This window comes from Desmodus rotundus, chromosome 10 (assembly GCF_022682495.2).
Source record: "Desmodus rotundus isolate HL8 chromosome 10, HLdesRot8A.1, whole genome shotgun sequence".
NCBI classification, from domain to species: Eukaryota; Metazoa; Chordata; class Mammalia; order Chiroptera; family Phyllostomidae; genus Desmodus; species Desmodus rotundus.
This window is the reverse complement of record NC_071396.1, coordinates 26,512,420-26,655,848: the sequence shown is the minus strand read 5'-3', so window position 1 is coordinate 26,655,848 and position 143,429 is coordinate 26,512,420. Positions and strand designations below refer to the sequence as shown.

Sequence of the window (143,429 nt, the reverse complement as noted above, 5' to 3'; positions counted from 1 at the left end):
TTCAAAACCAAAAAACCAATGATGAAACATAGCCCCCAGGCCATATTCCTTTGGAAATGAAAACAATGCATTGCTGAATAATTCAGGGGTAGGGAGGCCATAAAATGTGTATGAGTGACGGATAAGGGATGGTGGCAGGTCAGTACCGAGGGACGCTGCTAACGTGGTAATTAGAGGAAAATTCAACTTCAAGTGCGTCCATTAGAAAAGAAGAACCATGGACCGTGACTGAACTAAGTTTTCAAAACAATGATGCTGAGGAGAAGAGAGTGATCCCACGGAAAGCGGAGGAAAACACATACCACTGAACAAGGAAGCGAAGACGCTGTGAGGACGGCCGACCAAACCAAGAGCTAGCTCCCCAAAAAGGACTCCCAAAAGACCAGACACTGGAAAGATTCATCAGGTGAAAGAGAAAAGGAACCAATAAATAATATTAAAATTAATTAACCACATCTTAAGAGAAAATCAGGCATACCATTTTACCATCACACTTGAAAAATTAAGTAAAATGGGTAACTTCCCAGAAAACATGTAAATTATCACACTTGCCACTAAAAATAAAAAAATAGGAAAGTTGAAGAACTTAATTAGCATTAAAAAAATTGAATCCAGGCCCTTCCTATATTCTCTCCCAAATGGCCCAGGGCTTAAGGTGTTTCAAGTGGGCTTTGCAGAACTTTCAAATAACAAATGAATGTCATTTTAATTAAATTACTCCACAGAATACATAGAGTAGCAAAGGTGACCAAATCAAATCATGAGATTGATATTACCTTGAATGGAAAACCTGACAAAGATAGAATACTAATTTCATTTAGATCCAGTAATGTGAGAAAAAACTCACATTATGACAATATAGGGTTCATCCCAGAAATGACTGAACCTGAAAAAATTGATTAGTGTAACTTAATGCACTAAAAGATGACAAGAACAAAAGATTTCTTTATTTTAATAGTTTTTGAAATATGTGAAATGGAATTTCTGATAAAAGTTTACTAGAATAGTAGGCATTTGATCCCGATTTATGTAATAAATTTAATATTATGTCATAATACTTTATAATAAAAATCACAGCAAACACTATACCTAATGGCTAAATTTCAGTAGTATTCCTTTAAATTCAGGACAAAACAAGAATTTAACAATGCCCTAGAGATCTTAGCAAATGCAATAAGAAAAGAAAAAGAATAGTCATATGGATTGGAAATAAAACAGATGCTATTCATAGACAAGTTTATTTGCTACATACAATCCAATAGAGTATAAAACATTTATAATTATTAAGACAGTTCAGGTTAGCAGTTGATGGATTCAATAGAGAGACACAAAAGTTAATAATGTTTCAACTATCATGAGCAATGAGTTATTTTCCCTCATTCATTTCTCTAATGTGCTTCCTTTTTTAACGTGGTTCAGAATATCTTACCTAAAGCATTTTCTTTTCTCTGAGGACTTTCTTTCAACACTCTTTCAAGGCAGGTCTATAAATTCCTTCCACTTTTGCTTCCCTGAGAAAGTCTTTACTTCTCCCCGCCCCCCTTTTTTGAAGGATAATTTCACGGGGTACAGAATTCTCGGTTAATTATCTTTCAACATTTTAAGAGTTTGCTGCGCTCTCTCTTTGCTCTCACGGTTTCTGAAAAAAAAAATCTAATATTAATTCTTACCCTTGCTCTTCCATAGGTAAGTTTTTTTTCTGACACCTTTTCAAGATTATCTCTATCTTCAATTTTCTGCAGTTTGAATACAAAATGCCTAGGTAGAGATTTTTTGCTATTTATTTATTTTTGTTCTCCAAGCTTCCTAGAGCTGTGGTTTGTCTTTGGTGTTTAATTTTGGAAAAGACAGTCATCACTTCAAAATTCTGTGTTTTTATCTCTTTATTCTCCTTCTGGCATTTCCATTATGCATCTATTATATTCCCTTTTGTAATTGTCCAAAAATTCTTGGATATTCTGTTTCATCTTTTTAATCTCCCTTTTCTGTTTGAATTTCAGTCTAAGACGTTTCTATTATTTCCAAAAATTCACTGATTTTCTTCTTAGCCACATCCTGTCTACCAACGAGCCCAACAAAAGCATTCTTTATTTCTGTTTGGGCGTCTCCATCCCTAGCATTGCTGTTTTATTCTTTCTTGGAATTTCCACCTGTCCGGTTATATCACTCGCCTGCTCTTTCCTGTTGCTGCCTTTCCCGTGAGATCCTTTAGCATATTCATTATAGCTGTTTTAAATTCTTGTTCTGACAATGGCAAAACTTTACCACATCGAATCAGGGTCTGATGCTTGCTCTGACTCTTTATACTGCGTTTTTGGGTTTTTTTTTTTTTCTTTAGTAGGCTGTTAGAAATGCGTGAGATATAGAGGTAGCAGGAACCAGGTGATCTGATCCAAGTGCCTTTATTCGATGCTGTGCTGAGTGGTGGGCTGAGTTGGGGTCTTCTTCAGCACCGGGGGAAGGCAGGAGTGAGGTTTGTGATGGGACAGGGGAGGGGTTCGTCTCTGGTTCTTCCAGGCGGGTGCCTCAGGGCTCAAGGGTGTGAGTCAGGACAATGGGTTGGATAAAGGGCTGGGCTGTCCCCAGGTACAGGAAGGTCATCTGGCCACGGGCCACTGTGGCTGGCACCAGGTATCTATAATGCCAGGTGGTATTTGTCCCTCACCGCCTGGCTTATGTCACTTAGCATAATGCTCTCCAGTTCTATCCATGCTGTTGCAAAGGGTATAAGCTCCTTCTTTCTCTCTGCTGCGTAGAATTCCATTGTGTAAATGTACCATAGTTTTTTGATCCACTCATTTGCTGATGGGCACTTAGGTTGCTTCCAGTACTTGGCTATTGTAAACTGTGCTATAATGCCAGGTGGGAGAAAGTTTTGATTAGGCCTGTGGCTACCAAGCCAGTGGGGAAGAGTGGGGAAGAAGCTGACTCACCCGCAGCCCAGAGGGTTGGAAACTGGCCTGACGGGGTCATTAGCAGGCTGGGGGTTGGGGATCTGGCCTGACCCTTTCATGGGCCATGTAATTTTTTGTTGAAAGTCAGGCATGTGGTACTGGACAAAAAGAATGGAGGTGACCAGACCCTGCTGTGAGGCTTGATGTCCATCTGGCGGGAGCTAGATGACACTCACTGTTTGCCATGGCTGCAGGTGCCAGAGGCCAGAATTTGCTCTCATGTCCGTATTTATAGCTCTCATGTCTTTTTTTGGGGGGGGGGCATTTCCCTGCAGAGTTATTTTAAATAATAATAATGCCTGTGTCCTGAAGCTCTGTCGGGTGTGACCCTCTATCATTACACAGGAGCCCTACGGACTTGGCGACATTCCTTGGCGAGTATGCACCACCACGCCTTCTTCAGCCAGTCCTCTGCTGCAGGGGCCCTTCAGTTGTCTCCTTGCCCCAGCCACCGAGAACAACGCTGCAGTACTGAACCGAGGGGTGCTTGTATCTTCACACATAAACGTTTCCAGAGTTTTGGGGTAGATACGCAGAAGACGGAATGCTGGGTCATAAGGCAGCTCTGCCCATAACTGTTTGAGGAACCTCCACACTGTCATCCACAGTGGCTGCCCCCTCCCCCCCCCTGTGTATGCGGGCACCTTTTTCTCTGCATCCTCTCCCGATGCTTGTTGGTACTGTCCTCATGGACAACAGCCATTCCATGTCACGTAATTACGGATATGATGGAATTTACATCTTCCGTTTTGCTGCTTCATTTTTATGCGGCATATATTTTTAATTTCCTCTTGCTTCTTTATTGTATTTTTGATGTTAAGTAGATACTTTCTGTTGCCCCATTTTAATTCTCTTGTTCAACCATTGTTGGTTTTACTATATTGTTAGGGTTTTCTTTTTACGGGGGTTTCAACATAGTTCTTAATTTTCTCACAATCTACTTGAGATCAATATGAACACACTAACAGTAAAATATAGATTTTTTTCTAATAAAACTCCATTTCCTTCCCTCCGTGTAATTACCATTTATATTACATATACATCCACATAGGTGAAAATTCAACAATCGGTACAGTTAAAATCATTTTTATACAAACGTGTTCTGAATGAAATAAAACAAGAAAGGAAGTAACGCATTTATACTGTCACCTCTATGTAATTACCTCTACCAGCGCTTTTATTTCTTCCTATGGATTCAAGTCATTCTCTGATATTTCTTTTCATCATGAAGGATTTTTTTTGATATTTCTTATAAGCGATCTTCCATGAATGACTTCTGTCACTGTTTTTCTGGAAATGTCTTCATTTCATATTCATTTTGGCATTTGTTTCTTCCGGTGCTTTGCATACGTCACCCTGCTTTCTAGATTTCGTGGTTTCTGCTGAGAATTCTCCTAAGAATGAGCTGTTAATCTAATTGTGGTTTTCCTGTGCTTGATGAATCATTTTTCCCTCCCGGTTGTCAAGACTTTCTCTCTCAGAACTGCGATGGTTTATCTAGGTGTGAACCTTTGGAGTTCTTCTTAGAAGTTTGTTAAACTTTTAAATCAAATTTGGGGTGTGGGAGGTGACTGTTCCTTCAAATATGTTTAGGCCTCCTTTTCTCTTCTTCTTTAAAGCTGTGTTCAATGTATTGACAAATTATCTCTTTTATGATCTCAAGTGTCTTATTATTTCTTTTGCTAGTTCAGAGTTGCTATGCTTTTCAACTCAGAAATCACCATCTGGTTCTTTTTTACATAATTTCTGTATCTTTATTTATATTGTCTATTTGATAAGTCATCATACTTTTCCCTCTACTCTTTTTTTATCCTCACCTGAGGATATGTTTCTTGATTTCAGACAGAGAGAGAAAGACACAGAGAAGAGAGAACATTAATGTGAGAGAAAGAGCAATCGGTTGCCTCTCATAGGCGCCCCTCCCCGGATTGAACCCACAACCCAGGTAAGTGCCCTGATCAGGAATCAAATCCGCAACTTTTTGGTGTATAGGACGATGCTCCAACCAACTGAGCCACCAGCCAGGGACTCCCTCTATTCTTAAACGTAGCTTCCCTTAGGTCTTTGAACGTATTTATAACAGTCACTTTGGGCCTCCTCCGAAAGAGAAGTTTTTGTCTCCTGTATATGGATAACACGTGTTTCTTTGCATGTTCCCTGATTTCTTGTTGAAAACTGAGTATTTTAGATCTTATATTGTGACGGTGGTGGTTTCGGTCTTCTACATCTGTTCACCTGTTTATTGCCTTGTCTGGACCAGTCCTCTAGGTTGGCGCCTGCCCCCCGTGCAGCTGAAGATGTGCCCGGTCACTAAAAAACCTTGTTTCCAGGTTTAAGCCTGGCTTCCCAGGGTGCCTTGGGCCAGCAACCCTTAGTAAGCAGCCACTGACTGCTCAGAATTTGACCTTAAATGTCAAGATCCAGGCAGGCTGGTGGCTGTGTGTCCGAGTCAATGGAACACGGGAATGTCCCGGCCGGGCACATGTCTGTCTGGTCCCTGCTTCTGCCAGGCGTCCTTCTTTCTCCCTTGAGATCACACTCAGCCAGAGATGGGGGGCTGCTCAGGGCCCTCCCTGGCTCTGTGGGATACCTTTCTTGATACCAGTAAGTATTCCTCGGTGCTCCCCTTCCCTGGATGGAGCCCGCCCAAGCTTTTCTCCTCACCCCCACCCCTTCCCCTGTGCACCCCTCCTCCCGTTACCATTACCTTCCCCTCTCCTAAGCTCTTGCGTTCTCCCCCTTTTTTTGCATTTGTAATTTGTTTCCTGGGCCCTTTCCTTCTGCCACTCACTTTTTCTGTCTCTGTCACTTTCATAATAAACAAATCTCTTATAGTTGGAGTCTTGGCTCTGAACCCTTTCTTAGCTAGAACTCAAATACCGAGGTTGCTGAACCCAGGTCTGGTCTGACCCCTTTATTTTATAAAGAAATACATTAATTTGCCCTGGCTGGTATGGCTCAGTGGATTGAGTGCAGGCCTGCGAATCAAAGGATCGCCTGTTCGATTACCAGTCAGGGCACATGCCTGGGTTGCAGACCAGGTCCTCAGTAGGGGGCGCGCGAGAGGCAACCACACACTGATGTTTCTCTCCCTCTCTTTCTTCTTCCCTTTCCCCCCTCTCTAAAAATAAATAAAATCTTTAAAAAACACATTAATTCACTCATTATTTCTTGAAAACATGGTTATGCAATCTTCCGTGACATATTCTTTTTCAAATTTCTCTCTTAATATCAATTTTCAATATTTTAAATAATGTTCACACAGGCAGGCTTTCTTCTTTTTAAAACTTGATTTCTATTTGCCTTTAAAAAAAACAAACAAACTAGTTTCTCATGAACATATTACTGATTTGTTCGGTCTCAGAAACTCAGCAGCAGTGATCCCTCTCCAGAATTTGCCTCCTTGCCCTCTCTTCCCCCCATCAGAGTCCAGGATGCTTCAGGCTTCTGGCAGTCTTTTGGTATTTCTTACCATTCTGCCCAGTATTAATTACACTTGCTTATGCTGGGACCCCCTAGTGCATCCCCCGTGGGACAGGAGACAAGATCATCCTTACACCTCTGCGCCTGCGCCCCTCCCCAGCACAAACTCTCACCCACGGTGGGTGCTCAGTACGTGTTCGGATAGGTGGAACTTCAGACGCCGCCACATGTGCCCCGGCCTCCCATTCCTCACCTGGCCCGCGAGGCCCCGCGTCTCCAGGGCCTCTTCTGTCTCCGACATCCCCCAGCTGATGCTTCTTGGGAACATTTGTGGGCTATTAGTCATCTTATGTAGAACAGGATATATCTGTCACTTCGCCGCTGTGAAACCCTCCCTTCAGCAAGATTTATTTTAAGAACTGTGCGAAAAGAGAACATTTCACTGGCAACCCTGTGAAAATCCGGTCCTTCGTCAACACGTGGGATCAAGGGCCCGGAGTGTTGGGGGGGTGGGTGGCCACTGGCTACCCCCCTCCACCCTGGGGCCCCTCTGAAGAGAGGTTCTCACGGGTGGGCCCCATGGCCGCTGGTCCTAAACCCGCCTTGGAGCTGCATGTTCAGGGGGCACCCGCGTGCCCCTCGCTCCGCAGGGCTCCTGGCTGCAGCGGGCTGCGAGATCTCCCGACGGGGTGGCTGATGCGTTTGCACAGCAGGTCACCGCATGGGCCACTGTGCAGCTGCTGCAGACAGGACGGCGGAGGGCACGCAGCTAGGAGGTGGCGGGGTGGGGCTGTGAGCTCCAGTTGCGTGTCTGCAGGCCGGAGGCTCCTGCTGGCCTGCACAGGGAGCCGTTCTGAGCGGTGGAGCACCGCCAAGCGGAGGTTGCTGACCCGCCCTGGGCTGCACTGAGTCTTCACTGAGTCTGGGGCTGGAGGAGCCGACCGCTCTGAGAGGCAAGGACTGGAGGTCTTTGCAGGGAGGCAGGAGGTAGGGGTTACCAGCCAAAAGCCAGGCTGGGGCGGGCTCCCCCCGCCCACACACCAACCTGCTGGAGAGACTGTGGCCTGGTGGCGCTCCATCCGTCTCTGGCTGTGAGTCATCTCTGACACCCTGGACATCTGGTGGCCCTGCGGGCCTGGGCTCCACGAGCTCTGGGCGGAAGTGACAGCGCTCCGTGAGCCTAGAGACAAACAGAACAGGAGCAGGGTGGCTTTCTCCTCCGCCCTCGGGGACCGCACAGGTCCCGGGAGCGGTGCCCCCGCCCGAAAGGAGTCACCCGCAGCCTCCAGAACACCCACACCGGCAGTTTCTATAGCAACTTTCCAAGAGGAATTTCCAGGGTAACCCAGTGAGGGAGGCACGGGCGGGGCGTGTGGACGTGGCACAGGGCCCGTCCACGCAGATGGACGCAGGACCCAGAGACCTCAGGGAGGCCAGGGATGCGGACTGAGGGGAGGACGGCAGCGCTGAGGGTCCTCGCCAGCAATGTGAAGGCGGGCGGGTCGCCAGGTGCCGGGAGCATCTCCCTGCAGATCACAGAACAGCCTCAAAGGCGGCTGTGGACGGGAACCAAGAAAGGGCAGCAGGCTTCCGCTTGATCTTTCCCAAGAAGCAGGGCAGACTGGCCGGCAGTTTGGTTCCCGTGGAGGGCGGCCCGTGGGTGTCTGCAGGAATTATGCAAGCAGATGGCTTGACGAAAAGACAAAAACACGACTATAAAAGCACTCACTCCATGCAGATGCTATTATACTTTTTTACTTTTAATACTGACACAGTTGTGGGTTTCAAAGGTGTCTTCTAGCTTTTATTAAGCCCTCCCCCCCAGCAAACACTTCCGACAGCGCACGGCTCCATCCGTATCAGGCCCAAGCCTTCTGCAGGGAGCAACCGACAGCAGGCTGGTTGGAGTCCAAGCACTGAGTCTTAGCACCTTACTCCCGCAGTGCCTCCGTGTCTCCGAGTTTCTGCCCGCCCAGCGCCGGGCTGCACATCCCCGGGGCCAGCAAAGCAACACCCTGTGAGCTCTGCCCTTGAACTGGTAGTAACTAGCCGGGGAGGCCGGGCCCACACGTCCAGCACAGGCTGTGGCGGCTGCATTGCGAAGAAGGCAGAAACACCTCTGGCTGGACTCCGAGAAGGTTTCGTGGGGCGGTGGGGGTGGGGAGGGGCTGGCTGCAGCTGCCTCTCTGGAGCAGGCAGAGTTTGGGTGAGGATGGGCTCCAGGAGAAAGGGCGTCTGAGCAGGAGATGACGGGGGAGCAGGGCAGAAAGCCCTGAGGAGGCCGGTGGAAGCCGTGGGCTGAGCCCCATCCACCTACACTCCCTCAAGCCAGGGCAAGGAAGCCGCCAGCATGAGGTAACATCAATGCCTTTCCCAGCTTGTCGGAGACTCACTACATCAGGAACTCAGCCCCATTCCTGGCACACGGTAAGCACTTAACAGATTATTAAAAAAAAGCAATTAAAAGAAAACCATGGAAGTTGGCAGGAAGAACGATCCCTGTGTTGTGATGTTTGCGGGTAGAGCTAAGGAGTAGCTGTGAGTGGAGGTGTTTGGATGACTCATCTGCTTTGGGACCTTTCTCTAAGATTTCTCTAATAAAGCTTAATTCTTCGGCTCACTCAGCCCCACTCTGGACTGTTCCAGCCTGGAAAAGCCAGCGCCAAGCCCTTGGAGATCCCCCCGAGGACCAGCGTCAAAGCAAGTTTCATGTCCACAGGTGACAGCTGCATTCAAAGCAGGGGGTGCAGATATAGCGAGAGGTTACACTCTGCCTTCCAAGGGCACAGTGCTGGACCAGGCAGGCGGGTGGTGAACGGAGGAGCCTGGGAGGCTGCAAGCTCACCTGGCTGTCCCAGGCAGCCTCAATGAGGCTGGCCCGTTGCTGCTCCATCCCTTTGGGACCCTTTTGGTCATTGCCAGACAGCGGGCACCCACCCTGCTCCTACATTCAGAGGCCAACCCCGCAGCCCGGGGCCAACAGGTGCCAAGAGTGAAGGCCCGCACCGCTCCGAGGTCTGCCCTAGATCCCAGAGTCTCACTTGTTGCAGAAAACCCGTCGTGACACGTGATAAAAGGGTAAGGCAGACTTGGGACACCTGTGGTAGGTACCACGATGACCGCAATGGACTCAACTGCAAACTCCAGACAAACCGGTCAGCGTCCACAGCAAGGAGCGGGTGGGGGTTGGTGGGTGGGAAATTACTAACAGGAAGAGCCCAGGGTAAGGTGTGGGGAAACTTCTGGCAGGACTGACTTGCTACGCTTTGTGTCAAAGACAAGCCAGGCGGAGGCCAGTGTCCAAGTTTGCCGATTCTTCCTTCGGTTCGCTTCCGTCTGGTTGCGTCCACCCCTGAGTTTTGTCTTTTTTACTTGGTTATCTTATTTTTGTTTGCTACAATGTTGTTTGGTTCTCCGCCACGGCTTCTATTTGCTGACACATTCTAATTCCTATTTTATTTTATTTTATTGTTTCAAGCATGTTAGAATTGTTCATTGAAGCATTGGTATGACGCCTGCCTTAAGATCCTCGTCCGGGAATCTTAACATCTCCTTTATCTAAGCGTTAGCATGTATTGGTGGTCATTCTCCACTCGAGTTTCTATTTCTCTCATTCTTGGTATAACTCTGGTTTGTTTGTTTTTTTTAATTGAAAACTAAACATGGTGGGTACTAGGAGAGTCTAGGTCTTACTGACATTGGAGTTTTAGAAGGCTTTGATTGATTGACAGCAGGCGGCAGAGGAAGGGCGGGGATTGGCCCTGCTGCAGCCGGTGGGCGGAGTTGTTCTTGCCCAGTACTTGGCCTCTGCGAACACTCCAGGCGGCAGAGAGAGGCTTCTCATCCCTGAGCCGGGATTTCCGGCTCCCCCACTGGCCTCCACTGAAGGGGTGGCAGGGGTGTGTGCCTCCTCCCTGTGCCCCCTCCCAGGAAGCCTCCACGGACATCCCGGGGGGTAGGGGTCCTGGCTGCTACGTGGTGTGGCGGGGAAAGTCCCAAGCTACATGACTCCAGCCTGGTGGTGGGGAGGTGACTTGTGCACCTCATGCAGCCTGGCCAGAGCAGAAGTCTAGGCTCCACACCCCCCACCCCACACCCCCCATCCCCCGCCTTTACTGGCATGGAGGTGGGGAGCCCACAGCTTCCTGTGTAACCTGCGCCTGGAGTTGAGTGATGGTTGTCTCTGACTTTTCTGTCCTGCTAGGCTGGCTCTTTCCCAAACCTTTGGCCATTTGTTGTAGTTTTTCTCTGTTCATCTTTTGGTGTTTTGGGGTGGCCACGTTTTTCTTTTAGCTCCAAGCCTTGGATAGAGGAGGCATAAAAAAGTCTTGGAGAATTCACAACTGTGTTGTTCTCTCGGGCCTGAGGTTCCAAATACATGTTCCTTCTCCCTACTTTTCAAGCTGCCTCATGTTTGTTCAACACGGAATATCTGGGGTTTTCAGTTGTACTTAGTGGGAGGGGCTGGGAAGAATGTGCCCACACTACCCTTCCAGAGAAAGAAGTCTCAAGGAGCATAGACATAAATATATAACATTTTTCTTATAATGCAAAATAAAAAATATATAAAATTTAAATTTTCTTACAGTGTTTCTTCAGCAAAAGTATTGGTCCAAAAATTACCTATTCTATTATTACCAACAGAACTAGCAAACATTCCTGCTTTCACACAATTGTATAAAGCGCTTTTTGTCACTTGTTAACTTTCAGAAATGTGGGCTGGGAGGACTGTCATCCATGCCCAGCCCGTCCTTTATGAAGCGTCTCCGGGCAGTGCCGAGAACTGGAGATACCACAGGGACTGGGAGAAATCATTACCTGCCGGGACTCATGCTCTGGTGGGTGACCGCAGGGTGACAGTGTGGAACGTGAGCTTCTCTCGGGACAGCTCTGCCCTCGGAGAGGACACCTGAGCAATTCTGGGGAGTAAGAGAGACTTTTTCCCAGGTGTATCGGTCAGGTTTCTCCAGAGAAATGGGACCAATAAAACATATGTCTGTAGCTAGAATCTATATATCTGTATATCCATGTCTGTATCTAATCTATAACCTGTATATCTCCATCTATATCTACCTAGATCTAGACCTATATATCCATCTGTTACAAGGAATTGACTCACACAATTATGAAGGCTGGTAAGTTCCGAGATCTGCAGTAGACAAGCTGGAGACCCAGGAGATCCAATGGTAGGGTTCCAAGACGTGATGTGTCAGCTCAAGTCTGAAGACAGGGAACAGACTTCTGTGCCAGCTCAAGGTGGTCCAGCGGGAGGGGCTCCCTCTCACTAGAAAGAGGGTCAGCCCTTTTACTCTATTCAGGCCTTCAACTGATTAGTTGAGGCCCACCTCCCTTAGGGAGGGCAATCCGCTTTACTCGGTCTACCAATGCAAATGTGAACCTCATCCAGAAACGCTTCCATAAAGTACTGTTTGACCATCTATCTGGGCACTTTGTGGCCCAGTGAAGCTGACATACCATGAATGATCAGAACAGGAAAATCCACTCTAAAACAAGTAGAATCTAGAGGCCAAGTAAAAGTGAAAAGAAAAAAAAAAAGCCAAAGGCCAAAAGGAGTAGGGGAGTAAACCACTAATGGAAATAACCTGAAGGCAGAGTGAACATAAATCTCTTAAGTGAAAAGAAAGTGCAGAGGTTTGAACAGTATCTCCCAAAGTCCATATGCATCCAGCAACTCTGAAGTGACCTTCTTTCATACCAGGGGCTTTGCAGGGTATCACTGGTTGTGTTCCCACTGTACTAGGGTGGACCCCACTGTACAATGAGTTCCCACTGTACTAGGGTGGACCCCAAGTCCAATGACTGGCACCTTTATCTGGGGAGGGAGCCAGATAAGACTCACACCAGGGGAGAAGGCACGTGAGGGTGGAGGCAGAGACTGGAGTGGCCCAGCTGCAAGCCAAGGGAAGTGGAGCATGGTCGGCAGCTGCAGGGCACCGCGGCGGGCTCTCCCTTGGAGCCTCCAGCGGCAGCCAGCCCTGCGGACACTTCAGTCACAGAGTCCTGACCTCCTGAACTGAGGTCATACATCTACGTGGTTTCAAGCCTCGCCATTTGGGGTCATTTGTACAAGAGCCCTAGGAAAGGAATAGAGAAGGTACTGCTGAACAGCTGGGGCTGGACGTGCACGAGCTACTGCTGAGATGGACGGTCAGGACCGGAGACCGCAACCGGCCTCGTGGGCCACAGCGGCAGGGTGAGCCTTTCCTCGGAGGCCCAAGGGAAGCAGATGAACGAATTTCAGCAGGAAAGGAAAATCGTGAGATCTCCATTTCATCAAGCTCCTTGAGGCTGGTTCAGGATGTGAGAGCAGAAGAAGCTGGATGCTCAGCGAGCAGGCCACGGCTGGGGACACGGGCTGGAGAAGGGAGGCGTGTAAATAGATGGGAAGATAAAGCAGAACTTGGAATGGCCGGTATTTGGTGATCGGGTGGGCGACGCTACACATAACGCCTGTTTAAAAATGAGTCGGAGGAAGACAAATGCTGTCTGTGGAATCTAAAGCGCATTTATACATGGAATCTAAGAATAATATAAACAAGCAAACAAAACAGAAACAGACGCATAAATGCAGAGACCAAGCTGATGGTTACCAAAGGGGCGGGAGGAGGAGGGAGTGAGGTGGAAAGATAGATGGATAAATAAATAGATAGATAAAAACAATGCCGGTTTTCTGGCTTGGGAAATCCGTCAGACGGCAGCATGTTTACTCCACCCTTCGTTCTTCCTTTCCTCTGTCTCTTCACCCTTTGTTTACTTACTCCAAACGTTTCCATGCAGCATCCAGTGCGTTTTGGACACCGAGGTATCTGGAGACACGAGGAAGCCACACGGACGTTGCGCTCCCAGAGCATGGTCTTGCTGTGTGGCAGAGACGTGTGAAAGACAGCAACATAGAACAAAAAGATCGCTCACAGCAGGGATTATGAGACCACAGCTGGGGACATGTCCACCCTTTGGAGCATGGCTGGACGCCGCATGGGAGAGAGGCACGAGAGACTTCTGGAGGAGGGCCTGGTGTTTTATCCCACCAGGGAAGATTTAGACGGGTGCAGCGTGTCACTGTGTGGGAAGGCCTATTCGATGTGCCTCCCATTCACCTGCAGGGGGCCCTCCTGGGGGGTTGGGGAGCAGGCAGGAAGAGCTGAAGCTCCCCGGCGGGGCCCTGGTTAAGCACATCCCCGAGAGCTGTCACCACGCCGCAGCTGCGTGAGTCGAGTGCCCTGGAAAGAGGCCCCTCTCTCAGCTCCGTCTCAGCTGAGGCGGCAGCTGCCCAGAGTGGAGTAGGCCATTCCCGTCCTGTTCCCTCCACGCAAGCTGCACATTCTCCAGCACAAGGAGTGATGGCTGCCGGGTTCTAACCACTAGGATTTGCGGAGGTTTGTTTGCAAAGAATCAGAATATCGCGATATCTTTTAATTTTAGAGAGAGGGGAAGGGAAGGCGAAAGAGAGGGAGAGAAATATCAATGTGTGGTTGCCTCTGGCATGGCCTCTACTGGGGACCTGGCCCGAAACCCAGGCATGTTCCCCGACTGGGAATCGAACTAGCAACTCTTTGCTTCACAGCCCGTGCTCAACCCGCTGAGCTACACCAACCAGGGCAATATTGTGATATCTTGATTCATTTATTAGGAAGCCCTATCCTCTACGTATAAGCATTTCCCCTTGTGTTCAGGCTTCCCCCCAACTTCTAATAACCCTGCAACGAACAGCACACAGAAAGCAGCACCTACGGCAGGGCCTGCTGACTGCCTGGGACGCTGCTGGGTTTTCTGGAAATGCCTCGTGGTCTGCGTCTCATGGCACGTGATTTATAAAAGACGGAATACCCGGGTGTCTAAACGTTCAGCCTTGCCTTGCTGCTTCATCGATCCCGCCTATTCTATTTTTCTGACACTTCCTTCTAGTGACAGATGCTGACTCCTTCTCCCACACACTTAAAAAAAAAAAACACTTAGTTTGATTTTTAACAAAGTCGACGAGATGAGTCACTGTAAAATGCACACTCTATCGAGAAGTTTTGAATTGCCATCCCGTTCCACCCCGTCTCTTACAAGTTTTAGGAAAACTAGTGCAACCAGCAAAAGCTAGAAAATATTTTCTGAGCTCACAAAATCTGGATCCCTTTGCCATTTGTCCAGGATGTGTGTGAGCAAACAAGCCACGCTGCGTCGGTTCCTTCCTATTCTCCGCTGAGAAAAGTAGAGCTTCGGCTAGTCTTGGCTCCTTCCTTCCGTCACCACGGGGATTTAAAAGCTCATTGTGCAGCTGGTCTGACCTGGACAGAATTTGCCTGCTGCCTGCATAGTGTGGCACACCAGAATTGATCTGGTGCTTGCGGTGGTACCAGGGCACTGTTATGCTAATTTCTTTCCAGCCGCAGGAAAACCAACGCTGATATTTCCCCCTGAAACCACGTGATTCCTGTGGGCCTGGCAGTTTAAACATGGAAACCTAAGACCTCCGCTGGGGCTGGCACCCTCACTAGATGGCACGATGAGGAAGGACTCCGAGGCCAAACTTGAAAGAAAGAGCCCAGGGAGGCGGGCGGTGGCCAAGGAAGGAGAGCTGCTTACCTGTGTATTTCGGGAGCACGTGCAGCTCAGAATGCTGACCGCCACATGAAACCGAAGTCTTCTCTCCAAGCGGGGGATACAGCCTTTCTCAGGGACGACCCTGCAATCAAGATAACAGTGAGAGGAAAGTCAGGGTGCCAAGCAACTCATACCCACTGGCATTTTCTCCTCTTTGTTACAGGAACATCTACACTGGAGTGGAGTATCTAGGCAACCAATGAGGCAACTATACGAAGAGATACACTCGAAAAGTATAGAAAAATCATGCCTTTGTCGGGTGGCTCAGTTGGTTGGAGCAGCGTCCTGTACATCAAAAGGTTACGGGTTCGATTTCTGCTCAGGGCATGTACCTACGTTGCGGGTTCGATCCCCAGTCGGGGCACGTAGGAGAGGCAACCAGTCAATGCTTCTCTCTCACATCAGTGTTTCTTTTTCTTTCTCTCTCTCTCACGTACATCCTTGGGTGAGAATTTCTTTTTAATTTTTAACAAATTATAGAAAAATCAAAATGGAATTCTAAAAAACGTTCAACTCACCCATAGGACGGCAGGATAAAAACAGAGAAACAAATACACAGAGGGAACAAAGAAAGAACAAAAATAAATTGGCAGACTGAAGCCCTAACTCCCAGTAATTACATTAAATATACATGGTTTAAACATATAAATTTAAAAAGAGAGATCAATCCATTTTTTTAAAAAAAGTGACCCAACTATATAACAACTACAATCCCCCCCCCAAATACCCCACCTCAGTTCAAATATAATGCTATAGACTGAAAGAAAGGGATGGGAAAACATATAAGATGCAAACATTAATCCAAAGAAGACTGAAGTGAACCTGTTATCACACAGAGCAGACTTTAGGGTAAAGAAAATTACCAGGGACCGAGAGGGACATTACATAATGATAAAAGATTCAGTCCATCAAGAACGCATAGCAATACCAAATATGTATGCACCAAACAACAGAGTTTCAAAATAGGGGGAGAGAAAACCGATTAAATTGAAAGGAGAAATGAATGCAGACAGGGCTGGACACCTCAACACTCCTCTCTCAATGACTCACAGAATATTGGCATCAACCAGCAGGATCGAATGAACATTTGGAGAACTCTCCACCCCAAGCACGCAGAACACACCTTTTTTAAGGCATCCACAGTACCTTGACCAACACAGTCCATCTCGTGGGCCACCAAACAATCTCAAAGCAGATTAAACAATGGAAATCACACAGAAGTTTTTCTATGGCCATAGCGGGTTCAAACTGGGAATCAATAACGGAAAAAAAAAACCCTGCAGGAAAATCTCCAAACACTTGGAAACTACATAATACACTTCTAATTAGTCCGTGGCTCAAAAAGGAAGTGTTGAAGGATTTTAGAGAATACAATGAACTGAATGAAAATACAACACACAAGTGTCTGCTTCCAGAAAGATGTGCTTTTCCCTATTCCTCCCACTAAGCGCGGCTAAAGATTCTCGACATTGTGTATAAACTAGCGGAAGAGGGCCATGGAGGTGGAGACAGGAAGACAGCTCAGTGAGGCCCTTGGGTCAGGGGACACGAGATGGTGGTGAGTTCCTTGGACTTTTCTTTCTGCCCCGAGTACCCCCCACGGAGCACTGGAGCAGCGGGGAACCGGACAGCGCCATCAGGAGGGTGCAGACAAAACACAAAGGAAGAAGCGAAGGAAACCCCCAAGCCTACTTTCTGGACCCAGAGAACCAGGAGGGCAGCAGCCCAACAAGACAGGAAATGTTTAAACAATGTTTAAACTGCCCTCCTTCCGCCAAACACACTGAGCCCAGACAGCACAGGCCCACTGCTAAGCCTGGACTGCCCCTCTTCCCAGAGGACACCTTGCACCCCCACACTTGGGTGGGCCAAGTGGAAGGCCAGTACTGGTCCCTGACCAGTGCCAAGAGGCCGGGCCCCCTGCAGTGCCAGTAGAGGCCACAAGGGGCAGCCGTAACCAAGTATCCCGCCTCTCTCTGCCAGGTGCTATAAACAGGCAAGGTGGGGAGCTGGAACTCCCACTCTGGCCCAGCAGTAAAGAGGAGCCCTGCTCCCCGTGGTATCAACAGAGGCCAAGTTGGGGCCCCTGGCAATAATGAGGTGGAGCCCCCTTCACCCATGGGATGGGGGTCAGAGGGAGCCTTCTCCAACAAGAGATTTAGATAAGATTCCATTTCTCAAGCTCTCAGCATCCTGCCGGCCCCTCAGCATCCCCGGAGCTGACACTCCTTGGGCTGTCATTGGACAGGTGAGTGTGCCTTGTCCCAGCAATATCGAGCCTCAAGGAGAAGTTACTCCTGGTCCTGGAGGGGCTGGGCAGGGGCGGGCAGCTGGACTCCACAGCAGCCTCGTGGCCAGTAGGGATGATGAATCCTGCGTCCCCCCAAGCCCCGCCCCCGTCTCAGAGAACCCAGCAGACCGTCCTCAAGACAGATGGCTGAATATGTAAAGTTATCCAGAATCACGCCCCCAGGTTGGCGGTGCAAGCTCAGGAGCGGCAGACGCAGGACTGGGGATGGACACTGGGGAAGGGCACCCCACCTGTGTGCCCTCTACACTTCGGCTTCGCTCCCGCTTCCCTCCAATGCAGGAAGTCCTGTTGCCATTCTGACATCGAGGGGGGCGGGGTGGGGGGCAGGAAGGGGAGGCCGCTGGCGAGCGCTGCTGCTCAAGGGGCACAGGTCCCTCGTGTGGTCGTTTTCCCTTGCCAGGGTGCCCGGCGGTGACCTGAAGGACGAACTGTCACCTGCCTTCGAATAGGTATAGTGCTAAAATTTCGATTTATTAGGAAGATGCTACCACCTTTGCCAGTTTCTGGAGCTGTGATTTTCAATATTTAAGTGGACGAAATCTCTGTTCCTTCAGGAAGAGGAGAAATCGCCTCGGGGAGGAAGGTCAAAGTCACTGAGCTTTCAAAAGTTGTCTTGTGGCGCCACCTAATGGCTAAAGGTTCAAACTGCTTGTTTCAAGTCCAGCGGAGTTAACTGGGGAGGAAGGAGGGATTCTGAAGGGAGAGGCAGAGAGGCCCGAGGGGAGTCGGTGTCCCGCTTTCCCGGCTTTAAGACAGGAGGGGAGCTAGTGCGCAGACATCAGTGCAGCTGTAGCCTCTCTGATCCCGCCCCGACCTACCCTGCTTACAGCCATCCTACAGGTCATGTTCCAACATTGCTGGTGGAGGCCCAAAGTGCCCCCACCGCCTGATGGAGAGAATCGGCAACAACCGGTAAAGTCACACATGCCTTGCCCTCTGACCCGGCATTCTAGGAAGCCATGCCCAAAATGCCCAGGCCAAACAATGTCAAATGAGGTACAGGGGTACCTCACTTGAACAACACTGAGTTAGGGGGCTGAGCCCTGCCCAGGTGAAAATCTAGCTTAACGACTAGTAGCTACTGTTCACTGTGAGCCTCACGCAGCCGATGAACACACTGTGTTCTGTGGACCGTACACTGGATCCTTAAAATAAAGAAAGATGAGGGAAAGGGAATGTCATGAAGAAAACCCCATGGAAGAGAAATCATGTGTGGGCACTACGCTGTGCTCATCAACCCCGGAGTTCACGCTGTTGGCTCACGCGGGGTCTCAGATGACACGAAACGCTGAGATGTCGTGCATGTGACTTACGGTGGCCATCACCAGTGAAGAGACACTCACACTCACACTCCCAGGAACAACGGGCCGGGCACGGATCATGGAGCAGCAGCAACCCGGTCGCTTCGCGGCGGCCTAGTGTGGTTGGTATGATCGCTTCCAGGTGGTCAAGACAAACGCTTCCAAGATGCTTACCTGAGAAACGGCCCAGTATGCTGTTCAGGCACCATGTGCAGACACGCCGCGCACGGCAGGACTGTGCTGCAGTGAAGGACTCAGCGCCTCTGCTGTTCATCACGGGGCCTGACGGGGCGACTCTCAGATGCCCGCAGGGGAGCCGCACCAGGTGCTCAGGGTGGGGAGTGGCGGAGAGACACGGGAGCCCTGGGCGATGGTGCTCCCAGTTCCTTCCTTAAAGCCAGCGCTGTGAGCCCAGCTCCTGCCCAGGGCCTGGCCTGTGTGCCCAATACGGCATCCCTGGCTCTGAGCACCGGGCACTGCGTGTCTGACTCTGTGTGCTCACTGTTCCCACCGTCCACCCAGCATGTGTCCCTGCCATGCGTGTGGCATGTCTGCCTGGCATGTGTTCCTGAGGGCAGCTTGTGCCCTGTGGAAGCCACAGATGAAGGGTGCCCACCCTTCCTGAGCTCACAGGGCCTGCGGGAGCCACGGCACGCTGAGCTGCGCAGTGTTCTCGAAACCCAACTCCATGACCAGGGACATGCTGTGACTGCCCATCTCCCAATGGGCACTGTCCCCGCTGCCCAAGGACTGTGGCCTGGCCGAGTGTGACCCACTCCTGATGCAGCCACCAGATGGCGAGCTCTATCTGTCCAGGGAAACGGGGCCTGTCACCCTGTTCTACTGCTGGATGAGGGGCCGTTGCCTGTCAAATGTGGGCTCCCTGGGGTGGAACCCCCTGTGGCAAGGGGGGGCACATGCAGGGGTGCGTCAGGAATCCCCACCTCCGTACAAACAGAAGGGGCGGTTCGTTCAAAGCTCGGAGTCTGAAAGAGCAGACCAGCAGGACTGTGGTGTAGGAGCACTCCCACGCCCTCTGCGGTTTCCCTGTGCACTCAGGGGTCGGACAGCAAGGCCCCTAACTGGGCTGCTGGGTTCTTTCTTCCCTAATGTTTTAAATCAGGACTTTTCTCGTTTCCCGCTGACAACCCACCTTCTGGCCTCTGTCATCACCTCCGGCGGAGGCGTGGGGCGGGAAGGGGCTCCAGGGCCTGCAGTGTCTGAGACTCTATCACCTAAAGGCAGCGACCCAGAGAGAGACCCTCCGGAGTCTCCAGGAGAGCGCAGGAGGGAGGGCCCGGCTGACACAGGTGCTGCTGTCTGGGGCCCGAGGCCCTGTCCTGGCCGGCCCTCAGCCGCCCGTGCTGCCTGCTCCTGGAGCCTGTGACTGCGTCCTGCTCTGTGCCGTTCTGCCTTCCCCAGAAACCTAAAAATTCCCGACACACCGATGCTATTTTGCTTTTCGGTGCTACAACACAGGTATTTTCTTCTCGTTATGAAACGCAGGCCAAGGAGCAGCAGGCAGGGACGCGTGCCAGGACCGTCGTCTGCCACCCTGTTGGCCTTGACCTTGAATGGAGTTGGGGGCTCACACATGGACGAGGAAGTTTCTCCTTCCCAGGCAGCAGGAGAAGCACGTGTGTCTGTGTTCGGCGTCGGGCTCCCAGTGGGATGACTGCGGGCGCGGTGGGAAGGGGTGCATGGGAGCCTGACCCTGGAGGACCTGGCACGCTTGACTGCCTCTCTGTCGTGTGCACACTGACCTGTGTGCAAATAGGCCAGGTTGTGGGGGTGAGCGGCGTGGAAACGGAGCCCCCCCACCCCGGTGGCCCCTCGAGCTGGTCCTGGTGGGAGATGAGGCAGGTGTGCAGCAGGGCTGGAGAGCGGGTGGCTGGCTGTCCTATTTCGTCCTTCCTCTTAGTTCATCTGTCTGGCCACACGCCTTAGCGAAGACATCCTTTGCCCAGGGGTGAGGGGCGGAGGACCTTCTCCCAATTAAATAAAAATAATATTAATAACTTTTGACCTCGAGTCCACCATTAGGATTTAGTGTGTCAGCCTAAGGCTCACAAGGTCATTAACTTGGAAATACTGCCTTTTGGACAGAGGGCAATGCTCAGCCACATTTGACAGTGATGAACGCAGGACTGGGGAAGCGCTTGCTGAGCACTGGGGCCAGGCCGCACCACGTGGGAAGGGGTGGGCGAGAGACGGCCCCATCAAATGTCTGAGCGAGAGGGAGTTGTACTTGAAAACCTAGCTGTGTCCTGGGGTGCCGGGGCCTTCCCAGCCGAGCTGCACGGGCTAGGGCAGAGGGCCGGGGTGGCCCAGCCTGTCCTCGCCGCCCTGCGTGCCGTGGAGCGGGCAGAAAGGCCTGGGCCTCTTCAGGGTTGGAAGTATGAGGCTTTCACAGAGGCCTGGTCCTTGGGGTCCTTATAGAGCCCTACCCTGCCTAGAGAGTGCTTGTCTCAGAGACCACTGGGCACCCCGGGCCACCTTGACACTGGTCACAACTGCGGAAGCCACACTGGCCATGTCCCAGCGACACACCTGCGCAGGGGCTCTCGGCCGGCTGTGCCTTTCAGCTATCAGAGCAACAGCCCCGGCGACATCGTCCTGGAATTCCAGGCTGAACATTAGCTGGTAAGAGGCAGGAAATTGAATGAAGGCCGTCTGCGGGCACAGGTGGCGTTTTTCTGGCTGGCTGCGCGGAAAGCTCTCTGCAGGGTGGCAGGTCAGGGCGTTGGAGGCGACGCTGGCCCTTGGAGCATCATCTGCAAACATCTTGTGACAAGGAGGCAGAATCCCAACATGCGCCTTCCGGGAGACCAATCCTTCCACTGTGTCTTGGCAGCTGGCTTGGAATCCAGGTGTGAGGATTGGGCCAGTGCGCAGGGTCCAGAAAGGATGTGCAAGAGTTCACTTAGGGAGCCACAGACCCCCTCAGTGTGCAAACCAGCCGTAAACACGGCTCCACGCCCCACTCAGTGCCCAGGACGGGCAAATCAGAAGGCTGCCCGACGCTGGGTCCCCAGAGGGAGCTTGGTCACGGCAGCCGGTGGCCTATGGCTCGGGCCAGAGGGAACATGTCCAGGGAACTAGACTCACACCTGCCAAAAGAAACGTCTGAAACTGAGGTCTCAGGTGAGCGGGGCATCACAGAACAATGGGGCGGGCCACTTGGAGCTCATGTCTCCTGGGCCTTCTGTGGGGGCTTCGGAAACACCTCCCGTGTTTAACAGCCCGGCTGCCTGTCCGTCTGTCCACAGCCAGAGCGCGCTGACACCAGCTCGCTCTGAGCTCTTTCCTCCGTGCGCTTGGCTTCCTGCCTTTCACCGAAAGCGCTTCTCTCCTCAGCTGCGTCAAAGCTGCAGCCACAGGCTGTCCCTGTGAGCCCGGGGCTGCCGCCCTCTCCCCACCGGTGTCGCCTCCCGCAGCCTCTACAGCAGCTCGGCAGCTCTGTACTCAGCTATGCCCAGCACTGCCACCCAGGTTTGTTCTCTTGGTCCGGCTCTCTGCCAAGACTAAGGGCCAGGAACGGCCAAAACAGTTCCCAGGAAGTCCTGGGGCCCTGGCCCCCTTAGCCACCCGAGAGGACAGTCCTTCCAGAGAAGGCCTTCGAGGCAACGACGTTTTGTGCTGAGCCTAAGAGTTTGGGAACTCTGCAAGCTGCTTGGAAAAGGCTGTGTGTGCACATGTGTGAGCATGTGAGCCTGTGTGTGTGTACGAACGGGAGTGTCTACAAGCATGTGAGCCTGTGTGTGAGCATGTACAGGTGAGAGTGTGGATGTGTGTGAGCATGTGGCTGTGTGGCATGTGCATGCACACGTGTGCGCACACACGTGCTCAGCCATGCGAGTGTGGCACATGCAATCAATCGTGTGTGCATGTGAGCACTGGTATGCATGTGTGTTGTGTGCGAGCACGCAGCGTGCAGGCACAACCATGAGTGTGCACATGCGAGTGGGTTCATGTGTTGTGTGCAAGCATGTGAATATGGGCACACATGACCATGTGAGTATGCGCACGTGTGAGCACGTGGGTGTGCTTGTGGGTTTGTGTGTTGTGTGCATGGGCTGGAGAAGCAGGATGGAAGCTGAGACTGGTGTGCCTGGTTTTCTGGTTACCGACCGAAGGCAGTAAAGGGCGAAGTCAGTACCAGAGGGTCACAGGCCCAGAGACAAGCAGAAGTGGGGGGTAGGGAGTCCCGCTCACACCCCCGACTTTCCCCAGGGCCGGGGGATGACAAAGCTCACTGGGGTGCAGCTGCCACAAGCTGAAAAGGCACAGGGGACTCACATTCCCGCCTCCCAAACCCATGGCACCAGGGACATGCAGATTCCGACGGGGCCTGCGTCCCTGGGCAGGGTGGCATTTCCTCGCTGCTCCGTCCTGGGTGAGTTCTGCACAGGCCGCCGAGCAGGCAGATTGGGTCGCACCGGCCAGCCTGCCGAGGACAGCCAAACCGATTTCAATTTTGTTAGGGAAGCAGAAGATAAGACGAAATGCCAGTGAACTGAGCCCTTTTCCCAAGTAAAGCACATTTAAGTAGATAGTGGTGTGGGATTCTGGGCCATTTCTGCTGGCTGCTGGGGGGCTGCAGGGAGTGAACGGTAGCGTGGCTTCATGGGGTGGAGCCTGGCGTGCTCCCCACTCACACGAAGGTCCACACCTTTGGAACATGATGCAGCTCTGGCATGTGTTCACCGCAACGACACCCCCTTGCAAACGTGAGACACCCAGAACGGAGCTGTGTCCTTGGGGCAGAAAGTTGCAGATGCATGGGCACCGGACACTAGCAATCTCTCAGAGTCGCTGGATGACGCGGGCTAGGGTGCGCCTGGAACTGTGGAGACGTAGCAGAGCGATGGACACTTCCAGGAGGCGGACAGATTTGAGGAGAGATGTGGGGAAGAGGGAGAGGCAGCCTTTGACAGCGCTTGAGGCAAACCAGTTGGGGCCGAGGACAGTAGGGACAGATGCCCATGAACCCACTCTTGTCTGAGCAGCCAGAGGCCTGGGTCCTGACCTGGGTGGCGGGCAGCCTGGTGGAAGTGCCTGGACTTGAGGGTGGACAACCGGGGGGGCCTGGAGGGGCGCAGTGCTTTGAAGGTTGGTATAGGCTGGACAGAGAAAGGATGGTTGTGGCTGAGAACAAGGGGTCTGGCAGCTGCAGGAGGAGGGACAGGAATGATGGAGTCCCAGGGGTAGGATGATCAGGAGGAGGTGCCGTGAGCAGCGGAGAAGGTGGGGCGCACCTGAGGCCCCGGCTCCGAGGCTGGGAGGAGGGCGGCACCCGCCAATGAATCAGGACACTGGGCAGAGGTGGCAGGTGTGGGAAAAACACGATGTGTTCATTCATTTTTCCACTTACTTCACAGCAATGAGACTTAGAGAAAATTGCAGAAATAGTACGAAGAATTCCCAGAAACCTTTTACCTGGCTTCCCCTGAAGGTTTATAATTGTACCATTATCAAAACCACAAAATGAGCATTAATATAATATGAATTGAACTACAGATTTAATTCAGATTTCACCAGCCGATGGACCTGGGTTTCAGCTCTCAAACGGAAGTGTTAACAGGCAAACTTTGGGTGTCTGCAAATATGATGCTTTATCATCACTGCCATGTACTCTGTCTCTTTGACTGCTACACGATTTCTTTCTTAATCCCTTTGATACCACTTTCATTACATACGTCATGTATATCAGTATCATATATGCATGAGAGTGAATGGTGTCTCAGGATCATTTTTGAATTGCCAGACTGGAGTCCACCCACCTGTACTGTGAAAATTGTTTTGGCAGCGACCACTGTCTCATGTCCCGAGCGCATCCCAACGCCCACACGGCCTTGCCTGCCTGTCCCCTGGGGCCCACCCTGCATGCAGAGGCGCCCTGCAGACCTGGCCGTGCCCACCGGCCGCCGTCAGCATGGACACCACGCCCTGCTCCTAGCGGCTGGCACGCCGGCATCCTGACCCCCTGCCTGCTTTGCCCTGCGGACTGACTGTCTCCCTGGGTTCCTCCGCGTTTCTCCGCAGCGACTGCCCTGGGTTCTCTTCCTCTCCATGCTCCCGGCAGCCGCCTTGCGGTTGGGGGAACTCAGCCATTCGTTCTATCCAGCGAACAGCAGGCCTCCCGCCATGGACCGTCAGCAGCTTTGGGGGTGGCAGGCCACCCCTGCCTCCCTGACGCACTCTTCTGAGACGCTTCCCACGACACGGGCGGTGAGTGGCTATCTTTGCGGATCCCCCTCGCCAGCTCCCCTCCGCATGCTAAACTACTCGTTACTAGTTTTTACCAACGTTCATTTCTTAGTTTTGATAAGTGTTCTCGGGTTAGGTAAGCTTTTAACGTAAAAGGAAGCTGGGGTGAGGGGTTCCCTATAACTGTCTACTATTTTGGCAATTCTTCTTCAAGTTGAATATTGTCTCGAAAATAAGAAATACTATTAGGTCACTTTCTGTGGGTCATAGGGAAACAAATAATTGTATGGAAACCTGGGTAAATAAAAAGAAAGATATTTATTGTCTTTCTTATATCCTCTATGCTCCTGGGTAGCCAAGTAGCAGTTGAAGAAAGTGTTTCCTTATAAATGCATTTTAATAAATGAATACAAGAGAAATCTTTAAAGAGGCCAGACATTTAAAAAAAAACAACCCAAAACACGTTATCTATTGAGGAGCTAGGGTAAGGATTATGTCTGGCTTTTCTCTAGAAATCAGGCAAAGAAGAAGAGAGTGGAGTAAAATGTTTAAGGAGTTGAAAGAAAACCCCCTCAGAGGAAACCGCCAACCTAGGGTTCCATAACCAGAGCAATTGTCTCTCTGAGGTTGCGGAGTAAAGAGGCTTTCTCGGACAACTAAGAATTGGCAGAAATGGTCTTCCAAGACATGCTGAAAGAGGCTTTTTAGAGAGAAGGAAAATGATATGGGCCAGAAACTTGATTATTAGGGAAGAAATAAATAAAAGTAAAGGAAAAGACTTTATTTCTCTTGTTCTCAGCTGATCGAACAGATGACACTTTGTTCAAAGCAATAATCATAGCAATGAATGATATGGTTAGAGAGATAAGTGAACGAATGATAGCAATTTTATAGGGGGTATGAGGGAGGAAGTTTGAATAAGACCCCTCAGGTGGTGTAGTGGATTTGAAAGTGGATTTGGGTTACTCACAAATGCATATTGCAAAGCCTAGGGTAGCTGCTAAACAACATTTAAAAATATATAATCGAGCTAAAGAAAGAGTATTGAGTTGTATAAAATGCTCAATCAAAAGTGGAAGAGGAAGAAAAAGGCAAAAAAAAACAAACAAACCCAGAAATAAAAGCAAGACAACAAACAGAAAACCTGAACAAATATGGCATATATTAATCCAACTATATCAATTACGTTATCTACAAAAAACCAAATTTTAAATATGGAGACAGATTAAACATAAAGGGGCAGGGAGAAGTATACCACGCCAACACTAATCGAAGGAAAGTGGAGCAGCTACATCAATTTCGGACAGAGCAGACTTCTTTATCAATAATAAAGAGGCATCACATCACGGTAAAGGGATTGATTCACCAAAAGCCAGTCCTCAGTGTGCGCATGCCTAACAGCTAAGAGTTAAAATACAGGAGGCGGGGACGGCTAGAACTGCAGGGAGAAACATAACCCACAGCTGCAGCTGGAGACTTCCACATCCCTCACCTGGTCACCGACAGGTCCCCAGGCAGAGAACTGGTGAGGAAGTAGGCAGCACCCGGTTCAGTACCGACGTGGACGGAATACCTGTTCCCATGACAGCAGAATGCACGGCCTCCTCAGGTGTACATGGAGCGCCCCCCAAGAGAGACCGCATTCTGGGCCCTGAAACACCCCTTAACAAATTTAAATGGACCAATAAAAACAAAGGGACCAAATAGCCTACTAGCTTGTTACCATACTCAGTGAAGAGACACGGGGGCTGTGATTCCCTGGCGACAGCAACCGGCCAGCACCTGCTTCCTGGTGAAAGGCCACGAGGCACCTGTAGTCCCCTCAAAGGGACTGAACCCCAGTCTGAAGGGACTCGGGGTCCAGCTGCCAGTTTGCAGAAAGCAGCTCAGGGCAACCTGCTGAGTCACACAGTAAGTCTGAAAGCAACAATCAATCTCAGTTTCAGTTGTCTGGTAGCTGCCAGTTTTCCACAAGCTGTGATTTCAGGACGGAGTCCTCCGCAGAAGGTCCACCGGATACAGCTCTGCTCTCCCGGGGTCAAAGCGTGACCCGCGGTAGGCACGGATTTGGGGATGATTTGGCACAGTTGCCGTGAATTCAGATTTACGTTTTCCGGGTATGCAGCACTGAAATGCAAACCCAGTGTCATAATATCAGAGGATCACTCAGTCATGTTTTTTGGAAGATCAATGAATCATGTCATCGGCAATCTGCCGAGTCATGATATTGGAAAACGCTGTTCGGCCTGCAGGCCTGGCTCGGCGTCTGCACAACATTAGCGTCGCAGCTGCGGAATCCCACAGTCCTCTTCTCTGGAAACTTCAGCGTTGATTTAAGCATCCTGTGGCTGCATATTAACAAATTCTGGGAAATTAAGTCTGGGAGTCGTAACGCTGTAAGCACCCGTCTGGGAGCACTACAGCGGTGCCTGAACATCCCGAGTGAGGGTGTCTGTCGGCCACAGCAGAAACGGCTGTTATTAAAACAAGTCCCCGCAGGGGCTCGGATATTCAAAGCCGCGAGAAGGAGGGAAATGCTAATGCTTGGCTCTGCATTAACTACACCTCCGCGGCTTTCTATAGGTCATCTGCAGTATGCGGTATTGTCCCCCTTCCAGGGGACACTCAAAGCGAAGCATGACACACAGTCATGGCACCCATCAGAAGCCTTGATCGATGGCCATGACAGTGTGGGGACAGTGAGAGGATCGATCGTGGAGGACACAGCCCCTGTCTGGTCAGGGTCTCATCCCAGCTGCCTCCAAAACCTCCTAATCACATGCACCCACTGACCCCCCCACCATCCCTCGGTTCTGGCGGAAGCACAAGAGTGGACATTCGGCTGACTCACCGGGTTTGCAAACGGCCCCCTGTGGATGGATGTAAAGATTAAAACATCCACAAATCTTTACTCTTCCCCTGCGCTAGTCCCAGGGCTATTCTGGGAGAGGATCTAGGGATCGGTCCCAAATTTGTCTGCACTTCAGAATCACCTGCCGGTGTATGGAGACTCCCAAAGCGCGGTACTGGAAAGTACATGGATACCCATGATACCCGGCAGGGAAACTCTCCTTTCCCTTCACTCGCTGTGGTCCACAGACTGTTAGACTAGTTCCCTCCAGGCCATCAGCTACAGACCGAGGGGCGAGGGGGTCCTGGCATGATCACTTAAGTCTGTCTTTTCAGGGGTCTAGAGTCCAGACCTTTACCTGAGGAGCAATAAGGAACCTTACGATTGGCAAACCCGGTAAGAGGATAAAAATCTTAGCATTGGATGAATCCACGTGAAGAATGAAACGCAACTCCAGCCTCTTAGACACGAAGGTAAAGCGCTGCCTATTGAAAACACACAGAGGTGCCTCGGCTTGAACCTCAGCTGGTTTTTGCCCGTCACCCTGGTGCTATTTGTGTCGCCTTTCTTAGTGTCACCTGTGAAATTCAAGAGGAGAAGACATGCTGGGGTTTGCCACGGTGGACACACCTGCCCACGCCTCTGCACACCACCAAGTCTTTCCAGCGGCTGGTTCCCACCGGGGAGATGCGGACCCTTCACTCTCCTGCCTCTGTGTCTTCGGCCATCGCGCTGCGGCGTGACACAGCACAACACGGGCTCTGCCTTGGACGGAGCACCTGCCGGTGGGACTTGGGCCCCAGGCGCCTCCCCCACCACCGATCCCGTTTCTCACGGAACCCACGCCCACAAGCAGAGATCTGATGCCTTAAATCGGAATCATCCGTCTCAGTGCTAGCAGAATTTAGACATTCTTTCCTGGAATGTCACCAAAAGGTCACGGTCCTGTTTCCCCTGATAGAGTTTCCGTCATATCACAGAGTTGTGTTCAGTCGGGTGGCCAGACGTCTGCCTTCCTGAGAATAAGAGCCATTTGGGCAGCTATCTCCCCCAACTCTGCCGCTGCATGGCGGGGTGGGGGTGGGGGCTTCTCCAGACATGGCTTCTCAGTCCCTGGCATCTAATTGTTAACTGGGTTTACTTCCTAGGACCACAGGCTAGTAAAAGTAACCCAATCACGTTGCTCCGTCTACGGCATAGACACTATCAGTTTTCTCTGCAAATTCCCTTTTGGGTTATTTCATTCATTCATTCATTCATTCACTCATTATGTATTTACTGGTTTACTTGAGTTGTTAGTTTCCCCTTCATCCATCATCCCATTCCCATCCTACACCCCACCCCAACCTTCACAATGTATACACATTTGTACCTGAAGAATTTCCACTCACAACACTTTTAATCAATTCACTTAAACGTACGTGTGATACAGAGTTGTTCTGTTTTGATTTTGATGTATTGAGTTTACAGAAAGAGAGAGAAACATTGATTTGTTGTTCCACTCACTGATGCACTCATTGGCTGCCTCTTGTACCCGCCCTGACGGGGGATCAAACCTGCAACCTTGGCGCATCAGGATGATGCTCTCACCAACGGAGCTACCCAGCTGCCAGGGCCTCGAGTTGCTCTGTGTGTGTGTGGTGAGTGTAAATAACGCCTGAGGTCCGCACTGTGCATACACACCTCGTCATCCACTTGTTTCCTTGGGGAAGGCTACTCAGCTTGTCTCCAGCTGCCCGTGTCACACGCACAGTTGGCTGTCCATCCTTGTGTTGGTCTTGGGTGCATATCACTGACACTCTTCAGGGCATGTGCCCTGGGGGAGGAGTGTGGGGTCGGGGGTGTACGCATGCGTCCTTCCACCCGACCGCCCTTCGGAATGGCTCCGCCACTATTCAGGTCCCAAAGTAAACCCAGGTGACCCCAGTTCCCCAAACGCCCAGTAGCATTTAACCCCAGCACGTTTTCCAGTTTTGGCCCATCGATGCCAATATGGTAATACGACGTTTAAATCTGCACATCTGAGATGACTGGGGAGGTTAAGCATCTACTCGTTCAACGAGGTATTCTGTCTTCTGGTTTTCCATCTGAAAGCCTTCCTTATGTTTCCTGCCCTTTGCTTTTACCTGTTGTATTGTTTGGTCTTTCCCTTGATGATCTGCGGTAGCGCTATGCACCTTCTAGATACTGGAAAGAGTGGAGCTCCATCTGTCGTCTGTATTTCAACTGTATCTCTGCCAAACCGCACCCGCAAATTCTGCACGGGCCAAGTCCGTCGGTCCTTCCCTTTCCTGTGCGTGGCTTCTGGATTTTGGAAGACGCCTGCGTTCGAGGTCACGAAGACATGCTGCAAGTTCTATTAGCTTAGCAGATGCACCTTCTTCATAGAACTGTAGCTTATTAAATGCTACTTCTTGTGCACATAGTTTTGTAAGGGAGAAACAGTCAGTCTGTTTCCCCAACACCATGTGCTGAGCAATAAACACATCTTCACTGATGGTTATGTAACTGCCATAATATAGCCCTAAATACGTACAGGGCTCTGTCTGGGGTGCCCAGCTCTTCCACTGCTCCTGTGCTAGCATACGCTGTTCTTAGTAAAGTCGTTTTTCATATGTCATCTTAAGGTCAATAACTATCCCATTTTGTGCCTCCCTTTCAGAATTTGTGCACCAAGCATGCACTTCTAGAAACGGTGTTGCCGTTTTCCCCAAGGAAGCGGATTACCAATGTAAAGCATGGCCGCCACAAAGCTGACGACATAGACTAATTCCTGGTTTCTTCCCCCAAAAGAAAACATGCAAATAAACAGAATAGCTAACGAATGAAGGCAAACTCACATAACTATACTGGAGGTTTGTTTTTTAATTAAAGGAATTTTCTCTGAAACATTCCACCAATCCAGAATGAAGAGGAAAACTGTAACATCAATGCAGAACGACAAAGCAAATAGGATGATGTCGATGAATAGACGTTAGAGACTTTTAAAAGTAGCAAAGTGAAAGGACTAATGCGTCTCAGTTACCGGGGAGCTAAGTGCCTACAAGGAGTGAGGCCAATGAACCTAATAGAGGGTATTTCGTCCGTGGAATACAAACAGGATGCTTTTTAAGGGCATTCGGAGACCAGAAATTCTTGGAAATCTAAATTATGATGGGAAAAGCAATACATTTAATACCAAGGCTGGAAGATAAAGCAGGGTTATTCTTCAAGTGTGTTTATAGCAAAACAACAATCAGATGAACTATAAGAAAAGGAAAAAGACCAAGCTGGGAAGGCCAACATGCAAATGAAGTTCTGAAGAATGAGAACAGAGAAAAAGAAAAGACGGTAAACAGCGATGAAATAATACCAGACATCTCAGAATTGTAGGGCACGGGTGTGTGGAATGAAAGATCCTTCTGAAGACCTGATGCCACGCAGTAAAGGAATGACGAGAAACTCACCGCCCACACATCAAAGCAATGGCGAACGGTGGCAACAAAGTGCACAAAAATGATGAATACAAGTGGCTGGCATGGCTCAGTGGATTGAGCGTGGGCTGTGAACTGAAGGGTCACGGGTTCGATTCCCAGTCAGGGCACATGCCTGGGTTGAGGGCCAGGTCCCCAGCAGGGGGCGTGTGAGAGGCAACCTATTGCTGCATCTGATGTTTCTCTCCCTCTCTTCCTCCCTCCCTTCCCCTCTCTAAAAATAAGTCAGTAAAATCTTTAAAAAACACACACAAATAAAATGTGACAATAATAAAATAAAGAGGAAAGCATGAGGTCTAAAAAATTAACTACTTCAGAAAATGAGCAGATAGTTCTTAGAACAGTAAGAGGAAGCTCTAGGACAACAATTGGACGAGCCCTTGATTAAAGCTGAGCGAAGATTACACAGGAAAGGTTCCTGGGGAAAGTGGGGAATTATTAATGGTTTGGAAGAATTGGGAGATTTGTTCTTCTCTACTAGAAAGAGAAGACTTTATTTGATATAAACTTTAAAAGCAACCTAATTTAAAATTTATTGGCAAGCATATATGAACAACTATTGAGGATGAAATATAAACACCTAGATGAAGTGAGGGATTTCCTGGGGAAAAAAAAAAGAAACTTAATTTGGTGCCAGAAGAGAGAAAAAAAGGTAAAGTAACAAATATTGAAATAGTGATCAAATTCTCCCTCGAGAGACCGAGGCAGTAAAACATAAGTAAATTCTGCCACACTCTCAAGGAACACGTAACTCCTATTTTCCACAATTTGTCGAAGAAACGTGAAGATAAGCCCCAAATGCATTAGAGGAAGTCAGTTAATAACTTAAAATTTTTTATTTGAGTAAATATAGAAGGGAATTTCCTTCTTGTAGGAAGGATGGTGGGGGGAAAAAAGAAACAAAATAAAACAAAACATAAAAAAAACTACAGCTGATAGGTTCCCTACTGGTTGTTGCGGGTTTAATTCTGTCCCCCCAAAAGACACGCTGAAGTCCTAACTCTGGGGACCTGTGATCATGACCTTATTTGGAAATAGGGTCTTGCAGATGTAAGAAAGTGAAGGTGAGAACATTAAGGTGGGCCCTAATCAAAATGCCTGCTATCTTTACAAGAAGAAGAAAATTTAGCCAAGGCCACATAGCTCAGTGGGCTAGAGCATTGTCCTGATATGTCAAGGTTGTGGTTTCGATCCCTGGTCAGGGCACATACAAGCATCGACCAATGAATGCATCAATAAGTGGGACAACAAGTCGATGTCTCTCTCTCTTTCTCTAAATTTCTTTCTAAGAGGGAAATTTGGACACAGACACACGGGGGCGATGCTGGGTGCAGAGACGGAAGTGACGCAGCTACAGGCCAAGGAACACCAGGGAGCGCCAGCAGCACCTGAAACCGAGAAGACACTAGGAACGTTCTGTGCAAAATTTCCAAGGGAACAGGCTGACCCCTTGATTTCAGACTTCTTGCCTCCACAACTGTGAGACAATAAATTTCCGTGTTTCGAGTCAGCCAGTGTTTGGCACTTTGTTATGAAAGTCCCAGAAAACTAATGCAGTGGTGAATTATTGAAGGCCTTCTGCCTGAGATCAGGAAGGAGCTGGAACTTCCATTAAATATTGCATTTGATAGTCCTAGCTAATGAAACAGGTCAAGAGAGAGAGAAAAGTTCAAAACTGTTTGATGTGGCGGCTGTTATGACTGTACATTTGTTTAAATCTATAGAAAAATGACTAGAATGAGTGAGTTTAGAATTTCATTGGCTACAAGAACAACATGCAAATATCAAATGTACTTCTACACATGCAACAATTATAAAATAGAAATATTTTTATGAAAAATGTTTCGATTTTAATTGAAAAAAATTTTAATGAATTCATTGGGGTGATGGTTAATAAAGCCATAACGGTTTCAAGTGTACGAGGCAACAAAACATCATCGGCACACCACGCCGGGCGTTCCCCACCCAAAGTCAGGTCTCTTTCCGTCTCCATTCCTCTCCCCTTTGCCCTCTTTCACCTCCCCACACCCCCTCTCATTTTCATAGCATGAAAAATCAATTGTTTCGGAATACTTCTTATGCCAGTTTCCCAAAATATCTACGCTGAAAATGATAAAACATTATGGAGAAAAATTAGAGAAGATCTAGATAAATGGAGGAAAACACTGCGTTCAGAGATTAGAGATCTCGGTGTTGCGAAGACATCAATTCTCCCCAAATCAGTCTAAAATCTCCACAGAATCTTCCCCCTCCCCGACTGTAAGTGCATTGTAACAATATCAAGATGGAAAGACTCAAGCATACCGAAGACAGTCTTGAAGAAATAGAAAAGCAGACTAAAAACCTTCGCATTATCAAGTACAAAGACCTGTTACAATGTTAGAGGAGTTAAGAGCATGTGGTGTTGGGACAAGGACAAGCAAACAGGTCAGAGCCAGATGCATGGGCATCTGATGCACGAAGGTAACAAGACAACACACTGAGAGAAAAGATCACCCTTTCATTAAATGGTGGCGGGTCAACCTAATACCCATATGAAATAAGGCATCTCTATTGCTACTATACTGCAGAGCATATGAAAAAGTTAATTCCAAATGGGGGGGGGGAATGTCAATGTGCAAGTTAAAAGCCTAAAGCACTTAGAATCAACGTAACCTGATATCTTCACGACCTTGGGGAAGGCGAAGAAATCCAAAGCAGGACACAGACAATACACACTGTGATTGGAAACGTGGATCAATTGGACTACACTAAGATTGAGAACATCTGTTCCTCAAAAGATACATTAAGAACGCAAAAATGAAGCCACAGAGTCGTAAAAAAACAAAAAACAGTTGCACTATATATGTCTGAGGAAAGGCTCTTTTCCTCAGCAAAGAATGAATTCCTACAAATAACTAAGAAAAAGACAGACAATCCAATAGAAAAAAAAAGACAAAAGAATATGGAAAATCACTTCACAAAAAAGGATGTTCCAAACCAATAAACATATGAAAAGCCACCCAACTTCCCTAGTCATCAAGGAAATGCAAATTAAAAGGCACAATGAGATCCAATCAGCTAGAATGTCTGGTGTTGAATCGAGACAGTGGGTGAGTATGCAAAGCGACTAGATCGCTCATACGCTGTGGTGGGAATGTAATTAGAAGAAATATGTTAAGAAATTGTCAGTCTACTAAAGCTGAACATTTGCGAGTTCTAGGAGCCAGAAAGAAATATGAGACATCTATATCTCATATCCTTATCTATATCTATAGATAACCATATAAGTTGCATATGTAAGATATATACGGGCCCTGGCTGGTGTAGCTCTGGACTGAGCTCTGGGTGTGAACCAAAGGGTTGCCAGTTCGATCTCCAGGCAGGACACATGCCTGGGTTCTGGGCCAGGTCCCCAGTGGGGGCCATGTGAGAAGCAACCACACATTGATGTTTCTCTCCCTCCCTTTCTCCCTCCCTTCCCCTCTCTCTAAAAATAAATAATAAAATCTTAAAAAATATATATATATGTGGCTTTCATGTATGAATATTCCTATACAGCAAGGGGCAAAAGTAGGTGTATAGTTGTTCGTATGGAAAATAATACAATAATTTATAAATAATCAATAATAATACAAGAATAAACTGTGTTTCACATACTCACAACTGGAAATCTACTTTTGCCCCCCCCCCCCGCATTGGTTAAATATACACATAACTCTATTTATAATCAGGTGAGCCAGTTCCTGCTGAGCCTCTGCGCTCTCTTCCCTGGCCCGGTAGGAAGACCGTATTTTTCAGCTTCCCTTACTTAAGGTTGGGACCTCAGCTGACATTGTTCATTATAAACAAAAGCTTTACACTTTAAACATACTTTATAGTTTTTTCGGATTATCCTATTATCTCCAGTTGCAGGAGGCTACTAAGTTTCCTGTTTATTCTGCCTGGGGACTTTCTGGCCCCTGCCTTGCAAAGCTCAAGTATGTATTTCTTTCTCTTGTTTTATTTACCATTTCTTTATGTTGGGAATGGAAGCGAGAGAGGGACCTGTCAGCCCTACTCCCAAAAGGTCCTCCACCCCTTTCTTCATTTTACAGATGAAGAAACTGAGTCCCGTAGATGGGGGTGAATATCATCAAACTCACAGACCTACATACTGGCACAGCACAGAGGAGAATTTATTTTTCCACACGTCAGCTCTAAATTATACACTGAGTGAGTGGATGGTGCTTATAGGTCCTCCAGGCACCTAGCAGAACACAGGGCATAAATAAATACTATTGACCTGGTGTCCCGCCAGAAAGTACTTTATTTCCAAGTTTCTAGTTTTATGGGGTACGAGGGACGCAAGGAAGTAGTTACGCTTTCAGGAACACGATCCTAAATGGCCATACGTAAGATATAGGAACTCCTGGGCCCCTCTAGGCTCACATCCCTTTAGAACGGAGGGTGGGGCTTTGAGGCCCTTTCAAGGACACGTGTAGGTCAGTCAGTGCGGCGATCATGTGGCCTGTGGATGTGGTGCACCCGAGAATCTTCCAGCCCAGGCTTCCTTTTCCTCCTCGATTATGCTGTTGGGTTTTACGTGCCTTCTCTGAGTCCCTTTCAGCCAGCAGCCAATACCCAGTACTCACTCCTTCACCGGGTGCCAGTTCTGTGTGCATCCAGACTGCCACAGATGGTGTGAAACTCAGCAGCCTGATGGAGCTAAGGGCACGCCTGTCTGCTCACCAGTTAACATGGCCCTGGTGTCCCCTCTCCTGGCCAGATGCCTCCGGAACAGCTGTCACCTCTTCTACGAACCCTTCTCCCTATCTGGATCTTTGCTTCCTTCCTTCAGGATCCTCTCACAGTTATCGGAGCTTTTAATGGTTATTTGTTTGTACATGCATCTGCTAACAGGTGTGGGTTTGCTCTAAGACACTTCATTGCAAGCCTGTCCCTTTCCTGTGTTTTTGCAGATCAAATAACTGGCTTAGTCGTCCGTCCCTGCTGCTGGGGTAAATGCAAGGGCAGTCACGTTTCGGTGAGCCTTTCCCTGGTGTTTGGTGTCCTCTGAGAACCCCGTGTCTTAGCAGTTCAGAAACGTGGGCATAGCCTCGCTGGCACATGGCGCTGAGCCCTGAGTGCAGTTCAGAGGCTCCCGGGCCTGAAGGAAGGTGAGCAGCAGCGCCCCCTTCTGGGCGCAGGGAGTCCTGCTGCACTCTGCCGAGGCCACCCGCTGACTGCGAGCGAGTGAGAGCCGGACGCCTGCCGCCCCTTCTTCTTCCAGAGCCACGCCCCCTCCTCAATATCCAGGACTTGACTTAGCCCCTCACCCCCCTTGTCTTCTCTGAGCGTCCTCTTGGGGCTTAACTCTCCCCCAGGCCCACAAGTAGCCTAGATCACAGGGAGCGGGGTGGGAGTGAACTTTTCAATCTCCTGAATTGCCCTTAAAAGAGGTTGGCACACGAAGGGGAAATCCACCCGGGATGCCATCACACACTTTTGCAGCTTCCCTCCCCGCTGTCAAATAGCCTCCCTGGCCGACTTCGCCGCTCCTCCGGGCACTTGCAGAACCTGGCTGAGAACCAGGCTGGCGGCGCTGAAAGAACATCTGGGTCTGGTGGGAGATCGGAAGGGGCTTCCTCTTAGGTCTTTCTCTTCTGGTTGGAGAGACGTCCGAACCCGTGGGAGCCCGGTTCCTAGTCGCTGTCACCCAGCCACCAGCGTGGAAGAGGACTGCACCCCAGAATAGTGCCGCCTTTCTCCCAAGGGCTTTGTCCCAGATCAGCCTCTATCCGAGAGCCACAGGGAGCGGAGTGGGAACAAAGGACAGCCGAGCCGGCCCCGGGCATCGCCCGGCGTGGTCTGATGCGCCGTGCGGAGGGAGGGCTCTCTGGAGACTGAGGCAGGCGGGGCACACCTCCTACTTGTACAGCGGGCTGCAGTTCCCCCGGCAGCCGGCTGGGGTGGGGGCCGGGGGCGGGGCTCGTCACGTGGAGACGCTCGGGGGCGGGCGGGGCGTGGGTGGGCTCAGCTCTTTAAAGGCGCGCGAGCCGAGCCCGGAGAGGCGGCTCCGAGCGCAGGAGCAGGCCCGGCTGACTGCCGACTAGGGAGAGCCGAGACGCGGGGCGCGCCGGCCCGCGGCAGCTCCGGGACCCAACATGCGCCGCTCGATCTGGCTGGTGCTGGCCGCGTCGCTCCTGAACGGTAAAGCCGCGGGGCTCCCCACGCTCCACTCCTCCTCCTGGACACAACCGGGGTGGCTTAGTGCGCCCCGCGCGGGGGCCAGGTTTGGGGGTCGCGACAGGGTATCGGGGAGGGCTAGTCCCGCTCGTCTGAGCTACGTTGGTGGGGTGGCTGGGATCGCGGGCAGGGGGGGCGTAAGGCGCAACCCCGCCGGCCTTCCCTGAGCAACCTGGCCGGCTCTTCTCTCCTGAAGTGTCCCTGCAAGGCGAGTTCCAGAGAAAGCTCTACAAGGAGCTGGTCAAGAACTACAACCCCTTGGAGAGGCCCGTGGCCAACGACTCGCAGCCGCTCACCGTCTACTTCTCCCTGAGCCTCCTGCAGATCATGGACGTGGTGAGTCCCTGCGCGGCCTCAGCGCAGCCCCCTCCCCGCCGCGGGCTCCCAGGGGTCGTTCACGCGGCGGGCGGGCAGCCCGAGTCGGCGTGGCTTGGCCGCCACACTCTAGTTGGCCCATGGCCAAGCGGGCCGGAGCTCTGACCCCGACCCAGCCTGCCCTCTGCTGCATGCCTCAGTCTCCCCGCCTGCCAAGGAGGAACCAGCGAAGCTGTTCCACTGCCCCGGGCACCTGTGCATAGTACTTCGGTGCAGCCTGTCCCCCGCTTAGAAACTCGGGGCGAAAGTATCCCAGCCAGGAATCAGCAAGAACAGGGTCCGAGTGGTCATAGCTTAGACCCACATAAGGAATAAGTGTTGGCGTGCAGTCTGACATTTGGTATCATTTGGCCCTCCGCAGACTTTCCGGATGCCCGGGGTTTGTAGTTTGGCCTGGCTGTGCGCTTGGCAGTTGGTTAATCTGTCCAGGCGGGGGGCTAGCTGTGAGCATCTAGGACACCCCCCCTCCCAGTTTCAATAATGCACGTGTGTTGCCTTCCTGTGGGGGCAGTGCTGGTAGTCCTGCCCTGAGGACGAGCGAGGCCGCGCCCCCCAGGCACCCTGCGCTGACTCTCCAGGCCCTGACCCAGGCCCATGGGCTTTAGGCCCTGCAGACTTGTCGGTACTCGCTTCAGTTGCTCGATCTATGCAATGGCCTTGTAACTCTGTTCTTTTCCTGCTTTGAATATTCAATTTTCACTGGCTGCCCACAACACAAATATTTCCCCAAATGTTTCTCTTCACTATAAGTGGAGGGCCTGGCTATACAAGGCGTTGGATTCCGCTCCCGCCTGTGTGCGGCGCAGCGATGATGGTGTTCAGGGGGAGGGAAGAACAGAGCAGGAATGAGGTGGGACAACAGCCCTGACTGCACGGACGAAGTGCTGAGAGCCAGCAGAGGGGTTCAAAATAGTAAGGTAAAGAGACACAGGCTATTTCACAGTGCTACAAATAATGAGGACCCGGAGGAACAGGCGGTCCAGGACAGGCGGACCCTGCACGGGCCCCCGCCCGGGAGTGACCTCAGACACACAGGGATGCAGACAGCGATTACTCATGCCAGACAGCCAGTGCAGAATGACCGGCCTCGGTCAGCAAACGAGAGATAGACCGACGGAGGAGCTGGGGAGCCCCCAGAACTGTCTGGGCTGGGCGTCCTCGCCCACCGGCCCTCCGCCGCCGTGGGGGCTGTGGCCTACCTGCAAGGTCGCCAGCCACATGGCCCTGAGCTCTCAGCCTCGGGACAACTGGAGCAAGTGGGACAGCAGCCTATCAGCTCAACCTCGGCCTCGTGGCCCCTAGTGGCTCCTCCCGGCAGGCAGTGCGCGGGCGGGCTGGCGTGTGACGTGTGCGCATGCGCGGCCCCGGCTTTCCCACGGCTCCGGGGTTTCCCACGGCCTTGGGCGCGTGCAGCCGGTGTGGATGTGGCGCTGAGGTGGTTTCTGCCTCACGGGACCAGCTTCTCTGCAATAGGGACTGCAGGGGCTTCATGGAGGAAACTGGAGAGCCCCGGGAGGTTAGTTACCAGGGACCTTGGGAATCCCCAACGTCAGAGGGGTCCGTGAGCGCCATAGTGGACATCACCTTCCACCTCCATAGGATAAGCTGGGGTTCTATTCAGGTGCTCGGCGCACTGCAAGGGGACCCAGTGTAAGTCCTAGCCTAGGCAATGGAACAAGAAAAGACATAAAAGGCATCCAAATTGGAAAGGAAGAAGGAAAACTCTCATTATTTGTAGATGGCGTGGTACTGTATACCTGAGGTCCCCAACCTCCCCAGCCAGGGACTGGGTCCTATCCGGGCCTGTTAGGAACCGGTCTCATAGCAGGAGGTGTGACTGAATGTGATGTGTTTGGATCATCCCCAAACCATTCTCCTCCACCCCGGTCTATGGAACAATTGTCTCCCGTGAAACAGGTCGCTGGCACCAAAAAGGTTGAGGACCGCTGCTCTATACGGAAAACCCTGAGGACTCCACCAAAAAAAAAAAAAAATCCCAGAACTAATTAGAACTAAAAACTAATAGCCAGTAACAAATGACTTCAGTAAATTTGTAGGATGCAGAATTAAAGTACAGAAATCTGTTGCATGTCTAGACACAATAATGAATAATCAAAAGAAAAAAATTAAGTACACAATTCCATTTATAATTGCATCAAAAACTATAAAATACCTAGGGATAAATTTAACCAAGGAGGTAGAAGACCTGTACTCTGAAAAGCTATAAGACACCGAAGAAAGAAATTAAACAAGATGCAATTCAAGGGAAGGGTATCCTTTGCTCATAGATTGGAAAGATTAATATTGTTCAAATGTCCTTACTACCTAAAACTACTGTATAGACTCAATGCAATCCCAATGGCATTCTTCTTAGAATTAGAGCAACTAATCCTAAAATTTATATGGCGCCACAAAAGATCCCACATAGACAAAGAAAGAACAGAGTGGGAAGAATTACAATCCCTAATATTAAACGATATGACAAAGCTACAATAATAAAAACAATATGGTATTACAGGGCCCAGCAATACATTCTTACTTATATGGTCAGTTAATTTAAGACAAAGAAGGCAAGGATATACAGGGTTGGGCAAAGTAGGTCTATAGTTGTTTGTATGGAAAAAGACATGCAGATATCTTTAAAATTAATTAATAATACAAGAATAAACTTTTGTGTACTCACAACTGTAAATCTACTTTGGCCTACCCCTGAATAATGGAATAATGACATCATGGAGTCTTAAATAATTGGTGTTGAGATATCTGGACAGATGCATGCAAAAAAAAAAAGAAAGAAAGAAATTGGCCCACTTTCTTACACCAGGTACAAAAATAAACTCAACATTGATTAACGTCTTAAATGTTAGACCCGCAAACCATAAAGCTCTTAGAAGGAAACATAGGCAGTAAGCCTCTGACATTGCTCTTAGCGATATCTTTTGTGCTATATCTCTTCAAGCAAGGGAAACAAAAGAAAAAAATAAACAAATAAGACTACATCAAACTGAAAGGTTTTTTTACAGCAAAGAAAACCATCAACAAAACAAAAAGACAACCTACCGAATGGGAGAAAGTATTTGCAAATGATACACTGATAAGAGGTTAATATCCAAAATATATAAATAACTCATACAACGTAACACCAAAAAAATAATCTGATTAAAAAAATAAACATCAGGGAAATGTACATTAAAATCACAATGAGGTGCCACCTCACACCTGTGAGAAAGGCTATTATCACAAAATCAACAAACATCAAGTGCTGGCAAGGATGTGGAGAAAAGGGAACCCTACTGCCCTGTTGGTGGGATTGTGAATTGGGGCAGCCACTATAGAAAACATTTTGGAGATTTCTCAAAAAATTAAAACCAGAGCTATCATACTCTCCAGTAATTCCACTTCTGGGTACTTTTCTGAAGAAAACAAAAACACTAATTTGAGAAGAGCATGCATCCTTATGTTTAGTGTGGTGTTACTGGTAATGGCCAAGATACGGAAGCAGCCTAGGGGTCCATCCATAGATGGGTGTCTAAAGGAGATGCACCACATGTATAAATGTGCTGTAAACAAATGAAACATTGGGTATACACTATATATATAGAGAGAGTATGTATATATATTGTGTATACACTATGTATATAGTATGTATACATATTGTGTGTATATGTGTATAATATTGTGTGTATGTGTGTATGTATATATACACACAGATATATAGTTGCACATATATTGCATGTATATGTATATTATGTGTATGTATACAGACACACACACACACAATAAAAAAGAATGAAACCTTGCCATTTGCAAAAACACTGATGGACCTTGAAGCCTTATGCTAAATGAAATGAGTTAGACAGCGAGAGACAAATACTATATGATCTCACTTATATGTGGAATCTAAAAAAAACAATAAGTGAATAAAGAAAACGAAACAGAAACAGATGCCTAGATACAGAGAATACGCTGCTGGCTGGGGAATAAGAAAGGGGAGGCCTGGGGTGGGAATGAAAGCGTACCCACGCTCCCACCCTGATGTGTATTGCTCATCACTTAACGTAATTAAAATAGCTGTGATGAATGGCTTCCTTTCTCCCACTGCACCTGTGTGAAATGTGTACTTCCTCCTACAGAGAGAACTGTGCTTTGAAACATCGAACGTGTGCGATGATGTAGAGAAATTATCGTAGGAGGGGGCTGTACAGGAAGGCAAGTGTTATCACACAGGTGATGAAAGCAATAATTGCTCTTCACAGAGCTTGGACTGCAGGACAAGAGAAAGGATGGAGATTTTGAGTTAGGGGACAAGAGGCTGGGAAGGGGCTCCAGTGTCGAGCTAAGCTAGACCAGTTAAATGGCAGTGTGGGGGCGCATTTGGGGGACAAGGACGTCATAGCATGACTTCCCTGTTATTTGAGGGAGCGATGTGTACTTGGGAGCCTTGGAAGGTTCTGGCTCTGCTCATTTCTGCGTGATTGGTCTTGCCTAAGTTTCTTAAATGTTCTGAGTCTGTACATTCTTGTTGATGAAATGGACACACTAGCATGTCACTGGTTGTTGTGATGAGCTCAAGGGTGTGGAGGCAACTTTGAAAGACCAGAAAGCTAGATGCATGGGTACGGTCATCTTCATCAAAGCAAAAACCAATCTCCTCCCACCCCCTGGCAGAGGACTAGGCAGCTGAGCTGGCTCACTCTGCACATGGTGCACGACAGGGTGGGAATGAAGGCCCCCCACCCCACTGACCCAGGGCTGAGTCCCGCGAGGCCGCCTCACCGTGTGTGTGCTCCATCGCTGGGTCACTCGGCCTGGTGCTTGTGCTGAGTGGGTGGAGGGATGGGATGTGAGGGTGCAGTGACCACCAGGCTCAGGGGCAGCGGCAGCGATCAAGTGGAGCAGACCCTCTCAGGGCTGGTTTGGAGACAAGACCCCTCAACAGGAGTTTGCAAGCTTCTCCCTGGGCACCCCAGCCTTTGAAAGAGACCCATAAGAGATCAGGTTACAGGAAGGTTTGGGATCTTGTGAGAAGTTTAGGTGTAGGCTAGGATGATGCGAAGTGACAATGAAAAACAAACAAGCATTCGCAAACCAGGGAAGATTTCTTTGTCAAGTTAGGAAATGTAAAAGTAACAAATCGTAAGCACTGTGCGTCATCAGCATCCCAGCATGGGAGAGGTGCACGTGAAAACAGCAGGGTGGGGGCGCAGAAAGCCTTGATCTCACCTTGGCCATGGATGTACCCATGAACTGGTTGAACATCCCAGCCACTCAATTCAGAGAGTCCATGAAGTGGCCTTGAGCACATTGCCTTTCTAAGCCCTGTTTCCTCATGTGTAGAATGAGAATAATAGTAAGGGAAAGCGCCTGCCACACGCTGGCGATTCACTGAAGGTTTGCTCGATCTTAATTGTGTAGCTACTCAACTGAAAGGTGGGGAAGTTAATGCGTGGAAGGGCGTGGCCACTTCCCCAAGGTTGCTAACTGGTTAGGGGGGGGCTGCGAGGGACACTCACCTCTGACTCCCGCCAGTCCTCTGGGCCCCCTGCCTCCTTTGGAGTTGGCGACTTCTCCTGCGGAACGGAGTCAGCTTAATTTACTTAAACTGGCTGAACTGTAACGGATTGACTGCGACTGTCCTGAGATCCTGGGTGAAAAGGAAGTCTCTGTATCAGAGATAATGAAATATGCAAAGATTTGTATTCCGGTCTGACTTGGCTGGGCCTGGTTTTGAAGCGGTGCCAGGACTTTTCAGCTGGAATCTCAGCACCATGGACAGAGACTCAATGGCTGGCGCGCGCCCGCGCTCTCTCTCCCCCTCCCTCCCTCTCCCCTCCCCTCGCCCTCCCAGTCCCCCTTCCTCTCCCTCTCCTTCTCCCTCTCCTTCTTCATAGGACAAGGTCTTGACTGGTACAAGAGTCCCTTTACAAATTCAATTCCAGAGGGGCATTTGCCCATTCTAACTGGGCTGTCTTAGAAAAGGTCCACCTCTCCGCCGCAAAAAAAAAAAAAAAAAAAAAAAAAAAAATCTTACTGTTCTCCTTTCTGCCAGCAGAGATTTCCCGGCTGGAGTGTTAGGAAGATGACATATGATGCCGCATGTTTTATTTTTGGGAAGGATCCTTTCTCTCTCATCAGTTTATTTCACACATATTTACTGAGCTTGGTTTGTGAACGTTGCTAGATTCTGGGAATTTATAAATGAATAAGGACTAGGTTCTACTTTTAAAACTCACATTCTGGCCAGGGATCCTGATGTGTACACGGAAGATTCTCGAGGTGCAATTCAACAGAAACGCCTATGCAAAGGACTGTAAGGGCATGCAGGAGAAAACATGTGTTTCCATTTAGGGTGGCTGGGAATGGTTTCCAAGTTATTATTATTTTTTAAGTGGGGAGGATTTTGCCAGTTGCAGAAAGTAGGAAAGGCTTTCCAGGTAATGGGACCAGAGTGGGGACAGACCGAGAGTGCATTTGAGGGGAGCACACCTTCACCAAGCTGTGTTCTAGGGAACACTGGCCCCAGTTCATCTTGGCTGCGGGTTCTTCAGGCAGACGTCTCAGAAAATTGAATGCGCTTATGTTTATGGAGATTTCTAAGAGAGATGTGCTGTCGACTCAAATACCTGTTTTTCTTTATAGACTCTTTCCTAAGAATTGTTTTCTAGAAACACACCTTCCAAGATACAGGTGACGATTATTTTTGGAAGGAGGAGAACTCTAAAGGGGAGTGCAGAGGCCGGTGGGGGTGTAGAGTAGGAGGTGCCTTCAGAACCTCTACAGAGTTTAGGTTTTGCCCGGGGCCTTCGTCTGAGTATCTCCGAGGCCAGGAAGAAGAGACTGTCTGCCAGGGGCTTTGTGAATCTGCAAAGTCAGTTTGCTGTAGCCTGTGTTCCTAGAAATGGAAACCATCCAAACCACGCCACTTGTATTAAATCCAACAAGTATAAGCTATAGATCAGAATTAAAGAGGTATGCCTACGTTTTAAAGAGAAAACATGCATCTTCAAAGGATCACCCTACCCACTGTGGTCTGTTTCAGTTGCTCAGCTGGCCCCTTGGTGAAGGGCTAGTTGGAGGGTGAGGATTGGGGGCGGATATTTGTGGAGAGGGTGTAACTAGATCTGGGTTTGGATGGAGGGTGCTGAGGGCAGTGTGGGGGCGGGGACAGATGAGAGAGGAGGGAAAGTGCAGGCAAGCTGGGAGGAGGTGGAAACTACGTTCTCTGTGAGCATGCAGAGAAAAGAACAGATTCCAGAGACATTTTGCATCTATGATCTACAATATATAACTGTGTATGTAAACTTCACGTCCGTATGTAGACAAATTTGTTAAGTGACAGTACTTAAATTATTCCTAAATGCATACTCTGACTTACGGCGATTATTCACTTGCTTCCTGGGCTGGGAATGAGATGATATGTCAGAAATCATTTTGGAGAGACGCAAATGCAAGGGTCTAAACAGCCATCGGTTTCCACGGCCTTTCTGTTTTATTTGTGCCACGCAGTCGTTCACCTGTGCGCACACATCTGCAGGCCATTCCAAGCGTGGATTTGCATAAAACAAATGTGCACAGTTATGAGCGCGCATTCCGAAGGCAAGGCGTTGAAAGTGAACAGTATGAATCAACTCCTAATTACACACAAATATAAAACACATCGTTATGCATGAAGGATTGTGGTGTTTGATGGATTGTGGATTGCAGGCTCACCTTTTTTGCAAGCACTAGTCACAAGATGGTAGAAGCACAGGGTCCTGCTTTTGGGGTGTGCCTCCACAGATGGCAGGCACGGTGGGAAGCCCAGCATCCTAAGGGCTAGGATGTTGCCTGATATCTCGGGGGCGGGGGGAGGCCTTTCTGCTCAGGTTCCTCAGACGTATAATCTTGCATTTAGCCAGGATCTAAAATGCTATGACCCTATAACTTGATATTATCAAATATTAGCTGCAAAATGCACACACCTTGAACACAGTCTGTAAACACAACCTGAGGTACAAGTACGTAATGATCCTAGTAATGCTGTGAGAAGTGTTATTTCTGGTTTTTTTTTAAGGTTCTATTTTATTTAGTTTTAGAGAGAAGGGAAGGGAGGGAGAAAGAGAGGGAGAGAAACATCAGTGTGTGGTTGCCTCTCACGTGGCCCTCACTGAGGACCTGGCCCGCAACCCAGGCATGTGCCCTGACTGGGCATCGAACCAGCAACCCTTTGGTTCGCAGCCTGTGCTCAATCCACTGAGCCACACCAGCCGGGGTTAAGAAGTGTTACTTCTTAAGACTCCTGACCAAATTAAACAACCGAGATTAAAAAAAGGACCAAGGAGGGGCTGCCCAAGTTACCATTCCTCAAGCCATTCTGGGTCAGTTTCTGCTGTCTTTTCTCTGGGCTTCTAGGATGTGTACAGAAAGAGTTAAATATGAAAGTGGCGTAACAGCATTATGGCGTCTTAAACACGAATTAGCAGGCATTAATATGAACACGACACAAATAGGCCAAGTTGTAAACCAACAGGCATTTTAAAATAAACTGCACGCTTGCCCCACTATTATGTAACTCTCGTCATCATTGCATATTCAATCCCTATGCCCATTTTTATTTTAGAAAGTGTCTAGGAGCGCCTATTGAAACGATTCACGTTGTTGCTTCTCAGCCTGGTTGGTTATTTTTAAATTGTATCCCAGACATTGTTATGTGAAAAACTGCGGAGATAATTTAGGGCGGGGGGGCGGGTTGTGTTAGAAAACACTCCCTTCCTCTTATTTGCTATCTGTTTCTGACCAGCCTCCCGGGGCCCTGGGCACCCGTGAGGACGAATGGCCCCAATGCAGTTTGTAGTGGAGATGGGCAGCCGGCTTCCCGTCCTGTGAGGGCGGGGCCGTTTCTCACTTTCGCATCTTCGTTCTAGGGTGTACACAGAGGCAGTTGACTGGGATCCTCTATTCTGTGGCCCCTGAACTCCTATTTTGTCCCCCCTCCTCTCGAGTTGGTCCAGATCTGGTTAAACTTGGGGCCTCTCTGGCATCGCCTTCGGAGACATCCCACATATTGGAACAGTGGTCCCCACCCCGATGATGCTCTCTGGGGTCCCTGCCCCTCCTGGACTTGGCCTCATACTTCCTCATTACCTGTCACTTTTCAGGTGCCTGTGAGCCCACATCTGTCCCATTTCCCTAGCTTCTCTGTTCTCCCTGAAGGTTGGCGGGAACCCCCAGCCCCTCATCGCTGATGGCAGAACGCAAATGCTAAATTAAAACCTGTTCGCAGCGCATCTTGACAGCGAGTCCAGGTTTATTATGGCGCAAGTTTTCTGTCTTGCAAACCTCTTTATGATTCTAACAGCTCTGGGACAAAACTGGGCAAAATTCTGTTAGCTTTGTGGACTGAGAATTATGGGCACTTGGACTAAAGGAATCTTTCTTGGAAATGGGGCCTTTCAAGTATGCCGCCACCAATATTTCCCTAAGGGCTCCGTTCTGCCAGAGCCCCTGCTTCATCCCTGCCATGCTGCCCAGATGGATTCCGTCTTATCACGGACAGAGAACGGTGGAAATATATCTCTGTGCCCCTGTTGATTCATTTGGATGAGGTGGCAGTGCACTCAGCGAAGACAAAAGTCATTTGGAACCTCCTACCAGCAATTCCCACGATGTTTATATCCGTTCCTCCCTTATTCACAGTCCATATCGCCTATAAACGATTTTGGCACACACACAAAGAAGCCCAAACTATATATTGTAAAACAGTGTGTCTCTGTGCATATGTGTGTGTAAAGACACACGCACAACCTGGTACTCTTATCTCTTGTTGGATTTTTGTGGGGGGGGTTCTATTCAATTTTTTTATTGTTCAATTACAGTTGCCCCCATTTCCCCCCATTGCTCTCCTCTGCTGTACCCACCTTCCACCTCCTACATTCCATTCCCCCCCATTTGTCCTTGGGTCCTTTATACCTGTTCCTTGACCAGACTCTTCCCCTCCTCCCCCCCGTTATCCCCTCCTCCCTCCTCCTCTGGTTACTTTTCCCTTGGAAGACATTGCATAATACGCTTGTTAAGTTTCCGAGGGGAAAAGCTAGGAGGTACAGCAAAGCGTTGAGGTCACAGCTCCTAGGAAGCCCAAGTAATTGACTGAAGCCAAGGTGAGATTAAATAAAGCACAGTATAAAATCCTGCTTTAGGGATTAAAAATCCCAGCACGAGAACAGGCTGCGGGCAAGGCCTGGGCAGGAGGCTGACTCCAGGTTCAAAGTCAGGTGATAGACGAAGGGCTGACCTCTCCTGAAGGCAGGTGGCGGTGGCGAAGGGGACGGACTTGGTAGCTGTCGTGGTTACTCAGTGCCACCTGTGAGAGGATGCTCACGGTGGGAAATTTTCTCTGAGGTCGCTGGAAGCAAATCGTCTGTGAATGTTCCCATCTGGGGACAAAGAGGCGGTGTCTTTACCGAGGGCAAAGGCAGACAGCCAGGACAACCTGTTGGTTTCATTTTATGGAGAGAAGGTAAGTATTCAGGTAGAGCTTAAAATGGTTTGAAAAATCAGAAACGTAAAGCAATTTTCCAATCCAACGTATCTATTTTCAAAAGCTCACACGTACAATGCTCTGTTGAGATGTTCGGATTAAGCAAATTAAGCCAAGGCTCCTCGCTGATTGCCAAGGTAGATTTGATTAAGCCCCAACTGACAAAATTTACAATTGCCTTCGCTAGTCAGGAAGCATTAGTTCATTCATTGGTTTCCATTAGGATGTTTTATCGTCATTTGATCCTCTTCATACACCGGACTAGCTCACAGAGACACATCCATTTCATTTGGGAGTCTTTAATCGCATGTTAAACGTCGAACTGTAGCATGACAGACAGCTGCCACGTGATACAGCATCACACCGGACTCCGAGAACTGCGCACGGGAACCCGCGCACGGGAACCCGCCCACGGTTCAACACCCAACGCAGTGCTCCTGTCTCTCAACCCCTCCAGGCTTAACCCCGCCCTTCTCTGCATCGTCATTAAATGGAATCCACTGTGTGTGTTCTTTTCAGTCTGGTGCATTTTGCTTAATAATTTTTTTTCTGGAAGTCACGCCCATTGCTGCCTGTTGCTATGGCGTGTTCATTTTCATTATGTGCTGTAACGTGATTTATTATTCTATCGGTAGATATTTACATTGTGTCTAGCTGTTAGGGACCATCTATTGCGGAGGTCACTGCCGTGCGTGTCACCGGCAGGGTGTGAGAAAGTCTTGTTGTCCCACACGCCCACCCACACTTGATATTTTGGTGGTTTTCCTCCACCATCCTGCTGGGTGTGGAGGGACTCTTCCTTGTGACTAATCAGCAGTTTCCTGGTTACCGATAAAGTCCAGGACACCTTCATGTCTTAATTTTCTACTTAGGCGCCGTCTCCTGAAAAGTGTCTATTCGTATCTGTTGCCTATTTATTCTTTATCTTCCCCCAAGGATATGTTTGTTGATTTTAGAGAGAGAGGAAGGGAGAGACACATATCACCTCCCACAGGCACCTTGACCGGGGATCGAACCCGCAACCTAGGTATGCACCCTGACTAGGAATCAAACCTGAAACCTTTTGGTGTATGGGACGACGCTCCATACTGAGCCACCCGGGTAGGGCTCTTGCCTGTTTTCATCTGGGTATTTTGTTTTGTGTTTTTTCCTTATCGGTCCATGTGTTTTTCTGTATTACGGATTTGAGACCTCAGTTAACACGTTTTGCACGTATCTTCTCAGACACTTTGGCTTGTCTTTTCCCTGTTTTAACGTTCCGTCTTTCTCGCTTCTGTAAACTTTTAACTGAAGCATGGCATCATTATTGATAAATGGTGCCTTTTGATGAACGGAAATTCTTCATTTTAACATGACCAGATTTATCATTTCTTTCTTCTAGGCTTAGCGCTTCTGCGTCGTATTTAAAAGGTGTTCTTTCTCCAGCTCATATTTTCCCATAGCTTTGCTTTTGGAGGCTCTGTGGTGGTGGTTTACCTTTCCCACGGATATCCTGGACAGGGATTCATTTCCGTTGGTTTTCAGGGACAATTAAAAGGTTGTAGGTGGGATGACCGTGACTGATGAACTTTATCAAGATTGGATGTCGTATTAACCTCTCAGTCAGCACACGAGTGGACGTGTTCAATATTTAATGTGCCTGTAACACGGAGGACATGCATGGGCTATGGAATTAAGAGTTTAAGCCCTTTTGGCTCTCTGAGCAGCACCATGGCGGTGGGCAAGAACAAGCGCCTGACAAAAGGTGGCAAAAAGGGAGCAAAGAAGAAAGTGGTTGATCCATTTTCTAAGAAAGATTGGTATGATGTGAAAGCACCAGCTATGTTCAACATAAGAAATATTGGAAAAACACTAGTTGCGAGAACTCAGGAAACCAAAATTGCATCGGATGGTCTGAAGGGCCGAGTATTTGAAGTGAGCCTAGCTGATCTGCAGAATGATGAAGTTGCATTTAGAAAATTCAAGCTAATTACTGAGGATGTTCAGGGCAAACACTGCCTGACTCATTTCCATGGCATGGATCTTACCCGTGACAAAATGTGCTCCATGGTCAAAAAATGGCAGACCATGATTGAAGCTCATGTTGATGTCAAGACTACCGATGGGTATTTGCTTCGTTTATTCTGTGTTGGTTTTACTAAAAAACGCAATAATCAGATTTGGAAGACCTCTTATGCTCAGCATCAACAGGTCCGCCAAGTCCGGAAGAAGATGATGGAAATCATGACCCGAGAGGTGCAGACAAATGACTTGAAAGAAGTGGTCAGTAAACTGATCCCAGACAGCACTGGGAAAGACATAGAAAAGGCTTGCCAATCTATTTATCCACTTCATGATGCCTTTGTTAGAAAAGTCAAAATGCTGAAGAAGCCCAAGTTTGAATTGGGAAAACTCATGGAGCTTCATGGTGAAGGTAGCAGTTCTGGAAAAGCTACTGGGGATGAGACAGGTGCTAAAGTTGAACGAGCTGATGGATATGAGCCCCCAGTCCAAGAATCTGTTTAAATTCAGTCATTTAATGGTGACAAACAGGCCTATTTGTGAAGAAAAAAAAAGAGTTTAAAATGCTGATGTAGTACCCCACATACTCACAACCAACCGTCTAAAGCGGGATCTGTGAGTCACCCCGGCCCCGACCCTACGTCCCCCTCCAAACCCACATCCCCCCCTCATTCCCCAGAGACCTGCAAGCACCTCCATTGTAGCTGCTCATCATGCCAACAGTTATGAGCATATTAAGGTTGGCATCCTATCCACATACGTTTTATTTAGAGGTGTCGAGTAATTCTCCGTAAAGCAGGTTGGACCCAGAGAAGATTTCAGAGAGCAGCTTGGGATTGAAATAATCAATCTTCGTATTTATGACTAAATGGGATGAACGATAAGAGGATCACAGAACAGAATTTAAAACAATCCTTTATAAACAATCGGATATTGCTATAGTACAATTTTATGGGATGCTTTTCTTCCGTTTTCTATTTTAATATATGTTTCACAGGATTTCATTCCTTTGATAATATTTTTATGGTTACATAACATTTCCTGTTAAGGCTATGCCACAACTCATTGTTGAGCGGTTCGCTTGTTTACACGAAATCTACAGAGCCGATGCTATAAATAACACTGTAATCTACATCTTTGAACCTCCCTCTCTATTCTGATGTCTGACGGCTTTTTTGGGACCATTTCTTAGATGTGGAATGAGTCCCATAAGTTAATAATTTTTTGAAGTCTCTTGACTTAAAGGTAACGTAAAGGTTCCTTTGAAGAAAGTGTGTGCTGGTATTTGCATCGACTCCCAGCTTCGACACAGCCGCATCAGCTCTGAGTCTTAAGATTTTATTTTATTTTTTTTATTGTTGCTCAAGTCTAGTTGTCTCCATTCCCACCACCACTCCCCACCACCCCAGGCATCCCCACCTCCCACTCCTGATCCCACCCCCCTTGGTTTTGTCCATGTGTCCTTTATAGATGTTCCTGAAAACCCTTCCTCCTTCCCCGCCCCCGTTATTCCCTCCCACCTCCCCTCTGGTTCCTGTCAATTCGTCCTTAGTTTCAATGTCTCTGCTTATAATGAGTCTTAAGATTTTAAAACACTAGGTGATGTGGTTTGTTATTACATTTATTTTACACTCACGTTTGTATTAGTACACATTTAGAGAAACAGTCCACAGCTACGGAAGCCAGTCACTCTTTGGTTTTCTTGTGATCGTTTCCTACTGTCTGCGGTGAAAAGCCCACCCAGAGGAAAGAAGATTCCAGAATGCAGCAGTGCTTGGCTGTCGTGCACATTACTTATAAATTCGGTGTTAAAAATAATCCAGCGAAAAGAGAGAAGACAAACATATTGAGTGGCAATCTGTCACTTTCTTTCTCACGTGCCTGATTTGGGAAGCCTCGATTTACCCCTCCCCACCCAAGCAGCAACATATTTGCCTTCGTGGTATTTTTCTTCCCACTTCATGTGTGAGTTTATTGGGCACGATTTTCATGCTGCAGTGTGGTGGATTCAGTCTGCGAGAGCCGGAAAAGAGCGTGTGTTCTTGGATGTCGCAACGCCCTTCCCCTGGACTTCATGGCAAAGCTAGCCACTGTCAAGGCTCTTAGAACAGCCGAGAACGAAGGGATGACTTTGAACCTAGGGCGGAGCAAGTTAAGTGGCACTGGGGGCAGAAGAGTGAGTGAGTGCTGTGGCACGTGGTTGGACAGGGGGGTTAGGAAGTGTCATTTGCGGGTAAGAAGAGAGTAGAGAGCAACTCCTTCTCGTAGTCTGCAGCGTTCTCGAACTAGATTATAAAATACCAGGGGCGCTTCCTTCCCTGAGAATCTTTCAGTATTTCAATTCTTAATCTTCTGTAATAACTTGTCAATGGGCTCAAGCGTAGGTAAGATGCCTCCCTTTATTAGAGTGAAACCAAACCAATTGTTATGGGGTTATAATGAATATTAAAAAAATACATGCAAATTTATTTAGGTCTCCAGGTTAAGGGCTGATCATAAGGAGCATGGGGTGAGGAGGTCAGGAGTTGTGGGGTCGAAATTCAGCTGTAATTATGGTGTAGGTTTCAACTCAAGCCTCCCTTACACTGGGCACTTCCTTCCTAGCCAGTTCAGGCGTTACAATGAAACCAATGTCTCCTGCCATAGTAACTGGCTCACACGTCAGGAAAGATAATTTACAAGGGAAGGAACCCCTCTGGAACTTTAACGCAAACTATTTAATCATGTGAATTACCCAAAAAATGTCAAGGTAATTTTGTCCCTGCATTGCGATAGGAGCATTTTTCTTGGGCGTGTGACATGGCGTGAGTCCCTGCACTGTACTTTCCAGAATAAGAAAAGATAACCTGTGAATAGTCTGACTTGGGTTTCTCGAGCTCTTCATTGCTCCCTGTAAAGCAGGACAGATGTTAGAAGATGCTCCGAATTAGATGGGAAACGGACTCTGGGCCTGGGGACGGGAGAAGGGGAGCATTTTCCTTTGTGAGGGTTTCGAGCGCGGCAGTGATTAGTTAGTGAATTGCCAAATTATTTCTGGCTCCTGTAATGTATTAGCTTTGCGACCGTCTGTGAGAGAAAAATTAGAGCCTAAAGATCCATGGGCGGGGGTGGGGAGGTGTCATTATTTACAGATTTCACGGAGAAAGAAAAAAGGATTACCTAATTCCAGTGGGGGACCGCTGGCTTCATTCATCAGGTCCTTTGGGATCCCCTGGAGTTCTCGCCATAACTGTGTGAGCCAGGAGTCCCGGGAGACTCGGGCATCACAGCACTGTGTTTCCGTTGGTGCCCCTCTCTGGGCAGTGCTCCTAGACAGCAGGCTTCCTGCGTGGCCCCAGCCCAGTCCTACAGGGGTAGGACTTTAAGGCAGACGCCCCTGCCCCACTGGGTTCCTGGGCCATGGGTGCCTCCTAGGAACCAACCTGTGTGATAACATACAACACTCCGCCAGCAGCCCCCGGCGCCGGTGTGGCTCAGTTGGTTGGAGCATCGTCCTGTAACCGTAAAGGTTGCGGGTTTGAGCCCGGTCAGGGCACATTACCTAGGTTGTGGGTTCAATCAGCCCAGCTGGGCACACAGTGTGGGAGGCAGCCAATCAATCAGTGCCTCTCTCTCACAGCAGTGTTTTCCCTCTCTCTAAAAATGCTTGGGTGAAGATGAAAATGAAAAACCACATTCTATGCTGGGCCCAGGGACATTGACGGGACTTCCTACAGCAGCCCCCCGTCGGGCCTGACCCTTGCCGGACCTCGGGTTGCTTCACAGGCTCCTAGTTTCCTCGGCTGGGTTTGTGCTGAAGTATTTGCAAGAGGAAAGGACTCCCATTTAGTCCCTCCCCTCCTCCACGGCTTCGGGGTGTCTGCGAGCTGAGATATTTCTCTCCCTTTTAGGTAATTTCTAAAAATCTCCCTGTTGATTGCGGAAGCACCTCCCCCACCACCCATTTTGGTCCTTTATCCCTGCTTGCTTTTCGAATGTTCGAGTGAATGATGTTTTGACAGGTACCTAAAGTCTCTGCTCCTTCACATATTTTTTTCCTAACTTTCATCACCTATAAAAGTACATTTTATACCAATTTCCATCCATTCTGGGATGTGCATTTTTTTCACATTTTAATTTTTTTTGAAAACCTGTGTCTTGCCATCAAATGGCATCTTAGAGTTGACGAAGCGTGGGGCTGTAGAATAAATATCTAGTTGAAGGGTAACCAATGTAATTGGATCCATCCGTACACTCCGAAGTCAAAAATAACCTGGTTCTGGCCAGGTGGCTCCACTGGGTGGAGCATCGCCCTGTACACCCAGAGGTTGCAGGTTCGATCCCCGGTCAGGGCATGTGCCTAGGTTGCAGGTTCAATTCCTGGTGAGGGTGTGTACGGGAGGCAACCGGGCACTGTTTCTCTTTCGCTTCGATGTTTCTCTCTCTTCCTTTTTCTCTTATAATCGATAAACATGTCTTTAGGTGAGGATTTAAACATGAAAAAATTGTCTTTGGAAGTATTTTCGGTGTTTGGAATATGCTGCATTGGATTTTTTTACCCTTTTCTTCCGAATCTAGTGTATTCGCTCAGGAGTACACCTGATGGTAATAACTTCAATGAGCTGATGTGAGTAAACTGTTTGTCTGAAAAAAACCCGTCTTTACTGGAAACGCACTCTTGGATTACAGTTTAGCTTGGCACGGAGTCCAAAGCTGAATTCCATGATCACTTTCCAAGCTTTGAAAATGCCCCTTTATGGGTTTCTGGCTGTTACTGTTGCCGCCTGCTGGCACCTCGGCTGCCGTTCCCCGTGGGTAATCTCCGTCGGGCTCCACGTACTGTTATGATATCCTTTCCCACAGGCTGCTGTTGCAGGGCTATGAGATTGTTTTTCAAATAAACACTTTATCTGAGAAGAGGTCCAGATGGAGAGAAAACCTGAGAAATGACTGCAGGGTCCCCATTCACCTCACACCCAGCTTTCTGTATTACCGTCATCAGTCATTCATATGGTTCGTTTTGTTACAATCAATGAACTACCAGTGATAGATCATTTTTGCCTGAGGTCCATCATTCATTGTGGGTTTCGAGTTCTTTAACCTAATGTCCTTTTCAGTTGCAGGATCCCACCCAGGATAGCACATCACCTCAATCGTCACGCCTCCTTCGGCCCCTCCGGGTCGTGACAGTTACTGGGACTGTCCTTGTGCCTTGACAGTTTTGAAGACCCCTGGTGTCGCGCAGGAAGTCCCTGAGTAGGGCTGTGTGGGATGCTTTTGCGTGATCAGACTGGGACGGTGTGTTTCGGGGAGGACACCAGTCTGTACCATCAATATGACCTCACTGTTGCTCTTGACCTTGACTAGCTGGCCTCAGGCAGTGTTCGAGGGGCCTCTCTGTTACAGTCACTGTTTGTCCCTCCTTTCCAAACCGTGCTCTGTAGAACTGGGTCACTAGGCACAGCCCACACTCAAGGATCAGGGAGTTAAGTTCTCCACCCTTACAAGGGGAATTATGTGCCTCCGTTCTTTGGAATTGCTCTGCGTGAGAGATTTGTGTGTTCTCTCCCTTATTTATATATTTATCCAATCAGTCATTCTCTCTGTGCCACCGCAGGCTGCTGGATATTTGTCTTACACTCTGACTCACAGCGACTTGTCTCCTACTCTGGTTATAACCCAAGGCCACCTCCTGAAGCCTCTTTCCAGACTCGCCCGTCTTTCCCAGATGTCAGTGCGGCGCTTTCATCACCCTGTGACGTCAGCCGCGCCGAACCCGCCAAAGTCATTGATTTCTTGCGTTCAGTTCTGCTTTCGTGCCGTGCGGACCAGATTACGTCTAAGCTTTTCACACGTACAGTCTGACGCAGGGTTGAGCTTCGGTTAGTGTTTGAGTCACGCTTATCTCGAGGGGCTTGAACCTCCTTTATATGAGGATTAGTCAATTCTAGAATTTCTAAGCCGTCATTCTTTACGTTTTCTCCCCCCGAAACTTTTTTAGATGCATGTTGTATATTTTAGTTGTGTCCTTTATGTCTTTTAAGCATTTGTCTTTTTTTGTCTCTTTATCATTCTTTACTGTACGATAGTAGGTTGTTTGGTAGGTCTGCTTTTGTCTTACTAATTATTATTATAGGTCTTTATAATCTGACCTGTAACCCATTTATTATTGTGCTGAAATAAGCTGGTCAGAGAAAGACAGATACCATATGGTCTCACTATTGTGTGGGATCTAATGAACAAAATAAACTAACGAACAGAAATAGAACCAGAGGCAGGGACACATGGAGCAGACCGGCAGCTGTGGGGGGGGGGGGGGGGTTTATCTGACAGCAGACTGGATGAAAGAAGGGGAAGAATTAGCCACAGAACATACATGCAGGATCCATGGACACGGCAGCAGTGTGGGGATGGCCAGAGGGAAGGGGGGGCGGGGGCTGGGAGGAGGTGGGCCAAGGCGGGGAAATGTGGACATCTGTAACAGTGTCAGCAATAAAAAGTTTAAAAATTACTATATTTTTTTACTTTGAGAAACACTCAGAATTTCTTTTATGTTGACTTTTGTTTTCCCCAAGAGCACGGGATTTTTTTAATGGTGCTTTTCATATTTTAAGGTGTTGGATCATTTGAAACGTGTGTTTAGTGTTAACCCTCTGATATTTCTGGTGTTTGAATTCCGGGGGGTTAATTCCTGATGGTTTAGTTTTCTGTTTCTTGCTCATGGAACATTTATCACTCACATATTTTATATTTTGCATCACGAAGCTGCAGTCATAGTTGTATTTCCTAAGCAGAGATGCTTTTTGTTTTCCTGTGTATTTTGTTTGGGGGTGGTGCTTATTTGTTTATTCTCTTTACTTCTGGTGCCTCAAGTTTCACAGTCCTGGAACAGCTTTTCTGAAACATTTTTTCCTTTGATTTTTATTCTTTATTCATTTTATGTTTGAATTTATATTTTATTGGTTATGCTAGTACAGTTGTCCCAATATTTCCCCCCTCACTCCCTGCACCCAGAACCTCCACCCCCTCAGGCCATCCCCACTCTGTTGTCCAAGTCCAGGGGCCCTGCGTTTACGTTCTCTGGCTCCTCCCTTCGCCTCCTTTGAACCAGTTCCCCCCTCCCCCTCCCCTCTGACAGCTGTCGGTCTGGTCCGTGTTTCTGTGCCTCTGATTCTATTTTGCTCATTGAATTTTTTTTTTTATTTTTCAATTACAGTTGACATTCAGTATTTATAGTAGTTTCACGTGTACAGCAGGGGTTAGAAATTTATGTACCTTACAAAGCGATTCTCCTTGCTAAGTCTTAGTACCACCTGGCCCCATACATCCTTATTTCAATATTGCGGACTGTATTCCCTGTGCTGTTCTTTACATCTCTGTGACTGTTCTGTAACCGCCAGTGTGTTTCTTAATTCCTCCCCCTTCCACCCCCATCCTCCCAAACCTCTCCCATCTGGCAACCATCAGCTTGTTCTCTGTATACGAATCTGTGTCTGTTTTGGTTTTTGTTTATTTTGTCCTTTAGATGTAAGTGAAATCACACGCCGTTTGTCTTTGTCTGTCTGAGTTCACTCAGCATAACACCCTCTAGATCCTCCCATGTTGTCACAAATGGTACAATTTCATTCCTTTTTTTTTTTTTTTATGGCTGAGTCATATCTGGAGCAGCGTCATTGCTATGTTTCCAGCTTGAAGATTTCCAGGGCTGGTGGCTTATTTACATTTCAATCCTCCATCACGAGAAAGACCTGTACTTTGTTATTGGAATGACTAGTCTGCCGCTTTTTGTCCACTGCCAGCCCAGACGGAGACAAACTTTGTTTCCTGGCTGTAGCTGGCCCTTTAAGATCCCGGGGACAGGTGGGTGGATGTGTGGTGTGGGGACTGGTTCAGCCCCCCCCCACCTGTGGGGTCAAAGTCGTCTCTTCAGTCCCACCGAGGCACTGCCCACGCTCCTTGTGAATGTGACTGGCCACCGGTCACCCACCCCATCGCTCTGCCAACGGCAACAAACAGTGTTTTGGGGTTTGTTTGTTTTTTTTGGTTTCCTCTTTTTTTTGTTTGTTTATTTGCTTTTGGGGATTTCTCTTACTTTCTTGTGGGATTAGGTTTGCATTTGAAAAGACCTTTGTTTCTTTTTCTCAGCTGAGTAGTACTCCATCATGTAAACGTACCACGCAGCTTTTTTATCCACTCACATGAGGGGGGCTTCCAGATATTGGTGATTGTAAATACCCCTGCAATGAACAGAGGGGTGCTTATGTTCTTTCCAATTAGTGTTTCAGGTTTCTTTGGGTATATATTTTGCTACACTACCGAAACTAATACAGAATACTATCGAATGCCAACTGCAATCGAAACATTAAAGAAAAAAAAGACATCGGTTTGTCTTCCTGCAGAGAGTCTGGATCTTCGGGAGCGGGCCGGTGTTCCGACCGTGCAGTCTGCTGTTCTGCTAGAAACCAGCAGCAGGTCTGCTGTGCGTTTTCCTGAGCTCCAACCGTTTCCCACATGGTCCCCCTTCCAGCCCTGGCTGTGCCCTCCTCGCCTCACCTCTGTCCCCAGCCTCTTCCCTAATTGACTTAAATCTCCCTGTGTTTTTCCCCTGCATGGCCTCCGATTGTCTCATCCCCTGCCTTCAGCCCAGGGACTCAATTTTCAGCTGAGTCTGTTTGGTTCCTTCCTGCATGCAATTGATTAGCTCCGGAGTAGTGCTGTTTTGATTAAGTTTGCTTATTTAGCTCTGCAGTCGCCCTTTCATTTCATTTGATTATTTCAGTCTGGTCTTTGAAACCGTGCTTACATTCGATCCAAGGCTTTATACACTTTCAGAGCCTGAGGAGCTCGGGAGAGGCACGCCGGTCCCGGGCAGGCCTTTTTCCACACTCTGCGTCGTATTTTAGTGGCATCTCTCTGCCCGCCTTCCTTTTCCTCCTTTCTCCCTTGCATTTGCTTTTTTCATTTTATTTATTTTATTTTTTCAAGTCCTCACTAGAGGATATGTTTATTGATTTTTTTTTTTTTTTTTAGAGAGAGAGAGGAAGGGGGAAAAAGAGAGAGAGAGAGAAGCATCCATCGGTTGCCTCCTGTATGTACCCAGACCAGGGATCTTATGCATCCCAATGGGGGACCAAACCCATCACCCAGGCATGTGCCCTGACCTGGAATTGAACCCATGACCTTTCGGTTTGCAGGACGGTGCTCCACTCGGGCCACTCTGGCCAGGTGACCTCTTTGTGAGGGGACATCCCGCAGCCTGTTTCCCCACAGAATTCATTGGAAAAGGCTGGTGCTGAAGCCCCACACCTTTCCATAACTCAGGCACTTGGGGGCATCCAGCTGGGCACAGTGTGTTGCCTTGGGCCCAGGCAAATGTGACTTAGGTGCCCCATGTGAGGTAAACCATAGAGGAAGTGCTTGGACACGGAAGCAGCAGGGGCAATGGCTTAGGCATAAAGAGGATTTACAGCTCCCGTCCCAGGAGAGCTTCAAACGGTGATTTATGCTTCGTTCGGAGTGATGGAGCCTCTCTCCTGCGCTCCACAATCCGTCCGCCCCCCATCACCCCCATGCCCCCTACTTGCCAGCTCCGCCAACTCCAGGTGTGTCCCCTCTCTGTCGGGGGCCATTTCCAAGACTTTGTTCTTCCAAATGTGTCCTTCAGGGGGAGGTAGAGAGGCCCACCCCCTTACAGAAATGTAAGAAATGGGACCTCAGGCCCCGTTCAAAGCGTGCTCTTGAGCCCCTTCCCCCTCCCTGCGGAGATGGGCTCCACCCAAAAGGCCACAAGGTCAAGATGGGGGTGGGGGAGGGAGGCAGTTACTTCCTGTCACCCCCCTGGGGCATCGTCCTATACCTTCACATACTGGAGCAGCTGGAGCAGCTTGGCCCTGGGCCTTCTGCCCTCCAGTATGGCCTTGGGCCATGAGTTTTATAAGGCAAAAAAAAAAAAAAAAAAATAGCATTGCCCTGGTTGAGGCTCTAAGCTCAGAGACACCCCCGCCCCCCTTCACCTGGCATGGAGACTCCCCAAAGCAGCCAGCAAGATGGGCCAGTGCGTGGGCCACCTGTCATGGTGTGTCTCCCTGGGGTTCATGTCAAAGGTGACCTGTGGGGAGGAAATAAAGAGGTGTTATACTCTGGCCTAAGTTTCTAAAATTCCTCAAGTATTCTAGAGATGTGGAGGGATAGCTTTGGTATAAAAATAGAGGAACCCTGAGCGGCGTGGCTCAGTGGGTTGGGCATCATCCTGTAAAACAAAAGATCGCCGGTTCGATTCCCGGTCAGGACACACGCCTGGGTTGTGGGTTCGGTCACCGGTTGGGGTGAGTGTGAAAGGCAACCAACCCATGTTCCTCTCTGACATCAATGTTTCTCTCCCTCTCTTTCTCCTTCCCTTCCCCTCTCCCTAAAAATAAATTTAAAAATCTTAAAAAAAAAAATAGAGGACAAGAGCCCATGATCACTTTGGACAGTTCTAGAAACAGACATTTTTAAGGACTATAGTCGCTGCCTCAGGGATGTTCTTAGGAACAGCATCTATATAAAGCACCAGGCTCTTCAGCGTACTGGGTTTTAAAGGGTCCAAGCAGAATATGTGTCCTTTTTTCTTGGTGCTTAGCAGTATTGTCAGAAATATGTGTGTATATATCTCTGAACAGGTCAGCTTTGACCGAGAACCATAGTAGGGAACGAGCATAATCCCTCGGCGAAGCCCTCCTCCAAGGCGGACAGCTGCTGGGCAGAGGCCAGCTTCTAGTTTGAACGATGTCAAGGTCGCACGGTCTTTTGGAAAAGATTCCCATTTGCACGTTCATACATCACAGAATAACCACTGACTCGCTAAGAACATAAAATGTGGACATGCAAACGTTTACCTCCTAAGGCTGGGTTTCAGTGAGCACAAAAGTAGCATTATTACGGGTGACATCTAAAAACAGGCCATTGGAGAGGAGCGAAATCCCCCATTTGGGCCCACTCTCCAAGTCTTTTCTATTTTTTTTTTGTATTGGTGGAACTTGTTTCTGAAAATTAAAAGGTGGAGGACTTTACTATGTTTTAGGCACTTAAAAAAAATTTTAAGCCTCACCCAAGAATACGGTTATTGATTTTGGAGAGAGAGGAAGGGGTAGGCAGAGAGAGAGAGAGAGAGAGAGAGAGAGAGAGAGAGAGAGAACATCGATGTGAGAGAGAGACATCAATTGGTTGCCTCCTGTATGTGCCCTGACTGGGGATTGAACCCACAACCCAGGCATGTGCCCTGACTGGGAATCGAATCCACAACCTTATGGTCTATGGGATGGTGTTCCAACCGAATGAGCCATCCAGCCAGGGTATTGGACATGTTTCATTTTCTCCCCTTGTAATCCTTGCATCATTCTGGAGCGATGGCACACGCTCTGTTTTCATACAAGAGTCTCAGAGAAGCTCGCTGGTCCCAAGTCCACAGCTCCCGAGTAGCAGAGCCCGGGACTGTAACTTACTTACAAGGATAACAAGCCCATGCTATGTTAACATAAATAATATTTCATGAAAAATAACTCCATGTCCCCAACCAAGCACAGCATGTTTTTTCTATTTTTGCAAATCTCTTCAGTGCTCAGCTTCATAGAAGTCAGCTGGGTTTTCTTATCTGCTTCTGCATCCACTCTGTTCCACACCGGTCCTGCCGTCTCGCAAAGCCCCCCCAAATGCCCCCAAAGGGTCTCTTGAGACAGGCTCGTGACTTCTTCCCATTATGCAAAATGTCTTGGTAACTTGGAAGCTCCGGGTCTCCGGGCTATCGTTTGGGAACGTCTGTGCTATTCACCTACCAAAGGGCACGGTGTCCCGTTTTCACCACCAAAGGTCTCTGGGGTGGCCTCGGGTGCAGCGTGGGCTGGTGGCTCCCACACAGGGGTTGAGTGGCACAGGCCCAGGGTCTCCATGTGACCCAGGGACAGGAGCTCCGCTGCTTTCACAGCTGCCTTTAAGCCGCCCCCTATGCCCCTGATGATACAGGTGATGGATGCTCATGGCAACAGAGACGCGTGGAGTTAAATGTGGAGCTCGCTCAGGTTCCCGTTACTGAGTGAGATTGGCAGCACGGGATTGCTGGGTGCACGCACGCACGCGCGGGCGCAGGACAGGTAGAAAAATGCGCTCTATTTAAAGGTGAGCCGCGTTACTTTCAGAAATCATTTACTGACGTCCTCGGCGGTGAAGGCCACGTGCTTGTTCATCTTCTGCCCATTTTTCTATCGGATCGCCTGCCTTCGCCTTATTGATTGCTCGGATTTTTGTTTCCTCTCCTGGATATGAATTTTTTTTTTTTGTCAGACTTCATAGCTCGCTGACTCAGGGAAAATCAAACTCGGAACTTATTATTCTGTAAAACTGGGACAAAGATACGATCGGTGTGGAAAGAGTAAATGACATAGAAGTAATTCTTGTTATAAACCACAGAGTGCTCTGCAAATGGGAATTCATATTACCCAGCTATTTTCTGGGCAAACAAGAATATAGACACAGTGAAATCTATTGTTATCTGTTTTTTTTTTTTTCCCTCAACATCTCCATAAAAGCAGAGAGAAAGGGTTGGGGCTTTGCAGAATAAGGTGCAATAGTGCTGCCTTATAACTTCTGAAAGTTTAATGGCATAAAAATGCAAGATAGCATATTACGCACGATTGGACTTGGACTTGAAAGCCGATACGTGATTATCCCAGGAGATTGATTTTCAAAAGCTTCTTAAATCCAAGTGTAATTTTTTAAAAGCCACTTGATTGAGACAGGGTGGATGTACAGAAAGAAATACATATTTAATGAGTCCCATGCATTTGGAACTGATATCCACCTGCAAAAAAACCCTCACCGCAAGCTAGGTCGTAAACCTCGCCTCCCAAAGTGTCCCCCTGCCCTCTTTATATGTTTTACATTATTATAGTCATTATTATTTCTATGAAAAGAGCACTTAACCTAAGCGCTACCGTCTTAGAAAAATTTAAAGGCAGCATGTTATGAACTACCCGTCTCCTTGTTCCGCAGAAGGTCTCTGTTCATCTTGCAGGCCCTCAGACTGCAAGAAGTCTGAGGAACTGGGACTCCGTACCCGCCCCCCTTGCCCCCTCTCCCACCCTGGCGACCCCCTCCTCCTCTCTGCTTCTAGGACACTGGTCACTTCAGATGGCTCAGACTCCTGGAATCACGGGTATTCGTCTTCGTGTCTGGCTTGTGTCTGTCAGCACGGAGTCTTCCAGGGTCATCGGTGCTGCCACAGATTGCAACATTTCTTTCTTTTTTTTTTTTTAAGGCTTAGTAACATTCTGAAGTGCTCAGTTTCAAAAACAAACGAGAGGCATCAGGTCTGTTGACTTTGGGGGCATTTCGCCACTCCCGCTCCCTGTGATTCCCTGGTACGCCTCCTATGTGCTCGCAGAGACAGGAAGGGGGGTGGGTCTTGCGGGAGAGCTGCGTGTGTGTGTGTGCGCGCGCGCGCGTGTGCGCGTGTGCGTGTGCGTGTGCGTGTGTGTGTGTGTGACCACGCAGGGCCAGCCTCTCTCACTCTAGAAAGTGGTTGGGGAAGCTGCTCTCCCCCCGTTTCCAGGAAAACTGAAATGCACGGAGACTGAGGGCCTGAGGATTGGGGAGCTGGGCGGGGGGCTGGGAGGGTCTTCCGCCAGCCTGGGCCCCACCCCACGCTGCCCTGCTGGGATGGGACAGGGCAGTAACGGCCAGGCGATGGCCTCAGGGTGTGGAATGACGGAAGCCCACACTCAGATCCTGCTGCCCAGGAGGCGCGCCTGGCAGTCATTTATTCCAGCCTCTCGTCCAGGGTGGAAAGTTTGCCACGTTTGCCCAGCATGCCATCCATCTCGTGAGGGAAGAAGCTATTAAATCCAACTCCATCAGCTGCTTCAGGATTTCAGACAAGCTCAAGGGAGGCTGGCGGCTCTGGAGCCAGCAGAGGTTAATTGGAGGAGAGAGAAGGGAGCTCTCCTCGTGGGTGAGGAACCGGATTTCATCCCTAAACAGACTCTGGGCAATGGGGGTGCGAGGGGACCCCTCCATGAACTGCCTTCCGCCTGTGGCCAGAGGGACATCTGGAACTTCAGAGCCATCCGCCATCTTCCTAAAGAAAACAAGGCTTGGTCCTCGGCTTTCCCCTCACTTCTGCGTGTGCAGAGATGTGCAAACCCTGAGGCTCCGCAGTTGAATGCAGAGCTGAGCTCCTGTCTCAGGGCCCCTTGCAGGAGACTCACTCGGGAAGCAGGGCACAGTAGGTGCCCAGGGTGCAGGAAGGGAGGGCAGGGGGCCAGGGGTGGCTGTGGGCACCCTGGAGTGGGATTCCTGGTCCACGCGGACTTTGGGAGCACTCAGTCCCCTGGGCTGCACCTTCGGCGGGGCAGGTGGCCATCCTGTGTGTCACCGGCCCTGGTTGTCAGGTCCTTTCTGAAGCGGGCAGGACTGTTGTCAGACAGGCCGGGCCTTCTGTGTCTCACACTGAGTGCCACCTCCCCTGGGCCTCCCCTCCTGCTCCTGGTTCTGTGGCTCAAAGCCTGGCCGGGGCTGCTGGCTCCCTGCCGGGGACCCCGGGGAGTCAGGAGGCACCCTTCCCCACCCCAGTGCTGCCTGCCTTGCCCCGGCCCTGAGCGGAAGGAAGGAAGGAAGGAAAGGGGTGTGGGGCAGGGAAGTCCGGGAGGCGAGGAGCAGGGAGGTCTCTAAGGACACGTGGCAGGCGTGGCGGGTGTTAGGACCACAGCCTTTTGGTTTTCAGGGTCACGGGGTGTGCCAGTTAAGGCTCATCTTGAAGACTCTGCCCCTGGTCCCTCTGGGTGCAGCCTGTCTCTCTGTCATCTCCTCTGAAGGTGCTCTGCTCCTCTCCTCTGTGTCCACTGTGTGAGATTCTAGCATATTACTGTCGAGTTGTGTAATTCTCCCTCCGCCCCCTTGAACTCAGAAGCGGGCCCATTTGGTTCCCACAGTACCTGTCACGGTGGGCTAATGCCTCAGACAGAAAGTGCTCCCTAAACATTCGTTGACTGAGTGAATGAGTGAGTGAGTGAATGCATGAACAGCTGGATGGACTGTGGCATGTGGAAAGGGCTTGTGGGTTGCCCTGGGGCCCTGAGACTCCATCACCTGAGCTGCCCAGGTGGAGAGCAGAGCGCCCCCCGCTGGAGCTGAGTAAGGTCAGACCATGGGCGGGGTTCTCCGCCAGGTCAGGCTGCTGCAGCACCGATTCGATTCCACCGATGGAGCCCTGAAGCAGGGCATGCCTCTCTCTCAAGTCCAAGGCTGAGGAGAGGCTGGCAGGTGTGGCGTCCGGCGAGGACCTGCTTCTGTCTGCTCACTGGCTCATCACCTGGTGGGAGCAGCGAGGGGTGGTCTGGGTCCCATTGATAAGGGCGCTAATCCCCGCCGAGGGGGCTGCACCCCCTGACCCAAGCCCCTCTCAAAGGCCTCGTCTCCTAACACCCTCACGATGGGGGTGGATTCAACATAGGAATTAGAGGGGGAGAGGACACTGCACACGGGGGTGGGAAGGAGGGGTGACACCTCGTCATGGGGCAGCCGGAGGGAGCGGAGAGGTGCAGCCAGCGCGCGGGTGGCCCTGCACGGGGACGCGGGGAGCGGAGGCCAGGGACCCACGCCGGGGTGACACCCGCGCTGGCTCAGCACATGGCAGTCCTTCTGCTGCTCCTCGTGCGGGCTCGTCCTCCCGAGTCTTCCCTACCTGGCCCAGCGACACTCTCAGGCAGTGGCTGCCTGCGGCTTTGTGTTGATTACAGTTTGCAGCGCCACACCGGGTCCCTTGCTGCCGCGCTCCGCAGAAAGGCCGTCTCGCTGTAACGAGGTTTCTGTGAGATGCTGGAAAGAAGAAAGCCTTTTAATTAGATTGGTAGGAATGGAAGTCCCAAACCACAGCAGCCTTTCTCGGAGAAGATGAAGATACCAATGCAATTAAAAGGAAGCAAGCCACCTCGGTGGAACACAGTGGCTAATTTTAAGTCCATTAAAAACAACAACTCCTTAATAAATCGCGGCAACAGATGTGTGTCTTAAAACAGAGCCTCAGTGCTTTCAAATTAATAATATTGGAGATGGGGCTGCTCTGAGAGAACGCTGCCATTCAAATGTACGGCTCTGGTGGGGTCGTTTGCTCGGTGGAGAGTGGAGAAAGCTTAGCTCCACAGCTTTTTCCATCGAAAACCTTGGGGTGTGTTATTTTGCAAAATGGGATTTTTTCCCCTCCTGTAATTAAATTGGCAGCTTCTTCTAGACACAGCCCCTGACCTGGGATCCCCCGGGCTTCATTCCCTGTCCCTCCACAGGCCGCCTTGCCTTTCTGCAAGATTCATACTCGCCCCCCTGCCCCAGCCCCTAAAATCTCACCTCTCAAAAGTGCCCAGGGTGTGAGCGGCTGAGGCAGGGGCACTGAGGCGTCCCAGCCTCTGCCAGCGCCTCACACAGGCAGCACATTTTTATTTTAATGAGGAGCCGCATCCATTTCTCATTTGCATCCCTGTCGTCTGGCCGCGCCCCCGCAGATGCCGCGTCCTGTCTGCCACGGCTCTGTGTCTGTGAATGCCACCAGCAAGCCGTGCCAGGCAGTTCCTGTTGGAAGGGTTCACGGTCTCAGCCCCTGCGCCTGTCTGCACGGGATCACTAATCAGCACTTGCTCCTGCAGAGGGTGGAGATTGCTAATTTGCGGAGCCCTTCAGGAGGGCCGCTGAGCAGTAAATACTGCAGGACATGTTCCCAGTCTCCCTGTCGCGGGAAACTTGCTCGTCAGTCTCCGCTTGCGCTGGCTTTTGCTCAGCCATGGACTTGGCCGACCACAAGGTGCCATCCCAGTTGGAAAGGCCAATCGGTGTTGAGTATCTTTTGCAGGTGCCCTGTGCTGGGGCAGAGCCATAGCAGGTACACTGGTTGGCCCCCTTCTGCCACACACAGGCAGTTGGAAACGTCGGAAAAGGGGCCCACATCCCGTCTCCTTTCGGACACTGAGGTTGATCACCTGGGCAGGATTTATCTCGCAGGTGTGGGATAAGGGCCTCGAGTGCTGCCTGGGAGACAAAAGATGAGAGGAAGGAGGCAGATCCCCAGGGACCGGGACAAACGTGGGCCACACAGCCCTTGGGGCAGCAGCCGTCACAGCTCACTAGGCGACCCCGGCGGGGGGGGGGGGGGGGTGCGGCGTAAAATATTTATGCTCGTTTTAAACTCTACACATCCTGGTAATACATTTGACTTTTAAAAATTGGACTTTGCATCCAATTTAATTTTTTAAAGTATAAAAGATGGTGCAGTTACAGGGTTTTAATTTTCTATTTTACACTTTCTGGCCTTTTGTAAGTGCTCTATCATAAATGCGTATGACCTCAGAATTCAGAGAAAAGCTTCACTCTGGGCGCGATGCTGCTCAAGGATTCCTGGGAGGGCTTGGTGCACATTCTAATTCCTCCACGTTCCCGCAGTCTCAAACCATGTGAAGCACAGTTACCGTTCTTTTCTTTTTCTTTTAAAGGATGAGAAGAACCAAGTGCTAACCACCAACATTTGGCTGCAAATGGTAAGTTGAGACCACGGCCGTCCCCGCCCACAGATGTCCCCGCGCTTGCTTCTGGGGTGCTAGTGTGGGAATTGTGGGGAGAGCAGCGGACCCGGGAGGAAAGCCGGGACTGGCTGTCGTCCCTGACTGTGCGTGTGTGGACAGGGGAGTCCCAGGTCCCACCTTCAAGGGAGCACACTGCGTTCTGCAAGGCTCCAGACAGGCGTGCCTTTTGTGACAGGGTGGCCCACGAACATTTCAAAAGCATTTCATGCGAGACAAGTCATACGATTCAGGTTTGCGTGGAGGTGTCCATGCCAGCGCCGTCACTGGTGCATGCCCCCCACATGGATGCACTTGAACCCAGAGCTCTCCTCACTCCCTGCGCCTGTGACCCCGCCGGATGAGATTTTGAAGGGCTACATTCTTCCACCCCTGGGTTTTCAGTGTGACATCTAAAATGCTAACCTAAAATTGATTAGTTGCAAACGATGCCACGTCCATCAAATTGTAAATACTGAGATGGAAAAATAAGACTGTTCGTCTCTATTTGGAATGGAATCTATTTAGGTAGCATATAATTTGACGTGCATCTCAGTCATTCAAAAAAAAAAACAAAACAAAACACCACCAAGCCCTTCTTGAACGGTCCGCTGGTTTACAGGCCTCTTGTTGTCTTTGCGCTCTTCTATTCCACTTCGCAAACCAAATTTTGTCGTGCTGTGAGAGAATGTTCTGTTCGAAAGTCTTCTACTAATCACCCTGTCTTGGTTCTCTCAAATGTAAATATCTGCCTAAAAATATTCCTTCAAAAAATAAGTATGAAACATTTCTCTTCAGGATCTAATTTAGGATCATGAATTTTGGCACAAAATTCGTCAAGGTGACACTAATTACAAATTTTCATCAGTAATTATTAAACGACAAATTGGAAACTCATTGCTTTACCAAGGATGCAAACTTTGTTCTAAGCTCATTTCCACGTTTATAGATGGCTCTGTTTTATTACTAGAACTGAGCCATCGATCCAGATTCCACCCACCGTATCCCTTTTAAAAGCAGATGCAGGGATACGTAGAGTTCATAATGACAGACACTTTGTCACCGCGGTGTTGTTCAATTCCTCGAACTTCTTCCACATGACATGCCAAACATTACCTAGTTTTCTTCAAGGTGCAGCACCAGGTGACGACGTGATGGGTCTGTCCTTTCATTGTGTTGGAAGCAGGGAATTGAAACATGCCTGATCTTTGAGAGTGTCACGCAGGTTGTAGCATCGTCCACGTAGTGCTCTGAGCTGACCCTTCGGCCCCTGGGTCACATCCCGTGGTGAGAGCTGACATAAGGGAAGCGGGAGTGGCAGGCGCTCAGGGGTTCCCAAGGGCCTTCTCCGGCAGGCGAGCTTTAGCGGGAATGCCAGTGGGAGCAGGTGTGAGGAAAACGAATCCATTCAGTCATCCGCTGTGTGTCGCAGGGGCACGCTTAGCCGTGAGTGAGGCCCCGAGCACAGCCTACCCGTGAGGAGTGAGGCAGAAATATGTGAGCATTTTTCCCCTGAGGGATTGAAAGTAGCACTCCTCAGCGAGCAGGCCCCACCCTCACACCTGTGCCCACCCACTGGAGCCTCCCTCCTTGAGCCCTGGGTGCTCCTGGGTGCTCCCGGGATGAGGTCCCACCTCCAGGCCCCTGCAGAGAGCCTCGCTGTAGATGGCGTCTCTATTGCCTCTCACACCATAGTAGGGCGTGTGGGTCCTTCTGCATAGCAGGCAGACACATCGCAGTGTGCCCCCCAGGACCCTGCACCCGAGACTCCCCGGTCTCCTCCTCATCTTATAGGTCCCTCCAAGCAGTGTCCCCCAACACCCCCATCCTCAGGAAACCCACCCTTCTCTGGCTCTGGGTGAGCCAACCACTGAGCCCCAGGTTACAAAAGGCTGTTAGCATTTTTTTTTACAAGTTTTTAATGAGAATCTTCAGACACGCTGAAAAGTTGAACTTCCAGTGAGCACCCACACACCAGCTGCCTGGGCTCTATCATTATTTAGCATTTTACTATGCTGACTTTATCGCACGTCTGGCCAGCTCTCCATCTTTCTATTGATCGAGCTTTTTTAAAATATGTATTTTAAAGATTTTATATTTATTTATTTTTAGAGAGAGGGGAAGGGAGGGAGAAAGAGAGGGAAGAAACATCGATGTGTGGTTGCCTCTCATGCGCCCCCTACTGGGGACCTGGCCTGCAACCCAGGCATGTGCCCTGACTGGGAATCGAACCGGCAACCCCTTAGTTTGCAGGCCTGCACTCAATCCACTGAGCCACACCAGCCAGGGCTGATATAGCTTATTTTTAACTGCAGGTCCAAGTAGAAGAGCTAACATCGGTGTACTTTTACCCATGAATTTCATGAACACCTTAGTGTCTATATAGATTTTTTGTCTCTCACGGGTAAATCCGCATACAATGCAATGCACAAATCCCAAGGGTCCCAATGGTGCATTGCCAGGAATGCCTTCAGCTCAGCAGCTCCACCTCTGTCAGGAAGCAGAACTACACCACCCAGTGCCCCTTTCCACCAATTCCTGCCCTGCCTAACACCACCTGGGGTAGAATTTCATTGTTCTGGGCTTTCTGGTGATTGATTTTCCCCTTTACCTTACTGAACTCGGGAGCATGTGGCGGAGCTGACTGTTTTCCGTTCCTTGAAATCCTTCTTCACTTGGCATGCAGACACCTGTCTGTTAGGTTTTCCTAACTCACTGGTCACTCCCAGAGTCCTCTGCTGTCTCCTCCTCTCCTTCCAGCCACTCATCCCTCCCGGAGCTGGAGGACCCCCCTGTGAGCTGGTGCCCTCCGGCGGCCTCCCCGCTGTGCCCGAGAGGCCATTCAACCCAGTGGGCTGCAGACCTGCCCCCCTGCAGCCCTCTCATTCAGGATGAACGGGGACTCCACGGATCCCTTGGCTCAGACCAAAAGCCTCAGGGCCACCATGGCTCTTATCTTTCTCCCCCACATCCAATCTGGCATTAAATCCCAGCAGCTCCACCTTCAAAAAAGATTCAGGGGCCAAGCAGTGAGCATCACCTGATGGCTCCCACCCTGGTCTAAGCCAGCATCTGCTCTCAACTCCGCTGTCTCAGAGCCTCGGAGCCAGGCTTCCGGGTTGGCCCTTCCCTCCCCGGGTGGCATCTCTTCTCCACAGAGTGGTCAGTGGGATCCTAGCGAGAGAAGATCGAGGCTCCGCCCTCCAGGGGCTCCTGGCTCACTCCCCCGGCATAGGAGATGACCGCCTTGAAGTGGCTCTTGACTCCCTGCCTGCCCAGCCCATGCTGCCTCTCCAGCACCTCCCTCCTGATGTCCTGAAGACTTGGGCCAAGCGCATCCCCCTCAGGGCTTCTGCCCCTCCCCGCCCTGTCCAGAAGGCTCCTCCCCCAAGAATCACTTGCTTTCCTCCCTCACTGTTTTCTATGGTCTCTTCCTAGGGATCGCTTCTCAGCCCGGTCCTCCCTGAGCTCCTACCTATAGTCCCAAACCCTCCCCACTCACCCACAGCTCGCTCTATTCTCCTCCCCTTGCACCTTAGTGAGCTTGGGCTGCTGCAGCAAAATGCCCTCAACTGGGTGGCTTATCAACAACAGACGTTTACTTCTCTCGGTTTTGGATGCTGTAGGTCCAAGGTCATGGTCAGGCACCATTCTGTGGTAGCCTCTCCTTAAAAGGGCACGAATCTCCTTCCCGGGGCCCCACCCTCCTGTTCTATTCGCTCCCACAGGCCCCACCTCCAATCCCATCACACCGGGTTTCAACACAGAGATTTCAGGGGGAGAAAGACATGCAGCCCACAGCACCCCACTTGCTTTTTTCCTTCCAAAGCACTTGTCACAGTGACAAGCTTTTAGCTGTTTACTTGTCAGTGGGCCCCCGAGTGCCCCTCCCCCACCAGAAGGAATCCTTCTGGAGGTCTGGGGTCCTCTCTGGACCTGTTCACCGGCCGCTCTTCCCCGCTCCTAGCGGGGGACCCCACTGCAAACCCTGAACACTTTTGGGGGACAAATGAATGAAACAGAAAACTCGAGGTGAACCAAGGAGGGGCTACGATATTATGAAGCAAAATAAAGGCCACCCCCGAATAATATTTGACCACTGAAGTGTAAGATAAAGCCCTAGGAATTCAGGGGGGCAAGGCAAACACTGCCTTATTCGCGTGAAGCTGGACATTTCCTGTCCCTGCTAGACTGCGGAGCCCATGTTGACATTGACAGACATGCCATGCTCTCACGGCCTAGAAGGTCATGGCCAGGCCTGTCCCCCTGGCATCTGTATTTCTCAGTCCTCAGGAAGTGGCTGCTCTTCAGCAGCACAAAGATGTGGCAATTTTTTTTTGAAGGATGTTGATTTCTAGGAGAAAACTGTAACCACATTATCACGTACTGTTTTGAACTCATCTGCTCCATAAATAAACATCCTTGCTTCGGAAGATCCACCAGAGACCTGTAAATCTCTTCCAAGCAGAGCTTAGTGCTAATTAGGTCTCGTACTCGCAGCAGCACCCCGCTTCAGTCATTTCAAAACTCGCCTCTTTAGTCTCCCATACTTATTCCGCTCGTCTTTCCAAGCACCTGCTTCGGAGGCATTGCCGTAGATCACGTGAGGGGACCCAAGCGTGGATGAAACCCGGTTTCGCCTTCCAAGCCATTTTACAGGCAGGCTGTGTCACTTACAACCTACAGAAAGGTTCGACTGTCCAGTAACTTCCTGGAAGGGCCACGGGAGGCAGAGTGGACGGCGGGGTTTCCGGCGATGGCGTTTCTCGGCGCGGCATCGCTCACTAGCGCCTGTTCCCAAATGCCCACCATATGGACCCTGGGCCAGGTGCCTTTAGGGCACGTGTGACACATTCACCTGGGAAGCCTCTTGTGGCCACTGTGACACTGATTCCCGGCTCAGACTGAACAACTCTCAGATAGTTACCTGGGGTTTAGAAGGGACCTTAGTGGTCACCAAATCCAAACCTCGGTCCCATTTGGTGTTCCCACCTGGAAAGCTGTGCCCTGTGCACTGTGGCCACAACCTGGACATGGAGGACTCAGAGGTCACCAGGGCAGCCTTGGAAGCTGCTCTGAGACCATTCATGAGACAACTGCCACTTGGTCCCTGCTCGTTGGGTTCTGTCCCTGGAGGCCAGCCACCGTAGCCAGCCTGGCTCACGGGCAGATACGAGAGCAACTCCATACAGAAGGCTAGCGGGCCGGGGTCCCCAGGGAGGGCAGCCAAGTGGCCAGGGCGGGGACAGAGAGCCCAGGAAACTGGGCCCCTGGAGTTCCATGCTGCTGCATTCCTGTTCTGGAAATCTAAATCTGCATAGTCTCCCCAAGGTATCTCAGACCAGCATTCTGCAAATGCTAGATTTTTCTATACATTCAAAATAGGAGAGGCAGAAAGGTAAAAAAAAAAAAAAAAAAAAAAAAAAAAAAAAAAAAAAAGAAGAAGTACCGTAAATTCTCAGTTTATTGATTTTGTTTCCCATCCTTGCACTTGGCCTTGACTCTGGCCGACTTTCCGGTCACTTGGCCTGAAGGAGGAGAAAGCGGCTGGTCTCTCTATCTGCCTCCTTACAGTTCTGGGAAGAAGCAGTTGGTGGATTTTCTCTGTGGATTAGTTCTATTATTCCCAAAGCCTGTCAGATGCCGTCTGATTCAATCTGTGCGACGAAATGGCAGAGATATCGGAGCCACCCAGAGAGCCGCATGCATTCTGAAAAAAAAAAAAAAAATCTGTCTTCTCTTCGTTTGGAATTTTGACCATTCTTCTGGCTCTAGGTTTTCAGTCCTCCTTATAGTACTGTATTTTGCCATGTATAATGCGCACTTGTCCACCAAATTTTTGAGGGAAACATAAGGGCGTGCGTGTAAATCATCCCATGTATAATGCGCACAAAAACCGTGGCTGCATGATATATGCAGCAAAATGCAGCATTCCCTGTTTGTCACCTCCTAATTCTAACGAAGCACCTAACGGCATTCACGTCGTAGCATTAGATCATAAACCGTGCTGCTTTCTAAAGTGTTTCCTGTTTGACTTCTGAATGATCACTTTGCCCATCGTGCTTGTGGGTAAGTGAGCCAGGTGGCTGGCTGAGGGCCACGCTAGCACCCCACCATCAAGGGTGACGTTTCAATCGCCCTGTCACACTGAGAGAAGACAAAGTTCCGGGGGTGGGGGCGGGCAGGAGCAGGAGGCCTCTTTCTTCCTCTGACGTCACAATAGTTGAGACAGATCAGCACGTACGTATGTGCGTAGGTTTCCATAGCAAATACATGGTGCTGTCCACAGCACCAACCCATTCTCTGATTTTCTGAACCCCGGCCGGGGGTCCGCCCACGTGACTCTATTCTTCCACTGTCTCCCTGGAGAGCGTCAGATCTCGGCCGTCCAGGGCTCAGTCCCTCACGGCTGCCCCCACTTCAGGTGCCAGCTGCGAATAGGGGCGCCCGGGCTACCCACACTTCTGTCCAGCCGCGTTCAAGTTCAAAGTTCCCCGCCTCCCCCTCTTAGGGTCTATGCGCCCGCATCTGCTCTGGTCAACAGGAGTGGCGACCAGGCCGATGTCCTGCATCGGGGCAATTGAGGTCCACCCACGGGGCCGAGCAAGCGACATGGCTGGATTCAGGCCCATGGGCGCATGCCACTGAGCGGGGGCATGGGGGGCGGGGCAGGAGACAGGACGCATGAACCTGCTGGGAGGCGCCCTGCAGTGCAGACATGGGGCCATTGGAACTACCCGTTCTCACTTCCTGAGGGCCCAGGTTGGCATGGAGGTGGTGGGGACAAGGACAGGCCCTGGCATAATCAGTTAGCAACGCAGAGGAGTACCCTGGGTGGGACAGGAGATCAGAGAAAGGGGGCACAGGCGTGGAGCAAGGACGGGCTCATGCCGAGGACAAGGGAGAGAGAAGCAGGGTGGGCTGGGCCATCGGTGCCGGGACGGAGCAGGCTGCCCCAGACACAGTGCCCAGGTGTTCCTGTGAGACCACTTGAATAAGATCTGCCCTGCTGGGTGCCAGCCTCCCCTCCCCCAACCGCCCACCTCTGATTAGAGACGCCAGCCAGGTGAGTGTCAGTCCAGGTGCCCAGGTAACACTTCAGCACACTAGACATCCCCACGTCCCCGTTCGCGAAGGTGCGTGGCTGTAAAAGGACGTGACTCACCTGGCTGTCCACTCTTGTCCGGTCAGGTAGCCCCAGAACTGCGACCTCCACTCCCATGCTGGCCTGCCCTCTCTGGGGGACGCAGGGGCCTTGGGGACACGCCCTTGCACCCCACTGCCCTAGCTCTAGGAGCGCATTCCCAAGGCCCGACAGCTCTGAATAGCGACATCTTCCCTCGCTGTTGTTCTTGTAACTTTGCATCCGAGTCCTTGACTCTGAGGTCGAACAGACATTGGGGTGTGGTGGGGGTGTTTGGGGTCTCACCTAGTATAAATACGCATGCTTTGCTGCCAAGACGGTGATGTGTTTGCTTATGACGAGTCTTCCTGGTCCCTGCTGGCCAGGTGGCATCACCTATCTTCCTATCATTCTTTTACAGATTTTATTTATTTATTTATTTTAGAGAGAGGAGTCAGGGAGAGATAAAGAGGATAGAATCATCAATGTATGAAAGATACATCGATCTGTGGCCTCTTGCACACTCCCTACTGGGGACCTGGCCCGCAACCCAGACATGTGCCCTGACTGGGGATCGAACCCATGACTCTTTGGTTTGCAGGCTGGCACTCAACCGCTGAGCCACACCAGCCAGGGCTCACCTAGCTTTCTACATCCGAGAAAGTCTGAGCTCCAGAGCACACGTGGCCCTCAGGGGCCTGGATACAGGCAGGGGGCCTGCCCTGCTTGTAAGGGCTACTGAGTGCACACCTGCCAGGCCTGCGAGGCTGGGTGATGCTGGTTGCATAGCAACCTCAGGCCAGCCCCCCTGAGCAGTCCTTACACAGCGATTGGTCCAGGTGGGGCTAGTGGGTGTGGGCCCAGGACAGGGGGGGGCCCAGGCATTGGCATCCCTCTGGCAAAGGTCACTCAAAATCCAATTTCGGGCCGGCCCCAAGGAGATGCACTCCATGTCCGTGTGTTTATGAATATTTGCTGGTCCTTCCCCACACCCTGTGTCCTGACTCAGCATTTTCCCACCAAGGCCAAGCATGTGCATTTTGGGGTCGTGGCGTCAGAAGCTCTGTTCCCACCTGAAAATAAGACTTGAAGCCCCCACACAAGCCCCGTAGAAGTTTCTCAGATGTTTCCCTGCAGCTGCACAAAGTGTTTCACAGAAATAAACAGTCTACATTTTTCCAGCCTTGTTCTTATTCCAATGGAAATAAGTCAATGTATTTTTACAAAGCCTCCTTATGGAAAATTTGGAAAACAAAACATTTGATTCATTTGGCTAGAAAACACCCATCTCTCGGGGAAGGAGGGGGCTGCTGGGGGCAAGCGGTGGACAGGAATGAACTTGCTCGCTCCCCTCTGAACATGGTTGCGGTGACAGCGAGATCCGAAATGTGTTTTTTCTGTCATTCACGGTCATTTGGGAAGGAAAGGATTCTTTAATTCCTGGTCTCCTTAAATTCTATAGCTAGCGACTTGACTACGTTAATAAATGTCCGGATCTCTTTTCGGGCTTTGCGCTTACGTGATAACCTCCTAGAAGTGCTGTCAGTCGGCGAGGAAGCCAGGTGCTCTCAACACCCCTGTCTGTGTCTGCCAGTCTTGGACAGATCACTACTTACAGTGGAACACGTCGGAATACCCGGGCGTGAAGACCGTTCGCTTCCCAGACGGCCAGATTTGGAAGCCAGACATTCTCCTGTACAACAGGTAAGCACACAGAACACCAGGAGAGGTGCTCTTGCCCTCGCCTACGTTTAAGGATCAAGCGCGTCTCAGTATTTTGTAGATACGCCCAATACGCGGTGTATCCTTTGGGGCCATTCCCCACCCCCGCGCCACCGGGCTCTGGAAGTGGCCTTTGAGAAGCAGCTCTGCCCCCTGCCCAGTGTCCTCCACATTGGCATGCAGGCTCACATCCCCCAGCGCGCCGCCTAGTGAGGCCACGCCCGTGGGGCTGTGCATTACAGATGCAGAGGTGTTTTTGCGCATAGTGATGCTGAGGCATTTTCCCATGGGGCGTTACTTTGCCCGTGGATGTCAGCGGTCACGGCCACAGCAGAGGCAGTGGCTGGCCCGTGGGAGGCAAGACCGGAGGCTACTGTCTGAACCCAGTGCTCCCAGCTCATCGGAAGCATCCAGAGCAAAGGGCGCGACTGTCGCCTCTGGCCACCCTTGGAAGCTTGTCCTGCAGCTGACAGAGAAAGGCAGGGCGTGGCCATGGTTAATAGTCCTCCCAAGGTCAAGAAACGTGAGACTTGTCTGCCACTCAGGGCCATCTGATGGATGGACCAGATGCTGCCCAGGCAGGTGTCCAGGGCAGAGGGTCAATTTCCAGAAGCGTGAAAACCCTTCCGTACGTCGCAGAGGGAATTCAGAGCATCTTGTCACAGAAAGGCCTATAATGGCATGAATAGCTCAGTATTTTTAAAAAAACAGACAGTTCCTAGCCATGGCTGCAGCCTTCAGTCCCGCCTGAAAGGGAGGGAAACCCTGTTCCTCTGTGACCACCGGCCACTGCCCTCCGTGGTGGTACGGTGACCCCTCCCCACCGCCGCACCTGGAGACATGTTCGTCCCACACTGTTTGCTTCCAGGAAGCTGGTGGGTTCCCTTTCTCCTGCCGACTTCCATTCTTTCTGTCCTTCCCGCTGGTGACCGCGTTTCTCGTGAATCAGTGGGCCTGGCCCTGGAGGACTTCCCCTCCGACTTGCTGCTACCCTCCAGCTTCTTAAATTAGTTCAGACGCTAGCAGGCAGTGGCCCCTAGTGACCAGGTGAGGTGCGTGACCCCCCGTGACCTAAACAACAACAATATATTTTTTCACAGAAATTCATTTTCTCGTGGAGGCTAGAAGTCCAAGGTCAAGGTGTCGGCAGGTGTGGCTTCTCCTGAGGTCTGTCTGCCTGAGCCTTTTCCACGTGGAGTGGGAGTCTCCCAGCGTGGTGGCTGGTGTGCTCCGAGGGGACGTGGGGGCTGCCAGGCCCCTTAGAAACTCAGCTTAGGAACCCTCGGCCTGTTCAGCAGGTACTGGTGGCCAGAGTCGGCAGGGAACCAGCCTAGATCAAGGAAGGAAGTGACCCCCAGTTCCCCAGGGTGCCCAGGGAGGGAGGGAAATGAACGCATGTTCTGCAGAGAGACCAGCCATCCCCTGCTGGACAAGGAGAATGATGGAGCAGGAAAGGAGGTAAAAGATTTGCGGGGGCAGGGAGAGTGGAATAAGGACCAAAACAGGCACTGACAGCGGGTTCTGGAATGGCGACATGGTTTTTCGTTCAGCATAGTGTCCTTACCACACTGCCGGAACGCTCTAGGAACTCAGCTCTTGTTTGTACCGCTCGGCCGACGGCAAAACTGGTTTCATTATCCGTAGGTCCCCTTCAGGCTGCAGAACCTATGGAGGATGTTGAGTGGGGACTTACTGTGCAAAACAACGAAGGGGGTGGCTGAAAGCTGCAGTCAGCTAGGTGCGCCTGATAAAGCCTATAGGAGGCCCCTGGCCGGTGGGTCTGTTGGTTGGAGCATCGCCCCATACACCAAAAGCTTGCGGGTTTGCAGGTTCGATCCCTGGTCAGGGCACATACCTAAGGTTGCAGGTTCCATCTGAGGTCAACCGGTTAAGGCAACCGATTGATGTTTCTCTCTCTCTCTAACTCTCTCTCTCTCTCTAGTCAATTAAAAAAAGAAACAGGAAAGCCTTTCCATAGGAAATTTGCTGAGCCCCCTGACCCCCTGCCAACCAGCCAACCAGCCAGATGCTTGCTTTCTTTCAGCTCACCCAGGTGCCTGACCCCTCCCCCCCACACCCCCCCACACCTCCACATTTGCCTGGTCTCCCCTCCTGGCGTGGAAGGCTCGCCCATCTCACATGCCTCATCACACGCTCTGTCCCCCACAGCATGTCAGGTCTGTCACCTCTCCTGGACACTGAAGGCATGCTCAATATATTTGTGCGCAGACAAGACGGTAGGATGCAGGCACGAGGAGGTGCAAAGGGGACGGGTCCCCACCACAGCAGAGCTGGAGGGGGAGAAGGACAGAATCAGAAACTGGGACTGAATCCAAAACCAGCTTGAATTTAATGAGATCCTGACCTTCTGATACCCCGTTATTGGGGATTTGGAGAAATGAGCTTAATTCTTTCCGCCAGGTGCCAGGCACTGGCTGATCTGCTCCCCCCGCGGCCTCACGTGATGTCTGGTTAATGTGCGTGCGTGAGGGGGGGCTTTTCCCTGAGGAGGCGCCGTGCCACCACTCGGGGTCGCCGTGGCTTTGAAGGGAGCCCCGATCAGCGCAGGTGAAGCACGTCCATCACGTTGCTCTCTCTGCTCCAGTTGGATGCTGGAGTCCCGGCGTGAGCCAGTAATGGCTGGTGAGGTGTATCAATAATACATTTTCTGTGCTCGGAGGAGGCTGGGTGCCTGCAAGCCAGCCATCTCAGCGTCAGCTCTGGGACAGGCTGCTTTATTTCCCTGATGGATGGAGAGCAGGGCTCGGCATTGCCAGCCAGAGGGCCGGGGCGCTCAAGGAGAAGACGAGCGTGGAGAAAAACAGGCCTGCCAGGCACTGACCCCAGGAGCTTCTTGCTCGCTTCCTTCTGCTTTACTTTAAGCCTGCGGTTCAGGGATTTTTCTGAACACCATCAGGCCCCAAACGAGGGCAATTCTGGATGGTTTGTCACTCACAGCTTTTCCCTTTGGGCAGAATGAAGGCCTCACTGGCGTCAGACAGCCTGAACCAGGCCATCTTGGCCGCCCCCGTGCTGTGCAGCCTCAGGCAGCTGCCCCTGCCTCTCTGGGCTTCTCCGTTCTCCAGCTGCTCGTGATGACGATGTTTGTTGATCTTTGTTGGTGACTAGAGGATGCTTTAGTTGCCTCTGCATTTTTAGGACATTGTGGGGTGTAAACCATTCTTTTCTTTCTTTTTAGTCCTCAGCCAAGGATATATTTATAACGAGAGAGAAACATTGACATAAGAGAGAAACACTGATCAGTTGCCTCTCGTACGTGCCGTGACCAGGAATCGAACCCACAACCTTTGGGTGTATGGGACAGTGCTCTAACCAACCGAGCCACCTGGCCAGGGCTCAACCATCCCTTTCTTACAGCCTGTACAAAACTACATCTGCCCATCTGCAGGCTTGCGTCTGGCTCTGAGAGTGCTGTCCTCTGGCCACGGCCCTCTCTCTGTCACACATTCCCGTGACCCTGTGGCTGATGGCAGAGTCGGGGGGGGGGGGCGACGCCACCCCAGGTATGTAGGACAAACTCAGGTATGGTGTGACCTAGCTTGTGAGGGCTCATGTTGGGTTAATCAACGAGTTGCTGATGAAATAGAATTTATTTTCTTACCAAGTGTCTCAGGTTCCCCCAGAAGTCCACCCAAGACAGGGGCTTCAGTGCAGGTAGTTTACTTGGGCGAGAAGTGAGACGGGAGAGGGGAAGGGGAGAGGGACAGAAGCCAACACAGAACGTATTCAAAAGCAAGCCACTTCTGTGGGCAACAGGGCCCGCTCCCAGGGCGGGAGGAGCTCAGGGTGACTGCCACTGCCTCTGACAGGGGTTGACAGCCGCTTCTGGGGTCAGTTCCGCTCACCTGCCCCATGCGTGGACCGAGCGTGCTTGGTGGCCAGGGCCCCCAGCCTTGAGCAGGGAGTCAGCAGCTGTCAGGGCCCTGGATGTGGGAGGGACAGCTGTCAACACGGTCAGCCACAGCACACCGGAGTCACACACTCAAGTTCCAAGCCTTTCCACCTGGGACGGGTGGGAGATTCGAGCCCAGCTCCAGGTGGGGTGGGGAGCACAGCAGTGATGGGAGAGGCAGGGACAGCGTCCTGGGGGTGTCTCAGCCGGAAGCAGGGCAGGCAGGGGCCAGACGTCCCAGAGAAGAGCCGGGATTGCGCCTTTGTGAGTGGCGGCAGCTTCCCCATGAGCTGCTGTCACCAGAGGGCCTTAGCCTCTCTGCCTGGTCCCTCCCTCTCTGCAAAGTGCCCAAAGTCGGTACGAGTGCCCATCTTTACCAGGGCGGAAGCTGGTGCTCAGAGCCGGGCGTCCACGTGCCCCAGGTCAGCCAGCAGAGTGGGCCTGTGCCCAGGGTCTCAGGGGCCTCAGGCCGTGCAGCCTCGGGTGTGCTTCAACATGTCTTGTGTGGGGTTGTTCTGCAAGTCACACAAAGCGAAACAATTCCTCTGCCCTCTCCCTGAGTTGGCTCAGCTCTAGACCTCCTCTGGGCTTCCCCGCTGCGGCCTTCGTCTTTCATGCTGGAACATGTGATCCCGTCCGTCTCTCCCCGATTTCCATCCCGTGGCTTCTTAATGGTCCTTCCTCAGCATCTGACCTCCCACTTGTCTGGGACTGAACCCCTTGTCAGCCGGCTTGGAGTGGCAACAGGCAAGCCGCTGTGCAAGGGGTTTGAGCAGAATTGCAGGGCCAGGAGCTATCGCGGGCGGAGTTTTCTAGGGACGCTTTGCACGAGGCTGGCCAGGCCAGCAGCCCCTTGCCAGGGCGAAGGGCCGGTCTTTGGGGCAGCCCCCTCTCTGCACCCTGAGGGCGGCGGGACCAATCGCGCCCAAGACTGAGGCCTTCGGAGATGAGCTTATTGATCTCAGTGATGTCAGACAGAGAGCCCACGTGACAGCGAGGGTCCGTGTGATAAATACGGGAGACGGGAACCCGATGGGATGTTCAGTCAACACCACCGGCCGGTGGCGGCGGGGGAGGGGCGTGCAGCCCAGGGGTGTGCAGCCACGGGCAGCCCTCCCTTCCCCCTTATCTTGCTGTGGGGTTCCCTGAGAACGTCCACTGCCCTCCGGGGCTCTGCTGTCTTCGACCTACTGGGGAAAGCTCCCCGAGAAACTCGTTTAAGACTCACAGACACAGAGAACAGACTGACGGCTGTCAGAGGGGAAAGGAGCTGGGAGGCTGGGTGGAAAAGGTGAAGGGATTAAGCAAAAACCAAACTCACGGGCACAGACCACAGAGTGGCGATGGCCAGAGGGAAGGGGGTGGGGGAGGTAGAAGAGGGTAAGGGGGGGACAAATGGTAGCATAAGGAGGCTGGACTCGGGGTGGTGAGCACACAGTAGCATATGGAGATGAGGCATCATAGAATGGTACCCCTGAAACCTATGTAATTTTTTTAATGCTCCCCTGAGAATATGTTCATTAATTTGGGAGAGAGAGAGAGAGAGAAACATTGATCGGTTGGCTCCTGTAGGCGCCCTGACTCAGGATCAAACCTTCAACCTTGGTATGTGCCCTGACTGGAATAAACAAACCGTTATTTTATTTTTTAATTTTAATTGAATTTATTGGGGTGACATTGGTTAATATGATGATACAGGTTTCAGCCCTGGCCAGGGGACTCCGCAGGTTGGAGCATCGTCCCGTACACGAAGGGGTTGCGGGTCTGACCCGCCTGCAGGAAAGTGAGGGGCGTCAGCACACGCTTCCTGTAAGAGTTCACTTTTACACCATTTCTGCATAACCGTCAGTTTGCCCAGGGGCGAGAGCCCTACAACTGTCATTGTGGATATTAAGATTTGCATTTGGCTAATGATGACCGCGTTCGGGTCTCATTTATCTCAATTTTCTGCTTTGCTTGAGCCATGCTGAGAAATCACTGAGTCACACAGGTAAGCCGTTGCTAATAGTAACAGGTTTTTACGTCGGCTTTTTTTTTTTTTTTTTTTTTTACCCATTTGTCTTCCAATCTCAAGGGTCTCTTCAATTAAATTGACCCAATTGTGTGCAGGAAGAGCTGGGAGGGATTTTTTTTTTCTTTCCTCCCAGAATTGAATCACGAACTTAACAGATGCCAGCCGTGCTGGTTACAAACATGTAAACCAGACGGAAGGAAACCAAGCTGGAAACGAGCACAGCTGTGCTTCCCCTGTGCTGTGCACGCCTAGGTTATGGGTTCGATCCCTGGTTTGGGTTTCTGCCGGTGCAGTGGCGGGAACACGGGCCAAGCCAGCTGCTGGCTCTGCGCTGCGATTGTCAGCGGGAATGTACGTTTTCCGAAAAAGCCATGCAAACCTGCGGTCCCTCAGGGTGACTCCCTTACAAGAGGTGCAAATATATGCCCATTCGGGGCTAGAGAAGTTTGAGTTAAATTTCCACCCGGAAAGGAGTTCCATGGGCCACAGGAATGAATACACTGCTGGTCTCTGAAGAGCCACAAATTTGTAAACAGTCGCCGGAGCGTGTTTGGGCTTTTATTAGAAGTTTTTAAATATGGAAAGAAAATTTGGGAATCAAGCATTTGCAGAAAGCACTTCCGCAGATGCTGAAGTTCCAGGGAACCTGGCTTCAACGTCACGGAATGGCCCAGAGGGAGTTTGTAAAGGTGCCTGTGTTCAGCTATTGAAATCCCAGTCACTGTTTATAATGTGACTCGTTAAAACGGCTGGGTGCTGCCCTGGCCATGCCCTGTACACCACCAAAAGGTTGCGGGTTTGATTCCTGGTCAGGGCACATGTCCAGGTTGCCAGTTTGATCCCTTGTTGGGTGCGTGTGGGAGGCAACCGACTGATGTCTCTCATATCAATGCCTCTCTCTCTCTCTCAAATCAATGAGAAAAAAAAAGAAACCAACTGGGTACAGACTGACGTCAAGCAAATATTTCCATCCTCAGTCTGCTTCCTTCTCTCTCCTTCTTTATGTGTGTTTGGAAGTAAGGGGAGGTTGTATTTCTTCATCTGGAATGACTGTTCTTTTGTGATTAATCATAATCATGTTCTTTTATGATTATTCTTTAGCCGCCTCCTCTTCCTTCTTCCTTTAAGCTTTATTGGATTGTTGTTTCACCTTCAAACCATGACTTTATAGTACAGATTCTTTCCCCCTGGAGTTTCCGGTTGCCCTTTTTCTTTCTTATTACAAGATTTTTAAAAACAATGTATCCCTGCCCTGGCCACATGGCTCAGTTGGTTGGAAGGCCATTCCCTGCACCAAATGGTTGAGTGTTTGATCCATGGCTGGGGCACATGCCTAGGTGGTGGGTTCGATCCCTGGTTGGGGCGCATACGAGAGGCAACCAATTGATGTTTCTCTTTCACATCGATGTTTCTTTTTTTTTTTATTTTTTTTTTATTTTTTATTTTTTTTATTATTTTTTTTAAATATATTTATTGATTATGCTATTACAGTTGTCCCATTTCCCCCCCCACTCCACTCCATCCTGCCCACCCCCCTCCCTCCCACATTCCCCCCCTATAGTTCATGTCCATAGGTCATACTTATAAGTTCTTTGGCTTCTACATTTCCTACACTATTTTTACCCTCCCCCTGTCTATTTTCCACCTATCATCTATGCTACTTATTCTCTGTACCTTTCCCCCTCTCTCCCCCTCCCACTCCCTTAATGACAACCCTCATGTTCTAGTTGTTTGCCTAGTTTGCTTTCGTTTTTGTTTTATGTGTGGCCGTTAATAACTGTGAGTTTGCTGTCATTTTTACTGTTCCAATTTTTGATCTTCTTTTTCTTAGGTAACTCCCTTTAACATTTCATATAATAAGGGCTTGGTGATGATGAGCTTCTTTAACTTGACCTTATCTGAGAAGCACTTTATCTTCCCTTCCATTCTAAGTGATAGCTTTGCTGGATATAGTAATCTTGGATGTAGGTCCTTGCGTTTAATCTTGGGTAATGTAATTATGATGTGCCTTGGTGTGTTCCTCCTTGGGTCCAGCTTCTTTGGGACTCTCTGAGCTTCCTGGACTTCCCGGAAGTCTATTTCCTTTGCCAGATTAGGGAAGTTCTCCTTCATTATTTGTTCAAATAAGTTATCAATGTTTTGTTCTTCCTCTTCTCCTTCTGGCACCCCTATAATTCGGATGTGGGAACGTTTCAAGGTGTCCGGGAGGTTCCTAAGCCTCTCCTCATTTTTCCAAGTTCTTGTTGCTTCATTCTTTTCTGTTTGGATGTTTGTTTCTTCCTTCTGGTCCACACCATTGATTTGAGTCCCAGTTTCCTTCTCATCACTATTGGTTCCCTGTACATTTTCCTTTGTTTCTCTTAGCATAGGCTTCATTTTTTCATCTGTTTTTCGAATAGATTCAACCAAGTCTGTGAGCATATTGATAACCAGTGCTTTGAACTGTGCATCCGATAGGTTGGCTATCTCTTCCTCGCTTAGTTGTATTTTTTCTGGAGCTTTGAAGTGTTCTGTCATTTGGGCCTTTTTTTTTTTTTTTTTTTTTGTCTTGGCGCGTCTGTTACTTTAAGGGGCGGAGCCTTAAGTGTTCACCAGGGCGGGGTAACGCTGGTCGCTGAGCTGTGACGCTGTACGAGGGGGAGGGGCCGAGTGGGAACAATGGCGCCCGCCTCACTCTCCTCCGGATTTCAATCCTTCACTCCGCTACCCACAATCAAACTGGGCCACTCTGGTGCTGGTTCCCAAGTAAGTGGGCCTGTGCACACTCTAGGCCCCTGTGGGTCTCTCCAACAACCTCTTCTGTGAGGCTGGGAGTCTCTCCTGCTGCTGCCCCAACCCCCAGGGGCGCTTTCAATCAGAGGTTTGAGGCTTTATTTCCCCGAGCTGGAGCCCTGGGTTGCACGGTCTGCTTCGTTGCCCGCCATTCATCAGGTTTATCTGTGGGCAAATTTGGTGCCGCGGGGTGCTACCCGCTGCTCTGCCTGCCCCACTCTCCGCCACTCTGAGTCCGGCCCTCTCAGTTTATCTGCGCAGATGTGGGGCCGCAGGGTCTGTTAGTGCTCGGACTGCCTGCGCCATTTGTCCCACACTCCGCCAGTCTCAGTCCCGCCACAGCCACGCGAGTCCTCTCCACCCCGGTGCCCGTCTCCGCCCCTCCTACCAGTCTGGATGAATGGTTATTTTCTATTTTCTTGGTGTTGGTCCCCCTTGCTGTTCGATTCTCTGTCAGTTCTGGTTGTGCGAGGAGGCGCAGTGTGTCTACCTACGCCGCCATCTTGGTTCTCGAATCGATGTTTCTCTCTTTCTCTCTCTCTCTCCCCTTCCCCCTCTCTCAAATCAATGGAAACATTTCCTCAGGTGAGCATTAAAACACAAAAACAAAAAACGATGTCCTTAATCAACTCCACAGTGTTCCCCACATTGGAACCCACCCCCCCTCCCTAGAGACCCCTCATATTCCACTATACTTTGGTGCCTGCCCCTTTCCCAGGCCCCCTGTACACCTCATCATCAAAACCCCTTTTCTAAGTCTCCAAGTTCAGTTTGACAGCTGACTTCCTCTTAATCAGTGTTCACCCTTGTTTCTCTGGAGCTGATCCTGAAGTCCATGACCCAGAGAAAGAAGCCCTGTGAGGACTCACTTCTGGGGAATGCCTTCTCTTGCCCTTACTCTTGACTGGTTCCTCTTGCGTCTAGGAAATTTGTGTGTGTGATTTCTTGGATAATTCCTCTCTGTGTCTCTCTCTTTTTTTTAATCCTCACCCGAGAACATGTTTATTGATTTTAGGGGTGATGGAGAGAAAGAGAGAGAGAGAAACATTGATTGGTTGCCTCCTGTATATACCCTGACCAGGGATCAAACCTACAACCAACCCAGGTGCATGCCAGGGATTGAACCCACAACCTTCTGGTGCATGGGATGATGCTCCAACCAACGAGCCACCCGGCCAGGGCTCTCCCGCTCTTTGGCTAAGTGAGCTCCCCTGGCCTGTACTCTGAGACACTCATTGTCCCTGTCCTGTGTTTCTTCTCCGAGTTTTACCAGCCCAACCTCTCAGCCACTTACAATAAAAATTGATTTCCTAACTCATATTTGAACTTCCATATTGCTTTTTGGTTTTCTACATGCGATATGCTCTTCCGTTTGGGGGAGGGTGTGACTGTTCTAAGCAGTGACTTTTCATGCCTTTCATGGACTTCTCTCCTTGGATCTTTTCCTGAGTCTGTCTCCGATGGCATCTGTCACAATGAAGGCTGTTCTCAACTGCCTTTTGATCTGAGCTTTGCATTTAAAGACCGGAGGAATAGAAGAGGCTGCCTCAGGCTCCGCAGAAAGTGGGAAGACCTCACCAGAGCTCCCCCCGGGGCACTAAAATAAGTTCAGCTCTGCTCTGTGGCGCTAGCCTCTTGACCGGCTGCCTGCGTTTCTTGAGATAGTTTACTTTTTAAAACTAACACGTAGGGGCTGTGTTTGGAGGGTACTCGAGATTTGTTTTAGTCAGACGTGATAAGACATGCAGACACAGAAATGTCTGTCATGAAGGAAGATGTCTATCATACTTAGAGTTCCCTAGCATCGGCAAGCACAGGACAGGCAGGGCCCCATGGGGAGGCACTGGGGCAACGCAGGAGGCCGAGGGAGAGGACGTGGGCAAGAAAGGAGAGGGGGGAGGCTGGCTATTGGCTTTTGAATAATTCCAGCAGGCTCTGGGTCCTACAGACTGTCCTCAGCTGTCCAGCACGTGGCCCTGTCTGATGAAGGCACATGGATGGTGGCCTGGAGTGTGGGACCCCAATAAAGGAGATGCTAGAGTGGGGTCTCTGCATTGGTCAGTCTGTATTTGAGAGCTGCACTGGCGGGCAGGTGATTTACCACCTCTAGGAACTAGCTAGCCCTGGCAGGTAAGGAAAGGGACATTCCCCACCCCCGCCCCGCCCTGAGTCAGCAAGCCCCAGGGTCAAAGAATACAGAAAACAAGAGATGCTTGCTCAGCACCTACCAAGAATGGGCCTTTCGCAGCCCGGAGCTGAAGCTTTGAACACAGCGGAACAAGCGCCCCGGCCGCTCTTCCCTGCTGCCCATGGACTGACATTCCCACCTGCCGACGCCCTCCTCAGGTTCCCGTTGTGCTCAGAACTTTGTTTTAGTTGTACATGAAAAAAAATCACAGTGTACATGCAATGGGGTTGGACACTGGCCCCTTGGAGCCTGTCTGAGGAGATCTCTCGGGTCAGCTGCAAAACACATTCCCAGACTGATGCAGGGGTGGCCAGAGAGCAAGCAGCGGCGCCTGTCATAGCTGCTCCGACCACGGGGTGGTGCTGGCCCGGAGGGCGCCGGGGGCAGTACCAGCTCACGAGATGCTTTTCCCGTTTGCAGTGCCGACGAGCGATTTGACGCCACGTTCCACACCAACGTGTTGGTGAATTCTTCCGGGCACTGCCAGTACCTCCCTCCAGGTAAGATTGCTTCCTTGGTCCCCCGACAGTGAGGCAGGCTGAGTTTGGGGTGTCAGTCCCGACGGTGCTCCCGGGAGCCGTGGGCTAGCTCTGAACTCTGGGCACCTGGTGCTCGCCAGGCGTTGCTCGCCAGGTGTTGGGGGAAGATGCTGAAGATGCTGAGCTAGTTTTTTGAGTGCAGGCATGGAGGACCTCTTGCCTGTTAGATCCCCGATCAGGTGGCTTCAACAGGGAGCTCATCGGTGAATCAGGTCTGAATGCCTCCTCTCTCTTAGCCAGTGGATGGCTAACTGCTTGCTGGGGTCCATTCTTTTCTCACCAGCCCATCAGTTGTGTGGATGCCCAGGGCCCTTGGCTGCTCCCTGACTGGTCTGTGGCTCTGCAACATGGCTTTGTGGCCTGTGGATAGTAATGGGATTTTTTTTTTAAATCTTTAAATGATGTTTCTAGGTGCCCTTTTCCAGAAGGATCTCCGCCCCACTGTGACTGATTCATGTCCTGCTCCCGGGCGGTCTGCAGCCACCGCCACCTCACCACTGTCACACACACTCACACACACCCTACACCTACTACAGAGCACACTACACACTGCATTCCACACACACCACACCACACATATCACACACACTCACGGAATATGGTGCCTCAGCTTGTTGTGAAGACTGAGGATGTCTTCAGCCACAGGAGCAGGGTTCCTGGCCCTCCAGCCACCTGCGTCTGCATGCTGGCCTCCGTGGCCCTGGGGCCTGCTCAGCACCGCCGAGCCCCCCTCCACTGATTGACAGGAGCGGGTGGAGCTGCGTGGCTCGGGCAGCATGTGCCCTGGGGAAGCAACAGACTGACCTAGTGCTTCCTGCCCATTCGGCTAAGTGCCGGCGAAGCGTGTTCTGGGCATTTGCTGAGCCACCAAGATTTGGTTATGGAATAGCAACTTGGGTTTATTTCCATCTCATATTTTTATTTTTAACAGCTTTTTTGATGTGTAACAAATTTACATACCATACAACCTACCCACTTCAAATGCACGAGTCAACGCTTTTTAGTAAATTCACAGTGTTGCGCAGCTATGACCGTGATCTAGTCCAGAGCATTTTCCATCCCCCCCTCCCCGAAAAGATCCCTTCTGTCTAGCTGCAGTTAGCCCCACCCCACGGCCGGCCCCCAGCAACCTCGGACCTGCCCTGTGTCACCAGTGACTGTCCCTGTCTGACCATTCCACAGAAATGGAATGATTCCATTACAGTGTCCCGTTTTCTACGGGTGCCGTGGGCTGGGGGGGCTCTAGCTCATTCACGGTGGGTGTGATTTCCAGGTTCCTGTGAACCTTGAACAAAAAGCTGCAATTGTATGGAAGGGAACCCAAGGGGCCGGAAGTTTATCATCCTTTCCAGCTTGGTTGTAGGGTCCACGTTTGCAAGGCCTCTGAGTCCCTTCCAACATACCATTGGCTTTTTCTTTAATTCAGGGGCAGAAATTTACTGGGACCCTGGCTATTGCGCCGTCTGCAGCCTTTCAATGTTTCCCGGCAGGCGGGACACTTGCTGAGGTGGCCTTGTCTGATCTCCTCTTGGTGGCCGGCCACCGGGAAACTCACTTCCAGTTTGTGCCAGCCTGGAATCACCCTTGTCCGTGGAAACTCCTGCTGGTGCCCAAGCACTGGCTGTTTGATGTAAACCTTAGACCTTATTCCCTTCTCTTTTGTTTGACATGTTTATTTTTACCAGTTATCAATTGGGTTGTCTTTTTGTACTGCGTTATCGTGGTGTGTATATCTGCTGGATATGATTTCATGGTTTGGTTGTTGACACTATTACAAATATCCCCCATTTCTTCCTTTGCCCCCCTCTGCTACATTCTCCCCTCCTTCCCTTGGCCGTCCACACGCTGTCGCCTGCGTCCACGGGCTTTGCTCACATGCACGTCTGTGCTTTGGCTAATCTCCTCTAGTCCCCACCCTCACTCCCCTCTGAGATCTGGAAGTCTGTTCCATGTGCCCATGCCTCTGGTCCTATTTTGTTTGACAGTTTATTTTGTTCATTACGCTCCACGTGTGAGTGAGATCATGTGATATTTGTCTCTCTCTGACTGGCTTGTTGCACTTAGCATAATATCCCCAGGCACATCCATGTCACAAAGGGTAAGAGTTTCTTTCTTTCTTTCTTTTTTTTAACAGAAGATTAGTCTTCCATTGTGTGAATGGACCACGGCTTTTTTATCCACTTGTCTACTGACGGGGACTCGGGCTGCTTCCGTCTCTTGGTGATTGTAAATGACGCTGCTGTGAACATCGGGGTGCTTGTGTTCTTTCCGACCAATGTTTCTGGATTCTTAGGATATATTCTCAGAAGTAGGATTGCTGGGTCGAACAGCAGTTCCATTTTTAATGTTCTGAGGAAACTCCAGGAATTCAGATAACTTAAAATTATCCTGCACGCGTATTTCTAGAGAACCAAGTGTCTTCTCCATTTTTAACCCGAGGAAAATGCTCACCCCTCTCACCAAACACACACGTGCATGCATACTTTTCAAATTCTGTTTGTGAGTGCGTCGTCACTTCTGCCAGCTCCTCTGGGGTTTTTCACGCCCTCCACTTTCGTTGTGTTGTTTAGGATTGGAAGGCGAGCGTGCATGGTAAGAGTGCATTTAAAGAACTTCTAATCGTTTGCACGGAGACCCCTCAGAGCAGGCTTTAGTAGAGGATGCTGGCACTGTCTTCAATGTTAAGACAGTGATGCTTCAGCTGAACTCTTCGCTGGAGACTTTCTTAAAGATGCCGCTTATTCTGGAAGGTCCAGCTGCAGTCTGGAGGGGCAGGATGGGCTCAGGGCATCTCTGGCCACCCTCAGTGGAGAGGCCTGGTGCCCACATTGCCTCCTCTTCAAGGGGGGACCAGAGGGCCAGAGAATGTGCCCACAAAGCACCCATCAAAAAGACATACACGGCCCTGGCCGGATGGCTCAGCTGGTTGGAGCATCGTCCCATACACCGAAAGGTTGCGGGTTTGATCCCCAGTCGGGGCGCGTACAGGAGGCAGTGACCGATGTTTCTCTCTCACATTGATGTTTTCCTCTCTCTTTCTCTCTCTCCTTCCTTCCCTCTCTAAAGTCAATTTTTTAAAAAATCTATCCTTGGGTGAGGATAAAAAAAAGACTTATAGAACATCGTAAAGAATGTCGTGTTTAACTCGCCAGCCCTTTATTGGCCGAGCGAGGTCCTTACTCCATGAAGGGTGGGCAGCGCGTACACCGAACGGCACATGAGGCTGGAGACCGAGGGGCTGCTGAATCTGTACGCACTTTTATTTTTCATGTGTCCCAGCTTTATCGAGGTGTAATCGACAGATTGTGCCATGGGATGGCAATGCACGGAAACGCCATGAGACTGTTTCCACAGCCAGGATAATAACACTTCTGTCACCTCACATCCTGACCTTTTTAAAAAGATGCTTCAGATCCACTCTCTCAGCACATAGCAAGCATGCAATACTATCACCCACAGTCACCATATTGTGCATCAAATCCTTAAAACGTAGCTGTCTTCTACCCTGGCAACCACCATGCAACTCTCTGTTTCTATGCGTTCAACTTTTTTATTCCCAAATTCCACGTATAAACAATACCCTACAGTGTTTCTTTCTTTCACTCAGCAAAACACCCTCAAGTTTCATGCACGTTGTTGCAAATAGCAAGACGTCCATCATTTCAGAGGCTGAATGACATTGCATATAACCCGTATGTGTGACATAGTGTATGTGCATGCACACACACACTCATATGCACACACGTGTGTTCTGATGGCGCCCGTCGCCCACACAGGCATATTCAAGAGCTCCTGCTACATCGACGTGCGCTGGTTCCCCTTCGACGTGCAGCAGTGCAAACTGAAGTTCGGGTCCTGGTCCTACGGCGGCTGGTCCTTGGATCTGCAGATGCAGGAGGCAGACGTCAGTGGCTACATCCCGAATGGAGAGTGGGACCTCATGGGTAGGCCCGGCGCAGACGTGAGACTCGCTGCCCAGAAGAAACGGCTTTATTCCTGTGCTTGCTTCAAAGTTTGGGGCTTTTCACCGCTCTGCTTTCGGTGGGAGGATTTATTGCAGCTGGCAGCCTCCTCCATGATTTCCTGAAAGCTAGAGGGTTAGAAACAAAAGCAATTAGCAAGTTCAGTATCTCCCCTGAGGAGCTCAGTAGGAGACCTTGCAACGAGCCGGGGCTAGTACAGGCATCCCAGCATCGTTTGAATCTACTGTCCCTAATGTCACATTGGACAGCAAGCCGCAGGCCGTGGGGACCTACACGGGAAGATTTTAAACAGAAAACCTTCCATCGCTACATTTATAATGGTGTAAAGTTTACAATGCACAGGGTCCAGCAGAAGTAACGCCTGCCTGAGTGTGGTTGGTAGGGTCATAAAAGGGGGGGGATAATTTACAGTTTTAATTCGAACGTTTCACCCAAAATGTCCTATGGCATGCTCAAGTGTGATAGTGTGATGTTTCAGAATGGCACGCTTGTGATTTGGTAATAAAACAGGGCGTTATTTGTGCCGGACCCTGTGTCATTTATAATGTCAGTCCGCTCGGCTGCTATAACAGAAGACCATAGACTGAGTGGCTTATAAATGACAGACGTTTACTTCCACAGTTCTGGGGGCTGCAAGTCCAAGATCAAGACACTGGCAGACTCAGTGGCTGGTGAAGGCAGATTTCTGGCTCAGGGATGGCTCCCGTCTTCTTGCTGTGTTCTCACGTGGCAGAAGGGGCCCGCCGGCAATCTGGGGTCTCCTTTATACTGGCACTAATCCTATGCCTGAGGGCTGCACCCTCCCAACCTAATCACCTCCCAAAGGTCCCACCTCCTAATGCCATGACATTGGGGGTTAGGTTTCAACATGAATTTGGGGGCGGGGCACACACATTCGGTCTGTAGCACATGTAATTCCAATCCATCAAACAATTCTGCTAATTTGCTCGCCTATCCCTAAGACACTCCTGAACAACTCTCGGATACAACAGGAAGCGTTTACTCAAACACTGGTTGCCCAACTTTTCAGCACATAAACTCCATGGCTGTGTTTGCATGCGCTGCGCATTAAACTGGACAGATGGGGTGATTTCATGTCAGCGATGGTTCCTCTTCCCCGCCCCCCACCCCAACCCCGTGCAGGCATCCCGGGCAAGCGGAGCGAGAAGTTCTATGAGTGCTGTAAAGAGCCGTACCCCGATGTCACCTTCACCGTGACCATCCGCCGCCGGACCCTCTACTACGGCCTCAACCTGCTCATCCCCTGCGTGCTCATCTCTGCCCTGGCCCTCCTGGTCTTCCTGCTCCCGGCGGACTCCGGGGAGAAAATCTCCCTCGGTAAGTGCCCGTCTTCTTCGGTGGGGGGCTGAGAAGAGACAGGACGGGAGGGCACCACAAGGAATTCAGCACTGCGGACAGCGCCAGGCACGCTGGGCCCTGGGCGTGGAGATGGTATAGGGAGAAGTTACACAAGCCCTGGCCGCCCAGCCCAGGACGTCACCCGTAGCCACAAGCTCCTGAGGTCAGCTCTGTGTGGTCGTCACGCCCTGCTAAGATCCCACAGCACCCTCTGATGCTACATGGAGCGTGGGAACCCCCCCGGGAGGGGCCCCTTCTTCCCTCCTGCCACCTCATTCTGCTTCTTGGCGGCAACCAGCCAGCACGGGCCATGTGCAGGAAATAATGTCGTTTAACCCATTATCAGCTTGCATTTGCAGATTGCCCTACACGGTGTAATTTCTTAGGGTCACCCAAGAGCAAGAGCATTTAAATTTTACAATGGCCAAATGAGTTTCTCCAGTTCTCAGGGTTACTAAAGCATATTTGGTCCACGTAGAAACCATTCTCACGTCCGTATCTTCTGAATGCAAGGCTGGGGCATGTTCGGTGACTCATCCAAGGTCGCACGGCTAGTGGGTACCAAAGTCAGGACTTGAAACGGGCTGTTTTTCTTTTTCCTGCCAAATGAGGCTGCCTCTCAACACTGAAGTAAGAGAGAAAACGAGAGATACTAACGCTCACTTCAGTGATTCATGTTGTGTCCTTCTCCTAAAGCTCTGGCTCTGAAGTTTCACTCCACCAAGGACTTCTCTGGGACGCTGTTCCATGCCGTGACCGTCCCCGGAGAACTGCCCGTCCCATAAATACGGGAAACCAGGCAGTTGCTTCGCGAGTGTCTTGGACACACCTGCCCCTCCCCCAGACACTTTCGAGGTCTCTGACTCTCAGGTTAGGGCCCCGATAGATGGGTTCGAGGTCTTACAGTCATTCTGCCTCCGACGCCCCTTGTTTTTGTTTCAGGGATAACAGTTTTGCTCTCTCTCACCGTCTTCATGCTGTTGGTGGCTGAGATCATGCCTGCGACGTCCGATTCGGTGCCCTTGATAGGTAAGCCAGCACCGGGCTCCCCTCGGAGACAGGGGCTTACAGGGTGCCCAGGATTTCCTAGCACAGGTTCTGGGCAAAGCTCCTCCTCCGAAGTCATGGAGAGCTGCAGCGCCCCCTGGTGTTTACCGCGAGGAGGTGGCTGGTAACTGCAGAGTGGTCGGTGGCCTCTGCTCACCTGGGCACAGGTGAGCACAGTGGGGAGTCCAGCATTGCAGTTTGGCTGTAAGGTGTAGATGTGCTCCCTTCTTCCCTACGTCTCCCCCTCAAGTTTGTTTTGGAGCCAGAGATTTGCCCCATGAGAGATTCGTTATTGTAGCTGGAATCATGGCTTTCTCACAAACGCTTTGTTAAAATGGGATGGGCACACACTTCCGTTCTTAGCCACAGTTTCCTAGGGTAACGCGATGTCTCCGTGTAAAGTTAGAGCATGCGAGGGCATGCGAGCAGGACAAACGTGCTTCGGCCAGGACAGATCTAAGGCATGGCTTTCTGCTGGGGAGGGATGGCAGGGACAGGGAACATCATCGCTTTGTGTTGGGAGCCTCCTGGACTGTACTATGCAAAGGGGCGCTCAGTAGCACACTGGTGAGGACCTGGTACCATCACCCCTGCGGCCGGGGCCCTGTCCTCACCAGGCAACCGGCCCTCCCAGCCAGATGTGAAGACAGGAAGCCAACCCTCTGCCAGTGGGTATTAGGTTTCACATGAGAGTCACCGTCCCCCTTTGGCAGTGGGGGACAGAAACAGGAATGCCACCTGTGATCACTCCTGTCGGCCCACACCACCTTATGGCATCCTGCATGGTTACTTAGGGGTGGCTGGGAGTGGGGGAGCCTTACATAGACCCCCCGGGCTTCATGAACTCGACGGTCTGCCACCGTTCCTCCCACCTTCCAACACAGTGCTTTCAATAGGGACACGCCTCGGAAACCACTCTCAGTGGGGCGGTGAGCAGGCCCGGCCCTGACTGACCAGCCGGTGGGGAAGGTGTGGCCGGTCCACAACCCGTGTCTGGAAGGACAGAATGCTGTTGGCCTTGACCTCTATGTTTTGACATTTGAGCTGTGAGATCCTTTCACCCCGCGTCCCTCCCTAGGTCATTGCATTAGCCTGCTGGAGACACCCCATACAATCCCACAGACTGGGGGCTTCCAGCACGGAAGTGTATCTCCTCACAGTTCTGGAGGCTTTGGTAGGTGGTTTCTTCTGAGGCCTCTCTCCCTGGCCTGCAGATGACTGCCCTCTGGCTGGGTCTTCACGTGGTTTCCTCTCTCTGCATTCATCACCAGTGTCTCTTCCTGGGTTCAAATCTTCAAATCTCCCCTTCCCAGAACGACTCCGGTCAAATTGGATCAGGTCCCACTAATGACCTCATTTTAACTTAATCACCCCTTCAAAGGCCCCAGCCCCTTCTGGTCCCTGGTGCTAACTTTAAGTCTCAAACGTCCGCCTCCAGAAGCTCCTGGTAGGCGCCTCTGGTCTCCTGGGAGGACAGTGAGCTCCTTCCCACCTGGATGGTAGGAGGCGTCTCTACCCCAGTGTGTGGGCGGAACACTTGGCTCTGCCCCAGCACACTTCCTGCTTATAGCTCCGCCCCCTCGAGCGGCCAGTCTCACTGCAGGGTCAGTCCTCAGAGCTGCCAATGAAGGAATGCCGCCCTATGCCAGGCCCGTCCTGGGCCCCTGGCCCACAGAACTGTTAATTCCTGCACCAACCCTGCAGAGAAGGCATTTCCATCCTCGCTGTGCTGGTCGGTGAATGACCCAAGGCCCCGGGAGGCTGGGTGGCGGTGCAGACTCACAGATGGCGGCCCGTGGGCCAGAGGGAGCTATTTCCGCTGCTGTGCATTGCTTCTCACTGGGGACAAGGTGGAGACGCGCAGCCTGCCCATCAGAGCTGCAGCTCCTGCGCCTGGCCTGAAGAGTCGCTGCCGCTGCCCTTTTCCTCTGGCAGAGCCAGCAGCACCCCCCGCCCCCAGTGCCCCTGGGTAGATGGGGCGGGACTCGTCTTCCACACCAGTCCCCCAAGTCTCCAGGCCTGACAGGACAGCCAGGTGACGCCCGGTCTGCCCTCGTGACCCCTGCAGCGGTCACGAGGTGCCCACACTCTCCCTAGCCAGGCGGTTTCCGTTCCGTGGCAACGTGCTTTCTCTTGGGAGCCACCCCCTCAGCCACGTGAGGGGCGCTGTGGCGTCTCACTGGAGGTCTGGGTCCACCTCCGCCCTGTGACGTTGGCGCCACGGGGCGGCGTCTCACCCCACGCCCGCTCTCTCCACAGCCCAGTACTTCGCCAGCACCATGGTCATCGTGGGCCTGTCCGTGGTCGTCACTGTCATCGTGCTGCAGTACCACCACCACGACCCCGACGGCGGCAAGATGCCCAAGTGGGTGCGTCCCTTCCCCGCCCCCCACCCCCCGCAGCGAGTCAGGGCCCCTCCCCAACGGGGGCGCCAGGCCGACGGGTCTAGTTTAAATGTCCCAACAGCTAGCATTCCCTGACAAGAGCCGTGCCTCTCCTTCGACCTCACCTGCCTGCACGGCTCTTAGGACCTGGCCCCCGGAGCAGGGCCCACACACTGGCTGCCGGCACGTGTGATGCTGGCGCAGCGACTTTAAAGCTCCCTTTCGCACATGCGCCGTGGAGAACTGCGCAGGGTTTGGACCCAACCGCGAGCCGAGCACCCGGCGGCGCCCATGGGTCCTCCGACCAGTAAGAAGAGAGTGAGCAGTGTACAGAAGTACACATTCAGTACACGGGCATGCACTCCAACCCAATCCTACCGAATGAAGGTCCGTCGTTCCCAGTGGGAAAGGGGATGGGAGAAAAGGAAATAGGTGAAGAGGAAAGGATTGAATTTAATAGCCTGTCCCTTAGCCCAGGTGACGCCCCCGACCCTAGCGCCCGCGAGGGCAGTCCCCACCTGCTCCAAGCCTGGGCCCTGCAAACCCTCCAGCCTTCCCGTCCAGAGAGGGTGGCCTGGGGACAGCGGGGAGCTAAAGAAGCCCTCGCATGTCCAAATGAGCCCGTGCTTAGAGATCCTAGCGACCAATGTCAGGAGGCTAAATGCAAGATAAAAGGTGCATTTTGTTGAACCTCCAGGAGCAGGACGATCTGGGCCTTCTAACCACGTCTGTTGTGCGGAATTTACAGTCACGCCAAGTTAACATAGCAACAGCCACTATTTTTGATGGTTTTTTATCTTGTAAGTTGGTAGCATGTATACTTTGAAAGTCACCAAAGCCTAAAACTGCAGTAAGGCTTCCCAGCATTCCAGACAGTAGCCAAGACATGGGAGCAGCCTAAATGGCCATCAGTAGACAAATGAATAAGATGAGCTACATACGTACAGTGGAATATTACTAGGCCATAAAAAGGACATCTTACCATTTGCGACAACAGGGATGGACCTAGAGGGTATTGTGCTAAGTGAAGTATGTCAGGTGGAGAAGGACACATACCACAAACCTATTTTGCTCCTATACAGAATCTCCAAAAAATGGCCTCACGAAGTTCCTGTGTCCCCTTAGATCCTCGTCCATGGCGAGTTCTGAGCGTTGATAACGACTCTCATAGTGCATCGCACCGGCAGGAGAGCGAGCTTTTGTTAAATGCCGCCCCCTCTCTCCTGCAGGGCACGCCGCCCTGTCCGTGGGCTTGTTCTGAAAAGGGCCCCTCTTTTCTAACCCTGACACACTTTCTGTCTATTAATGTGTCTCTTTGAAACAGGGAGCACATTTCCATGTTATAAAAGTGAAATGACACGTAAGGAAACTGATCCCTCCCCTGCCCCTCCCTCCACCACCAATGCTGAAAACCATTTAAGTTAAGTCCCTTTTTTTTCCTTCTGGTGTTTGTTTATGCAAATATCGACACATGTTCTTATTTCTTATATTTGGACGGACATACAAATAAGGGAATTAGAAAGGCACCAAACCATTTTTAATGACCTCGCAGCGTCGGACTGTTCCAGAAAAATCTTAATGAAGAGCAATAACTGTTCGCCTCTTAACACAAGAGTGTGCCAAAACCAATGGCTGCAAATGAGATACGAAGCCTGTAGCTCACGCTCTCATTTTACATAGCACACTGCTTTTTTCTTTCTCTCCAAGTGTATTTGAAACATAAACAGCCTCCAAGGGACTTTTATTATGATCTGCCACTCTGAAGAAGGTACTGCCGAGCACGGTGGCATTATGTGACATTTGCACAGTTGGGAATAAAACTGTGACCTGACAGAAGGGGTCACGAGCACAGTGTGATAAGTGCCGAGAGGATAATGTCATCTTTCGAGACAGTTGAGCCTTGAAAGCCAATGATTCAAGATAAAATTGACTTGGCAGTGTGGATAGTATTAGCTTGAGACGAGCCCCCCGGGGATGCACAGAGCCCGCCCCCCACGTGGTGGGAGAAGCTGCTGGTGCTACAGCCCAGCTCTCCAAGTGCCTCTGGTTTGGGCGAGCTCCCTCAGGCTCTGGCCCAGGCTTCCCGGTGCCTTCTGGGTGGGCTGGGGCTACACTCACGGGAGCATGAAATTGAACCCTGTGGGGCCTTTGACAGGTCAGGAATCCAAAAAGTTAGGTGATGTCATCCCTATGATACCCTGAGCCAACATACTGGCCTCTTTGGGTCCCAGCTTCTTTATCTGTAACGTGGGGTCCTATACGGACTTCGCAGGGCCTTAAAAGGCCCCAGTGACATGGCGTGTTTCCCAAGCCTCGTGGGGAGGGCTGGCGCAGCCTGAAGATGGACGTGGAGCCACTGTCTCTGCTCCCACCAACCGTGGAAAAGGCTCGAGGGCCAGCAGACCAGAGATCATGAGCATGCAGAGGGCCACCTGCTGGGACCAAGGGCTACGTTTATAGACACAGGGAGGCTGCTCCTGTGCTTCCTTGTCCTTCTCACGACCCGTCCCTGTGCCAGTGTACCGCACTCGTCCTCGGTGGCATAAAAGTGATCACCAGCAAGTGCAACAGATGTGAACTTCACATCTGACAGACAGACAATGTCCCTGTTATGTGGCCACTGGAACCTGCCTACAGTCATAAACCTAAGTGAAAACAGTTTCCGGGGCAGGGCCGGGAGTTCAGATAGGTGCTGTGCACACCCCTGTCTGAACACAAAGCTCTGAGAGTTAGGTGAGGGATGATCAGAGAGGCAAAGCCACTTGCCCTGTTCACACAGCTCAGGGCTGTCAGTTCCAAGCAAGGCAGGCTTCTCTTCCCACACAGTGGTCTTCCCTGAGATGGCAGTGCGCGCCACAGGGAAGAATCCCGTGCCTCCCCAGGGGGTGAGGGGGGCCTGCTGCCCCCAGGGTGCACAAAGCAGGGCGGGTGCAGTAGGGTTCCACCGGCTGGTGCCTGTGTCCCGGCCACTCCTCACGCTCCATTGTGTCTCCTCAGACCAGGGTCATCCTCCTGAACTGGTGCGCCTGGTTCCTGCGCATGAAGCGGCCGGGTGAGGACAAGGTGCGCCCAGCGTGCCAGCACAAGCCACGGCGCTGCAGCCTGGCCAGCGTGGAGATGAGCGCCGTGGCAGGGCCACCGGCCCCCAACGGCAACCTGCTCTACATCGGTTTCCGTGGCCTGGACGGAGTGCACTGCGCCCCCACGCCGGACTCGGGGGTCGTGTGCGGCCGCCTGGCCTGCTCCCCTGCGCACGTGCACGACGAGCACCTCCTGCACGGCGGACCACCCTCCGAGGGGGATCCGGAGCTCGCCAAGATCCTGGAAGAGGTGCGCTACATCGCCAACCGCTTCCGCGGCCAGGACGAGAGCGAGGCGGTGTGCAGCGAGTGGAAGTTCGCCGCCTGCGTGGTGGACCGCCTGTGCCTCATGGCCTTCTCTGTCTTCACCATCATCTGCACCATCGGCATCCTCATGTCCGCGCCCAACTTCGTCGAGGCTGTGTCCAAAGACTTCGCTTGACCGGCCTGGCTCCCAGTGGGCAGGACACACACAGGCTGGCGGTGACCTGGGCTTGGGGGGTGGCCGATCACCGGATCGCCCTCAGTCGCTCGGTTCCAGTCTCCCTGTCACTTTCAGGAGGAGGCTGTAGACGCGTTTTTGTTTCATCTTTTCAGAGGGGCTGCTGGCTGTCCTTGGAACTGCCTCCCTGTCAGCAGGACCCCTGGAAGGTCCTTCTGCCCGTCCCAGCTTCCTGGCGAGCCCTGCTGGGAGGCGGGGTGGCCTGGACGGCCAGCCAGGGGGGCCTTCACAGCTGGTCTTGCATGCCTGCATGTCACCTGCGTGACAATCCTGTGTCTGTTTTTGCCTGTGCACACACCTAGGTCGGTTCTACTGTCAGTAACGATGAACCCCACTCACCAAATCCATTCCAGTAGCTGGCTGGCGAAAGGAGACAGACCGAAACCAAACTAAAGCAAACGCGAATGGCTGGTTTTTCTACAGTTCGGACTTGATTTACCAACATAGTTGGTAGAGGTAGTTTTATGCTGTTTCAACGTTTAAAAAAGAGAGAGAGAGACATAGCTGATCTTGTAAATGATCCTCTTACCGGCTTACTCGATTTCTGCCACCCAGTCTCATCTAGGGAGGACGGTCCCATCAAGCCAGGGGAGTTTCTGCAGAGTCTAGGCAAGCCCAGGGCGTGAAACTCCCAACCTGGGGGCCAGGGTTGGGGGGAGCGATCTGCTCTGCCCTGCAAAACCCAGAGGGCGGGGGAGTTCTATCAGAATTACCAGCCCAGCCCTGGCGGGTGGGGCTCGGTCAGTTGGAGCATCGTCCCGTAACCAGGGAGTTGAGGGTTCAATTCCCAGTCAGGGGACACACCTGGGTTGTGTGTTTGATCCCCAGTTCGGGCGCGTACAGGAGATGGATGTTTCTCTCTCACATCGATGTTTTTCGCTCTCTCCCTTCCTCTCTCTAGAGGCAATGAAAAAAATGTCCTCCGGTGTAGATAAGAAAATAAAAAGAATTACCATTTAGATAATGGAATACCTAAAGCTAAATTAAGCTGTGTGTGTTTCTTTAAAAGGAATGCATTAGATGTATGCAGATGTACTGGGGTGGATGAGGCTTAGAAATTTGTGGGTCCCTACAAGTGCGCAATATAATGTGGAAGTATCCTGTTTCCGGGCCAGGGCCGGGGGCTGGGACCTCTTCTTGCTCCTTGTGTGGGGAAGGAGATGGTGTGGCCCAGGCTTCCCGGATGACAGGCAGTCATGGTCAGCAGGAGGCGCTGGCAGGCCAACCGTGGCTGCACAGCCAATAACTCGGGTGCCTGGCTTTTGGTGACCTGCTTCCCCACAGGCCATCCACCCCGCTCAGCCCACAAAGCTGTGTGAGGTGTGTTGTGAAAGCCAAGGAAACTTCAGTGTTAAACTTACATGGTGACAGAAGTCACCGCTTACACTGCCTGGCTGATGCTAGTCGCTTGGCTTCTCCCCATCTTTCGTGTTTTTTAATAATATCGGAGGGAGAGACACGAAAACATCTCCTGTCCAATTGCTTCCTCCAGTCACTGCCCGGAGCTCAGATGCGCGGAAGGCTTTGCATCCTGGGACTTTTCAATGTGCTTCTGGCCCCCGCGTTAGGAGTACATTTTTTCAGAGCAAAAGACATCGCAGACATTTCTCCAGCCATTTATTTCACTCGTCTCTGGCTGATGCACACGGACTTGTTTGTAGTGGGGAAGATGGCGACTTGCGTGTGCTACATGTGCATGTGAGTGTGAGTGAGTGTGAGTGAGTGTGAGTGAGTGTGAGCCCTGTGTGCAGGTTCAGAGAGGAGACCTTGAGAATAACCAGATCGGTAAGTGAGGCCATCCCTGCAACACCCGGGAGAGCCAGCACTCGGAGTCACCCATTCGCACGCGAGGGACAACGCTCAGTATTGTCTTTCTTTTTCCTCCTTTTTAATGTTTTGTCTCTTAAACTACCTTTAGAAACAAGTAGGGTGTTTTGATATATATTGAGAAAATGCTTCATTTCTTACGGCTATCTGAAAATGGGTCCCTTCTCCATTTTTGCTTTTGGAAAAAAAATAAAAAAGCCTTTTTGGGTTTTGTATTTTGTACAGAAAAACAATAAAAAGAAAACAAAAGTAGTTCATGTTTTGACCATCCAAGTAACTGCTCTGCCTTTTCAAATATAATGAGGACACGTGGTTAGAAAAGTGTGAATGACTGAAAAAAAAAAGTTTTTAATCTTCATTAATTCGCTTGTGCACTTTGGAACCTTTCTGTCTTGTGGCTGCAAAAATGTTTATTTGTTTCTTTGCCTTTTGATGTTATTTATGCGTTTATTTATTGGCATAGAGAAAGTGTACAGTTTTATGTTGTCAATTTAGCCTATTTTTCCTTTGAGCATCCTGGGGTTTGTTTCTGGTTTTACAAGGCCTTCCCCCCCATTCTGATTATAAATAAACTTAGTCCTATTTTCTTCTAAATCCTCATGGTTTCCTGTTTACCTTTCCGTCTTCTAACTCCCTGGCATTCCCTTATTGCAGGGAATGGAGGTGAAGATGCCTTTTCTTCGTTTTCTCCAAAAGGTTGGTCACTGGTACCAATAAAATATATAAACAGTGCCTTTGGTAATACCATTATCATCTTTCCCCCACTTGTTCAAAATGCCACTTTTTTGTAGACTAAATTCCTTTAAATGTTTGGCTCCATTTTTTTATTGTCTCTCCATGAGGGCCTTTACATTTCTAAGGCTTAATTCATATTAGCGTCAAATATTCATATTAACATGAATATTTTAAGTCAACACTCCTCTCAACTATTGTCCCCCTTCCCCCCCCACACAGAACAGACATGCATCTATTTTTTAAACTAGGGTCGCACTGAACTTATAAAATAAATCTTTCTGCTCGAGAATACTGCAATCTAGGCCTGTATTCAAATCTCATTTTGCATCACTCAGTAGGTTTTATGGTTTTGTTCTGACAGGTGCTACCCATTTCTCGTTGTTTATTTCTGAATATTCCATCGCGCGGCCAGCACTTTCAATGGGAGTGATTGCTTCTGTTTTATTTCCTCACTGGACGTCTGGGAAAGCAGTAGATTTTGTGTATTAATGTCGTAAGCACCGTAACTGTGATTTCTTATTGTTTCTAAGATTTTTTTTCTTGCCTCCTCTTGTCTAATATTGCCCTGTCTTCTTTCTCTTACCAACGTGAGCATGATGTTCAATAACGGGGGTCATTTATTAATAGGGGTTAAAAAATACACTCCTGTCTTCTCCCGACAGCAATGGGAGGGTTCAGTGTCTCGCCATCGAACTTGGGTGAAGGCATGTATTTTTGTTGTCATAATAAAAAAAAAGTATCCACACATTCTCAAATGATCAATCAAGGCTTTCTGGGGGAAATGTTTCTGATAGATTTTTTTGTCACAGCCTCCCCAGTATCCATGGCGACAGTCGAGTTTCCTGTTCTCAGTCACTCTGCCCCATTATCTTAACAGATTCCTTAAGACCACTGTTCTGTTGTTGAGCTGATCCCTCTTTACGGTTCTGGATGTCCATATTCATAATTGAGATTAATCAGTTCGTACTTGGCTTTGGTGTGCCAAACACAAAAACAAACTCTCTATTCGGCGACCGCTTACTAGGTTTTAAATCATTTTCTACCTCGGTGTAACGGAACGCGGCCGGGGGCTGTTGGGGTGTCCACGGCCGTGTTTCTCTCTGGGTGTATCTCCCTGGGCAGGTCCGGTCCTTGAGGGCTTCTGGAGTCCAGTTTAGTTACAGGCATTTTCTTAGAATAAGAATTGCAACATTTTTCAGCATACTGGCCTCATTTTTGCAACATGGGCATTTAGAAGTTTCACATTTGCCCGTATTCATGGTTATTTCTTTTCCATTTCTAGTTGTGTGCATGGCTCCTTTCTTCTGTTTTTATTGATTTGGCTCGCTGAGCATTTTATTCTTTGTATGTTTCCTGACACTGAACTCTCAGACTTCTTCATCGGTCCGGGGACCTGGCGGCAGCCCTGTTGCGGGTGGGCTGCCTGGTCAGCCTGGAGCGGGGGCCACACCCGGGCGGGGCTGCCTTTCCCGCCGACTCGTCCGCTCTGGCGCCAGGACTGGAGTTTTCTTTGGCAGTGACTCCCTGACAACCCGCAAACCACCCACCCTGCCCAAGTCCTGAAACGAGTCCGCCCGGCCCCTCACACGGAGACGCAGCCCAGGCTCCCCACACGTATGTTGCATGTGCTCTCCCTCGTGGGACCAGGAAGAGGCCCAATGGGGTCACCCACAGGTGTGGTCCGGGGGTCTTCGGCTGGAGGACATTTTCTGTTACAATGTATTCGGGTAGCCCTGGCTGGGTGGCTCCGTTGGTTCGAGTGTCCTTTCGTGCACCAAAAGGTTTGGGGTTTGATCCCCCGGCCGGGGCACATGCGGGAGGCAACCGATTGATGTTTCTCTCTCTCTAAAATCAATACACATATCCTTGAGTGAGGGTTTGTATATATATATTTGGTTAGCACTCATGGGCTGATTTCCATGAGGCCTTCAAAAGACGTAAAACAGCACATACATTCCACGCTTCCCTGGCCACCAAGGCCATGCTGGCATACCCTTGGCCAACCCCTGGCCTCCTGGAACCCTCTCGGCAAAGTTCTGAGCTAAGAACATCCTGGCTGGGTGTGCGTGCGTGCGTGTGTGTGGTGTTGGAACCACACCAGGAGGAACAGCTGGCAGTGTTTTCTCATTCATTCATCTCACGATTCTACTAGGAACTAATAAGCACCATCTAGCTCATTATTCGCCCTTCCTAGCCACCCTGCTGTGGCCCTCAGCCTCACACTGCATGAGCTCACAATCACCGCGCATCTGCTTCTGAAGAACATTTTTCAGAGAACAAACAAGCAAACAAAAGGGCGTTATAGTGGGTGTCTGCCAGTGTGCTCACTGAGTTTCATGCAAACTGTTACCTTCGCACCCGCTCGCACAAAGAAACAGACAGAAGTGAGTGACCTGTCCAGGTGTTCTTGGAGAAAGGCCCTGAACAGGCGGCCCTCCTGCTCCTCCAACCTAGGAGGGCTCTGCTCAGCCCTCGGGGCTTCTGGAAAATTCTTCTGGAAGCCCAAGGCAGCTGCAGATGTGGCATGCCCAGCAGGCACAGGGGAAGCCAGCGGACCATCGGAACTTAAGAGGGGCTGGGGAGAACATTCCGGACCAGACACTGGGCACCTGCCCGTCTCAGGCAGGCCTGCCCAGTGGGCACCTGCTGCCTTTGGGTTTATGAACTTGCCAAGTCGCCCACCACTCTCTGCTGCGTTTCCCGGCTGAGCTCCCCGGGGAGATGTACTCGAGCGGTGTGTTTGCCGTGGTCCAGACGAGATGCATGGATGATGACCTGTGGCCTGTCAAGGACAACGACGCCGTGACCCCACTGCCATCTGCCTCTGCAGTTGGCTTGCACTCAACACAGGCTGATTTTTTTTCTTTTTTTTTTTTTTAAAGATTGTATTTATTGATTTTTGAGAGAGAGGGGAAGGGAAGGAGAAAGAGAGGGGAAGAAACGTCGATATGAGAGAGAAACATCAATCAGCTGCCTTTTCCACGCGCCCAACCGGGGACCTGGCCCACAACCCAGGCATGTGCCCTGACCAGGAATCGAACCGGCGGCCTTTCAGTTTGTGGAACGATGCCCAACCCACTAAAGCCACACTGGTCAGGGCCAGGATGATTTTTAGAAAGAGCTCAGGTTTCCAGCTCAACCTACTTTTGCTAAAGAGTCTCCTTGCACGGGAGAGGAGCGAGGGCTCCAAATTCTAATTCACAGCCTTAACAGTTCTAGCTGTTCTAGCCCAGTTCTAACTCATGCAGTTCTAACGCCAAGTTCTGTCCAGAACTCGTCCTGTTCTGTCCACTTATGCACCAAGTCAGACATTATCAATGTCCAATGTCTCCCTCGAAAACCTCCAGCTCTCCACTGCCCGGTGCGAAAGGACCCAGCCGGCGTTTCCCACATGGTGTCGTAAGTATGTATCGCGTGACATCTGTCAAAGGCAATCACAGCATTTTCTGTCTAGCCAGAGGTGTCTCTGGCTAACAATGAGCAGGAGGCTTGCGTTACTTAGGGAGCTCTGTGACAACTGAGTAGTTTACGGAGTGTAGATGAAGAAAGGGTGCTTTTCACCCCGATACAAAGCTGCATGACAACTTCAACACTGATCTTTCAAAGAAGGACTCTGGGTTATCGTGTGCCCACATTATGAAGAACGTACTTTGGTCTCCCAGTCAAGCTGCGCCCCACCATTTACCGCTGTGTGTGCATGCATGTCGGGGCTGACGAGCAAGGGTTGACTTCAAAGATAAGATTTATTTTACTCCTTAAAAAATCCCCCCAAAGCAAAGAGCTCTCTTATCAAAATGCTGTAGTTTGTCCGTGTGGGGTTTCGGTGAAGGCAGTTCTAGACAAGCCACTGTGTCCCCGTAATGAAAAGAGAAATGAAGTCAGCCTTCTGATGGGAAAGTGACAAGCAAATAAAGTAGTCTCCAGGTTATCCAATTTTACAAAAGGACCTAGGATGAAAAATACATTGAAGTAGAAAGTGAAGAATCTCCAGGTTTCTGTATAGATACTTTGTAATTCCTTTTTTTGAAGAATTTATTTATTTATTTTTAAACAGAGGGGAGGAGAGGGAGAAAGAGAGGGAGAGAAACATCAATGTGTGGTTGCCTCTCATGCGCCCCCTACTGGGAACCTGGCTTGCAACCCAGGCATGTGTGCCCTGACTGGGAATCAACCGGCTACCCTTTGGTTCACAGGCTGACACTCAATTCACTGAGCCACACCAGCCAGGGCAATACTTTGTAATTATTTGTAATTTGAACATCAAGATTTGCCCCCAGCCTCTCTGACCACTTCTTATTCTTACACTTTCATTTATCTCTTTTCCTCTTCTCCACAAGTGTGGGCATCTCCAGCGTGAGGTACCCACACTGCATTTGCTGCCTGAGACCGGCTGGAGAATTCCTTAGCTTCATCTTTTACTTAAACAGTAACTACCTCTGCCTCATTAGAGAACAACTGGAAATCGTGTGCTGCTTCCCAGGAAATGTGAGCAGCAGCGAGTTCCAGCTTGGCGCTGAGGAATAGACAGGCGGACGGGCCAGCCCCGGGCACGGGTGGGAAGTCATTTTTGCCTGTGAACTCTCACACCTTTCTCTCGATCATGTGTTGCCCTTCTTCCCAAAGATGCTAAGACATTCCCGCCACCTTTTCATGCCAAACCCTGCCCCCTGCAAGTCTTGTTCTCTCCCCAGTGCACGCCGTGCCCCAGAATCAGTGCTTGAGCCTTCTCCCCTTACTTTGTCTCACTTCCTCCCACAAGGTTGGCTTGTCGGGACGCCAGCCTGTGTACCTGCCCAGGAGCACTGGCTTCTGCACGCAGCACCAATGTCGTGGCCTCCAAGACAGTGCGGGGACAGGCACATAGACAGGGGCTGGATTGGGGGCTCCTGCAGCCCCCCCAGCTCTTGCTCAAATGCACAGAAGCCAGGCGAGATCCTCGGTCTTAATTCAGGGGTTCCGCCCAGCACTCGCTGTCTGGAGTGGGGCAGCTGAGACATGGGGCGGCCAGGAAGGTTTTAGCACACTGAAAGCTCCCTCTATCTTCCTGTCTCTGGGTGTTTTTGAGACCCACCCGCCAGGATAGGCAGACAAAACAGCAGTGTGTCTGGCCACAAAGAAAATCCCTGCAAACCCCCGAAAGTAAAAGTGATACATGTCGTATTTCCCGGAGAGGGAACACCACCACCCCGGCCAGGTTCCCGGGACCAGGCAGGGCCAGCACCCTGCTGCTGGCAGCTGTGCTGTCCTTGCGTCCTGCCATCCGCCACTGAGCCAGTGTCTTCTACAAAAGTTCCTGCTGGGTGTCAGTCTGCAAATCGGCTTCCCAGAAGCCTCATCCCCTGGAGCTCGCATCGCTAAGACAAGATGTGTAACGCACTGGAGGGAAGGGAAGGGAGGCACCGTGGTGGGACTACGTTTTCCCTGGTGTTCACAGGTATGGGCACACCCCCTTTGACAGCACCCTGTGTGGAAGGTGCCACTGGCCCATTTCAGGGTGAGGATGGGGGGAGGTTAGAAAATGGAGCGTTCTGCCCAAGAGCTCACGACTAACCAGGAAAGGCCCGGCTCTCACGTGGCTCCCATTGGTATTTGAAATTCGCTGTTCCAGCTCTTTCCGTGACACCACAAATACATCTGGAAGGCTGCTTGTAAATCACCGCTGACTGCTGGAATGGAACAGGGGAAGCGCTCGGACCCACATTCAGATTTACAGGGACCCCAAGCTCCCTGGAGCTCTGTCCCCGCCTCCCCGGCAAGGACAGCACAGAGGATGGGGGCGGAGGATGCAGGGCCTGGTGTCTCTGCCTGTGGATGCACCGCCCCCGAAAATCACCCGATGCCACGGGAGTTTGAAAGAAGTCTAGGTTCTTTCCCCACAGCTCCTCGGGCTTTGTCGGCTAGTGCCTGAGGATGCAGCCAGGTCTGCATTCTCTCCTCCTCGCTCAACCACCCCTCCACATGCACCCCCGCCTTCCTCCCTCTGGAAGGGGCTGTCAGCAGGGCTGCCGAATTTTTAATCTTTTAAATAAATGTTTATTTATTGATTTCAGAGAGAAAGGAGGGGGGAGAGACAGAGACAGAGAGAGATACCGATTTGTTATTCCACTTACTGACGCATTCATTGGTTGATGGCTGCATGTTCCCTGACTGGGGATCGAACCCACAACCTTAGCACACTGGGACGACGCTCTGACCCACTGAGCAACCTGGCCAGGGCTAATCTTCTTGTTAGCAGATGTATGAATAGCACATGACTTGCACACACTTGCTTGAGAAGCCTTGCTGAAGAACTGGCTCTGGAAATTCCAGAATAAGAGTGTTGATACAGTTATGAAACCAAGTCTCCCAAACATAATACTCAGAGAGATCATTGACAGGAGAAAAAGGCTTCATGGCAGCCTTTCAGAGGCTCTTCAACTGGAGCCTTTGGATTGGATGGCGGGGGTGGAGACAACCTGAATCTGATAGCCAGGCAGAGCGAGCGTATTTGATTTCTTCCACAGACTTGGAAGCGGAGTAGAAATGAACCAGGTTTTAGAGATGCGATGTAACCGCAGTTCTCTGAGGACCAGCCTGCGATCTCATCACTTGCGTACCATGAAAGGGGGACAGCAGCCAGAAGAGCCTTGCCCTGGCTGGGTGGCTCAGTTGGTTGGAGCATCATCCCGCGCATCAAAGGGTCGCAGGTTTGATTCCCGGTCAGACCACGTACCTAGGTTTTGGGTTCGATCCTGGCCAGGTGCATGTGGGAGGCAACCAACTGATGTTTCTCTTTCACTTTGAGATTTCTCTCTCTCTGTTCCTCTGTCTGTAAAATCAATAAACATATCCTTGGGCGAGGGTTAAAAAAATTTTTTTTTAAAGAGCCTTTAAGGACCTTGGTGTTCAGGCTGGCCAGCTCCACGGGAACAATGCTGAACGAGGCAGAACTCCTGCGGAAAAGTGTTGCGTCAGGGACTTTCAGCAAGGCGGCCCCAGGAGCACAGTGTGTGGTGGTTCCCGCCGGCACCGTTTATTGACCGCTGGGGAGTGTGTGGGCTGGACGCTTTATTGACACGGCACCAGGTCACCCGAGAAAGCGGCTGCCGCTCGAAAGAGCTCCCCAGAAACACGTTTTCCTCTCATCAACAGTGTATGCAGGAACTGAACTGAGTCCCCAGGGTGTCTCTGGGGGACAGGCAGAAAGTGCCCGGCCTTCTGGAAGCCATCTCTTCTTCAAGGAAGCCGAATGGGAGTGAGGAAAAGCCACACCTATTTATTTTTTTCTTGATGGTCTTGTGGTTTTTATTCTGTGCCTTTGGCCCGTGCTGGGCTGGGAAAGCTGCTGTCTCTATGTGCTAAGATGGGCTGGGCGTCTCTATGGGTCCCTTCTGTGGTCATTCATGGAGTGGCTCCAGCAGGTCTGGCACTCAATATAGAATCAAGAAGAAGCACCATCCTGCCCTGGCTGGGTGGCTCAGTTGGTTGGAGCATTGCCCCATACACCAAAAGGTCACAGGTTCGATCCCTGGTCAGGCACATACCTGGATTGCAGGCTCAATCCCAGGCGGAGGCACACACAGGAGGCAACTGATCAATATTTCTCTCTCACATCGATATTTCTCTCCCCTTCTCTCTCTCTTTAAAATCAATAAACACATCCTTGAGTGAGGATTATAAAAATAAGAACACACACAATCCATGCAAAAGAAGATCTGAAAAGGGAGTCAATCGACAGCATGAGATTTAAATAAGGTATAATTCAGCCATCTTTAAAACAACAGCAAGACTCAGTCGAAATTGTTCCCTCCCACACTGCGTCACGTACTACTTTAGGAAAGAGACAAATACGGAAAAAAAGCACTATCAGATATTCTCCTTAAAGCCCACACCACTGTCATAGCCATGCACGGTGCCAGGTGGCTATGGGACTCACCGAGGTGGTCACTCTGTAAGGGATGGAAACGCCTAATCACTATGCTGTAGCTCGGAAACCAGTACTCTACGGCAACGGTGCTTGAAAAATACCAAACTATTTTTCTAAGCAAAGAAAACTAAAATAAAGAGATTCCCAGAGACTTGCATTCGAAATTCCATTTAATATTCCATCAGTTTATATTGATTAATAGCGCACCATTCTACAATGTCACATAAGGAGTCAAGTTGTTATGAGCAGTGGGATTGGGGTTACTGTTTCATTAGCTGAACATTTATTATATATGTGTGTACACACGCACACACACACACACACACACACACACACCCCTATATATATATAATGCCAGAGTCAGCATGCTGCCCGACACCCAGCGCGGGCTCAGTGTGGATCTGCCATTGCTGTTCTGTGTTTCTTTGGTCATTAATCCTCCTTTGGACCTCAGGTCAAGGTCCCTCACTAACCTGGGCACTTACTTGGTTTTGTTTCACACCCTTTGGCCCCATTCCCCACCCCGTGCCACCTGCTAAGACGCCCCCTGGCAATGGCCGGCCCACCTTCCTCCCTTGTCTGTGCCCTGCTTTGTGTGGGCAGGTAGGCGGGGAGGTTCAAAGCCTGCGATCTCAGGTGCCGGAGAACAACATTTTATGTCACCGTAGCTGTAAGTTAAAGTGTCACAGCTTTGCCTTTAAAATTCTGGCCATTTTTTGCCCTCACTGGTGTGGCTCAGTGTACTGAGTGCCGGCCAGCGAACTGAAAGGTCACTGGTTTGATTCCCACTCAGGGCACATGCCTGGGTTGCAGGCCAGGTCCCCAGTAGGGGGCGCACAAGAGGCAACCATACATTGATGTCTCTCTCCCTCTCTTTCTCCCTCCCTTCCCCCTCTCTAAAAATAAATAAATAAATAAAATCTTTTTTTAAAAAGAGAAGTCAGCAGTGGGGCTCAGGAATAGCAGAGACAAAGGATGCTCAAATTCGGCGTTTTGCAGCGACAGAGTTAAGCACTGCATTTCTGATGCGATCTTTCCTTCCTTTATCTGTTTAAACACAACAACGGCTACCCAGAATATTTTATCACGAGGAGGAGGAGGATTATAATGACTGCTCAAACTTGCAGAGGGCTGGCTTCCTTCAAGACCTGGCTCTGTTGTTCAACTGCAACAGTAAGACAGGGAAAGAACCCAGGATGTTGTGGCTCAGAGGGTTGGAACATCATCCCATAGACCGAAAGGCGGAGTGTTCGATTCCCGGTCAGGGCATGTACCCAGCTTGAGAGTTCGATCACTTGTTGGGGTGCGTATAGGAGGTGACCAATCGATGTTTCCCTCTCTCTCTCCCTTCCTCTCTCTCTCTAAAAGCAATGAAAGAGTGTCCTCAGATGAGGATAAAAACAAATTTTTTTAAAGCAGTGGCAATGGGTGGATTCTCTGTCCATCAACACCAATACCTCGCGGGAGATGGGTCCCAGGGGTGACCTGTCGTGCATCTGTCCCCTGTGACGAGCACAAACTCCTTGCCTCATACAAATACAGCTCCTTTCCGCCCCCCACAGCTACAGATACTATTTATGATCTTTTGGTTCAGCAATAAAAGCTAATGAGTTTCCTATTGCTTGACAAGGTTCAGAAGTAAAACACTGCAGACAGATCCCACATCACATGAAGGCCACTCTGCTTTGCTCTTTATTTGGGGGGTGGGGGGTGACTCAGGACCTCAATTATGTTACCCTTTGATGCTTTCCATTTTACAATATGGCCTGCTTCACCGTGTTTCTCCTGCTTTTTTTGGACATAAGTGTAGAAAAGGGCATTAACTGTAAGTCAGCAGCACTGAAGGAAATTGTATCAAGTCAGCTAAAGAGAACTAAAGTATGTTTTTATGGGCTACATGTTTTAGAGTGGGTACACAGGCTGACAGTCTAATAAAAAATTTAATAGCATGTGCTCACCTCTTTGCTGCAGGATGTCAAGGTCTTTGGCAAGAAGGATGGTTCTGGAAAATTCCAGCACAGACTCTCAATTATTAATCAGCAAGTGACCTCTATGTCCTTATGCTCTCAGTCCCACAGATGTGGATGTGAACTTGCTTTTACGTCCCCCTGCAGAGCGTGATGTTTAAGAATTCAGTTATTCACGGGGGATAAAAGCCAAATCAGAGTCTCCAGAAACGTAGGGTTTTTTTTTTTTCTTTCACCCTTCAAGAACCATTCTAAAAGCAAGGGATAGAGTTTACAGTTTTCATGGTGCCTTTAGGGGCGTCGATTCATCTAAGAGAAGAGGAAGCCGAGGCACAGAACACACGCCAGGTGGCCGCGCGGCTGGTCTGGGCCCTGCCCCACGGAGCAGCCACGGGAGGACGCCGGGAAGGGTGGCTTGGAGCCTGGCGCGCACTGAAAATCCAGCAGGGCTTTGGCTGGGGGCGGTAAAGGATGGCAACTCCCACACCGTGTTTACGGAATCCCGTGAGAAAGAAGGCACTGTGCACAGTGGAAAGCGCAGAAACGAAGACTGGCCAACCCTCCAGGGGCTCCCCTTGCAGACTGGGAGGCACAACCAGCCAGGGGACTTCTGGACGCGTGCAGCTGCGGGCGGCTTTGAGGCTGGGCTGGCAGTGGTCGGTGGGTGCGTGGGCGCCGGGGTGCGGAACACCCGCCGGCACTGCAGACGGTGAGCGCCATGTGCATTTGCCTCGTGGTGACTGCTGGGAGGAGCAGAGGCTGGACGAATGGGGAAGGGGCATTCCTTGGCATGCACATTTTGATTTCCAATGTGTCCCGTAAGGAATGGGGAGGCAGGGAGGAGTTTCAGGAGGGGGCGGGGTGATCTGATTTATATTCTATAATGTGCTCATTACCCCGACTGCAGTTTGTAGAGAGACTGAAGCGTTGGCAGGCTGGATGAAGACGCGTGAGGAGTAAGAACTGATGGAGGCTGAACTTACTGCAGAGGGGCTGGGACAGAGGAGGGGGTGGCTGGCGGGAGCCGATACCCAGGTGTGCCCAGGTCCCCCCTATGCTGCCATCTGTGGTCAGGGACACCGAGCCTATAAGACAAGGCAGCTCCTTAACCCACGCAGCTTCCACTTTGCAACCAGGGCTGAGTCCGCGGAGGCCCCCTTGGCCATTGTCGGCTCCCCTTTCCTGTGAGCACCTGCCTGCTCAGACTAACCTGTACAGAGACGGTAAAAATGCAACCTCACACCTGGGGAGACGTCCCGGGTCCCGCCTCCAGGGCCGGGCGGCTCCGCTGGTTGAAGCATTGTCCCCTACACCAAAAGGGGGCGGGTTTGACCCCAGTTGGGGCACCTGCGGGAGGCAACCAACTGATGTTTCTCTCTCACGTCGCTGTTTCGCTCTCTCTCCCTTCATCAGCATCCCTGAGGTGAGGGTTAAAAAAACTGGTGAACACACAACACAATATACAGATGATGTATTATATAGAATTGTACACCTGAGACCTATATAATTTTATTAACCAAAGTCACCCCAATAAGTCCCATAAAACACAGCTGTGCAGGACTATTTTGTGCATTTTATCGCTGAAGGCCTGTATCGAAAAGCTCCGGCACAGTAAAGATGGCAGACGACGATGTCCCTGAGCGAATTGATTCTAAATACTATGTATGTAATGAGGACCTTCCAACTTGAGTCGAGATCTTTGAAACGTTATTCACATTTCCTGATTCCGGGGCAGAAACACAAGGTGTCGGGGGGTGGGGCGCGGGGGGGAGACACACACACACGAATACTTACACAAAAGCTCGGCTTTGACGCAAGAGAGACATTGCACTCCGGGGCCAGAATCCAGAGTGGCTTCTCACTACCTGTCACTTGACACTCTGCCAATAGATCGCGTTCTTCGTCCAGAAAGCAGCGATATCACGGAACGCGTTCTGCAGGTGCCAGGAGGATTAAACGGCGACGTACGTGCCCATGGCTCGGTGGGCAGTGCTCGATGAACATCAGCTACTGTCCCCAGTATGGCGTGACCCTTCAGGCCAGCCTTGCTGCTCATCAGACACGGTGCCGATGTTCTGCACATCCTTGCAAATGCAGAGACAAGCAGAGAGCGGGTCCCCGATTTCGGAAGAAGGATCCGAAGCATGGTCCCTGTGATGGGTGGCCCGTGCCCTCACCGGCTGGCCAGTATCTATTTCTCGCTTGGGCACCTGCTGTGGCCACCCCCCAGGGGAAGACGTTCTCCGAGTGTCTGTGATCAGGGCAACCTTGTGCTTGTGTATTAGAATAATATTGCTCCTACCCACCACCGACCTCAAAAGAAATTTCACAGGACACAATCCAAGTTCACAGGACATAATCCAAGTTCATGAATAAATCCTATGAAGGGAGAACGTATTTCAGATGTATAGCCAATTGCTGCAGTCTGTTTGATTAATAAGCAGAACCTGGCTGGTATCCAGTGAAGTTTTAAGGGGACAGTAGTTCACCCCCTACTGTCCTCGTAGTGGGTGCATTGCCGCCACCTTGTGGTCGGGCAAAGTTTTCAAAAGCAGACGATGGATGCAATAAGATGGATAATGAAAATAGTTCTCTTATCACACGTACTTTAAAAATCTATCGAATACACGTAACTATAAATGGTTTGGTATTGGTGGCTAATAATTCCATTTCCAATTTTTAAAATTCATTTAAATTTCATTGAAAAGGCAAAATATGTCCCTGGACACTGGTGAACCTGATCATCCTCAATCTGACCCCCAGCATTTCTCTGGTGACGCAATGTGCCTGCTTCAGCGCCCTCATGGGGGGGGGGATGGGGTGAGGGTGGGGGCGGGGGTGGGGTGGGCTGGACGATGAGCTGGACTAAAGGAATGCTCGCGGCCCATTTCCAATACTAAAGGATTTGGGGAGCGTGGCTTTAAAAATAATGCTTTGGGCCCTGGCCAGGTGGGTCAGTGGTTTGGAGCACCATCCCAAGCACCAAAGGTTGCAGGTTCGAGCCCTGGTCGGGGTGCATATGAGGGGCAACTGATCGATGTTTCTCTCTCACATCTATGTCTCTTTCTCTCTTTCTCCTTCCCACTCCCCCTCCCCCTCCCTTCCTCTCTCTCTAAAATCAATAAAACATATCCTCAGGTGAGGATTAAATAAAAAAGAAAAAAATTAAAAAGAAAACGCATTTTTAAAAGTATACAGCTGGAAAAAACATGCTCTTCAGGTGCATGTGCCTTGTCGCCTACCCCTCATCTGCCACGGGACCCTTGGGACCTTCCTTTAAGTGAGGCAAGGAGTCGGCGCATGGGCGCTCACTGAGGATGCACCCAGACGGACGCGAGCCCTGCCTCTGCCTCACGGCTGCTCTTTCCTACAAAAGTTCAGAGCTTCCTCCAGACCTCGCTGAGTGAATGGATCAGAAGAACTTCTGTTATATCAAAGGTAGTCATGGAAAGAGTCAGTTGTATAAAAGGAAGTCAAAGGAGTGAATATGGGGGAGATCATTCAAGGTCTTCTCAGGAAAAACAATAAACTATGGATTTTTAACAACAGGAGGGTAGCCCTGACCAGTGTGGCTCAATGGGTTGGGCATCCTCCCAGGCAGCGAAGGGTCGCCAGTTTGATTCCCCATCAGGGCACACGCCTGGGCTGCCGGTTCAGTCCCTGATAAAGGGGGCGTGCGGGAGGCACCTAATCGATGTTTCTCTCTCTCTCTCTCCCTCCCTTGCCCTCTCTCTAGAATAAATAAATAAAATCTTTTTTAAAATAGGAAGGTAAAAGGGGTCAAATATATGGTAAGGGAAGCAGATTTGACTTTGGGCGGTGGGCACACAGTGCAATATATCGATGATGCATCATAGAATCGTACACTCGAAACCTGTATAACTTTACTAAACGATGTCACCCCAATTCATTTCATCTCATTAAAAAAAAAAAGCCATCAATATAAGTTGCAATGAATTCAGATTCCCAGAAAAGGAAACAACACAGCAACGAATGATTGGAAGACTTAAAGCATAGCACAGGTCACATCGGGTTTCGGTTTTGGGAAGGTTGCCATGGTTATGATAGGGAGAACGGAGCGTAGGGCGTCTGTGGAAGAGGACACTTAGAAGGCCGCCGCAGTGATGCTGGCAGAGATGCTGCCGACCTGGGCGGAGCGGGGACAAGTGGATGGGAACGCTGGAGGTCACGTGGGCGGCACCGACAGACAGGTAGACTTGAACAGGAGTCAAAGCTTTTCCTGTATTTCTAGCTTGAACATCCAGGTGGGCAGTCACAGTGCTGACTGAGATGAAAAAGATCCAGGAAGGAGGGGGAACGAGAGCTCATTTTTTTGTCCACACCGAGGATCAGAACTCCGTAAATCGATGAAGGCGACATTAGCTATGCCAGACGGAAGCTTGAACAGAGCTATGGCCAGACACATAAAACAAGGGGCATCAGCCTTTGCAGCCCATTGAAAACCCCGTGGTGATCTAGGAAGAAAGAAATAGAACAGGGCCCCTCACCAGGTCCAGAGGAACCCCACATCTGCGGTGGGGTGGAGGTGGAGATGGAGAGGGTGCAGGGGGTGGGGGGAGCCAGAAGAGGGATGGGCGATGGAAAACAAGAGAGAAAAGTGTGTGGGCATTCAAACGCAGTTGAGCACATCAAATGCTGCTGTGTCATCATGTGAGGTGAGGACAGGTGGGTCCCTCCCCCCGGCTCTGTGGGGGTCACCGAGATCCCTCCGGCCTGCAGCAGACTCAGGGGCGAATGCAGTGCTCAGAACGAACGGGAGGGAACAAATGCTGGCCCCTCACTCTTCACGGGAAGGGAATGAATGGAGGGTGGGGAAGGAGGGGGTGAAGGGCTTGTGGGTTGGGGGCTTATGGTTTGCTTCTCAATGGAAATGCAGAATATGGGTGGGGAATGCAAGGGGAGGTCTGGAGCACACCCCGGGGGGTGAGATCCAGGACTTGAGGAGGGAGGCCAGGGCCTCCCAGAGGAGTGGAAATGCGCCCACGTTAGGGTTAGAGAGAGGAGGAGCCGACGCCAGTAGGGTGGTAGGTGTTGGAGGGCTTCACTCCTGCATCTCCGGAGTCGCACCTGCGTGTGTGTGGCTGTGCACTGTCCCACACACAGGCGGGCTAGGTCACAGGTGCTTCATGCTGCTTTGCAGCCTCTGTCCTGTTGCAGTGGCAGCCCTAAGGGAGGTCATCAGCTAAAAGCCTGGAAACTCTCACACAACGTTCAACCATCAACCATCTCTAATGTTCAGAGAGGCAGAATCAAGCAAGAGAGGGCAACGAGGGAGCTCATGAGCCAATTTGGGCTTATTTCAGTGTCTCTGGACTCGTCTGTATGTGGAACCAGCTTTGTTCTCAGCTCCCCCGGAGAAGGTGAGGTCCAGCGAATCCTTTGGATGTCTTAACCAAAAAAAAATTCTCCCCCCCTCCCTTCCCTCTCCCCCTACTAGCAATGGGGGGAGGGGGGCATAAGGAGACTCAAAGGTAATGTAAAAAATATGATAAAGATGAAATAAAATACAAAAAAAGAAATGTAGGAATAGGAATTATGAGTAAGAAGCAAGAAACAAAAAAAGCCAATTGAAAATCTAAAAAATTCTCAAGGACACATCTAGCAGCTGGAAGGCCTTGTCACTTCGCACATCATCAGACTCGTTTATTTGGCCACAAAATGCATGTGCACATGAGCATGCAGCCACACACTAACGATGGGGACTTCCGGAGCACTCAGTGGACAGCGGCGACAAACTCAGATGCCAAAAGTCATTTGGGTATCCAATTTCTAACTCTGCTTCAGCTCTACTTTAGGAACTCATTTTATAAAGCAAGGTGGGTGTTCTGACACCTAGAAACCAATTAGCCTTTTTAGAAGTACTTCTGGCCCTGGCTGGTGTGGCTTGGTGGATTGAGCGCCAGCCTGTGAACCAAAGGGTCGCTGGTTCGATTCCCAGTCAGGGCACATGCCTGGGTTGCAGGCCAGGTCCCCAGCAGGGGGCACTCGAGAGGCAACCGCACAATGATGTTTCTCTCCTTCTCTTCCTCCCTTCTCCTCTCTAAACACAAAATAAATGAAATCTTTTTTAAAAAAGTGCTTCTGAAAGCTCCCATTCATTTACATGATCTGTTTGTGCCAGGTACCATGCTAAGCACCTGTCACTTCTCCCCTTCTCAATAACCCTTTGAAAAGACGGTACATTTCCAGGTTACAGAACACAGGAAGAGCAGATAACTTCCTCACGGCCACCCAACGAGAAAATGAATGGCAGCCAAAAAGATGTCACCATAAGCCCCGCAATACTAAGCTAATTAAAATAAATATAGCCTCTCAGCAAGACTTACATACCTTCCACACTGACTGCCAAGTGTTGCCAGAGTCTATTTTGCCTTTTCCCAAGATGAAAAAATATATAAGTGAGCTTGTTCTGGTTTGTCTACATCATTATTTAGACATATTAATCGATACATATGCATTTACATCAATATAAACCTATTTTGATTGTCTGCTATAAAGAGATGTTTCTGTTCTGTACTCTTCAGTGCTAGGCTAAAATAAGCTATTTTTTAAAAATCCTATTTATTTATTTTTAGAGAGAGGGGAAGGGAGGGAGAGAGAGAGAGAGAGAACATCAATGTGTGGTTGCCTTTCCTGTGCCCCCTACTGGGGACCTGGCCCGCAGCCCAGGCATGTGCCCTGACTGGGAATCCAACCAGCGACCCTCTGGTTCACAGGTCGGCACTCAATCCACTGAGCCACACCAGCCATGGCTGAAATAAGCTATTCTATCTTATTTCCGATGCACTCAAGCATCTAACTCTGAGAAGGCTGAAGCAATTGACAAGATATATAGAATTTCATGAGGAAAAAATTGGCTATCAAATCCCTCAAAACGCAAAAGCCATACTGATGTTTATGAATAAATTCCCGATGTAATTTCCAGTCTAGATAGTTGTACACTTTCGATAAGCTTTATTTCTAGTTTCTATTTCAAGGAAGGTCGTATTCCTGCTTCATGTCACAACCTCCGATTTGGATATCGATCTTACTCATTGCTTACTTCAGATTGCCCTATCTCAGCAAAGATTTCCAGAACAATAGGCCACAGGGCTGATAGGACTTCTCCATTTGGGCTCAGCAAGGACAGGGTATATGTCATCCCTCTTGGTTATTTCATGGCTGATGAGGCTTTCCTCAAAGAACGACAGTTTAGCCCAGAAGAGTTATATCCCCAGGGTCTTTATGATTCCCATGAGCAATACCCAGGACTGAAAAGAGCAGGTGCCAGCCGCTTGAGAAGAGCAGCGCTGGACAGAGAGCCCCGGCCCCTCGGAAACTGATTTCGGCAGTTGTACTTCTTTTAATAGCGATCCAGGCAGAGCGGGCTGGCACAGTGCCACTAAGGCATCCCTGAATAAGAAACTCAGACATGAGGAACGTTTTATTCTAGGGAATAGCTAGCTAACCCCTGCAGGGTCAGGCGGCCAGGGGCTCGAAGATGACAAAGCCACAGAACTGTGAGAAAGATGGACGCAGAGACGGCAAACAGATGACGCAGCAAAGTGACCGGGACTCCTGGCGAGGTCACTGCACAGTGCCAGGAGCTCGTCCATGGTAGCAGTCAGGACGGAAAGGTCAGCCCCGTGACGGGAGGAGTGGGCTTTGCTGCATCTGCTATCTGCCTGACCTGTTGGGGGGTCCGCCCATTGGGACCCCCACAGCCACTGTGGTCCCAGATTCAAGCAGCCGTGCCGTCGACCCCAGGAAAAACTCGGGACACAGAGGTGCGGGGGAGTTCTCCTGGTTGGTCGTCGAAGTGCCAGGAGCATCCCCTGTCCCAAGGAACTGGACTTCTGCGTCCAGAGCCCTGGCAGACCTCTCCCTATGGATTTCTTCTTTGGGCTGGTCCTGATTTGAACCTTGTGTGATAACGCTTTCCTGAGCTCTGAGTCATTCTGGCAAATTACCAAACCTGACAGGGGGAGTGGGAACCCCGACTTTATAACAGCCGGTTGGTTAGAAGGGGGAGGAGAAACATGGTCACTATGAAGCTCAACCCAAGCCTTCTCCAGAGGCCTGTGCCCCACAGGAAGCAGCACCCCCACCGGAGCTCCACTCTGAAACCTCGTCCGAGCTTGGGGAAGGGAATTCATCCTCACTTAAGCCTTCCTGTGTCACCAAAAGAGGAAAACAGGAGAGGGCTTTGTGGACAGGTATTGGGAATCCTGTAGCCAGGGAAAGTGGCAGGGGGGCGGGGGAGAGGGCAGGGATAGAAACACGGGCGACAGCCACAGCCAGGAGATTCTGGCCCATGAAGAATGGCACTTCACCAGAAGGTAACAGGATGTTCCTCTCCCCATACCCTGTCGTCAAGCCAAGGATACTCAAGTTCAAAGCCAAGGACGACAGTGATAGCTGCAGAGCTGGAAGACACAGAATCTGGAAGAGGAGGAATACAGGGACAGCCACAAAGCCAAGAGAGGAGCCAAGACAAAAACATGAAGGAGATTCGAGGCCTCTGGTGCCCACGTCTACAACAAACGTTAGACACAGCCCCACAGCTAGCTGGGTAACATGCGTTCTCACACTCAGTTCCCAATGCCTCACACAAATATCTAGCTCTCAACAAAAATTACAAGACACGTCAAAGGCAAGGAAAGAACTGAGACCGAGGAGTCCCAGCAGTCATCAGAATCAGGCTGGGATGTGGCACAGATGTGAGAGGGCCCGAGAGGGAGGTAAAAGAAGAAAGATCTCAATGCCCAGGACTCTGATGGGGAAAGTGGACAACGGGCAACTGCAAAAGGGGAACGGCAGCACCAAGACCAAACCTTCTCTAAAACTTGTAGGACAACTTCCCTTCTGAGTATTTAGCCAAAGGAATCCAAAACACTATTTTGAAAAGATGTAGGCACACCTGTGTTCACTGCAGTGTTATTTACAATAGTCAAGATACAGAAGCAATCTAAGGGCCCCTCAATAGATGAACGCATGAAGATGTGGTGCATTTACACAATGGAATATTACTCAGCCATCAAAAAGGATGAATCTCACCGTTTGCAACAGCAGAGATGGACCTAGAGTGTATTAGGCTTAGTGAAATAAATCAGGCAGAGAAAGACAAGTACCATAGAGATTCACTTCTATGTGGACTCTAAAAGACAAAATAAATAAGCAAAATATACAAACAAGCAAAACAGAAACAGACACGTAGGCACAGAGAACAAACTGGTGGTTGCCAGATGGGAGGGGACCTGGGGGGTCTGGGTGGAAATGTTGAGGGGACTGAGAAGTGCAGATTGGCTGCTTCCAAACAGTCACGGGGATGTGCATTACAGCTTTGGAAACACGGTCAATAATATTGGAATGACTATGCATGCTGCCAGGCGGGCTATCAAAGGGGGTCGCTTTGTAAGGTGTACACATGTCTAATCACGATGCTGTCCACCTGTAACTGATGGATCAATGAAGGAACAAAAAGAGACATACGCCATGCACAGAACGAGTAGTAAAATTGGAAGTGTAAATCCTACGAAGCAACCTGGAAGAAGAATGACATGGGAGTCAGATTTCCCAATTTCAAAACTTATTACAAAGCCACATCAATCCAGAGAGCGTGAGCACAGCATAACACCAACACATCGATCACTGGAACAGACTCCAGAGTCCAAAAATGAGGCTTAGACATGGGCTGGGCTTTTTTTTTTTTTTAGATTTTATTTATTTACTTTTAGAGAGAGGGGAAGGGAAGGAGAAAGAGAGAGAGAGAAACATCGATGTGTGGTTGCCTCTCACATGCCCCTGACTGAGGACCTGGCCCGCAACCCAGGCCTGTGCTCTGACTGGGAATCGAACCGGTGACCCTTAGGTTTGCAGCCCGCACTCAGTCCCCTGAGCTACAGCAGCCAGGGCTGGATTGGTTTTTTGACAAAGGCACCAAGGTAATTAAATGGGGACAGAATAGTCTTTTTGGCAAATGATGCTCTAACAACTGGCTACCCATAACAAAAGAATACAGTTGCACGAGGCTATGGTCCCTTAGATACAGCACCAGAAGGAGAAGCAACAAAACAGCAAAGAGATCAATTGTTCATCATCAGAACTGAAAACTTTTTTTCTTCAAAGGACATCCCCTAGCAAGTGAAATCCAACCCACTGCATGGGAGAAAATAGCTGCAAATCAACAGGCAGCATGCAAAGTATACATAGAACTCTTGCAATTCCACAGTGAATGTGAGGACAATGCAATTAAGAAATGTGCAAAAAAAAAAAAAAGAAAGAAATGTGCAGAGAATGTGAATAGACATTTCTCCAAAAGAACAAGAAAAGGGACAAGGAGCACAAGAAAACACTCTCAACCTGCGGAGTCTTGGAGCGGTGCCAACCACGACGCCAGGGAAACAGCACTTCACACCCACGGGAATACATACAAGAAAAATTAAAGACAATGAAAAGATGCTCAGGATGCCTAGTCATTGAAAAATGCTCATTAAAACAACAATGAGATTTCCCACCCATTGGGATAACTATTATTTTTAAAAAGTGTTGGTGGACCTGGAGAATATTAGGCTAAGTGAAATAAGCCAGTCAGAGAAAGACAAGTGCCACACAGTCTCATTCATGCGTGGAATCTGATGAATAAAATAAACAGATGGGCAAAATAAAACCAGAGGCGCGGACACGTGGAGCAGACTGACAGCTAGCGGGGTGGGGGGGACGGACTGGAAGAGATGAGCCAAAGAACATACATGCGTCATGCCAAGCCCATGGACACAGACAACAGTGTGGTGAAGGCCAGGGGTGGGGGAAGGGGATTGGTGGGGGAGGAAAACAGGGGCGGGGGGCGAATGGAGAACATCTGTAATAGTGTCAACAATAAAAACCGTAAAAGAGAAGTTAATCAAACATAAAAATAAAGAAAAAGGGTTAGTGAGGATGTAGAGAAATCGGAACCCTGCGCACGGCTGGTGGGAATGCAAAATGGTGCAGCTGCTACAGAAAACGGTATGGCAATTCTTCAAAAAACCAAGCGCAGTATTACCACATGATCTGGCAGTTTGATTAGGGATATGTGCCTAAAAACAGTGAGAGCAGAAGCGGACGCAGGTCATTCACTGGACACTGACGTCCACCGCGGCATTACTCACCACAGCCAAACGGTGCAGCAGCCCGAGTGCGCATCCAGAGATGAACGGATGGACCCAGAGTGAGCCCCACACGCGGCAGAATGTTACTCAGCCTTAACTCAGCGTGCATGGAACTTGAGAACATGATGCTAATGGGCCGGTCACAGGCAGATGCTGCGTGACTGCAGCCCTGGGAGGGCCCCGGAGTAGGCGAGTTCACAGAGACGGAGGGAGGGCACAACGGTGGCCGCCAGGGGTGGGTGGAGGAGGGAGGGGGGTGGTACCGCTCACTGGGGACTGAGGATCCGTTGAGAAAGGTAACAAAATTCCTGGAACGACTGTGATGTTTGCACAGCACTGGGAATGTGCGTACTGCCTCTGAGATTCCTCGCCTACATACAGAAGCAAGAGACTTGACCAGGTATTTTCACACGAAAAAGATTCACATGTAGCACCGTGGCTGATGTGGCTCAGTACACTGAGCGCCAGCCTGCGAACCAAAGGGTCGCCTGTTCGATTCCCAGTCAGGGCCCCTGCCTGGGTTGGGGGCCAGGTGCCCAGTAGGGGGCACTCGAGAGGCGGCAACCACACATTGGGGACTGGGAGAGGGGTAGTGCGGAAGGACTGCGGGTGGGACAGCATTTCCCTTTGCAGGGCTAGAGACAAAGTGAAGCAGATGATGGTGATTTTTGCACAACTCTGTGAACATATTAAAACCACTGAACTGTCCATTTTAAACAGGGGTTTTTATGGTATTTGAGTATAACGATAAAGCTGTGATTTCTCAGACATCAAAGGATATTTATTGTTCGCCAGTCGTTTGGAAAGTCCTGCCCGAACAAGCCCTCTTGGGGTGCAGAGCGAAGGGAATTCTCGCTCTCCTGAAATGTCTGGTAACGTGCTCCTCTCTGCTTCCTAATTAGAAGGCCCAGAACCGAAGTTGAAATTCAACTACGGAAATTAGGATGGGCCCTGTGGTCTTCTACTAAGGCCTGATTTATTTTTATTTACCTTTTACTGTTAAAGTCCTCCTGATCTTGATATTCTGTAAAAATTCTATTTTTATTAGTTTTCCAAATATGCTTTATTGTAACTCTCTTTAAATGACTGATGAAAGCAGCTTGCAGAATGACTTATATAAATTATATATTAATAAATTATATATTAATAAATAAATGGCATGTTAATGCATGTGCATATCAAATAAATTATATATAATAAATTATATATTAGTAAATTATATATTAATATGAATATCAAATGCTATAACAATTATTTGAAAAAATAGATGGGACTTTGAATACATGAGATAACATGTTTATTTTAACATAACTGAAATACATATACAAACTTGATATTTAATGTGTATTTATTGCTGATCTTGCTCAACAAAATATCTGATACTTGAGTTCTCTTTCTGGAATTATTCTTGAAAGGTCATATTGTCTCCATAACATTAAAAACATTTAAATTCTCACCTGTGGATATTTTTTAAAATTGATTTTAGAGAGAAAGGTATTGCCCGCCGCATGTGCCCCGACCGGGGATCGAACCCAAAACCTTTTGGTGTCCAGAACGATGTTCCAACCAACCGAGCCACCCGGCCAGGGCTCTGTGTTCCACTTCGTGACTTACAGACTGTTTTCCAGTCACAGGGAGTCAAAGAAGAGTCTAGTGAAGGTTTACAAGCTTTGGTGACTGTGCCGTAGCTTCTGACCTGCCAAGCACTCTCTGCCATGAGGGATAACACACAACAGAGCCCAACAAAACGGCGCCCCGTCGACACCACGGGCTTAAGGACTTAGTTTCTGCAATATCTATATTACTATTTTTTTCTATGCAACTCTTTGATCACTGGAGTACTCCAGTCCTTCAGCGGAATGCTCCTTCTTGGCTGTACTTCTGTAAAAATAAACTGATGACAGATGATAAACATAAACATATGACTGATAAAAAATATACAAATAAGCGTAACGGTTGGGGCCTCGCTTTTTATCGTGCAAGATAATGCACATAACACTTTTTAGGATCTAGTAACTCTACTTATTATTCTATGGACAAGCTATGCAGAGGTGATATCCAGTCTTAGGTTCAAATTGCTCCCTTCCTATACTCAGCAAGGTCTTTTCAAAACACTAGGTACTATTTAAGAGTTACAATTTCATCCGCGCCTGCGAAGTTTTCATTTCAGGTCTGATGAAAAGAGAAGTTTTGTTTATTGCTCTACTTATTTGTCACATACATCTTAAATATTCATATTAAAATGACTAAAGTTAGATAAAGTTTAAATATGCCTGGATACCTGAAATTACACGCCGAACGGCATTTACTGTAGCAACCCCCCCCCCCAAGGAAACACTTACATATAAGTCTAACAAGATATGTACAGGATCTGTTTGAGGAAAATTATAGGACTCTGCCGCATTAAGTTGAAGAAGAACTAAACAGACGAAGGAGGGAGTCTATGTTCATAGCAAAACTATCGTCACGATGTCCACTCTGCCCAACTTCATCCACAGATCCACTGCAGTCACCACCAAAATCCCATCGAGCTGATTGATGGATACCAATACCCTGACTACAAGTTTGAATGAACAGCCAACACAACATTGGAAGAGATGACCGAGGTCAATGAACAGACTCTGCCCAACCTCAGACCTTACTACAAAGTGACAGGGGCCTAGACAGAGTGGCATTTGGTGACAGAATAGCAAATGGACCAGTGGAACAGAATGGCGAGCCCAGAAATAGGCCCCCAGGAATATACGAGAGATCTTTGACGAAGGAACTAGACCACACAAATGGAGCAAATGCAGTCTCTTCAAGAAACAGTGCTGAAGGACAGGGCATCCTAGTGGCAAGAAAATTAATGTAGGAACCGATCTTACACTCCTCACAAAAATCAGCTCAAAATGGATCACAGGCCTAAATAAGCCATGAAAAACGAGAAAACTCCTGGAAGGTGAAATGGGAGGAACCTTAGATGGCCTCGGGTATGGTAATGCCTTTCTAGATACAAACAAAGGGACTACCCACGAAACAAATCATTGATAAGCCGGAGTTAATTAAAATTAAAAACTTTTGCCCTGGCTGGTGTGGCTCAGTGGATTGAGCACTGGCCTTTGAACCAAAGGGTCACCAGTTCGATTCCCAGTCAGGATGGGTTGTGGGCCAGGTCCCCAGTAGGGGGTGCACGAGAGGCAACCACACATTGATGTTTGTCTCCCTCACTTCCTCCCTCCCTTCCCCTCTCTCTAAAACTAAAAAAATAAAACCCTTAAAAGAAGAATTTAACTGCTGGAAAAATAGTATATAAAAAAGTAACTGGCCGTATATAAATCCGTGTTTGCTGTGTTAACATTTTATTTTAAGATCTCAATTTAACTTTGCAATCATGGCTTGTGAAGTGTGCAAATGCGACCTTTGAAAATTTATTTTGTAATTTATCACACAGTAAGTCTGCATGCTCCCTTTTGATGAACTGTCTGGTGAGCCTATAAATGTTAACAAGTGCAGAGATTTACGTGACCATCCCAGCAATGAGAACGAAGGCCAGTCTCATCCCCCGTAAACAACCTCACACAGTCACATCCTTCTAACCTCTGAAGACCTTTTGTCATGTTGTGAATGTCCCAGAAACAGAAGCCCAATGCCTAGCCCTCTGAGACTATCTTCTTCAACCAGCAAAATGGATTTAAGGTCCATCAGAATTGTTGCGTGAGTCAGCAATTGGCTGCTTTATGAGTAGTATGCATTTCCTGAAGGGTAGTATTCATACTAAGTTTACTGTTAACCAATTTTCTTCCCCCTGACTTGAAAAATGCCTGTCACTTCCCGCCTGCGTTGTTTTGGATGAGAACTCAACTTAAGTCAAACTGGCGCCCCCTGTTGGTGATGTGCCATTCCTCACTGCTTCCAAGATTTTTTTTTTTTTTTAGTCTTTAGTTTTCAGAAATTTATGTGTCCTGATGTGGATTTCTTCCTATTTATCCTATTTGGAACACTGTAAGCTTCTTGAATCTGTGGGTTTCTTTCTTTCACCAACTTTGGGAAATTTTTAGCCATTATTTCTTCAAATATTCTTTTTTATTGATTTTTAGACACAGAGAGGAAGGGGGGAGAGAAAGAGAGAGATTGTTTTTTTTGTTCCACTCATTCATGCATTCATTGGTGGATTCCTATATGTGCCCTGATTGGGGCTCGAACCCACAACCTTTGCATATCGGGACGATCCTCTGACCAGCTGAGCTGCGCGGCCAGGGCTACTTCAACTACTCTCAGTCCCACTTTCTTTCTCCTCTTCAGTCGGTTCTTCCTGTGAGTATTCCTCTGTCCACCTTCAGAGAAGTCAATGTGCAGTCAATGTGCTGGGGCAGGAATACCAAGTCCCCTCCCAGCAATCACCTAGGGACTCTGAGCTAATGCTTTGTCCTGGGGCCTCCGAATTCTACCTGTGCTCTACTGAGGACTCCTGGGAGCCAGGGGATAAATATAGTTTTGATTTGAATTTTCCTTGTGGCATGCCCTGTGGGCATGCAGGATATGTGCTAATAAAGTGAAGACAAAATCTAATAAAATGCAAATGCCTGCCATCTGGGAGGTGCTGGCTATTCAGTAATGTGGGGGGAACTCTGAGAGAAACCTCCGCAAGTGGGGGACAATCACCATGTCTTAATTCTCCTCACCCAAGGACATTTTGTCATTGGAGAGAGAAAGAGAGAGAGAGAGAGGCACCAAACAGTTGCCTTTCGAATGAGCCCCAACTGGGAATCAAACCCGCAACCCTTTGGCGTACAGGATGAAGCTCCAGCCCACTGAGCCACTCCCCAGCCAGGGCTTAATCCTCTGACTTCCAAGAAGCAAGCACCTCATTTGCGGACTCCACTGGATTTTGCAGGAAACACAGAATGCAGTTGGATGTGTTGTGTTGACCCCTTCACGAAGTGGTGCCCAGATGTCCAGATGTGTGGGACACAGAACAGAAGAGGGACCTCCCAGAGCTGGGATGGCAGATGAGGTGACTTGCTTGTGATGTCACATCATGGAGCTAAGACTTCACTTCACATCCCCTAATATTACAGCCTGAGTTCAGCCCCCTTAACAGGCCACCTAATATGTAAGACCTAAGAAAGCAATAAATGTCTGGTGACTTTCGGCGTAGTTTCCATATTTACGACAAAACCAGACCAGCATCAATCCCCACCACCCTTTCCACGACTTCCTCTAGGCCCACACACAGCCAGAGTAAGACGTTCATTCATTAATGAGTAGAGCATAGAAGGGCATTTGGGGGGAAAGTCAACATTGCCTCGGGGTCTGCGCATCAGCTTCAATCTGGATTCAATGTAACAAAGAGCTCAATTGAACAGACAGACAAAGTCAAGGCCCATCATTCCTATTTAGTCAATTCCCAGTAAAACTGACAACGTGGAAAACTCAGAAAATAAATGTGCGTGGGTGTTTTCACAAAGCTTTTGAGACCGTGGGTCCCTATTAAACTTTAACAGCAGGCAGGGGGGTTTGCCTTAGCAATCTGTGTACGTTCAGAGGCGCGGGAAGAATGAAGACAAATCTTCTTTTTCCCAGGCAGCGTCTGTGTACTTTGGAACCAGAGGTGTGAGCTGAAATCCGCAAGCCCGAGGAGGTCTGGTGACTTCTCTGAGACACTAAGTTCCCTCATGCATGAAATGTGCGCACTCTTTGGAAAACCGAATGCAAAAGTCTGCTTTAAAACAGCACATGTAATATAGAGAGAAGAAAGACCTCTGCTTAGACCCTTCTCTGTAAGAGAAGCTGAAGCATCGTCGCCGATGGAAACAGGCAGTCACAATCAGAAGTGGGAGTGAGGTTTTTAACTGGGCGGGTCGGCTGGTCTACCCGAGCCTCCATTACGTCTCCTCCAAAACCAAGTGCGTCAACGTTCTCTCAAGGCTAAAGCAGATGGCCCTGGTCATCATTAGAACTCAATAAATGTTAGTTATGACTTTATTACAACAAAAACCATTAGCTGAGAATGACTTAACCACCAAGAGGAATGAACTGACCTAAGAAAACACACACACAGAGTATTGTCAGCTCCCCCAAGACAGAGTTGCTACTGGGGTTGGCCCCAAAGACACGGGTGCCACGGGTTACTCCGTCTTCACCTGTTCCAGAGGTCAAAACAGACACATGGCCCAAGGTCCCCGCCATGTACCGCACTTCACTCACAGAGTCCCTGGTGCGGCCCTACTCCTCAGACACACAAAGACACAGGATGATCCAAGAACTTAGAGGTGACCTCCCACGAGTAGGTCAAGGGCCAGTGTCCGGAACGCACAGAGACCGAACACCCCAAAATGCTGAGTTAACCTTGCCGGCACAGGTGGCCCCCTTGGTACCTGGCCTAGGCTCCTGGCTTTTACAGCAAAACCATCATAGTTGTACGCAAGCATCCACGTTTAGGCTGGTGCTTATGTAGCACACCCTCCGGTAGCAGCCACGCGGGATGCTTACGTTCCGTTCATTTGGAGCCAGATTTAAAGAAACAACTGTATTAGGGTTCTTCCGAGAAACAGAGCAAATACAATCTATGGACGGACAGGCAGACACACACACACAGAAAGAGGTTTATTATTAGGAACTAGCTCACACTATTCTTGAGGCTGGCCAGTCCCAAGCCCTGCCCAGTGAGATGCCAATGGTGTGGTTCCAGGCTCAAGGCCGCAGGCTTGAAACCCAAGAAGCACTGACGTGTCACTTGAAGTCTGAAAGTGGCTGATGTCCCCATTCAAAAGCCATCTGAGAAGAAAAATTCTCTCTTCCTTGAGGGAGGGTCAGCCTTTCTGTTTCATTCAGGTCTTCACCTGATTGGGTGAGGCCCACCCAACCTGAGGGAGGGCAATCTGATTTACTCAGGCTGCTGATTTCAATGTTAATCTCATCCAGAAATACCCTCACAGAAATGCCTAGACTGAGGTGTGGCAAAATACCTGGGTACCCCACTGCCCAGACAGGTTGACATAAAATTCACCATCTAACTATCCTATAAAGCCAGTCCACACATTTTCAAGCTTCTGTACTAATTTGATTACCCATTTCCTCATCAATCACCTGTTAATTATATCTTACGATAAACTTGCACTGAACTATTTAGCACAGATTAGATAATGGCTAGCTAAATATAGCTCTTCCCGAGTGCAGTGATTTTCCCTTCCGATTGCACCCTGAGGCGACTTGAACCGAGTATCTGAAGACACTGGCAGCCAGCATCAGGGTTAGCACACGATCTGTTTGCACAAGAGAGCTGAATCTTCGGAAGGGTGTGAGTATTACACCGTATCACGGTTTGGCAGCGGATATAACTTGAAAAATAAGTTGATGGACACTGGCATAGTACTAGAGTTCCGCTCAGTCACTAACAATTGGTCCAGCTCAGCAACACATTACACGACCGAAATTTCTGACAGAGCAGTGCCACTGAGGCACGCAGGATTCCCCTTGACCTTGTCAGGTTACAAAGTCAGGGGCAAACATGCAGCTTCACCCCTGAGGGCGCCTGGTAAAACTGAGCTACAGGCTCACCACTGGCTACGAACCTCACTCGAGTTTCCCTCACTGCACAAAGCATTCATTCATTCCCTTGCTCACAGTTACATGCCCCATGTTGCCTTCTCGCCCTGTGTCATCGATTGTAAGCCAAGCTTTCCCACCCGTAGCAGATGCGAAGTTCAGCCCCTGGGCGGGTCTTTCTTGACTACCAGGTGATGCGGCTGCATTCGCTGCCAATCCTGACTTTGCCAGGAGAGATGATGGCAGAAGCCACTCCATCAGGCCCTCAGAAATGCTGCATAAAGGTGGAAGGTGTACAGCCCCTTCCTCAGGGGTCGCCCTTGCTTCTGACGCACACAGCTGTAGCCTCGGCCCCAGCACTATTGCAAAAATAGGAAAACAGGAAGTCGGTTTGGTCTGGGGAGAATTGTGCAGTGTGACCAGCATTGCCCCTTCTTCCCCACAACCCCCGTAAAAGTGGAGGATCCTGTCTAGTGAGGGCCCTCGCTTATCCCTCGTCGTGCTGCCTATGAGCACACGTTCCTGACGGCATGTAAGTCACCCCTTCGTGCCTCTGTAGTTCCCCATGTTGGAAGAGCTTCTATTCAAGACCACCGCATCTGCCCAGGATTGTAAAGCGTGGCCCAGAATGTGCAATAAGATTTGAAAAAGAAATAAAGGGAATTAGAATTGGAAAAGAAGAAATAAAGCTGGCCCTACTCACAGGTCATGACTGGGAATGCAACAAAACAAATTATCAGGGCCACTGGAGACAATTAGAAATGAGAATGCTCAGAGCTGAGGAGTTCATTTTACTGTAAAAATAACTAAATGCTGGAGTGTTTTCCCTGAAAGCCATGCTGTCTGACATTAAAACAATAGTAAGAGATGAATTTGTCATGGAGAATAGGTGAGAAACGTTCTGCCCAACAAGTAGAACTACACAAAAGTGACCTCAGAAAACAGAAATTAGTTATTAATTTACTCCAATTGATTACTTCAAGAGAGCTGCTAACAGCTCTCCGCGATAATTGGCCCGTGTTCTAAGTAAAAACAGGAGACATATAGTCCAGAATTTAGATGTTTTTATTTTATTTTTTTACAAAACCTATCTATTTAAATGATTCTGCAAAATTTCTTCAGTCAAGAGAAAGCAAGCAGCTCAAAATTTCTTCTTGAAATTGGCTCATCACCAAAATCGCCAGGGATGTAGTGAGACTTGGGCACCCCCTGGTGGTGATACAGAAAACCGCAAGTATGGATCCAGAAACCAGGATTCCCTAAGGGCATGAACCTGATACCACCCTGCCCTGGAAATCTGCGTCTCTGTGTCATTACCGCCTTCTTGTTTTCTCCTGGCCTTTAAAATCGTGTGCTCTGTGCTTGGGACAGACCTTAACCACTCTCAGTGCTTGCAATACGACTTCTATGCAGAAAATCCCCAGATTCAAACATTGACCTTCTTCCTATGCTTGAGGCATACGGCTCCTGCAAACATACCCTCCTGGGTTCACCACTTGGATGTCAAAATCCCTCCCCCCCGCACCGTGAAATCATCTTCACCACCAACCTGCTTTCTCAGCCTCAACTTTCTCTCACGTCCATAGGCACAGCCCGTACCGAGACACTGCTTTTTCCCTTCTTTTTCCTTCCACAGGCACTGAGCCCAGACCTTTGTTCTTTATTATTAAATAGGTATATTGGCGGAAGCTCCATGCCTTTGTAATAGGCCGCAGCTATGACCCCATGCAGTAAACAGTCCAGTTATTCTTCCTAAAGTACCATTCTCATCAATCAACACATTTTCCGAATGTCCAATGATCATTTATCCCACTGTAAGTGCTTACCATCTTCTAGGCACTGAGACTCGTGTTTTCATTTTTGTTTGATTGTTTTTAGTTCTATTTTATTGTTTACGCAATTGTAGTTGTCCCAATGTCCCCCCTTTGCCCACCTCCACCCAGGGCGCCCCTCCCCTCTGGCCATCCCACACCGTTGTCTGCGTCCATGCGTCACGCCTATACGTCTGCTGACTAATCCTTCACCTTCTTTCATCCAGCCCCCTCCCCTCTGACAGCTGTCAGTCTCTTCCATGTATCCACGCCTCTGCTTGTATTTTGTTCAACTGTTTAATTTGTTCATTAGAGTCCACGAATCAGTGAGATCTTATGTTATTTATCTTTCTCTGGCTATTTCACTTAGCATAATAATCTCCAGGTCCATCCATGCTGTTGCAAAGGCTAAGAGTTTATTTTCTTAAACATTATTTTAAATATTTATTTTTAGAGAGAGGGGAATGGAGGGAGAAAGAGAAAAACATCAATGTGCGGTAGCCTCTTGTGCGCCCCCTAGTGGGGACCTGGTCCCTAGACTGAGAATTGAACCAGCGACCCTTTCTTTGGCAGGGGGTGGCACTCAATGCACTGAGCCACACCAGCCAGAGCAGAGTTCCTTTTCTTTTTACCTGCCTACACACGTGCCCAGATCGGGTACGAACCCACAACCTTTTGGTGTACGGAGCAATGTTCCAACCAACTGAGGCACCTGGCCAAAGCTCTTCCTTTTTTTAGATGTCTGATTCAAGGTGATTTTCCTCATCCGAAAATGCTTCTTTCAATATATTTTATTCCATTCGTAGTGTTGCTTTGGAGTTTTATTCTGATTCTTGATTGTTTGGGGGAATTTTGAATGGGTTGAAGTATGCTGAATATGATGTTTAAATAAAAACTTCCTAAGACTCATTAAGTTTTCTTCCCTTCATTTTTGTGGAGTTTTGCTGGCTTACAAGATCAAGGGCGCCCTCTTCTGTCCATATAGCAAATTTCAGTGATATCAAGGATTTGTTTTGACGGTTTCTGAGGGGTGTTGGTGTGTCCTCCAATTATTTGGTTTTCTTTTGTCTCTTAGGTGCCAAACATTCCCTTTTACTTCACGTGGACTGCACCACACAATTGCCAAAGGATGCCTCCTCCTTTCTTTTCTCTCCCAGAAACGACCTTTCAAAGACTGACATTTCAAATCACCTGTACTTTCATGTCATATCCCCAGACTTTACACCCCATCATTGGAATGGTATATTTTTACCCCCCTTTTACATTTCATTTTCCTGAGACTTCCTATTTAGATGTGTCTGTTATGAACAACTTAGGGTTTCTAAGTATAATTTGACAATTTTTTTTTGGTTTTAAACATGGAGCATGTAAGTCAACTTCTATTTAATTACTAATATTTTGCTTTTAAATCTACCGTGCTGTCCATTTATTTTTCTGTCCTTTATGACCTCCGGTTTGGATGGACCATTGTTTATTCTTCATTGTTTCCTCTTCTGGTTTGAATTTTGTATGCTGTTGATTTTGATCTTTAATGGTTATGCAAGAAATTACCAAAATTTTCTAAATGTAAAGTTAATCAAAAGTGTTTAATTTCTTCCTAAATAATAAAAAAGTGGAACAATTAAATCCATTACATCCCCTTCTTACGTGTTACATTCTGTTTTTAAAAGTCCTATCTTTTCCTTTAGCCCAATCAGATATTTTTATTGCTGTTTTTTTAAAAAAGACTTTATCTATTTATTTTAGGAAGAGGAAGGGGAAAGAGAAGGAGAGAAATATCAATGTGTGGTTGCCTGTTGCACACCCCCCTACTGAGGACCTGGCTCACAAGCCAAGCACGTGCTCTGACTGGGAATCGAACCGGTGACCCTTAGGTTTGCAGCCTGCACTCAGTCCACTGAGCCACACCAGCCGGGACTTACTGCTGTTTTTTAAAATCACTGTTCACTTACATTTACCCCGACACTTATCCTTTCTTTCTTCTATTGCTTTCCTTTATCTAAGAACTATACAAACCTCCCTTCTGCCTGAAATGTACATCTTGTTTTTTAAAGATTTTATTTATTCATTTTTAGAGAGGAGAAAGGAAGGAGAAAGAGGGGAAAACATCAGTGTGTGGTTGCCCCTCGCGTGCCACCTACTGGGGACCTGGCTCCCAACCCAGGCATGTGCCCTGACTGGGAATCAAACTGGTGACCCTTTGGTTCACAGGCTTGCACTCAATACACTGAGCCACACCAGCCAGGCTGAAATGTACATCTTTTAGAATATTCGTTGGTTAAAGGCTGCTGGTGCGCAAGAGGCAACCACACATTGATGTTTCTCTCCCGTTCTTTCTCCTTCACTTCCCCTCTGTCTAAAAATAAATAAATAAAATCTTTAGAAAAAAAGGCTGCTAGTAATGTACTGGAATGAAGACTGACTCTATTTTTCCTCTTCTTTTATTTATTGATTTTTTTGAGAGAGACATCGATTTGTCATTCTACTTATTGATACATTCATTGGTTGTTTCTTTCATGTGCTCTGATCTGGGATAAAACCCACAACCTTGGTGTATTGGCATGAAACTCTTAACCAACTGAGCTATTCGGCCAGGGCTCCAATTTTTCTTTTCACATTTGCCTCCTGTCTTACATTTAGATGAGCTGGGAAAAAAGCCCAGGTGCTCCCTTCTTTGACAGAGGTAGGATGCCAAACAATGTTGGCAAACCTTTTCCCAGCCCTACATCCAACCACCATAAAAACCCCAAGATGGTCTTCTTCTTTGGCCTTTCAATGCATTTCCAGACCAGCTGGGAGACCTGCCCTGCTCTCTCTAGTAAGCCTCACTATGCAATAAACATTTTCTCATTCTACTGGAGTCTTGATAAGTAAACCAAATTTTAGGTGACAGCCTATTTGCTCTGAAAGATGGCTACGGCAGGACCTGGCTCATTTTTGTTGTTGTTGTTATTTCCTTTTGGCCTGAAAATATCTTTATTTTGCCCTCCTTCCTTTAAAATATTTTTGTTGAGCATAGTATTTTTGTTGGGTTTTTTTCCATGCATTTCAAGATATAATTCGCTATTTCCTGCTACCATTTGCTACTGTTTGGGTTTTTTTTTTTTTATAACTAATATAAGGCTGAGATACACCCATAAGATAAGGAACAAGTTAAAGTCATTATCATCCTCCACTCTCAGGTGACTGTGAGAGTTTCTGCTCAATGAGTAGAACAAAGGCTATAGGAAAGCAGGGATAAAACCCAGGTCTTTGGTATTACAAGTATAACACCTCACTCAGGTTATTCCCAAATTTAGATCACGTGAATTGTCTAGGGAAACTTCAGCTGTGTTTTCTGTTTAATGTGATCTTGCACTAATAACGCCCTGGAGAGGTTGGCAGAAACAGCGCAGATCCTGCCCTGGAAAAGTAATTAATCTTACACCTTGAAGAATTCCCAGACATGATTTGCGCTGGGAACACACAAAGGTCACCAAACAGACTAAGGTACTGAGAGTGAGAACCTACCGTAACGAACTTCCAGATAATGCAAGGCTGAAGTATTACTCTCAGAGAATAAACTGTAAAGAATTAAAGGGCAAACCTGTCTACATGTGCAAGTAAGAGGAACCTAAATAAGAGAACAAAGATGATTTGAAAAGGAAACAAGTAGATTCTACATGTCAGAAATATAATCATCCAAACTAAAAACGTATTGCATGACTTTGGCTGGAGATTGGATATTGGACAACAGAATTAGTAAATTAGGACACAGATCATGGAAAATTATCCAGGAATGGAAAGACTGGAAAAACAGAAAAGCATTTTAAGAGCGATAGAGAAAGGGCCGCGAAGTTCTCATCTAATTAACTTTTAGTTCCCAGGCTAGTTAGAATAAGAATGGACTCTTTCCTTCATAATGTTAATAATTTTAGCAGCTTGGCTAAAGTGTCTCCATTTCACTTATTTCCTAGCTTCAATCTCCCCTGAATATTTAAATAAGAGGATTTCGCGTGTTAAAGATTAGGAAGCTGCATTTCCGAAGTAGCATCACCCGCGGAGAAAGCCCAGAAACCGGAAGGGCTCCCGGGGCATTGTGGGAAATGTAGTCCACACAGCTCCGCGCCAGGTTTTTCCGCTCCGATCTCCCTGTCAAGAGTCCTAGAAGTCAGCCGACCCTGCTCCAGAGGTGACTTGGGCCGCGCAGTGCCCGGAGCACGCCTGGGTCTTAGGCGTCGGAGGCCCTGTGGGCGCAGAAGTGGAAAAAGGGTTGGCAGGCTGGGGCGGACAGATTTGGCAGACGGACCCACGTGACGTGCGCGCCGCCGAGAAAAGCGGAGAGTGGGCACGCGCTTCAGTCTAGCCAGCGTCCGGTAACTATCCGAGCCCTCGCGTGCTCGAGACCCGTCCCGAGTCCTTAGAATGCCACAGGTGGACAGTCTTCCGCGGATTCAAAGTCTAACCAGGGAACGGACTACATGGGAAAACTTTATTCCCAAGCCCTGGCCAGGTAGTTCAGTTGGTTATAACGGTGCCCCCATACGGTTGTGGGTTCCATCCCCAGTCAGGGCACATGCGGGAATCAACCAAAGAAGGCATAAATGAGTGGATCAACAAATTGATGTCTCTTTCTCTCTGTTCCTCCGGCCCTCCCTTCCTTCCTCTCTGTTTCCCTCCTTCCTTCCCTCCCTCCCTCTCTCGCTCTAAAATCAACTAGAAAAAAAAAGAAAGAAACTTTATTCCCAGCAGAAGATAAGTGTCCCTATGACCTGATGCTTTAGTCTTCGGCTCCTAAGGGGCCAGGGTGTGTCCCACCTGTGTGTGTCCTTAGCTTACAGTTATAAGAGGAATAATTTCTGGGGGTGTAAGGTGCAGCACTGTGACTACAGTTAACACTATTGTGTATCTCTGGCAGGAGCTGAGAGTAAATTTTAAAAGTTCTCATCGCAAAAATATAACTACGTGAGGTGGTAATGTGTTAACTAACTTTGTAGGAATTATTTTGGTATATATACAATATATAAAATCATCACACTGTATACCTGGAACTCACACAATGTTATTTGTTCGTTATATCTCAAAATAGCTGGAAAAAAACACCACCATATTACAATTGACTTCTGATGTCTTGACATCAATTTTGAGCTCAATCTTTTGACATATTTGAGTGGCCTGAATAATAGCTGAATCTTTTATAGAATATAGCATAAGTTGGCCCAGAACTGTAGAAACATTTGATTACAAGAATTCAAAGGAAGAAACCAAATAGAAATATAAGGAAGTCTTACAGACTGGCCCATAACAAGCTCCTGATTTATGCCATTAGCAAAAAAAAAAAAAAAAGAGAGAGAAGAAAAGAAAGAAAGAAAAAAGAAAAAAAAAAAGGAAAGAAAAAAGAAAAAAAAGACCCTGAAATTTCTGCAGTCTCTAACATGATACTGGTGAAGATGTATGTCAAACATCTGAATTATATTTCTGTGATGATTATATCTTGGTGTGTATCTTGGGTCACGGCGGCAGATCTAGCAGTCCCATTGTTGGAATGTGTGAATTCACAGTGTAGTAAGGTACATGGAAAGGTTAATGGCACTTACCTGTGACCAAGGGGAAAGGGTGGCTCTGGTGGTCATGGCCCCAGGCCCCGGACAGAGGTCGTGGTGGGAAGCTGGAGGAGGAACGCAGGAGAGGATAAGGGGGAGCAGGAAGTCCCGTGTAAGTGTCTATTTTTCATTTTGGAATTGAAATTGGAATTTTTTGAAGAGCTCTAGTTCTCTCAATTAAATCAGCTTCCTGGGATATATGGAGGAGATTGAATTTTACTGACTGCTTTTTTAAAGGGCCCACCGTTGTGTATTTTGAAAATCGAAATGTGTAATGTGGTTGCTGCTCCTGCAGAGTGGACAGTGTCCTTGTGAGGCCTTGCGTTATGGCCTCGGTACCTGCAGAATCACATGTGGCCTTGATTTATATTTCCTTTTTTAAAAAAACCTCACCCAAGGACATGTTTATTGCTTTTAGAGAGAGAGGAAAGGGGAGATCGAGAGAGAGACAGACAGACATTGATCAGTTGCTTCCCATATGTGCCCCAACCAGGGATCAAACCTGCAACCTAGGCATGTGCCCTGACCAGGAATCAAACCCACAACCTTTGGGTGCACAGGACAACACGCCAACCAGCTGAGCCACCCAGCCAGCGTGATTTATATTTTCAGAAGCTAGGATGAACCTCACCCACAAGTCAGTTTCAATCCCCAGACTATTAACGACACACACATATACCAAGAGAATGTGGAAATGGAGGTTTTCTGGGGAGAGCAGGGCAGCTCCCAGACAGGCCCCCGGAATGGCTCGTGCGAGCAGGGGAGGGAGGCTGGATTGGGTTTCTATGGGGATTCCGGCAGAGCTGCGATGAGGATTCCAGGCAGGGTCTGAACTTCCCCCTGCTCCAAAGGAAGGGGCATCCAGACACTTGTCGTCTGCCGCCCCAGTTTTGAGACAGGAGGGAAGGCAGAAGGGTGGAGCTGAAAAGCTGAAACATCAGAAGCTTGTAGCAAAAATAAATGTCATTTTATAGACACAGATTTTGGCTGAAATTGGCAAAAGATAAACATCTACCGAAGTGGAACAAGGTATCGCTTCTAAGGTATTTCAGACCTACAGCAACCATAGCTTCTAAGTATTTATGTCTACAGGGCAGGGCAAAAGTAGGCTTACAGTTGTGAGCAGGAGAAACACAGAGTTTGCTTTCCTATTATTACTATTTATTAATTGCTGTATTTTTATTTGTTAATTTATTGTATTATTTTCCATACGAACTGGAAACCTACTTTTGCCCCCTGTATGTGTATATATCCATATACACATGCGTACACACAAATATAAACATATACCTTTTGTCAGAATTTCCAAACAAACATGCCATAGGGGATAATCCACTTTATGTCTTATCATAATTTTAATTGAGAAGTTCAAATGTATTCAGATGGCGATTTTACTGATCAAAGTGACAAAAAGCCTTTGGTACAAGATCTGAAAAATGTGTGTGTATATGTATGCCTTGTATATACCTATATATACCGCATATACTGTATGCATGTACATGTGATGTACATGTGTGTGTGCATTGCATATTTTATATATTGTATATACATGTGGTCTACATGCATGTGTGCACGGTGATGTGTGCATTCTGTGCACATATCTATGTGTTCGTGTATGTGCATGTGTGCATCCATCCATGCATGCATGTACATGCATACACTTCAGTGTATGTGCATATACTATGCCTGTGTGTATCACACATGTGATACAGCAACTTTATATAGCAGCTGTGCACACCAGCCAACCGGCCTTGGAGACCGAGGGGTGGTGCTTCCTGCACGTAATGCTGAGCGCCCGGCTGGCCGCCTGTGGCTGGTACACCGTCTGCAGCTGCATGCTCCTCTCCCTGGCCCTTCAGCAGACCCAGCTGAGGGCCCTGAGACACAGGCAGCTGGACTGAGCTGTGGCTGCTGGGGAACCTGATACTGGTGTTCAATGACAAGAGGCTTGAGTGGCTGCTTGTGTGAAAATCCTACAGGAATTAAATGTACAAGTTGAAAAGCATACGGAGAAACTATGCTATCTTGAAGAACAAAGAGAGAAGACAGGAGACCGTACATCGGAACGTGGGACAGCACGTAAGAAGGAAGAAGTTACAAAGGCGATGCCCAGGGTTCACAGGAAAAGTCCCCAGGCCCCCGAGCATGAATAATGCCAACAGCACAGCCCCGGCGCAGTGGTACCCACCAGAGCACTCAGCGAGGCCCAGCAACCGTCCACGGGGCTTTGCGTTTATGAAGGAGTGTGTGCCCCTCGGGGGTCTGAGAAGGCACCAGCACAGGGTGTTCGGGACACTTCTGTTTGTCAGCAGTATCACCCACCAGGGACTGACCCACGGCGTCCCTACTGGGTCAAGGGACGAAGTCCAACAGCTCTGAGTGAGCTGGTGACAGAGATTATTGTCACCAGCCTTGGCTGCCCTTCCTTTTGTTCGACACCACGAGTTCCCAAGGCAAGGCCACTTCTCTTGCTGTGTGAGGGCACGCAGTCCCACGCAATTTCAATGCCATTGTGTTGCACAGCTGGTAGAGGTCACCGGAGCCTATGAGACTAGCAAACCTAGGGAGAATCACATTACCTATCTGAAGATCTGCCTGTTCTTACTTAACCAACAATCATAAGCTAATCTATGTATCGAAGATTTACCTAAGTCACAAGAAGTCGAAAAACACTTGGGTTAATTTCTATATTTCTAGGAGTTTTAGAAATATTTATATGTGTCCATTTATCTCTAAGCCTATTTGAACAGAACTCACTTAAGAGGCTTTATCAATTATTTTGGTAATACCACACAGCTATAAGAAAAATATCATATACACATAACATATAAACATATGGACAGATGCAAACTGATCTTATAGCTTTCGTTTTAAAATCTTAGTTATGAATCAGTTATGAGCGATACAAACTCATTGGTTTATCTTAACCCAAATTGCGTTTCTGACCCAACTGGAACAAACTGAGGCTGCCTACTCAGGAAGGGCCAATGCTTTTTACCAGTGTTTGTGGAGAAGACTTTTTAGGTTGACCTTTGCTCTGAGGCATGACCATGCGTGGGGGCGGGGACGGCCTTTTAAGCTGAGGAAACATCGTCGATGTCTGCAAAGTGCACCTGAGTAGAGAAAATATTCCACCGCCTACTTCCCATTATCCCTTTTAGCCTCAGGGAGTAGTTTACGCGTGGCTCTGAGTCCCTGAGAGCTCTGGAGCGAGGCAGGGGCCCACAGTGAGGTGGCGGGGGTGCTAGAGTGGAAGGAAAAGGTGTTGACGACATGGACACAGGGCCTGGACAGACACTTCTCCAAAGAGGACATATGGACGGCCACTAGACACGTGAAAAAATGCTTCACGTCACTGATCACCAGGGAAGTGCAAACTAAAACCACAATGAGATATCACTTCACACCTGTGAGAACGGCCACCATCAATAAATCCACAAACAACAAGTGCTGGTGAGGACGTGGAGAAAAGGGGACCCTCGTGCGCTGTTGGTGGGAAGGCAGACTGGTGCAGCCGCTGTGGAAAACAGTATGCAGTTTCCTCAAGAAATTAAAAATGGAACTGCCTTTTGACCCAGAGATCCCACTTCTGGGAATCTATCCTAAGAATCCCAAAACACCAATTCAAAAAAACATACATATGCACCCCTGTGCTCGTAGCAGCGTTATTTACAATAGCCACGATCTGGAAATAGGCGAGTGCCCATCAGTAGCTGAACAGATAAAAAAGCTGTGGTCCATTTACACAATGGAATACTACACAGCCACTAAACAAAGGAAATCTTGCCTTTTGCAACAGCATGGATGGACCTGGAGATTATGATGCTAAGTGAAATAAGCCAGTGAGAGAAAGACAAGACCGTGATTTCACTAATGAGCAAAATAAACTAAGGAACAGAATAGAACCAGAGGCAGGGACACATGGAGCAGACTGGCAGCTGTCAGAGGGGAGGGAAGTGGGGGCACTGGATGAAAGAAGGAGGAGAATTAGCCAAAGAACATAAATGCAGGACCCATGGACACAGACAGCAGTGTGGGGATGGCCGGAGGGAAGGAGGGGGTGGGGAGTGGGAGTAGGTGGGCAAAGGGGGGTTGGGAAGTGGGTTATCTGTAATAATGTCAACAACAAAAATAAAGTTTAAAAACGTGGGCAGAGAAGGAAGATGGAGTGGAGGTGATATGAAGGCCCAGGCCTTGCAAGAGCCAGTACAGGGAACCCTTAACTTTTCCAAAAGGTCACTGAAGTTCCAAATTATCCTCTGCAACCTCAGGGCAAGTGGGAGGCGGACAGAGTCGATGAAGCAGGAGGTCAGCACAGCCTCGGGAAGGGAAGTGCAGGTGACTGAGAAGCGAGGAAGAAGGACTTCCAGCCCACCAGGTGGCTTTCTTAGGAAGCCTGGGGGCACACCCAGCTTCAGAGAGCAGGGCGGAATTGTAAGTACCAAAACCCGTCCTCACCATGCTTCCAGGGACTGTCCTCGGAGCACCGGAGCACTGGCTCAGGA

The 143,429-nt window shown here is 49.6% G+C and overlaps 2 protein-coding genes across 3 annotated transcripts; both read left to right on the top strand.

The window, feature by feature from the left end:
- The first annotated feature begins 37,188 nt into the window (after positions 1-37,188).
- LOC112306123 (neuronal acetylcholine receptor subunit alpha-7) lies at positions 37,189-102,433 on the top strand. 2 transcript variants are annotated; one of them, XM_024561967.4, is made up of 10 exons: positions 37,189-37,307; positions 37,540-37,679; positions 67,725-67,769; positions 76,508-76,617; positions 87,943-88,022; positions 91,838-92,005; positions 93,188-93,382; positions 94,346-94,432; positions 96,710-96,819; positions 99,832-102,433. In XM_024561967.4, the coding sequence occupies exons 1-10, from the start codon at positions 37,262-37,264 to the stop codon at positions 100,354-100,356; spliced, it is 1,506 nt and encodes a 501-aa protein (XP_024417735.2). In that variant the 5' UTR covers positions 37,189-37,261; the 3' UTR covers positions 100,357-102,433. The 2 variants fall into 2 exon arrangements, with proteins under 2 accessions (XP_024417735.2, XP_045052586.2); XM_045196651.2 differs by lacking the exons at positions 37,189-37,307; positions 37,540-37,679; positions 76,508-76,617 and having other exon boundaries at positions 67,733-67,769.
- LOC112305919 (small ribosomal subunit protein eS1-like) lies at positions 49,920-50,768 on the top strand. Its single transcript, XM_045196652.1, has one exon. It carries the CDS (start codon positions 49,945-49,947, stop codon positions 50,737-50,739), a length of 795 nt encoding a protein of 264 aa, XP_045052587.1. The 5' UTR covers positions 49,920-49,944; the 3' UTR covers positions 50,740-50,768.
- Positions 102,434-143,429: the final 40,996 nt, after the last annotated feature.

Coding starts and splice junctions, on each gene's coding strand:
- LOC112306123 (XM_024561967.4), top strand. CDS start 37,262: ATGCGCCGCTCGATCTGGCTGGTGCTGGCCGCGTCGCTCCTGAACG. Junction 37,308..37,539: donor GGCCGCGTCGCTCCTGAACG/GTAAAGCCGCGG, acceptor TCTCTCCTGAAG/TGTCCCTGCAAGGCGAGTTC. Junction 92,006..93,187: donor TGGAGAGTGGGACCTCATGG/GTAGGCCCGGCG, acceptor AACCCCGTGCAG/GCATCCCGGGCAAGCGGAGC.
- LOC112305919 (XM_045196652.1), top strand. CDS start 49,945: ATGGCGGTGGGCAAGAACAAGCGCCTGACAAAAGGTGGCAAAAAGGGA.